The following is a 144,179-nucleotide window of genomic DNA, read 5'->3' as shown; positions in this document are numbered from 1 at the left end:
TCAGTTTATTGTGAAATATGTAGTAATTTCTTCTGGAATCCACCCATTTTGAGCCCCAGAATAATGGTACACCAACACTTGCAGTCCCAGCTAAATTTAAATTAAAGAAAGAAAAAAAAAAAAAGGTTGACCACCTATAAGACACTTAGTATAGTGTTGTGCTAAAAAAACAAAAAAAAACCCTATTCTTTGGTCCCTTAGAGGTGCTATCAAAGGTGGGTGAAGATTTCAGTATAGTAATTGCTGTTGCTGTGCATAAACTTCCGAAGGGACATTTCTTGTAAATTAATCTGTCCCTATTTCTGTAAAATAATGTCTTAGTTCTTTCACCTAATTACCTGTGAGCATCACCTGACTGTGAAAACTAGATATGTACAAGCAGCATTAGTTGGTTCAAATGGAAACTTGTGTACTATAAGGAATAATGTACCACTCTGCTGTAAGGTATCAGAGCTGTTTGGCCTGTAGGAAATCAACCTGTGGCCTTGTGCTTTTACATGGTACCGAACCTCCTCTGTGGCTTCTAATATCCTTATTTCACACTAGGGCTACATTATTTCCATTATCTTTTCCGGCATTGGCTCAGTTAGGTTAAACCATTGTGACATTATAATGGTCAGGCTGGGTACTACTGATCTGAGTAATATACATTAAATAACTGAAGCGTTTATGTTTAAATAAATGTAGGGGGTGGGATGATTGATTGTGAGCTTTGAAGGTAAGGAGTTTAAATTCATGGGGAGCCAATGTAGGGACTGGTGGCGGGGGACAGCAGAGATAGAGCAGCGGGAGAGAAAAATGAGGCGGACAGCAGCATTCGAGGATAGACTTAAGAGGGGCAAGATGAGAGACAGGAAGGCCAAAGAGAAGGAGGCTACAGTAGTCAAGTCGAGAAATTACAAGAAAGTAAATAAGAGTTTTGGGGGCTTTTGGTGAGAAAGGGCCGAATCTTGGATATATTCTGGAGGTGGAAGGAGCAGGATTTTGAAAGGGACAGAATGTGGGGTTTGAAGGAGAGGTAGGAGTCAAGGATTTTAGTGACCTTTACTGAGGGCAGTTTCGGTAGAGTGGAGGGGCCCAAAACTGGATTGGAGTGGGTCAAGGAGTGAGTGAGATGGTTGTAGACAGCCCGTTTGAGAAGTTTGGAGGCAAAAGGAAGAAGGGAAATAGGGCTGTAATTAGAGAGAGAGGCAGGGTCAAGGGATAGTTTCTTGAGTATTGGGGAGACAAGCACATGTTTAAAGGATGGGAAGATTCCAGAGGGGAGGAAAAGGTGGGCAAGGTGGGAGCAGACCTCGAGAGAGGAAGCGGAGGAGGTGGGAGGGGATGGTGTCACGTGGGCGGGTAGAGGGGAGGGAAAAGGAGAGAGGGATGCAGACTTCATCTTATACTGGAGTGAAGGAAGAGAAGGAGGGTGAGCTAGCAAGTGAGAAAGAGGGAATGGAGATAGCATCCACAGAGGAGGGTGGGAGGAGGGACAAATTGGGTAGGGAGAGGGTGGAGCAAGAAGAAATTGCTGGGAGGAGATGTCATGACGTCTTGACTCAATTTTGGAGGTGAAGTGGGTAGCAAAGTCGATAGAGAGCGAGGGGAGAGTGAGGGAGGGAAGACTAGGTAGTTGAAAAAAACCAATGGGGGTTGGAGGATTGGGATGAAATGAAAGTCTTAAAGAAGGATTGTATAGAGCAGGCCTGTCCAACCTGCGGCCCTCCAGATGTTGTGAAACTACAAGTCCCAGCATGCCTTCCAGCTATCAACAGGTTGTCTACTGGCAAAGCATGCTGGGGCTTGTAGTTTCACAACACCTGAAGGGGCCGCAGGTTGGACAGGCCTGGTTTAGAGAGTCATTGGGACGAGTGATTGGGCTCTTTCACACGAGTGCGTGAATGAGCTGTTATGCACTGCAGGACCATTTTTGAAGATAGCTGGTAAGTTTTGAGTGCCATGGTTGAGATGGGGGAGAGGAGTGAGACCAGGGAGGAGGAGGAGGAGGAGGAGAACGTGGTACGATCAATGGTGTCAAGATTACACCTGGTGAGATTAACCTTAGAGGATGGGGAAAGTGAGAGGGGCAGTGAGATGCTAAAAGAGAGGAGATGGTGGTCAGATAGAGAAAAAGGTAAATTAATGAGGTAGGAGACAGTACCGAGATGTGAAAAGACTAGATCAAGGGAGTGGCCACTGCGGTGAGAGGGAGAGGAGGTCCATTGAGAGAGACCTAGGGAGTAGGAGAGGGAGAGCAATTTGGAAGCAGCAGGGTCGGAGGAGTTGTCTATAGGGATATTAAAGTCCCCCAAAATGAGGGAGGGTAGGTCAGAGGTGATAAAGTGATCAAACAATTGAGGAGTAGATAACAGCAACAAGGAGGTGGACTGGGTGGAAGAGGCGGATAGAGTGTGCATCAAAGGAGGAGAAAGAGGGGAGGTTCAGTGGGAAGAACCTGGAAAGAGCAGCAGGGTGAGAGAAGTATGCCAACACCACAACCTCGCCGGTCCTCGGTCTGGCTGTGTGGGAGAAGGACAAGACCCTGAAGGAGAGAGCAGCAAGAGAGGTAGTGTCCTCAGGGGATAGTCAGGTTTCAGTGATGGCAGGCAGGTTAAAAGATCTATAGATAAAGAGATCATGGATAGAGGTCAATTTGTTACAGACTGACCTGGCATTCCAGAGACTACAGGATAGAGGAAGAGAGGGTAGGGGAGAAATGTGGAGCGAGGAACATGACAGTGAGCGAGGGTTGGAATTGGCGAAACAGAGCTAGAATGGGACCCATCAGTAGGCAAGAGACTGGGGGGAACAAGAGGTGGGGGAGGAATGGAGATGAGGATAATTAGGGGGGTTGTGAATGGGAAAGGGAGAATCAGGAGAAGGAAAGATTGATGTGAGGGAATAGATTTCCGGGGGGGGGAAGAAGAGGGAGGGGGTAGGTAGGAAAAAAAATGACGCTTTGACGAGCAGTGAAGGGGACAAGAGGGAAAGGGTGTGAGGAGGGAATAGGGGGAGCTAGGGAAAGATGGGGGAGTGGGCAGTGAGTCTGTTCAGGGGCATAGAAGCAGAGGAGAGGGATAGGGAGTGGGATGGGAAGGAAGAGGGAAGAGGGGGGAGAATATAGGAACGTTGGACAAGGGAAATGGGGATAGAGCAAAATATAATAATGCTAGAGATAAGCGTGGAATAGACAATTGAAAGTATGACCGAAAAAAGGACTGCGAGGTTACAAGTGAGGTGAGGAAATGGTGAGAACAGGACAGGTTAGTAAAGTGAGAGACTGCAGAAGTTTCAGTTGAATGTCATTTAACACTGAATAATCTATTTTACCGTTATGGTTCCTAGCTGAAAAAGTTTTATTTGAGTCTCTAGTGGTCCTTTAAATAGCTTTTCTGCTGGTACTTTCAACCTAAAAGTGGTTAGTAATATGATAGGTTTGGGTTGTCTGACTCAGGCAAACAATTTCCGGGGGAGCAATGAGAGAATCAATTACTCTAATTAGATATTTCTGCATCGAGAGGTGCTTCTATTAATAAGCAAAATAAGCTTTGCAGCATACTCCATTTACTTTAACAGAATAAAGGTTTGTAAAGATGGTATCCTTCAATACAAGTATAAACAGTGCTATAATTATAACTTTACATCAGTTCTGGCACAAATCTTTAATAGAGTCGGCATGCCACTGTGAAACAATATTTTATGATTGATAGGATCAACATTGCAAAAGAAACATACTAGCTATTTGCTTAAGAAATACTTCGTTTCTGAATTCTTGACCTATGTAATATCATTCCTATCTGTTTTGTAACCAGAACCTCCCTCCTTTTTAAGTGAATAAGAATTTGACAGATTCAGTAAACATTTTAGAAATGTATTAAGAATGCTGTCTACATGCACTAAATCTATTTTAGAAATGTAATATTGATTACATTTATTGCAAATGTAATGTACATTATAGCAAATAAACATTTAATTCTTAGTGTGCATTTTGAACAAACTGAATGCCCATCTACCCTGACAAGATGACTGTGTTACTTGAAATACGTCTTATAGTGTCTGCTGTTTTATAAAACCCCCTAAACCTGATCACTGACAATAATGTATGTATTACTGAGAGCTCTGTAATTTGAGATCACAGATAGTACAGATAATGTATTAGGGGTTTAAACAATCTAATAATTCACAAATAAAATATGTCTGCATTGCTGAGATGTTTTTATTGTTTATGTAATATTTGAAGGTTTCCTCATATTTGTCTATAAATAGCAGAGCCAGGGTTTCCAGGAAAGTTGAAAAACATTAAAAATAGCACAATCCTCATGACTCACCATATTAAAGTAGAACCATCAACTACACCCTGTGGTGGCAGCAATTTTCAGGGCTTAACCAATATTCAGCCTATCAATTCAATAGGACTAGGGTATTCATTAAAGCATGAGGCTATTTCTAGCCATTTTAGGTGAATACCTTTCAGTAGTCTAGGTTTTGGCATGATTGTGCTGATTTATGGACTCAACAAGGGTGCGACCTAGCTCATACTACAGCCTACTTTTTGGGCTTACCCTCCAGGAGAACCGGTGCGGAGGTCCAAAGGGCAAGTGTGGGGGAAGATTTGAGTCATCACAGCCTGGCCTCTGCAGCACGTTGATTGTGTAATCGTGCAGTGTGAGAGACGGAGGCATGATGACGCAAATCACATCACCATGACCACCCAACAAGGCTTGATGACCCGAATCGCACCATAAAGACCCGGCACACCCTCTTTACAAGAGAAGATGCAGGATTCAAGAGGGTGTTATCACCTCTCCTGAGAGTTTGGACGATCCCCCAAAATTCATTAGTCTTTCAAATGTTCTGAGAAATTAAGCAAATATGACCTAGAACACATGTGGATGTTTTTCATTGGAAGTATTTGGGGGCTGTTTCTGGATCTTGTAGAAATAACTTATTGTAGATATTTATTTTAATTAGGTGTGCAGTGCACCGCTATATGTCATTGCAAAAGTACTTTTTTTTTTACATTGTGTCGTATTTCTGTATAGGAAATGTATTTCTAATGTATAATGCCAAGTTATAGGAAATCTGTTTTGCTGAAGGCAGGAAATGCTAAGTAATTATTTTCATCTCAAGTGACAAGCACATGCTTTAGCCTAAATATCCAGCTGGATGTCATTACCTATCATCCGGTCTTGTTGAAAAGATAGACAAACTACATAAATAATACAACCAGCAATTAATTTAGGAAATGCATGTAAATTTTGTTAAAGCTTAAAATTGTGTTTACTCCATGTCTAGAGAAATATCACATCCTGATGTTAAATTATCTGATATAATATCTCAGACATTTGGGTGCCAGCTAGGATTAGTGGGCTGGGCTACTCCCTGCCAACATGTGTCAGAATATGTATAAAAAAAAGCACTGTTTTTGCATGTACTGTATCATTCCATCTATAACTTCTATATGATCACAAGTGCCACTCACTCGTCTAACACTCCTTGTCGGCTCTTGAGCAATAGACAATCACTGCTTGAAGATTCTGCCTGCGACTATTACCTGCTGTATCCTGTGACCAACAGATAAGAGCTTACATTCTAATCTGTTCCCCGGCTGTCCTGTGTTGAACCCAGCGTCTCTGTGACAACACTCTGCCCAGCTACCCAGCAGTCCTGATTCATAGTAAGCAGTCAGGACATACCAGCCAGCCCACAACAAAGAAGCATTGCAGCAGCTATACCCGCTACCCCAGAAGTAAGCGGTTCTGAGTCCCACAAAGGAGACCAGAGGTGGCAGCCGAATTCTCCTGCAACTATTGCGCAGTTGGCATTCGCATGTGGCAAGGTAACACCAGTAGGAGTGGTCAGTGACAGTCTGTTATGGACGGTTATGGAGAAGAAAATCCAGATAAACTGTGCAGGACGAACATCCCTCCGTTACTCATTTCCCCCTATAGACCGGGTGGCAAAGTAAGCCCATCCAGTCACAGGAGTGACTGGATGGGCTTAGTGATGGGCAATTTTGCACTTTTAAAAATGACATGTATGTAGGATTACCTGAATAGGTGTATCTTCTCTAGATTTCTACTATTCACATTCTCTTTTGTACTATGCAAATATGCTTCTGTTTTTACTATGTACAAATGTTTCTTTAACTACAGCTGGACTCGGATCTTTCCAGCCCAACAAACTTCGCCCCTGGGAATGGGAAGGGAATGCGCCTTATGTTATATTTATGTTTATTCCAATCAATAGATAATTACTGTCAAGTTTTTAATAAAATCCTTATTAATCCTTTCCATATTTTTCATACAAGAGTATACAAACACTACAAAACAATAAGAGAACATAAAGTAATAGTAAAAGAGGTAAACAGGAGGGAGTGCCAACTAATGCCACCCTCTGCCTCAAATGGACCAGGAGGTACAATTCATTCTCTCTGAAGATGAAGGGCCTGATTCATTAAGGATCTTAAATGAAGAGGTATCTTATTTCAGTCTCCTGGACAAAACCATGTTACAATGCAAGGGGTGCAAACTAGTTTTCTGTTTTGCACATAAGTTAAATACTGACTGTTTTTTCATGTAGCACACAAATATCAACTTTAAATTTCAGTGTACAAATAAGCTATCAAGTATTTGTGTGCTACATGAAAAAACAGCCAGTATTTAACTTATGTACAAAACAGAAAACTAGTTTGCACCCCTTGCATTGTAACATGGTTTTGTCCAAGAGACTGAAATAAGATACCTCTTCATTTAAGATCCTTAATGAATCAGGCCCGAAGTCTCTACGCTCATCTTATCTTCTCACACTACAACCTGTTCCCTGGACCCTATTTCCTCCCAACTCCCTCTCCTCCACTGCATGCCAACCTTTAGCTCAAGACTTCAACCTGTGTCTCTCCACTGGCACATTTCCATCCTCCTTTAAACATGCGCTCATCTCACCTATTCTTAAAAAACCATCTCTCGATCCAGTCTCTCTCTTCTTCTACCGCCCTATTTCTCTCCTCCCCTTTGCCTCCAAACTACTTGAGCGATTAGTGTACAAACGTCTGTCTCACTTTCTCACTTTCTCATTCCATTCTTGACTCTCTGTAAACGTGCTCCTGTCCCCAACATTCCACTGAAACTGCTCTCACAAATGTGATTGATGATCTACTTACTGCAAAGTCTAAGGTCATTTCTCCATACTCATTTTCCTGGACCTCTCTGCTGCTTTTGACATTGTTCTTAGACCTTTTACTTTTTTTTAATATTTACAGCTTTTCTCTTGGGGCACTAATTCACTCATTCAGCCTCCAATACCACCTCTACGCTGATGACACCTAAATCTATATTTCTTTCCCCGACCTCTCCCCTTCTGTACTATATCGTGTAACCAACTGTCTTTCTGCTATCTTCACATGGATGTCCCAACGCTACCTAAAGCTCAACATGTCCAAAACAGAGCTTATTATCTTCCCTCCTTTTTTATGCATGACCAATGCTTTATATGAAATTTATTTCGTTTGAATTAGCATCTTTATGACACCTATAGGTAGGATACTGCTCAAACCCCAACCAAGATTTCTGACAGGTAGTTAGCAATTAACTCCCCGTCACCAAGATCTATCTTTCCTTCTCAAGTGATACTATTGCTTTTGTACCAGTAACCTGCTACCAATAACAAAGAAATACCATCAGTTCTATTAATTTGCTGCACTTATTCTATACTCTGCCGATACTATTCATTTAATCCGTTCGGCAAGGTGAAAAGGAAAAAGCAATCTCTTTACAATTTAAATACATGGCTGATGGCCTGCTATATCAGCTGTATTCAAGAGCAGACGGCCATAATTAACTAATGTGATTACTACCTAATCACAATAGAAATACTATACAGGTTACTAAAGCTGGGTACACACTACAGAAATTTTGACCAACTTTTTATGCCGAGCGATTTTACATGCGATCGATGGTCTGATCGCTCGGTCCATAGACTGCATACACACTAGCCTTGTTTAGGACGATAAAGGGAAGAGCGAACGTCCCTTTAGCGACTTTTTACAGCCATGTTGTCGTGAGCAATGACTGTCATTTCATACTCACTGTTGTGGATCGGTCGGAAGTTTGTACACACTACACAACGGAAACGAGATTGGAACGAAAATATTAAACGGTACGACAAACCAAATGAGGCGACAATCGTCCATTTGGGCAGACTTTCGACCATCGTGTAACTGCACACACTGACCAGACTTTTGAACGAGCGGTCGTATGTCGGCTGTTTCAGCCTATTATTGGCCAAAAACAGTGTAGTGTGTACCCAGCTTTAATCAACATTGGAAAGGATTTGAATAGATACAAACAAACATTTTTATTCTAGGTTATAACTGATATAAGACAGTGTTGTTGGAATATTGACAAACCAACATAAAAATAAATGCTCTACTAGGGGGCTGACATCCCCTTAGCTGACAATCGGATAGGGTTTTTCATTAATTATAAATAAGTATGGAATAAGAGTCATGCACGGCAAGTCTAAAAATACTTTATTTCACTTATTCACTTTTAAATTTCACTGCTTTTTATATAACAAAACTTTTCATCCTAACTTTGCTTAATAAAAGTTATGTTTTATTCCAATTACTTGGTACATGCATATTCCAAACGAGACATATATTACATATTGCACCTTTTTTAGATCCAGTCCTTTTTTCTTTTTTGTTCATTCTTGATTATCTTCCCTCCTGCCAGAGTCATCACCATCCCCTTAAATCTCCCTCACTGTCAATAAACCATAATTTTCTCAGTCTCCCAAGTCCGCAGTCTTGGTGTCACACTTGACTCCGCCCTCTGTTTTATTCCTCACATCCAGACTCTCCCAGTCCGGTCGATTCCACCTTAAAAAATTTCCAGAATAGGCCCTTTTCTTACTCAACATGATACCAAAACTCTTATCCATTCTCTCATCTCCTGTCTTGACTACTGCAACCTCCTGCTATCTGGCATTCCTGATACCCATATGTCCACACTACAATCCAACCTAAATGCTGTTGAAAGACTGACCTTCCTCTCTCACAGCTGCTTCACCACTTTGCAAATCCTTACACTGGCTCCTTGTGTCCTCCAGAATCCAATTCAAATTACTCGCCCTTACCTACAAAGCCCCCGACAAGACCACCCCTTTTATACATCTCAAATTTCATATCAAAATACTTTCCCCCTGCCCTCTTAGATCTACCTCTGACCTGTGCCTTGCCTTTGTCTCTGGAAACCACCTCTCACTCCCTCCTACAAGACTTCTCCCGTGCTGCTCCCCACTTATAGAATTCCCTACTATGCCCAATCAAGCTTTCTCACAACGTTCTCTAAAAAAAAATATCTTTTTTTAAAGCTTACCTTTTCCCTGATTATACTATTCACACTAATACAAGCTGTCCCAATCTCCACTCTTAGCCACACTCGCTCCTCTTGTTTCAACTGTGCCTCTCTCACTTAGAATGTAAGCTCTCTAATGAGCAGGGTCCTTCATACCATTTGTTTTCATGTCTGCGTTTATTTTGCCTGCCTTGTATGCCCTTGTTTTATGTATATCCTGTATTCCCTAATGTACAGTGCTGCGGAACTCTGTGGCGCCTTACAAATCTATGATAATAATAATAGTTTTTGATCAACAAAGAATATTATTAAAAGTAATGAGACATTTGATAATATTTGGAAAAATTTAACAAAGTATATATTCTTCAAAATTAAGAGTAGATTATAACTTATTTCTATTGACCATAAATATAAATGCAGTTATTGTTTATTTTATCCACCTTGTATAAGTTACTTGTTTTTCAGTTACTATTTTAGTGTTCTGTTTCTTAAATGTATGTTCTGTCTTATATTTTTTTAATTATGTATTGCAAAATGAATACAAATATAAGTAAAAAGAAAAACAAACTAGGCCAGGTCCCTAGAGCTGCCTGCCAGGAAATCTCATGTTATTGCAGGCTGGGACAGAAGACCTCCAAAGATCCCAAACTGTGTGGAACAGCATCATCTTATCCTCTCTGCTGACGTAGCGTTATCTATTATTGTAAGGACTAATTCAATCCATTCCTGCCAGTCTAAGCCAATGTACATTACCAACCTAGTGGGGAATGTCATTCAAAAGGGCTACCCATAGGGCAAAAGTAATTAGATGTTCAAGATGTGCCTGAAGTCTGTTTCTATAAATCAACTACCATTGGATAACACCACCTGATATATGTTGTGTGCCCTAACTTGCCAGAGACCATAAAACATAGAAGGGCGGAGTAGGGGAAAAATATATAATTCTAGATGGGCCCAGGAGCCACATTGTGAGGTTACTTTTATGACGGCACACTTAAAAAATTCCTTATTTATTAGGAAAATTTTTGAGGGGAGGGACAGGAGTTCAAGTCTGCTTTCCATGCAGCATGTATGAGGAAGGGTCTTTAGATCCTACTGCGAGCTCATTTTTAAGGTTTGCCTAGGGTCAGAGAACCTATATAGAATATAATCATCTTCTGCTCATCCTGAATATCCACAGAACATTATTTAAGAAGATGTGTGTGCTGATTTTGTGGGTGGTAAAAAAATTTAAAAAATGAGAAGTGTGCAGAGTTTGGGTGGATCGGGATTGTAAATGTTGGGAGGTATGGGGTAATTAACAATACTGAGACCCCTGGAGTGTCAACTTTTTCCAGTCCAGCTGTCCCAGTATAATGGTGAGGTTCATGTCAAAGCTATGCAGGAAGTTTGTGGTGTCAAACACACCTCTATAGGAAATTATTTTCATATATTGGACTTGTTAAATAAAGTTGTGACTTTCATAAATAAAAACATTAATTGTGTTGTTAGTGAGTAGTTGGCTCATCCTAATGCAGTTACTGTTGTTATTGTGTTATATGGTGTACTATATGCAGTTGTCTGCTATTCTCAGTCATTCGCTATAATCTCTGCATTGTACTTGGCGTTGAGCTGTCTATATTATATGAGCCTGTCCTCTGCTTCCTGAACTGCATATTACATGGCAGCTTTAGTTCTTAGTACGACCCTATACTCTGGGCTATGCAGGTCCTATCAAAGGTTCATAGTCGCCCAGGGAAACCCAAATTATGAGGCCCCCCACCCTCTATTACTTTTACAAAAAAAATAAAACATTAAAACATATTCATTTAAAAAATATATTATATTGATTTTAATGCTTAACTTTATTAAGATTTAGAAATAAAATACTGTATACATATACTGAACTATTGGAGATTTCAAATTAGAAGTGATTTTTTTAGCTTTTTTTCTGCAAATGCAGCAATCAATTTGAAAAAAATCCAACTTTCGTGCCATGTCACATTTGGGATTGAGCATGGCCAACCCATTCAATCACTCTTGCCCTATAGTTGAGCGATGATAGTTCTAGTTATAAACAAACTATTCCCTTGCAAAGTTGCGAGTTACTCACCCGGCATATCTCAAGGACAAGTGACGTTCTCATGTGATTGTGTGGATAGTTACATCATACATAGAGAGAGCAATAAGCGCATGCTCTGTTGCGCATTGTGCCAATCTAACCAATTAATGTGTTTAGGTGTTAGGATTGACCTTTAATTTCTTGGAAATTGGCAAATTAGCAAATAGATATAAAAAAGTCGGAACACAAAAACAATACGTTAGAAAATTTTGAGGCCCCCTGCCAGCTGTAGGCCTGAAAAAAAATTCTCCCCTAGCCCCCCTCCTCTGTTAGAGCCTGCAGCTATGCTCTTTACATCTGTAACCAATGCATTTTGGGCTGTTCTCTAGTGTGCTCTGTAATATGATTGGTGCATTCTTTACATCCTGTACTGTGTTCTGTATGGACTGTGTGTTGTACTTGGTGATCTTCTGGTCCTACTGTGCTTGTAATAGCTGTGTAATGAGCTCAGGGCGAGTTCAATAACAAGACACAAAGGTTTTAAAAACTGAGACAACACGTTATGTTATTTCCAATCTGGTCCATCTGACCATATTCACAAGAGATGGCAGGACCCTATCTAGGGAAGTTGAAGTTGATGGGAAGCACCGACATGGCCATTTCGCCTCAAACCCAGGATTATTTTGGCCCAACCCTGGATGTGCTCTCTGTTCTCTAAGAACTGTGTTGTGCTGGTTTTGTTGTAGGGCTGTATCCTGTGCTTGACAGTCTATCATGCACTGTGCTGTATCTTGTGCTGTACTGACTGTTACTGTGTTCTAATAACTGCATGTTATGCCATGTGCTGTACTGACTGTATGTTGCGTCCTCAGTTGTACTGGCTGTACTGTGTCATGTTTTTTGTGCTGTACTGCCTGTATGTTGTGCTCTGTGCTGTACTGACTGGAACTGTCTGATTGTATGCTGTGTCCTGTGTTCTACTGACTGTATGTTGTGTCCTGTGTTGAACTGACTATTGTATGTGCTGTACTGCAGGGCCATCTTAACAACATTATGGGCCCCCGGGCAAAGCAGTGCACCGGGGCCCCTAGATATAGATATAGATATATAGAGATAGAGATAGATAGATGTACTTGCTCAGTGACCCTTGAAGGTTTTTTTTGCAGGTTTTTTTCTTTTGCAGGTTTTTTTCTTTTGCAGGATTATCTATTCTCATTAAGAGCCGTGCCTATGGGGCCCCCTTGCCCGTGGGGCCCCCGGGCAGCTGCCCATCGTGCCCAATGGAAAAGATGGCCCTGCTGTACTGTCTATTGTATACTGTGATGACTACTTTATGCTGTGTTCTGTGCTGTACTGACTGTAACTAAATGCTGTATTCTGTGCTGTACTGACTGTATGTTGTGCTGTGCTATTCTGACTGTGTGTGCTGTGCCTTGCACTGTACTGCCTGTATGTTGTGCTCTCTGTGCAGTACTGACTGCAACTGTCTGTTGTGTCCTGTGCTGTACTGACTGTATGTTGTGTCCTCCGTTGTACTGACTGTACTGTGATATTTTTTTTTTGTGCTGTACTGCCTGTATGTTGTGCTCTGTGCTGTACTGACTGCAACTGTCTGTTGTGTCCTGTATTATACTGATTGTATGCTGTGTCCTGTGTTCTACTGACTGTATGTTGTGTCCTGTGTTGAACTGACTATTGTATATGCTGTACTGTCTATTGTGCACTGTGCTGACTACTTTATGCTGTGTTCTGTGCTGTACTGACTGTAACTAAATGCTGTATTCTGTGCTGTACTGACTGCAACTGTCTGTTGTGTCCTGTGTTCTACTGACTATGCTGTGTTATGTGCTGTACTGACTGTAACTGAATGCTGTACTCTGTGCTGTACTGACTATGTTGTGCTGTGCTATACTGACTGTGTGTGCTGTGCCTTGCGCTGTACTGCCTGTATGTTGTGCTCTCTGTGCTGTACTGTCTGCTGTGTCCTGTGTTGTACTGCCTGTATGTTGTGTCCTGTGTTGAATTGACTATTGTATACTGTGCTGTACTGTCTATTGTACACTGTGCTGACTACTGTATACTGTGTTCTGTGCTGTATTGACTGTAATTGAATGCTGTACTTTGTGCTGTACTGACTGTGTGCTGTGCCTTGCGCTGTACTGATTGTAAATCTATCTGGTGCTTTGTGCTTTACTATGTGATGTGCTTTGTGTAGTATTGACTGTAACTGTGTAGTACTCGGCATTGTACTGATTGACTCTGTGCTGTATTTACTGAGGATTGTACCGTGTGCTCTGTAGTCTGTGTTCTCTGCGCTGTACTTTGGCTCCATGCCCTTGTCTCTCACATGAGATGCGGGGGTGGAGTAATACTCTGTTTTGGGGCTTTTCCAAATAAAAGAAGCTGAATCAGTGCTGGGCTCTGAGGACAGAGAACTGGGCCGGTATAACACCTCCCAACGGAATATAGGAGAGAGCTGGGCTCTTGGGTAGGGTGCAGAGATCCTCGATAGAGATCAGTGCTGGGCCGGCAGATAACGGACTGTACAGGGAGTAGCTGTCTCCTGGGACCTACCCTCTCAGCCTGAGATACACTGGGGAAGAGCAGCCGGCCTGTATCTACTTATGTGCCAAGCAGAGGGGTTCTACTAGGTAGATTCTACTTCTATATCACATCTTATTAACTCACCCTCCCTAGGACTAAATAATACTATTAGTGACCACTGTCCAGATTCCAGCACATAGGTGTTTATCATTCTCTGCCGGAGTACTTCCTATAGTGTTTTCTGGGTTCAAGCGCACTACTTTTTGGTATGTAGAAAATATGGTTTGTATTAGTTGGGGAATGCTGAGAAGTGCTGTTGATGGGGGCTGATAACAGAGTAACCAGTATGCAAAGCCTTTATTTCTTATAATCTTTTAGGCATTTATAACTATGAGTTGTGTATTGGGTTGATAATGTAATTTGTGGTATTTTTCATTTTTATTGTCTAATGATAATGGGTATTTGTTTTAAGCAACATCGTCATCATTTATTTACAGAGAACGCACTCCTATGTAAATGTTACAATGGAAAGGAGTTATGTAAAAGATGTGCGTTTGCTTATGTTCCTTATTGCGCGTGGGCTAGTTATGGGAACGCTTGAGTATCTGGGTATTGTTACTGCAAATATTGTAATTAGCATGGAGCAATTTGTAGAGCAATGTTAATTGATGTTTGTATTTCTATAGGTATAATTGTTTCCTTGAGTTATTCACAACTGTTGGGCCCTCTAGTGTTGTGTCCGGTATTGCAATGTTGTGGATCGTGGTGGTGCTATCCTTGGGCGTTCCTGCTGCTCTCATCCCATCACCTGGATCCCGATGTCCAGGACGCTGTGATCCATCCTCCTGCCCACCAGCGCCCACTAATTGCCCATTTGGAGAGACAGCTTTGCGCTGTGGATGCTGTTCCGTGTGCGCTGCTGATGAAGGGGAGCGATGCGGCGACGGACCCGCCGATCAGCAGTGCGCTTCTGCATTGCGCTGTGTGAAGAGTGCGGTAGTGGGTGGTCCCCGGACATGTCAGTGTCCATCTCCCCAGCAAGTTTGTGGAAGCGACGGCAACACATACAGCAGTCTGTGCAAGCTTCAAGCTGCAAATAAAGCTGTGCAGAATCAGGGATCTGCATCCATTATCCCTATCCAGAGGGGGGACTGTCTGCTAGGTAAGGAAAACTCCAGCAATAGAGGTATTAAATAGACTGAACACATTAAAGCATAAACTAGTTCCACACAGAAGGGCATAGCTCTTATTTCACAATCCTTCCTTGCAATAATGATGATTAGGGGCCTGATTCATTAAGGTTCTTAAATGAAGAGGTATCTTATTTCAGTCTCCTGGACAAAATCATGTTACAATGCAAGGGGTGCAAACCAGTTTTCTGTTTTGCACATAAGTTAAATACTGGCTGTTTTTTCATGTAGCACACAAATACTTGATAGCTTATTTGCATACTGAAATTTAAAGTTGATATTTGTGTGCTACATGAAAAAACAGTCAGTATTTAACTTATGTGCAAAACAGAATACTAGTTTGCACCCCTTGCATTGTAACATGGTTTTGTCCAGGAGACTGAAATAAGATACCTCTTCATTTAAGATCCTTATGGAATCAGGCCCTAGATTATTAATTGTCTGACAACTGCACAGCAAAATGTTGCCTTGATCTAAGTACCCAACTTACATATTATCTGTTGCAAAATAATTTGAGAACACTCAAACTACACCAAGGATGGGAGAAAAATGTTTCTGTTTTGGATGCGTAATACATCTGCAGTTTAAAAGGAAATCTGTTCCTGTAAATATTTTCTTAGAGGAACTTTACCCTCTTGCTCTTTGGTGTGGTTTTGAATATACAATTCAGAGTTCATACTATCTGTTTTTCTCACTTTTGTAACTAAAAGATACTAAGATACAGCATTATCTTGTATCTGCATACTAAATTTGGGGGACGTCTTACACAATAATAAATGTAGTCAGAGTAAATTAAGTATAATAGACCAGGTATAATGCTAAAATGAAAAAAACACATAGATGGGTTCCTACATGTCCTGGCTTTTCTAGAACAGTCCCACCCAAAATCTGTCTTTCAGAATGCAGGATAAAGTAGTGCATGATACATGGGATTAGATACCTCTGACTCTCTTGCTTCATTTGGCTCCTCAAAGGAAGTTTCTGGTGGTTTTATGATCTGAACAAGCTTAAGATCTCATTAGTTTATTTAGTGTATCATCATCATCATCATCATTTATTTATATAGCGCCACTAATTCCGCAGCGCTGTACAGAGAACTCATTCACATCAGTCCCTGCCCCATTGGAGCTTACAGTCTAAATTCCCTAATATAGACACACACACACACACACACACACACACACACACACACACACACACACACACACACACACACACACACACACACACACACACAGACAGACAGAGAGGGAGAGACTAGGGTCAATTATGATAGCAGCCAATTAACCTACCAGTATGTTTTTGGAGTGTGGGAGGAAACCGGACCACCCGGAGGAAACCCACGCAAACACGGGGAGAACATACAAACTCCACACAGATAAGGCCATGGTCGGGAATCAAACTCATGACCCCAGTGTTGTGAGGCAGAAGTGCTAACCACTAGGCCACTGTTAATCTAATGGGGGCAGTTAATGTTTCTGTCCAGTTTATTTTCAACCAGGTAGCTTATTTATTGCATCAGTTGTCAAAGTATTACACTGTAAGGAATATATGTACTGAATATGTTCTAAATTCAATTTAGGGTAGATAATATTAATGTGGGGACCAAGGAAAGCTGAGGAGTCACAGAATTGCTTTGGAGTCCCACGTAGGGTCCAGGATAACCAGTTCATGATCATTCTATGGGGCATTTCTCTAATTCTCCTTCATTAGACATTCTAAATGCTTATTTCCTCTTACTCAGACAACACTGTGTCACATGTTTATCCCTTTATCTGTTACAGGACAGCCGGACCCCAACAGCCCCCGCTTCAAGTACAACTTTATTGCTGATGTGGTGGAGAAGATTGCCCCAGCGGTTGTGCACATCGAGATGTTTCGCATGTAAATCATAGCAGCATTATGTATTGTGTAAAGCTTGGTTCAAATTGGGACATACAATCCACCAATGACATTCAGGGTTTATTAAATTTAGTTACCATAAGGATTACGTTATACTTAGGTCTGATATAATTTGCATGCTGAGTTTAAAATGTGGTTGGCGTGTATAGTACACACATTTAATGGTCATGTAACTTGCAAATTGTAATTGTAGACATTAGTCTGTATGTATTACATCATATTTGACTGTGAGCTACTTTTATTATTTTTCCCAGAATATCAAATCACTTGTTTTGGGAAAATTATATTCCTTGAAATGCATCCAAAATGCAGATTCTCATTTCCTAATATAATGCTTCATGGCCGCTATATTCTGCGGTCAGATCCAGGCTACTGATGCTGCCCAGCATTTGAAGTCATAGGTAGTTATGGGTGAAATACTAAATGCTTGAAAAGCTTATACATATTAATTTGTAGCATTGCAGAAACACTTTCAGTCATCTCTCTTCTCCCTCTCTTCCTCCAGTCACTTCTCCTTTCTCTCTCTCTCCCTCTCTCGCTCGCACTCTCTCTCTCTCTCTCTCGCACTCTCTCTCTCTCTCGCACTCTCTCTCTCTCGCACTCTCTCTCTCCCGCTGTCTCTCGCTCTCTCCCTCCCCTTTATTCTATACTTCTTCTCCCCTTCTCCTTCAGTCTTCCTCTTCTGCTCACACACTCACTCCTTCTCTCTTTCTCCCACTCTCTCCCCTCCTCTCTTTCCTTCTTCTTCTCCCTCTCCTTCTCCCCCTTTCCCTGACCCTCTCTATCACTCGTTCCCCCCTCTCTCCCTCATAGTGCATAAAAGTATTTTGCTCCAAAAGTACTTCTTTAATAAGAATTAAAAACTCATACCAGATAAAAATATAAAGTTAGTATTTCCTGATTATAGGATTACTCACTCTCAGCTGACACTCTGCTTTGTGGTGTATGAGGTCCAACTCCAGAATTTACTCCAAACCACACCCTTGGTGGGAATGATTGAGACAAGCTTTCTTCTTTTTTATCTGCTACATGTTTTTGATTGTTATTAAAGAAGCACTGTTTTATGGACTATGAGAAATCCACACTTTATTCCTCACATAGATATTTCAACAATATAGATTGGATAACAAAGGACAAGCAGCAGTCCACAATCTGGTTTTAATGCCTGGCAGCGCTTTTCCTCTAGGAAATTCACCAGGGGGTATATTTACTAAAATGTCGGTTTGAAAAAGTGGGGATGTTGCCTATAGCGACCAATCAGATTCTAGCTGTCATTTATTTAGTACATTCTCTTTTATTTAGTACATCCTCTGACAAATATCTCTTATTTCCAGGGTCTCTTTCTTTGGGAAACGGGAAATACCAGCAGCCAGTGGCTCTGGTTTCATTGTATCAGAAGACGGATTGATCCTTACAAGTGCCCATGTGGTGACAAACAAGCACAGGTTAAAAGTGGAACGCAGTGACGGAACAACGTATGAGGCCAAAATCATAGATGTGGATGAAAAAGCAGATATTGCTTTAATCAAAATCAAGCCTAAGGTATTGAGATATTTTTCACAAACTATACTACAGTATTAACAGTAATAATACATTGCATTCTCAGCACCAGTTATTGCAGTATTTCATATTAATAAGTATTAAACACAGTAATACCAAGCTGAATAATAAAAATGAAACAACTGGAGGGGTTGTACTTCACTAAATATGTCCACAATGCTCTCTCTCACTCCTCTGCAGTGGGTTGTCATGTGAGGTGGGAGGAGCAGACAAAGAATGAATGACAGCTAGGCAGACTTGCTTTGTAGAAATACATAGTGTGGCTTGGTGATGGAATCATACACAAGAGCAGGCCCAGTGATCTCAGAAACTCCAGTCTCTGTGTTTTTGACCTGTATCCCATTAGTGCACTCTTCAAAAAAGTTCTTCCTAAGTCTCCTTCCTCACTTGCAGCAGCATCTGATGTTAATGTTCACAGTAGAGCTTATTTATATTTCTGAATACACTTTCCATTAATTTCAAGCTTGATTCATTAGTATACTTATAGGAAGTAGACCACTGCCTATCATATCAAAGCGAGGGAAGCAAGGTCGGCTTAAAAATTCATAGTTAGGGTAAGGTGTAAGTTTAGTGAACTGATGACGGTGACAGTAACTTAAAATGCCAGGTGTATTATTTATTGCACAAATCTGACCGCCAGGTTTCTCCCCTGCCTTCTGCTCTTTGGGCCCTTTCTGTTATTTATTTTTCACCAATTCATATTGGGAGCTTTCCCCTCACTCATTCCTTTTTCTTTCCTCTGCATTAGGATAGGTAAGCAGAGAAGAGAACCCCCCATACTCAGGGTTTGTACCTAGTGGTGGTGCGAGGAGGGGGATTGGAGGGGATTTAGTTGAGGCAGTTAGAAAGTTTTCCCTATTGTGTACTTAGTGGTCTCTTCACAAATTAGCAAGGAAAGGAAATTATATTAAGGGGCACTCCACAATTCATCTTTATTAATTTATATAGGTTATGATAAAATCATTGTTTTTATCCATAATTACTTTAAAATGAAATAAATATTATCAAAAATTTGGCAAAATATCTCAAAAATGTATTGGGTACAGATTTGTGATAGAAAGAAATGGTGAAATAAAATGTTTATAATACAACAAATGTGGTTCTAAAGTTAATTAACAATATTAGTACTTAGTGGTCTCTCCCTGGAGGTCTGATGCAGAGGGAAGGCTGCAGAGCCCTTACTCCAATATGCCTTTTCACAACCATTTCTGGAGTTCAGATAACACAGAGTGATACAATCCGAGCTGCATAACAACAATATGTATTTATCTAGTGATTAAGCCATGGGGTGGGGGCTTCAGTTTGTGCAGAACATATCCTCATATGCTCAAGAATATCCTAAATCAATACTCTTGAGTACATATCTATTTGGCTTTAATACTAATATAGTTAGTATTCTATTTTCAGATTTACTAAACTGCGGGTTTGAAAAAGTGGAGATGTTGCCTGTAGCCAGGGCCGGATTAACCCTTGGGCTAACTGGGCTACAGCCCAGGGGCCTCGGGCATCCAGGGGGCCCTTGAAAGTGCTCAGCAGCAGTATTGATCGGTCAGGGTCGGGGGCGCCCCGGAGCGATCAATGCTGCTGAGCACTTTCACTGCGGACCTTCCCCGGCGCGCTGTAGTCTCCTTACTATGGAGATCTCGTGAGTCTCACTCTCACAAGATCTCCTCAGTAAAGAGCATACAGCGCGTCGGGGTAGGACTGCAATGCCAGGAGAAAGAGGTAAGTGCCTAGGGGGCGGCTCGGCTCGGATCACGGGGGGGCCCTCACGGGGAAATGAAGGCCCCCTTAGCCCAGGGGCCTCCATTCCCTTAATCCGGCCCTGCCTGTAGCAGCCAATCAGATTATAGCTATCATTTTGTAGAATGTACTAAATAAATGATAACTAGAATCTGATAGGTTGCTATAAGCAACATCTCCACGTTTTCAAACTCCCAGTTTAGTAAATAGACCCCTTAGAGTTCTAATGTTTTTTTTATATATTACAAAAGAAAACTGTTAAGTTGTTACAACATCACTGACCATGCCCCAGTGTATGAATCCACTAATCCACACAGTGCTTTAATGCAGAGCAAGTCTACAAGCCTGCCACTCACACTCTAATGGCATAGAATGATATAAGATAGAGCAGCACCTCCTATTTAAAATAGTATCATGTAAAAGGGGGCATATACCAGGCTGTCTGTTATTCAGCTCATTAGTATACAGCTCTTGATATATTGTAATTCCAAATAGTGACTTTACTTGTTGTTTAAATAATGTGGCATGTTGATTCCCCCCTTGTACTTTTCATGTAGTTTGTAAAACTTTGTGAAGTTCTGAATTAATATTGTATGATCCACATAACTTTAAAATATGATTTGAAACTATACATCAGATTTGCAAAAAAAAGACTGGTTGTCAGAAATGTTTTGCAAGGTATGAGCAGATGTTAGTGCTTCACCATTGTTCTTTATTGCTAGAGGTTTAGAGATAAAAAACATTGTTTTACCCAGCGCCGGTGCTAGGGTCCTTGGCGCCCTAGGCACAGTGTAAAAATCGCCGCCCCCCCCTTTCCTTTAAAAATCGCCGCCCCCCCCCTTTAAAAATCGCCGCCCCTCCCCCTTTAAAAATCGCCGCTGCGCTTCCCTCCCCACCCCTCCCCATGTCTTTCTTTAACTTACCTGCATGAAGCTGCTCCTCTCTGCTCTGTCTTCTCCCCTCCACTCACAGACACTGTCGGGCCGTGATGATGACATCATCACAGCCTGTCACTGTCAGTGAGTGGAGGGGAGAAGACAGAGCAGAGAGGAGCAGCTTCATGCAGGTAAGATTCAATAGCCCCTTCTCTCCTCTCCTCCCCGTGGATTTCCGTTTTTTTTTTAATTTAGAGGCGCCCTGCAGGTCCCAGCGCCCTAGGCAATTGCCTAACCTTGCCTAATGGGAGCGCCGGGCCTGGTTTTACCCCATATTGAGTTGTTACTGATATCACTAGGGAAATGTAGACTTATGTTTATATATAAGTAATATTTATATTAGATTGTACAGAGCCAGCTGTGAACCAAACTGTGGAATTTGATTCAGCATCCTTAGTACGCATCATTTTGATGAACAAATTCCAAAAGCTAATCCAAGCTGCTTTTGTTTGTAAATATAGATGGTTAGAATATGTGACTAATCCTAGAATATGATGTCTGACTCAGTTATTGTAAGTAACTAAATGCAAAGTGAGACATCAGAGAGGAACCACTCATAAAAATGGTAAATAATATAGCTCTTCCCTTGTTTGGTTCTGCAATAAATCACCTTTGAAATTACAAAGCTCGCCGCTTATTGATGTAGGAAATGACTGGCATTAAGTCCTAACCAGGTGTCTTATTGAGATTTTCAGTAAATCTTCTTTTTATTCAAATGTTTGTTAGCACTGTGACTCATATGCAGCTGTTTTAGGCTGAAGACAATGGCAGCACTTAGAGAATGGGGATTGACTGTGTGTTCCAAGCCTGAGCCTAGCACTGCACTCTTGTTCTTGGTAAAGGCAGGAAAGTGATGTGGCAAATCCTGAGTTATGAGAACAATATGTGTATGTTTCATGAGATTCATATAGTCTAGCAACAGTGATGTCATAAAACAGCACATTTTTCTTCTTATTAAAAACCTTAAGGTATATCTTTAAAATCACGGGCTCACATTCTCAGAAAAAAGGAATTATCTAAATGGAACCTATCTACTACCAACAATGGAGGCATTTTGTGGGCTGAACAATACGCAAGGGAATGCAGCCTATAATTTACCAGGCGCTAAGTAGTCATACCTCTGTGATGTCGCTAGTTTATAATGAATGGATAGACCTCTGTTGGTTCATCTCACATAATGGTTTCCTGTACTGTTTGTAGACCATATGAAAGCTTTAAAGTGCTCCTGTTTATTGAGAAAAAACAACTAAAAAAATCTGCCCCCATGTCATAAGTAAATTAGGTATTATTTAAATGAGCTATTGGTGTGGGCAGTGGTTCTATACACACTGATCTTATATGATCATACATAGCCAATGTACTAAACACAGGCTGCTCGATGATGTCACAGAATGCTTTGGAGTACTTTGAGCATGCTCCTGCTAATACACTCACACTCATTAGTAGTCATTTGCATTGCTGCCCAGAAGATGGCGCTAACATCATGCTGGCGTGTAAATGGGCAGATAAAGAAGAAACCAACAGTAAATGTAATGTATGTTTAGTTATACTCTACTATTGCTATTGTTCAGGTATCGGTTTAATGTTCGTTTATGTATAATTGACAGGTCCACTTTAACATTAAAGTATCATCAAGAATATATAATAAATATCTAGATAGAGGCAGGGTGATATCTCCATTCTCCTCTATATTAATCTGACATATCTGTACATAGGGGAAGTTGCCTGTGCTGCTCTTGGGCCGATCCGAAGACCTTCGTCCTGGAGAGTTTGTCATTGCTATCGGAAGCCCATTCTCCCTTCAGAATACAGTTACAACGGGTATTGTGAGCACTGCACAACGCGGTGGGAAGGAACTGGGTCTGAAAAATTCTGATATGGACTACATCCAGACAGATGCCATCATAAATGTGAGTAGTCTATTAGTAACCTTCTACCAGCACCAGCTAGACCTTGCACTATAATATGCATAGTAAGAGTTCATCTGTGAAAGGGACCAATTTTTTTATTTTTAAAGGGGATTTTCAACAGGAGGGGTATAGAATTTAAGAAGAAGTATTCTTTAAAAAAATGCAAAAAAATCTTAATTTTAAGATGCCAGTATGCTAAATAGTTTAAATAGGTAGCCAACCCTATTGTCTGCACCGGACCAGTATGAAGTGCTTTGAGTGTTGATGTAGAGGAGTGAGGCTGTAGCTGGAGAACTTTGGCCCAGACCACTCTTTAGCATATTTTGTCTAGTGGGCAGAGTTGTGTTTCTTCCTTATCCTAATCCCCACCTACTATTCATCAGTGTTCCAAGCACTTCTTACTGGTTTGGAGAACTCTAATGTAGTAGAGCAGATTTCTAAACCATTTACACTACTGGGCTGCTAGACTCTGTACCCACTTCTGGATGCAATTAAGGGCGGAGGGAACACTATTTAAGGCCTATGCTTGAGTTCTACTAACCTGGGGATCTAACTGTTAGAGCATTGTGATCTTTTCTTGCACTAAAGTGGGTCATTTTCAAACTCACAGAGATGTTGTTAATGGTCCTCCTTCTTTTCGTATTTTCATTGGGTAGATAAATGGATCGTTAAGGATGAAAAGGCATTGGTAACTGCGTTGCCTGTTTAAAATAGGCAAGTGGTAGTAGATTTAAGGGCTATTGTCAGACCTTTACTGATGTTTGAGTACCTACTGTATTGGGAAGAAGGTGAAACCCAGGAAAGTAACATCCAGTATTATGGGTACAACTTACTGAACTCAACCCATAAGTCAATCTTCTTTTTTCTGTTATGACTTGCAATTCCACTTGTGACTGATAGAGGGCATACTGCCTTTATTGGCTAACATGTCAATTCTATTATTGTGTCCAATTGAAGTTGTTTGGTCTCCTCTGAGTTGAGTGTATATTTAAAAATAATTTAATCTGTTTGTGCAGAACTTTGTGCACTATTTAATGACTCAATTAGATTAAACTGAGTGATTATGCATTGCTATTTGCTTGTAACTTAACCACTTATTCGGTGACACTGTTCTGTTGCCTCTATATTTAATATTCCCTCTGCAGTTGTTGAGAGATCAATATGGCGGCCCCACTCTCGTTAATAAATGCAACATGGCATAACAGGACAAATGTTATTGGAATATGCAGACATAGCGCTCCTTCGTGTCTAAAATCAGAATATCTTGAAGCAAAGCAAAATAAATGAAAACTGTATGATATTTATTTGGGCTGCTATAGAAGAAGATAATATCTGATGATACATTTGTGGTCAGAATAACAGTGTGTACTTTCTTGTCTTACAGTATGGGAACTCAGGAGGTCCGCTTGTGAACTTGGTAAGAGATCCTGCCCTCAGGTACTGGTTATGTTTGTGAGTTCATGATGTGCTGTCAGAACACGTTGACAGATGTGGCTTGGCATGAGGTTTGTGCGGTTGGCATTTCATTACTACATGACTCAAATATGTATGGTTGGAAAGACTAATAGAGGGTGGTGCTGTTAGTGACTGGCTGACTAACCACCTACAGTTTTTCTACTTAAAAGTTCAATAAATCTAAACTTATTTATATTGAGTCATTGAGTGAAAGGAAAATTTTCATGTTCCCGACAGGAAGATATGGTAAAAGGTTACATGATTTACTGCCCCAGGTCTGTATCTTAGCATGTGCAGGAAGTTGTAAAGACTTAAACATGGGAAGGGAAAACCCGAAGGAGAAAAATAAGACTCACAGTTGTGCAACTATTTCCATAGATGTGATAACAAGCCTGGAACCAGGCATCCCAAGTATCCCTCCTTTGTATCCAAATGTCCTCATTTCTCTCCATGTCCCAGGTGGAAGCGCAGGATTTCTAGAAGGGGGGTTGCCATACTGACAGAGTGGGGATGACCAACATGCAAGGGGTATTGCTATTTTAGACAGTGCAATCTCAAACCCTCTTCCTATCCACTTCAAATGCACAGATTATGTTGAATTCACAACTATCAGGTGCACACAGATCCTTTTTCACAAGCACAGCAGTGTGAAGCTGGACATACCTCCAACTGTCCCTGCAGTGGGGACAAAGTCCTGGCTAAGCACAACATTACCCAAAATCGGGACAGTCTTACCAGGATCAGGACAGTTGGCAGACTGTCCTGCTGTCTCCTACCTGTTCTTGCAGATTCCACTACCTGGTGCTTCTGCTGGTCTCGTAAGCTCAGTTGCTGCTTGTATGGATCCTGGAATATTGGGTCCCTGTTTGGAAAAAAGACAGGGACATGAAATATGGAAATTCTAGCAATGAGTTAACCCTCTAGGCCTCCCTCCCATCAACCAGCCACAATGTTAAATCAATAGAACCCACTTTTAATATTTAGGTCCCCTACCAGGAACTAGTAACGATATTAAATTAATTTAATTAATGTTTAATAAATAAAACTATATTCCCCTAAACACATACATTAAGTTAATAGTTGTACAAAAGGACACAGGGCGCCTCCATAACTTGTAACCTTATTCATAAATAAAAATTGCATCCTGCATAAAACATCCTTAAAGACCCGTCTGTAAATGATGGTGATCCAGTACTTCACATATGGATCTCATCTCCATATATTCAGGCACATTGAGGTTAAAGGAATGGAAAGGAAAAAGAAAAAACAATAGTGCAATATTGTTTTTCTAAAGTCACCCGTGCACAAATCGCACATAAAAAGTGTCCTCATACCAGAAAACTTTCTTTCACAGAAATATATCAATATAACTGTGACACTTCGCAATGGGAAACATCTTAAATGGAAAATAAGATCCAGGTGATCACTGCAGTATTGCAACAAATCACCCATGACACGGATAAATTGCCAACGTACCCACATTCATATAACAAAGTGCATATCTCCTCTTTCAGGTTTCTTTATATCCAATTCTTTCTGGTGTGTTCTACATCATAAATTACCCCCCTTAGTGTTGCCTAAGGGGATAATTTATGATCAAAAGAATATAATGCCAACACAGTGTACCTTTAAAAATCCTTCTGATATCCTATGAAGCAGTGCGAGAAAACTGTTATTACCACACAGTTCTCAGGATCAATGTAAGATAGGAAGGTAAACCCAAAGCGTTTCGTCCCTTAAATTTTCTTTTTTGATACCCCCCTGAGGAAATCTTTAAGATTTTAAGGGACAAAATGAATTTCCCACCCACTGTTAAATAATTAACCCCCACCCTGTTTCTTGTTGTTGGCCCTGTATCTTGCCTCTTGCTGTCCGATCACATGATACATGCTGGCGGTGGGGGCGAAAGGAGCTGTGGGACACAGCGTAGGAGAGAGGTGAGGTGGGGGAGTGGAGTTCCAGGCAACACTAAGGGGCTAATTTGAAAAGTGGAGATATTGCCTATAGCAACCAATCACATTCTAGCTGCCTCCCAAATTAGTTCCAAATGTAGTCACCCTTTAACTTTTAGTGTTTCAGGTGTTTGCGTATTTGTATAGTGAGCTGCGTTTTTATGAGTTTGTCTGTTTTAACTGAATTGAAACCACAATGAGTCTACTGTATTTACAGTAATATATAAATTACAATTGTTATATATGGTGGTGCAGATCTTAAGCGGGATGCATGTGGATCTTCCATTATGGAAAATGGAGGGGGCTATTTTTCAGTCTTTCTAAAGTTGTTCTTCATTTTAGAAAAATGATGTATGCAATGTTTTAAATGTCATTGCGTTCAACAGGTTTAGCTTGAACATTTGCATCTAAAAGTAGCTATATGAGACCAAGTAAAAATAAAATTCAAATAGTAATATAAACAAATGCACAAAAAAAACATAAAGTGTGCAAGATGAAAGCTTTGAGAAAGATGTTATTCTAAGCACAGGTCCATTATATCATTTTCTGCTAACATAATATCAGCTATCTTGTATTTGGTTTGTATTAGCAATGGTTTGGACACTGTATAGCATTCCTGTTAAGGCATGTGTTCTGGAAAAAGAAGACTTGAGAAATATGCATTTAAATACCCAAATCTTGTTTCCAACATGCAGTATAGTATTTCTCTTGGGCATGCCAACTACACATCTTTTAACAGGAATGTTTTTTTTTAATTTTATTACAGGATGGTGAAGTGATTGGAATAAACACATTAAAAGTTACTGCTGGCATCTCATTTGCTATTCCATCAGACAAAATCCGTAAGTTCCTTGCCGAGTCACACAGCAGACAGTCCGCAGGTAATGCTTTAGTCCCTAATCTTTTATATGCATGCTTGTACTGAATAGACACCATTTATAATCACTGTTAAGAACTACCTGTAGAGAATACCAACCCAGCAACTTACAGCCTGAGGTTTGAAGCAAAATAAACCTAAAATTCCTTCTTTGGGTGAAAGAGACGATAACGTAGTACAGGTTTCAATTCAGTCAGTTGACGCACTCGCTAAACAAGTGGATAAGACTCGGTGCTGATCAAACAGATCCTGAATTATGGTATTACTGATTGATTCATTTTTCCGCTGTACCCGATAAAACCAAATCCAGTCATATTGAATTTTGACCAGTTATAAGTTCACATGTGGTAGGTTAACTTTGTACAACTGTCTCATTTTTACCAACCACAATCATACCTGTGTAATAGGCGTAAAGAAGATATTTACTTGACATGGTCACTTAATATTTAAAACGTCTTGTTTTTCAACTTTAACTAGCTCAGTGGTTAGTTATGTACCGAAGAGTACAGGATCGGGGTGCAAGATCCTCACCCAAAACACCACTTCCTTCTGCTTACCTCTTCCACCTATTTATATTTTTATGGACCACAGAACTGATGTCCAGGGCTGTAATTTGGCTGCTGGTGATAGGACATATTCAGTATATTTAGGCTGCGGTCCATTGTGGTCCAGGCATCCCTGGGATATCATTCCCAGGGGGGCCTCTATAATTACAACAATACAAGTAGTTTATTCAGTCGGTTGTGTTTTGAGCTATATATCTGTTTAATCACTAGAGTAATTTTTATAGAATTGTGAATTCACAATGATAGACATATAAAAACAAGAAAGGCTCTCATCAGCTTTTCCTTCTAGGAAAGCTACAATCAACATATACTTTCAATGTGTTAATTAAACTGAGTTTGAACCGACCACTGCAGTTTGAGTCGTATAAGAGCAAACATGTTATTTCTGTCACTATTTTATTTGATACCCTTACTGTTTATTATTGAAATCCTGCCACGTACAGAGTGTATAAAAATAATCAGTCTGTGTTGTCCTTGATTCAGTCCTTATATGTCTGCCTCAAGTCCATGTAGGGAATGAGTGCACTTCAATGTTTTTTTTCATGAATATTATTAGAAACTATATGACTGTAAACCTTTAGAATAAGAAAAATAATAACGACATGAAATGTAAAATCAGTTTGTGTTGTATCATAATTAAATAATATGGACAATATTTCATGTTATGCATAAAATCAGTGATCTGTTTAGTTGTATGGTCCTTGACAGCCCTTTAAACGTCTGTATTTGCAGGTCAGGGAATTAAGAAGAAAAGGTACTTGGGGATAAGGATGCTTTCACTCAGCCCGGGGTGAGAACCAGACCTTTTCATTATTTTTAGAGGATTTTTAACCTATGGATGATTTTAATGTACTGACTTGTACATGCCCTTCTGCAACTTTGACTATATACATTCTAGCTTCATACTGTGCTGTACAGATATACATTTATATTATCAGGTGTAGTTCTGTATATGGATTGGATACAGTTATATCCATGTATCCGCTTTATTTTGTAGCCAAGAGCAATTAAAATAAACTCTGTGTCTCTGTTTCCTTCATAATATTATTTACTTAGTTACAATTTGAAGATTTGACCACATAAAATCAGTGTGTTATTCTTTTCATCATCCATGACTGTATAGCTAAAAAGCTCTCTTTTCATTGCAGAAAAGTGAAGGAACTCAGGGAGCAGCTGAAGGATTTTCCTGATGTGAACTCCGGTGCTTACATTGTAGAAGTGCTTCCAGATACACCGGCAGAAGAGTAGGTGGAGCTTAAGGTTCACCAGTTTGTGAGCTGAACCAATAGTTATGGGCAGTGCCATCCCAAGCTGTTGTGTGGCGGAGGCATGGGATCCACAAATTGGTCCATTTATTACAGAAAATTGTGATTGACCCTATGCTGGGGCGTAGCGTGGAGGCATGGTGCTCGTAGCATGCGCATGAGACGCCCCCAGTACTGAAGTGCACCAGGGGCAAGTTAAAGTGGAAATATAGACACTGGCAAAATGCAGATACTGGTACAGCTAGTGACATTCATACAATGTAGGAGCATAGGAACACTGGTATAACGCAGGGATACTGTTGTTGTAATGGACACTATATCAGTAACTGGATTCTCTGTGCAGTACATTTGGCTGTATAATATATGTGCACATTGATAATTTCTACTTCTAAAATGAAATGTGTCCAGGCCTCACGTACATGATTGTAAGTACTACAGGCTGCCTTCTCATATAACTCCCCCTCTGCCTACAGTAATGCTACCCAATATTGGGGGTGTCCCATTATCTTCTAATATATAAAAGCCTAGCGGCGTGTGTTAGTGTGTGTGTGTGTGTGTGTGTGTGTGTGTGGAAAAAACTATTTTCTCAGAAAGGGCTCATCCAATTGACCTGAAATTTGGTATACTGACATTATTTGACAAAAAAATTATAATAGTGAAGTCAGTTAACTTCCATCATCCCCCCTTTCCCCCGTGGGAGGGGTAGTAAAGGCTAAATTTACGAGTTGAGGGCTCAAACTCATTTATTATGAGGTAATTTTACCTCATGAACACGCATGCTGTGTTAGTGTGTGTGTGTGTGTGTGTGTGTGTGTGTGAAAAATCTACCGGGTGACAGAGTGCTCAAGCTGCAGCGCCACCTGCTGGGCAGAGTTATATACTACACTGACCTACTAAATTCTTAGCATTATCTAATATATAAAAGCCTAGCGGCGTGTGTGTGTGGCGATGAAGATGACAAGAACCTTTTTAACACCTTAAGTAGCTTGATTTGACTAGAATGCATGAGTATCATGCACGGGTTAACTTGTCAGTAAATAAGAATAAACCAGTCAGTACTGACCAGCAGCAATTAAGTCACCTGGAAATAGTGACATGCATGTACAGAGAAAGAAATCTACAGCCGAGTGTAGAATCCACACAGAGCAGCGGCCATTTTCTTGTGGTCTAAACCTCCTGGCACAGAAACATTCACTCTCCTGTCCTGATCGTTCTGGGGCCCACTAGCATCGGAGCCCTTCTGGGAATTAAACCGGCCCTGGTATCAACTGTACTTGCTGCGCCCATGCTACGCCTCTGACCCTGTGTGCAATCCTATTTATAAGTTGTCCATACATACAAGATAATGCATACCCCTAGTCTTTGGTGTCTATACAGTGCAGATTCCAAATCTCTGGTGGAGTTAGAGTGCACAATACAACAGTTTAACCAACCATATCTTTATAGTGTGTTTTCCATTACTTTGACTAATCTCAGTACAGGAAGTTATCTATTGGGTATCCAGCACTCTGACTGGTGAGTGGTAACTCTCTTAATATTGGATCTGTTAACAAAGGGCTGAACTGGTGAAAGTTGCCAAAATAGATTATTTTAGAAGCATCCCTAAAAATGTGGCCAACACCTTCTAATAATTCTGTTTTCTATTCTTCTAAAAACTTGTTAAACTGCTTTAGTGTGTTAGATACACAATCTAACATTTACCCGGTTATCAATGACATCATTTGATTGCTTGGTATGGGCAGCGCTAACTTTTTTCCTTTGCACCAGTTTTCATAAATATCCCCCCAAAATAAATACATGTAACCATTTCTTATATCCACAGAAAGGTCCTCTACACACATCAGATAATGATTAATGAGCCCATCACTGGTGCCTGTAATGTCTATGCTAACCTCTAACACTGTCCAGCTATATCTTCCTGAACTCTCCGCTCTTTGCTTAATATCCGTTAATACTTGGTTCTGTTTGTGTCTCAGGGCGGGGCTGAAGGAAAGTGATGTGATCATCAGTATCGGCAGTCAGACTGTGACATCCAGCAATGATGTCAGTGAGGCTATTAAACAAGAAGGATCTCTGCGTATGGTGGTACGTCGTGGGAATGAGGACATCGCCATCACAGTGACCCCAAAAGAAATAGATTTTTAATGGGAGAAATGAGCTGGTTTCATAGGTCTTCCAATCTACAGATCCACAAGATGACACTGCCAGTGACAGGACATTGTGTTTAAGCACTGTGTATTAGTGATCCCGCCCATAAGACCCCCTTAGCTTTTGATTACTGGACCCTCTGCTTCTGCAGCTTCAACATCCCAACACCAGCGTGCACCCTTCCCCAAAATATCATGCTGGTTCCCTTGTCTTTACTGGAGGAGCAGTAGACAGAGTGGTAAAATAAAGATCTAACTTGGTGATCTTATATTTTTTACATTTATTTTCAGGTGTTTTGTGTTTTATAATCTGTTTGTCGTTTGGATTCAGTTAACTTTTTCATTGGTTGTAAAGAGTCGTGTTAACTATCACTCGTACACACTTCCAAGTAGCCAGTTGGAATGCCTGCAAACTAATGATTTTTTTTCCATATTTTAGGTATTTTTTTAATGTTATGTTTATTTTTTTGACAAGTTGACCTAGAAGTCCAAGTCAGGATGCCAGCTCTACACTCTGAATGCAGATGTACCAAGACTGGCCCTGCAAAGCTGTGCAACTATTCTAACTGCTAGCATCCAGTATCGCCGGGCGGTTTACTACCGGTGATATTTTAATAATGGTGGTGATAACACTGATCGTCTATTGATCTTTGCTATCACAGCATTGTGACAGTAAGAACCGCCTATTCCACCCTGTCTGTTGTTGCTGGGAACCGTCTGTGCTTACTTTGCCACCGTCCCCTGTTGTTGTTCTGAATACACCCCACTTGCCGCAGTAGGAGGAGCCTGCTGCCACCACTGGGCTCCTTTATGGCGCCCAGAACCACGTTCCTTCTGGGTAACTGTCACTGCTAGTGTACTCCTGTGCTGGTACACTTGGGCTGGGTTCCCCTGACCGATTACTATGGATCAGGGTGCTGTGGATGGACCCCCCCTCTTCCCTGGCCTATCAGACTGGCCAAAGCTGCTGGGTAGCGGCAAAGCGGTGGTACTGGAGAGCTGTGTCCAAACCTCAGAAATTTGGGGTCTAATCTGTACACAGGATCACAGGATTTTCAGCATGGAAGATATTTTCAAGCAGGTCTTTGAAGCAAATGATGTTTATTTGCAGTCACACTGATTAGAGGTACCAGTGCTAAGGTCAGATGAAATCAGAAGAAAAACTTTTAATACAAAACAGCGCTGTTTTTATACACATTTGAACACAGGCTCACTGGGTAAGCCAGCCCTTTCGAGGTCTGAGCTATTTTTAGAATCAGGTTGTAACCTTACCTTACACCAAGATAAACAAAGTCTTATTGTATCAGATATATACATCAGAAATAAGGCATTTCCTCCATCAAGGTTAAAATAGAAAAAACTAATATTCTCTCTTTGGTCTCAGAAATTAAAGATTTCCCTTACCAAAATATACACAATATTAAAAATAAGTGCATTGGCAATTATATAAATAAGCGCCCCTGCGCTATTTCCTTTAAATAAATATATACCATAAGTTATTTACACGTGATCCAATCACAAGCATAATAAGAAATTAGGGCATTGGTCACAAATAAAACACATTTTTGACAAAAATAAAAGGCTATGTAGTATAATAAGTATTCAATAAATATAAAGAACTGAAAACTGGGCTGCAAGAGGGGTGTGCCCACCTTGTGTAAACAACAAGCAGGATTTGGAAGGAAAGAGGTAGAGGGAGATTTGTATAAAAATGGGGAGTCTTGCTATTCTGAGAACAATAGCATTGAGATAGTTATACGAGTTATAAAGTAGTTACTGGGGCAATTTTTTTTTTGATCTTAGGATCCTTTTATGTGCCCAATGAACCGGTAAGCAATAGTAATAAAATATTACTGCCAATTGTGTTCAGTGGTCCATTGGGCTAGCTAAAAGATTATTATTGCCAATTGGTACATGGGCAGCACAGTGGCCTAGTGGTTAGCACTTCTGCCTCACAGCGCTGGGGTCATGAATTCGATTCCTGACCATGGCCTTATCTGTGTGGAGTTTGTATGTTCTCCCTGTGTTTGCGTGGGTTTCCTCCGGGTGCTCCGGTTTCCTCCCACACTCCAAAAACATACTGGTAGGTTAATTGCCTGCTATTAAATTGACCCTAGTCTGTGTGTGTCTTCGTGTGTGTAAGTTAGGGGATTTAGATTGTAAGCTCCAATGGGGCAGGGACTGATGTGAATGAGTTCTCTGTACAGCGCTGCGGAATTAGTGGCGCTATATAAATAACTGATGATGATGATGCCATGGTACAGTGGTCTAGTTAATTGTATCTGTTGCCTACACAGGAGAGGCAGATAATTTGTGGACTGAACAAGTATGCATAAATGGCAGCCTATCAATTCGCTAAGAACAGCATTGAGGGAATTAATAGGAATTCATTCTCATTAATATTGGTTCAGCCTGCAAAATATCAACTTCTACTGTATGTAGGTGATACGTTCATTCTAATGGATCATGAGATGTGAAAGGTGAGCCATAGTGGCCATTGTTTCTTTTTTTCTACTAAAGGCGAATTTACATATTAAAAATAAGCTGGTTGCTGCCCTATCTTTAATCTGTTTAATGTTTCTAGCAGCCTCTTGTTGCTATTTTAACAAAATGCAGCAGTTTATACATGAGAATTAATAAAATGATTGTCAAGAACTGATCTATCCATTGTCATGCACTAACCACTGAGAAAACCTTTCTGTGACAGTAAATTTGGACAAAAAGCACTAGATCCAATTGACTTTCCAAATCCTGGTAAATGTCATTATAAGTGTGGCTTTCTCGTGGGAAATTGGCCAGAGTTGTATTTGTCTTACTGTAGGAAGAATGCAAAGTTTCTGATACGGAGCTGGCACAGTGTTTCTGTTGCTGGTAGAGGTCCAGATATTGTATTTTTGATGGAGCTCTGAATTCTTAACAGTACAAAATCTGATAAAATCTGAAATAACATAACACATCAAGTAGAATCATGTACTGTGTTAAAAATCCCAAATCATATGCATTTTTATGCATTATTCAGTAAATGCAGTGTTTCTGCTTATTTGAGCATATTACAATGTGTAGTAGCTGCGTTATACTGAAGTAAAATTAAAAATGTATAGCAGAGGATGGCAACCAGCTTTTGTCTGTCAGGACATCATCATCATTATTTATTTATATAGCGCCACTGATTCCGCAGCGCTGTACAGAGAACTCACTCACATCAGTCCTTGCCCCATTGGAGCTTACAGTCTAAATTACCTAACATACATACATACACACACACACACACACACACACACACACACACACACACACACACACACACACACGGAGAGAGAGACTAGGGTCAATTTTGATAGCAGCCAATTAACCTACCAGTATGTTTTCGGAGTGTGGGAAGAAACCGGAGCACCCGGAGGAAACCCACACAAACACAGGGAGAACATACAAACTCCACACATATAAGGCCATGGTATTGTTTACTGTACTGTGCTGTCTCACCTCGTATTGTAATTTTGTTTGTCCCTGTACGGCGCCGTGGACACCTAGTGGCGCCCTATAAATAAAAATTAATAATAATAATAATAAAAAGTTCATGACACAATTCCATCAGTGGGTCCTCACAGAGGTGGAGAGAAGCAAGACCACCCAACACTCATGTACTAGTGACTGCAGCACAAATATATAGCCTTATTGGGTCCCTGTCAGAGAGCAGGCCTATCTGTGACATTCGTTTTCAATTATCATTATAGCTTCTCAGTCTGGAGCATGTTTTCACCCTAAGTTTCCTATGGCATATTATTAAGAATAACTTGCTAGATGTCAGTGCAGCCCGGGGTTGTTTCCTGTAGTAGGTCTCCGAAAATATAGCTGACAGCTGTGGAGTAAGTATAAGACCTATAATCTGGTACTCTGGTCCTTGATGGTCTTGTGGATAGCAAATGGAGGATCTTTGATATCCTCTTTTGCACCTATGCAAGTCAGGAAAAGCTTAGGGTTCGAGGTTGGGAAATAGATTTCTGTTGGATCATGTTACTTGTATTGGACTGAATGCTTATTTTCTTTTGCAGGAGGCAGCCACATGTAAATATTTTATATAGAGAAGCACCACCACCCTGGCTCACATGACTGCCCTTTGTAAGGGATGTTTAGAGGGTCCCCCATCCAATCTGAGAGAAGTAGCAACTATGAGAAATAGTAATTTAATTTAAATTTGGGAACAACTAAACCTCCAGAAACTCTGAATCTGTAGAGAGAACTTAGTTTATTTCCAGTTCGTTTCTCCACCTAGAACAAACTAGAAATATGATTGTCAATTTTGTAGGATATATGTCCAGGCTTATAGATGTTGAAGTGCTTATAAAAGTTTTGGTTTAATTATCATTTTGAATATGTTAATTCTACCCAATATAGTGAGAGGAATTTTATTTTTGTATTAGCTTTAATCAATTAAGGGGAAAATATTAGAGTGTATATAATCTGTCGTATTATTATATACACATACATCTAGGTATTTCAATTTAGAAGTCCCGTGCAAATGTGAAGCATTTTTGGTCTTTATGAATTGGGAAAATAACCGTTTTTTTCCAATAAAATGTTGGGCCTGAAAATTAACTAAATGTATCAATTAGTTGAAGCAAGGTTTTACAAAATGTATGTGTATCTTCTAAAAATAGTAATATATCATTTGCATATAGAGCTATAGTGTCTTTTTAGTTTTTTGTATTGTTAGCCCATGGACATGCATAATTTCTAGTGAAACATGTTAAAGAGTCTATGGCCAAAGAAAATAATGTAAGGGATAAGAGTCACCCTTGACATGTGCACCTGCCCAGTTGAAAAGTGGGCCAACATAATATATAATACAATTTTGGCCACTACTAAAATATTTCATCCCTTTCCAAAGATATTTCCATTCACAGAGTCAAAGGTTTTGGCAGCATCTAAAGACACTACTACTACTACCTCATCATCCATTTGTAAGTGCATAGATAGACATCTCAGATAAGTGGAAGTGAATTTACTCAGTATGTATCTAGTTTGATCTCCATGAAAAATTTGTGTTCTAACTTTATTGAGATGGACAGCCATCATATTAGGCAGTATTTTAAGATCTAGAGATAATAAAGAAATAGGCCTATATAATTCAAGTAATGGATTTTTTCATGACTATTGAACCATGGTTATAAGTACTTCTGATATGGATGGGGGAATTGTAACATAATAGATTACAACCGTATTATTCAGGTTTCATACTGTCATGATCTACACTCACTCGAGCCTGTGTGACAAAGGGTGAATCAAAAACAACCATCTGGTCTGTTTAAAAATGATTAAAACTCTCCTAGTCTGTCCCACACTAAGTTTGCCTTACCAAATATGCTACCGCTCTTACTCAGGAAGACTTTGGTTCTCCCTTTAAACTAATCTGTCACAATGTACTTTCGTAAGAGTTATCATGAACCAAATGATCTTACCTGACCCAGAGTTATCATAAACCAATGATCTCCTCTGTTTCAACTATGTAGCATTCCAAAACCAAGCTAAGTCTGAAGTGAATTTGCAAGAGCAGAGAGACCTAAATTTATCAAGTGTAATTTTAAATTGAAAAAAAATTCACAATGCTTAAGATGAAAAAATGTATAAAATGATATACAAAGATATAATTCAATAGTTTCTAGTAAAATTAAAAGTAATAAAAAACTGAAAATGGTAAACTCCTGAATGAAATTGACTCCCATAAGGGAAAAAATGTGTTAGATTTACAGGACATTTTAAAAATACTGCAGGTACCCACAGCCCCCCTTTCTGTGATGTCAGATCTGGAAAGTCTGTGTAAATGCAAATGTATTAACTCTTTTCAAACATCTTTAAAGTCAAGGTTTATTTACACTGGCCTAACTTCTTACCAGAATGTTCTACAAAGATGATATTACCTCCACACAACAGATCATATGTTTCTTTTTCATTTCAATGCCAAACATTACTCCTGTAATTATGATATTTGAGAATATATGACACTTTCCCGTACATATACCCCATCATTGAAACCTATCCCAGCTGCTCAGTCAGCCAGTTTAGATGTCCTGAGATTTCACAGAATCACCAAGAATGTAAGGGGTCTGTTTTGGGCTATTCTTGATATTGATATAACCTTAGAGAGAGATTTGAAGAGCTTTAGCTTTTACGACCCATTCCATAAATTCCATAATACCCTTTACCCATTTCATAAATTGGTATTTGGTATTGGATACTCACATGTACCTACATATCTGGAACTCTCTATCCATAAAAACCTCATGGGTAGATTAGAAGAGTTTAGAAACCTAGTCAATGTAATTTAGTCTCCCCCTACTCAGTTTTGACATATGACTGGGCACAGAGTTCATCTGAGCCCCACCAAGCTATGAATTAATTCACAAACACATATTTGCAGTTTTATTTAACTAGTAATTACCTAGTCAACATAAATAGGAGAATAGATTTTGACAGCGCTACACAACCAAATACAACTCAGATGTTTGTTATAATACCATACACTAATTTTTCAAATATTCAATGAAAACAAATTGTTAAAAAATATCTCAGTGCTATTAGAATCTCTAAAAGTGAAAGGTGATAACTTTAACACAAAAGTGACAATGTGCAAAAAGACAAACAGATAATTATACTTAATTTTTTTAATTTTTTTCTGCTTTCTTCTTGATTGATTATTTAAATGGTGGCATAAAAATAAAATAATAGAGTAATACAGTAACACAATATTTCCGATATGATAGTGTACCACTATATAAACAAGTAAAAAGAAAGTGTCCAAATCTCACTTGCATGATACAATCTTGTTGCCTGTTTGAGTTAATGTTATGTGTAACTTGGATCATCTGATTCTTAATCTCTTGGATAGCATCATGAGTGAGGCCTTTCATAGTCTATATTATGGCACTGTAAGAAGGTGGGGGGATGTCTGAACGCCCAAAACGCCACAGGAGAAAAGGGCCCCTGTTCTCGTGTGCCGGGCACTCGTTTTACTGTAAGGGAAAGTGGAAAATATGGGAGGGGCAGCTCCACAAGTTGAGTGCACCATGGGAACAGCCCTCGCCGGGTTATACTCACAGAAGCAAGTCTATGATGGCAACTCCCTCTATCCCTGCGCTTCAGGGGTTCTCACTCGCAGGGGTCTTCCAAAGACCTTGTCTGATGACCAATGCCTGTAGAACAATGGAGACCAAGGCACACAGGACAATCTGTTCCCCAACACCCCAGGTACTCACCGAATCCTGAGGGACCACTACGGGACACACCGTACCTTTCCTCTCCTCGAGTGGAATCCTCCCACTCACATCCTCAGCCATCCGGGTTCACTGGAACTCTGTCGCTCCACAGGCCCAAGTCTCGGCTGTTAAGCCCGCCTTATCCTGCGGCTCAGGACTTTAGGTGCCCTTCCGGATGGATAGAGGGGCTTGGTAAGCCACTCTTAGTAACCTAACTATCAAGGGACCAAGTGTCCCCTACACTACCCAGGGACCTAGCATCCAGCTGGACCAGTGCCTAATGTCCACTACCAACTATAAGGGCCTACTGCCCTGCTAACCACCAGGACCTACTGTCCCTCCAACCACAAGGACCCAATGTCCTTGTTACAACTACAGGGCTGCCGCCCTGCTACTCTGTCAGGTGCCTAGCGCTCCCCTCACATAGAGGCCTGCGCCTCTGTACGCACTCAAGGGCCTTGCGCCCTGCTACACTCTAGCTATTTACCTTGCACCAAGATAAACCCCAGGGCCTGCTGCCCTTCCTCACTGGGCCTACAGCCCAGACTAGCCTAAGGGCCTAATGCCCTGCCTGCACCAAGGACCTCGTGCCCCACCTGCACCAAGGGCCTTGCACCCGGCTACCACTCAAGGGCCTTTTGCCCTGCTGCACTTCCTTTTGGGCCTTGTGACTAAATGCTATCACTGGGGCCTTGTGCCCCACCCTCTCTACCTATGGGGCCTTGTTCCCCCCTGCCTCTACCTATGGGGCCTTGTGCCCTCCCTGTCTCTAACTATGGGGCCTTGTGACCCACTACGCTAACTATGGGGCCTTCTGCCCAAAATGGACCCTACCTCTGGTCCTATCTGCGGCTGGGCCTTGTGCCCCCTACCTCTGCCCCAATGCTAATGCCTAAATTGCCCCCGGGCCTTGTGCCCGACCTGAGTATTTATAATCACCTGCATGCCGCGCTGTCTGCAGGTCTTCCAGACCCTCCAGCCAACTGTGCCTCTTCTCTACTTCGGCGCTTGTGTAACCGCTGCCTTCTTGGCTGGGGGCGTTCGTAGCGCTTACAAGGGCTCCTTGCCGACGATCTCCTCGCTTGCCACGTCGTCTTCGCATGGCAGGGTAGCTCCCAGCCCTTTCAAGGGCTCCCTTTCACTTCTATAGGTGTCTGTGGCACTGGATGTCCTCCGTCCTCTTCCTTCTCCGCTGGCGAACTCGACTGAAGATGGTGGCGCGCCAACATCATTGGCCGTCGCAGAGAGCCCTGATTGACTCGCAATGGCGCCAAAAGTTCAAATGGCCGGAGGCGAGCCAGGACTGGCTCGCCTGTCCGGCTACTGATGCCAGCGGCGGGAAGGGAGCCCTGATTGGCTCAATTGCCCACTGCCACCGGGATCTGTCGGGGAAGAATGGCAATACTCACTGCTGGAACACAGGACCGGTGAGTAGCTGGCAATCTCTTCCTCCTTCACCCTCTTTTTGGGCACAGCAGCTGCAGGGCCCCTCTCCAACAGCACAACCAACTTCCCCATATGAAACAGGAGTAGTGAGTGTGGGGGGAGGGGGGGGCTATTACAGAAGATTGACACTAAATTGCATGAGATTCTTACCATTTACTTAAACTCTGCGGCAACCATAAGATCTCATTGCATTTCTTCGCAGCTTTGGATCTTTGATGTTTTACAGTTAGTATTAGAATTCCACTATTGTGCAGTTCCTCTTAAGTGATTTTATCTTCCACTTGTCTGTTATTTTTGAAACAATGATTATTTTACTCTCCCCTCTCCAGTTTCACTTGATCTTATCCGATCAGTGATGATGATAATAATAATAAATAAATAAAAATAATGTTTTATATTTGAGCAGTATATGTAGAGTACGATTACATTATAGTTTTTAGGGTTGCAGCGACAACATGCACAGCAACACAGTATGTGCTTTGTTCTAACACTTGTGCGCCTGCAATGTCAAAATAATTGGATGAAATAAACGATATTGATTGATATTGTTATGACGCAATCGCACGATAAATAACGCACACATACACTTACACATTCACTTGTAAATAGTTCACCTTAAAATAGTTCCAACACACAGTTTTTTATAATCAAATGTAATAGAGTTTACAGTTAAATATAATAATGTTAAAAGCACTTTAAAAGTATCTAAGGCTCAGGAATTAGCAAATGTATCATGTTTAGTGTCATTTTGTTCTGCACATTACCATCTCTCCTATAACTTCAGCTTTGCGATCGCTTCCTGCAATCAATAGTTATGGAAGATAAAAGATTAAATGATCAAAATGGCATTGTGTTTTATGTTGTTTAGAACTGGTTTGGGTCAGTTTCCTTGAGAAGCACATGTTTTCAGCTGTTGGGGGAAGGTGATCCCCTCTTCCCAGAGAAATCCTTTGAACTGACCTGTGACCTGAATTACATTGGACTGTCCTGTAACCCTGAAGCAATGGAAACATGCCATGACATCCTCAGTAGTTTTTTTCTATACTGAAACTGAATACCATCAAGCTTTTTTATCAGCCAAAGCTCTTTTTTTCTCTCTTTCCCTGAATGTGGCTACATGTGAGCATGGCTGTGTTCCATGGACCTCGGTGAAGCTCTATAAGGAAAATGTAATGTATTCGGTGTTTCATACTTTCCTGCTTTAATGTAACATCTTTAATAGGTATCATGTATCGGCTATATTGTACTGTATTGTACTTATTTATTGAACTGCTAAACAAATTGCTTTTGCTAAATAAATTGCTTGTGCTTCGGAAACACAATACAATCGCTTGGGCAATGCTTATTTGAAAACGATAAAATTACTTTAATAGCACAAATCAGTTTCACTGGAGTTAACTATTACTTAAACAAAGAAGGATTGTTATAGTAATCCTAAACCAGTTTCAGATGCTTCAGATAAGATACTAAGAAAAGAATAATGTTAGTTTATAAAGTTATCTACCCACTTCTATACAAAGCATTAATATAAATTAGGTTAACACTTTAACTGCCTCATCATCATCATCATAGTGCTTTTCAATCGGGAACAAAGACAGTAATAAGAAAATACTGGGTAATACAGACAGAGAAATAAGAAGGCCCTGCTCACAAGCTTACAATCTATAGGACAGTGGGAGTCTGATTCATGAGGTATGTGAAGTTCCACACATTGCATATTGGTCCAGCCAGAATGCAGAGTTAAAGAGTGCCTAGTAGTGCATATAGTCATCAGAGGTAAAAAGCTGTAGATGGGATCTGCAGATCTTGTAAGATGTTGCTCATCTAGTTGTTCAAATCTGAGTAAACAACTTTATTATTTATATTTGTAACATTGTGAGGAAAGTTAAGTTGTGGGTTTGTAGAGATCCAAATTTAGATCTTGCAAGAACCAACAATAGTGACTTTTTTGCATTGTATTGTACTTCTTGTCCACCAGAGTAGGCAGTTGATATGTGTAGTGTAGTGAGTATAGCGTTTGTTGTGCTTAAATGTGGACTTACCTTTTTCTTGGAGCAGAATACAGAATGCCCTGGGGTTGCACCAGGGCAAGGGGCAAAATCTAGGGCAACTGGGTTCTAGCCAATTATGTGTAGGAAGAATGCATCCAGTGTGCTGGCACATCATCAGAAAACGCAGCGCTAAGACTCCTAGGTAGTTCCAGGGTTCATAAGAGCACGATATATGACTGAAGCATAGAGGAACACAGCTCTGAGAACAGGAGTTATTCAGATTCAAGGCCAACCCCAAAATGGAAAAAAGAGCACTGAGACAAGGTAAAGCCCACTATTGTGCTGCTGTCAGACGCTGTCTGTAGATCAGATTAGTTAGTATGTGTCCATTTTGGATAAAGGAACAGAAAAATGTGACATGGTGCCTAAAGTTGATGCTTCTGGTGGCGAGTATACCAGCCAAAGCTACCATTCCATTAGAATACAAAGAACCTTTAATGGTCTCCATGGACCTTCAAAAGATTACATATTTCGGCAGGTACAGTATTCAAATCATGGGAAGCAGCAGACTCTGTTTCCAGAGAGCCCTAAGGATTTGGATGGAAGCCTTATGTAAGGATACTCAGGACAATATCAATAGGGATTTGTTTACTGAAAAGCATGGAGACAATGAAAAAAAGGTGTTTGACTTTGTTTGTGAAGCTTCCCTGGATATGGTGACTCTGTTGGCAAGGACTATAGCCTCCATTGTGATGGCTAGAAGAGTGCTTTGCTTATGTCCTTCTAAGAATAGGCTGGTTATGGACCTTTTGAAGGATCCTTGATGTGTGGAGACAAGTTGGACTTGATGATCCAAAAGGTAAGGACTGGAGGAGACCACTGACACTGTGTCAACTGTTCAGAGAGGTAAGGAGATATAGTCCTGGTAAGCAGTACTTCAGACAGACAGGAACAAATATATCCAGGCAGTCCTTCTGAGGTCCGAAAGGCATAGGAATGAGGTTTAGAACTAATTATCCCCAATGACTCGCGAGAGACTCCATTCCCAGAGCCAGTGGAATGGGACAGGATATTGAATATTTTGCAGACCTGGATAGTAACAACTCAGGATCAGTAGGTAAGTAACTAAGAGAGATTGTAGCATTAGGCAACATGTTAGACTTCGGACAGACTCAATTAAAATATGTTTTTATAAGATCTAGGACTCCGGTCTCCACAGTGCTAAAGACATTATTCAACAGCCTGCAGTTACTTCTTACAAAACAAGTAATTTCATTAGTTATTTTCAGAGCAAAGGGGGAGAGGATTGTATTCCAAACTCTTTTTTTAGTGCAAAAACAGTTACAAGACTTTAGGACAGTGTTAGCTCTGAGCAGACAGGTGTTTTTGCATGGAGACAGTAAGCTCCATTATAAAAGCTTTAGCGTTAGAACAGTTTTTGATTTTAATAGATATACTGGATGCATATCTTCATATCCCAATAACATTTCATTATCAACATTTCTCAGATTCTGTGTTCAAGGTCTCCATTTTTAATTTATTGGGCTACCATTCCATATCTCATTCCATATCTCAGAGAACATTCTCCAAAATCCTAGTACCAATAATGGCAGCACTAAGCAAATATATACACTAAAGAAACAGGGAATTATGGTTTGGCCTTACTTGAACGACATTCTACTAGTAGTAGGATCAAGGGAAATATCTCAAGAAAGGACAAGGTATTATGTTGTTAAAGGATCACAGCTGGCTTATTAACAAAAAAGTAATCTAGTACCATTGTAGCAGCTGCAATTCTTAGTTCTATATAGGCACAGCAAAGGACAGAGTCACTATTTCAGAAGAAAGGATGGACAAGATGGAAAACCTGATCTTTTATGTTCTCAATCAACAGAACCCATCAATAAGAGTGCCTCAGTCTTCTAGGTATGCTCACATCCACAATAGGAGTCTTACTTTGGACACACTGGCACATGAAAACTCTACAATTAGAATTGCTCAATAGATGGGATCACAGGCAAGAGTCTCTGGATCACAAAATCAGATTAACAGGGGAATCAGATAATCTCTCAGTTGGTGGAAAGAATACATTAGTAGAATTCTGGGAATCCCTGTTTTAGAACCAGAGTAGTTTAATTTAACAACAGACTCCAGCATTAGAGGCACTCCAGACACTGGACATGATCTGAGTTTTGGATATCCTCTTGACTCCGGATCCATACTGCTCACTGGATACACTGTAGACTCTGGCAAATAGATACAGTTTGGACTCTGGCACACACTCTTGCCCTGTAATTTTGAGGTTCTCTCTCACCACATTAGGTTCTGGCCACACTGCTCTCCTCACACTACTTCCACCATGTACTTCCTTTCAGAACTCTAGAGAGCGGGTTCCTGATCTAGTATTAGAAAGTGAATAGAGTTGTATCTTTTTTTCTATTATCATGGTATTACAATTGTTGTTCTTATGGGTTAAGGCCTCCTTAGTCTAATACACGCATAGTGCCCCCGTCACCTTCCATTCCAGGTTAATATGCGGTAGATAAAAATTATTTAGTCCTTATTTAAAATCCAGCTTCCTCCACAGACCAAACCCTCAACAATGTTTATGTTCCCTTGATTTAGAAACTCAGCTCTACTTGGCTTTTTAAAAGGGTCATAGCAATCTTTATCACTTACGTTGTTTTCATTAAAATCAGAACTGTATAGCAGAACAGAGGTACTATGAATGAGCGTTACTGAGGATGAAGATGTGAAGGTGGAGGGGGCTGTCGTCTGCGGCTGTTGCCACCCTTGTCTCTCCTACTTGTTTATCCTCAAGGCCCGTCCATGGATGACTCTAGAGCCTTACTACATTTTTCTTTCATGTTTTCTTTTTACTTTGGAGAACAACTATTCTCTTATATTTTAAAATTAATTTCAGTTTATACCTGTGCCTGTCACACTTTGGGGGGTGGAAGTCAGAGGGTTGTCTTCACAGTGGCAGTCACATGCGTGGGCACAATCTCATTCCCCCTACATGAATAAGCTGCATGGTGGTCAGAAGAACTGAATTTCTTTCTAATAAATGTGCTGTAATGATTGGTCTTTTACATTCAAAGTCAGAAGAATATCTTTGTGTCCACATGCCTTGCCTGATGTCTCACAGCTAATGCTCCTGCACTGTTTGTCGGGGGTCCCGATCTTTGCACCTTGTACAGAGGGTGGCTGCCCCGGCGAGCGTCCAGCTATGAGAGTGAGTTTCCCCAGGAATGCGGAGTGTCCAGCAATGTGTGTTTACATATGTTAATATATTGGGTGAGGGGTGTCCATTTTATGTACCTGCCCGTTTTCTAAGAGGGCGGTGGGAGCAAGCCTGGCAGACATATGCTCCATGTATACTTAGCTGTTCATCACCGTGATTATAGCAGTCTTTTATTTTCCCTTGGCAACTTACTTGTATTACATCTTTAGCTATTGCATCTCTGTTCCAACTCAGTTATTTTGTGTGCAATGTATATGCACATAAACATTGCAATGCAATGTTTCATTACTTTCACAAATAGGAATTCGTTTTCAAGGCAAGACAGTATTATCTTTCTTCTTTGCTGTCATTTACTAGATATGTTAACAAAATGCAGTGAATATGACAATGTCAGTTTGACTATATTTTTCTGAAGGGGATGTGTTTTACAATTGTATACATTTTTTCCCATTAGTACCTTCTTGTGTCTGTTTTCCTACTGCATGCAAACTATTTGATCAGCTACAGTACTGGAAACGTTTCAGAAGATGGTCTCACTACTCATCAGCTTTTTGCAAATTCTGATGGACTTGCCTACAAGTGACTTCTGGATACCTTGACACCTATGTTGAAGTAATGCAGCAGTAGTAGGAAGTGATGGTAAGGTGGTAGATCTTCACCATCTCTTACCTTGCTTTGGTGTCCGGAGTAGGAAGTGGGACGGTGGGACTGTGCACTGGACATCTGGATGCACTCACTCCAAGATGGAGCTTATTCACGCTGCCCTCTACAATCTACTCTGGTGTCACCAGGCTGATCTGCTCTCTGCTCTCATTTTTTCTGCTTAAAATGTATATATGTACTATGTAGTTAGTTACAACAGGGATACACCTTTCAATATATTTTATGAATATAGTTGTGCATAGTAAATCCCCCACAAACCGCCTTTCTATGTTCCCATCGTTTTTGTTATGCTACATTATTTTCTCTTTGCTTTCAAAATAGTTTTATGCATGTATATAAGAATGATATATTATTTTCTTTCTTTTTTTTTAGTTTGTTTCACTCTGTTAACTTCAATCCATGTTGCTTGAGGTCCTAAATCTTCACTGAACTTGGTTCCTCTTACTATCCTGTCTTCTAAGAGAAACGGTGTGTGGAAAATGTAAAAAGGGGAGCAGTGGGTAAGGGTGCTGTATTGTGATGCTTAAGCGCATTGAAGTGCAAGTTTAAAGCGTGTGAGCAGCACATTCCATCCTTCTTCTTTATGGCCCCTATTTACCAATTTGCAGTGGTAAAATAGATTGCATTGCATGTGGAAGCTAACGCTGGTAACACTTTGATGGTTAGGAAGAGACCCTAACTCTGTGAAAACATCCATTCTCGCCGGAGAAAGGGTTTTCTCCTTTTCATAAATAGGTGACGGTGTCTGAGAAGATACCCCCTACCTGACTTTCTCATGATGCCCCCTTCCCCATCAACAAATCAAAACAATAGCTACATTTTTAGATTTATATTTTATAAGCTGACTGATAAATGTGTCATAGAAAACAAAGAGTCTACAACGTTGCAATAGAGAATTTTAACAAGCAATAGGTGGCAATAAGGAAAATTACTTATATTTTGGCCACTGAATGACAGGCCACTGAATGCTGCTGACTTCACCTGACAGACATCGTACAGCCTTCTATTGCCCCATCCACCACTGACCTGGGACAGCACAGCGAATGACAGGCCTGTACATAAATATCATACATACATGCCAGGGGGCATTTGTCCATCACTCTGCCCCTGATAATACTAAACATTTTTGTGAAGCGTATAAAAAATTTAAAATAATCTCCTTAACCCCTCCTTCCTCGCAAGTAGAAGAACCATGGAAATCACATGTCTTAGAAATATGCTAGTCAGGACTCTCTCAGTCCCAACAGCATCTGAGCTCCTATGAATTTCTAGACTTACATCCTGGAGGTTTACAAATAAAGGATAATGTACAGGTATATTGAGTAGAAGCTGGCAGGCTAAGGTAAGGCTTTCTGATGGGTTAAACTGAGAAACGAGTCTCACATTTTCCCAAAAATTTATTTTTAAGCCTTCGTGTATATTATTTACTGCTGCCTGGTTATTTGAAGACTCAGTGACATTACATCTGCTGCATTTAACATGTAAAATGACTCATTATTTATGGTCATGAAGTGGATTAAGTTTTTGTTTGCTTAAACAAAGCCTCAAAGTTTATCAAAGGAAAATTAAGCAGAGTAAATGGCAAATACATTTATGTCAACACAAGGAGGGACATTTCCTCTCAGCCCTGCCATGAATAGGTCATTTGATAGAACTGAATAATCTGCTTTTCTCTCTATTCTTCTGTGTTGGTAGTTCATTTGTAGGAAGACAGGGTTAACATTAGTCTTTGAAAGTGTAAAATACATCTGGGCCAGGCACACAGAGTGTGCACAGTAAATCATATTCACAGAACACTGTCGCCCCTTTCTAACCAGGGAGTATTTCTTGCTACCAATGGGGTGTGGTTACATCCTGGCATTTCATTGGGCTGCTAAGGTGGGTGTTTTTTTTTTTAACTTTTTTTTTAAATTTTTTATTTTTACAAATTTGATATTCTTTCTTATGATGTTATGGCATTTGAAGCCATACTCAGTCTCTCTAATCACTGAGTTTCAACTACATTTCACAAAACTTGGGTTGGCAAAATTCCAACTAACCAACTAATACAACCTGGAGACCGAGAACTCCTTTTCTTATCGGACCCACCCCTTCTGATCTTTAATGTTTATCTTTACACTTTAGTCCTATCTGTATATCAGTGTTTATATTTATTATATCCTCTTTTACTGTTATAAAATATACATTTGTTTTTAAAATTATAAGTAAATTATCATAGGTTCTTAACCTATAGGTCTCTACATTTAAAAAAAACCATGATCTACCAAACCACCCATACAAAATCTAGATTTGCTCAACTTCACCCACATCTTCACAAAGCAACACCCAATTTCTGATTGACCACATCCCATTCAGGCTTGGAAAATTAGGTCAATCCTGACAATTTCAGGACAGTCCTAATGGGGGCTATTAGGAGGTAGTAGGAGATTGGAACCCAAAACAAGGTTCATTGAGTTTTTAGGGTGGCTCCTCATAATGTTTACTTTTCTAACTCTGCTGCTTATATTAATATAGTACATTTGTAGGTCATCAGTAAATTAATTAAAATACATTATTAAATAAAAAAGTTTATCAGGACATGCAAAAAAGAAAGTACATATGGTTCATTTAACAAAGTCTTCTGATCTACAGTAATAAGAAACAAGTTCGATGTGTGAATGCTATTTCATAAAAGAATATCTCATTCCGTGCCTTTCTGCTTGCCTCACTGTCCCTCCTTACATTCTGCATTTGAATTATCGCTCTCCAAAAAATAAAATTTATTTTCTTGTACTGCTCAGTAAATCTATGTGCACAGTGTGCCTACTCTGTGTTTTGCAAGTAGTGCACTCACTCTTCCCATCTCATCTTCTCTGCCTGTGCAAATTTATGCTCCCTTGCAAACAATGCCATCTAGTTCAGGAAACCTACGCTCTAACAGAATTCAAGGAGCAGTTGTGCCAATTGAGGTGCAGGGCAGGAATCACATGCATTATGTATCTGCTATTTAGTGCTTTGTAAATAACTTCCTGTGTTTTCTTATGCTCTTTCTACAAGACCTAGTAAAACAATACTCACTGTATGCAAAAGTAATGACTGCTTGAGAGTCCGTCTGTCTTCTATTCTATCCTCACTTCTTACTTCTCTTGCCAGTCTCCTTTATTCAGTTACTGTGTTTCAAGAATGCCATAGAGGCTGAGAAGCTATGACGTAGGAAGGCAGATGCCAGGAAGAGAGAGCAAAATTCAGGATTACTCTCAAGTAGAGTCCCCACACTTGAGTTCAGTGCATGGTGAGGAGCGAGGGGAGAGGAAGATGAGTCTAGCTGCATCATTCTGGATGAATGGAAATGTGGGAATGAGGAAGGTCAATAAGATGGAGGTTGCAGTAGATGATTTCTCCAGATGAGATTATGAGCAAGTGGACCAGAATGTTGGCTACATCCTGAGAGGGGAAGGAGTGGATTTTAGTTACAGAGGAAGAAGTAGCAGGGCTTGGTGAGGGACTGGATATGAGAAGTAAAGCTGAGGGCAGAGTCAATTATGAGGGAGATGTAGGAAGGGATAGGGACATTGGCAGGAGGAAAGATGACAAGCTCAGATTAGGAGATGTTAAGTTTGAGGAAGCACTGTAACATACAAGTATTGACAACAAAAAGACAGCTAACTACTTGAGATAGGAAGGAGGAAGAGAGATTAGAGGAGGAAAGATAAATTTGTGTGTCATCAACGTAGAGGTGGTAGTGGTGGCCAGGAGATTGAGTAAGAATAGTGAGAGAGGTGATGTAGAGAGAAAAGAGCCAAGGATAAAGCCTTGAGGGGGGGGACGGACGCAGAAGCAGAGATGCTAAAAGAGTAGCCAGAGAGGTAGTAAGTTAACCAGGAGAGGGCAATTTCATGAAGATCTACGGAGTGGAAGGTGTTAAGGTGAAGAGATTAGTTGACTGTGTCAAAAGTTGCAGAGAGGTCAGGAAGTATGAGAAGGGAATTGTGCCCTTTGTACACGTATTACTCCCTGAGGAAGCCCCATTTTACAGGGGTGAAACGCGTTGTAGGATTTACCTTTTATTCGAATATTGACAATCAACATTGTGCAACATTATAGGAGGAAAGATCGGACCACTTCTTTCCGCGATCCTATCCATCAGTGTGCCCCGCTTGTAGGGTAAGGAACAGAGCCAGACAGCTGGATAACAGCGAGGACTCCATTTCTGCTCTGCGTATGCGTTTGCCACAGAGGAGACTTGGTTACAACTGCCCCCCGATCTAGGGGTGGTAAAGAGGAATGGTCCCTGAAACCTATTTTTCAAGTGCCCAGAGTTTCCTGGAATACCTGGATTTTCATATTTACAGTAATGTAAGTTCCCTTTACCGATAAACACGGATCGTTTTTCTGGATATTATTTTGAAACTCCGTTTTCAGTCATTATTTTCTGTGTATTTACAAGCATTAGATACTGACGCTTGCATATATTTATCACTCTATCTGGCGTGAACTGGACTATATCAAAGTGATTACCCATTTGGAGGTTTAAAGATCCTGCTAACGTATATGCAACACCTGATATCAGGCTTAGAGATTTTTGCCGGTTTATATGTGCACTAGGTCCTAGCCCTATTGAGTTGTTTACTGCAGTATTTTTGCATAGACCTTCTTTGCCCCTATTTTCGATTTTTTGTATTCACTTTACTATCACAGTTGTACAGTTCAAGTGGATTTGCAACAGCAAACATTGAGAGATTATGAGACTATTAATGGTTTTTTTATTTGTTTATTGAACAATCACGTTTGGCTTGAGTTAGATAATGGGCTTGTGAGTAAGGTATATAGAGATACCTATTATATTATTTACTAGACGTATTATAACTTTGGTTAAGGACAGATCCTATCCAAACTTGTATGTTGTAAGTTGGATTTTAATATCTTTATATAAAGTTATTTTTTGCACCTTACATCTCTTATTTTTTGCGCCTTGGGAATATTATTTATATCTCTCTATATCTTTGGAAGGCTTTATGGAATTCCCCCCCCCCTTTTTTTCCCTCTTGGCAGCATTTATACACACACCATTTGAAGAGCTGCGCTGATCTCAAGTCTTATATGAATTAGCTGCTCATTTTCAACTAATAAGCTTATGGTTGTGTAACGCCTGCGGGGGAATTGAACAAATGCAGTCAGATGTCTTACCTTATTCACGATGGACTTCCTACCATCCGCTTTGGATCCACCCCAGCCTCTCTCCGTATCAGCATCGTCTTCAGTTAGGATCTGACTCCTGGATCCTACAGGGGAGTACACTAAAGGAGACAGACAGGTGACATAGAAAACAACATGCAGTACATTATGGGCCAGTGATCTCCTCACCAATGGTCACATGCCTACCTTCACTCACCTGGAACTGCTCACTCCAGTTTCTGGTCACCTGCCTGGGCCACCCGGTACTCAGCTGCTCTGCAGGCCTCTGCCTGCTACCTATACTCCGGCTTTTAAGCCCACCTCTCTTGGGGATTAGGACTTTGAGTGCCCTCCTGGACTGGATGGGGGGGCCTTATATGCCACTCTCAACAACCTAGAACTGAATTACTCACTATCAAGGGACCAAGTGCCTCATTACATCAAGGGCCGAGTGTCCTCCTAAAACTAACAGGACCTAGTGTCCTTTTCGCTACCAAGGACCTAGCGTCCTGCTATACCACTATAAGGGCTTACTACCCTGCTATCAACAGGGACCTAATGTCTACCCTAGCAGGGTGAGCACATTGATAACAATAATGGCCTAATATCCAGGTACCCTATTGGGTCTTATGCCCAAACTACTGAGTGCCTTGTGCCCTAGAAGTAACTAATGGGCCTGGGGCATAATCACTACTCTAACTGCCTATGGCCCTTATGCCATTTTAACTACAAGAGCTTTGTGCCCTTCCTCCACTAACCAGGGCCTTGTGCCCTGCCTAAAATAACCAGGGCATTTTGTCCTTCTTACTACCAGGGCCTTGTGCCCTGCCTAAACTAACCAAGGCCTTGTGCCCTTCTGACTACCAGGACCTTGTGCCCTGCCTGAACTAACTAGGGCCATGCGTCCTTCTAACCTAAGGGCTGATGCCCTCCTACTAACTCTATGGCTTTGAGACCCAGCTAAACTAATGGGCCTTATGCCCCAAATAAACTTGTCTACCTCGTAATGCGGCTGACTCTTGTGCCCACTACTTGTCCATGGGCCTAGCGCCTGAACCATGCCACGGGCTTTCTGGCCGACCTAACAAGGAGCAATTATACTTACCTGCTCCACGCAGGATGCTCAGCTTGTACCCAACATCTTTGGGTCTTCCAGACCCTCCAGCCAGCGGCGCCTCTTCTCCCGTTCGGTGCTGGGTTCTCCGGCGTCTTCTTGGTGGGGACGCTCTTAGCCCTTGCAAGCGCTCCCTGCCATTGATGTCTTCCTCTCTGCTGCCGTCTTCTTTTCTTAATGTGGTGCTTCTGTCGCTGTCGATGTCTTCGAGTCTTCTGGATGTCCCACGACGTCTTCTTCTGTTGACTCCACCATTGTACTCATTCAAAAATGGCGGCGCCTAGCAGATTATATAGCTGCAGGCACGCCGACGTAATGCAGCGTCATCGCAACGCTGCGAGTCCTGATTGGCTTGCCGCAGCACCAAATGTTCAAATGGCCAGGAGGTGAGCCAAAAATTGGCTCACAGACCCGGCCTATAGGGGGCCAGCCCACCAGCCGCCGGACCAGCAGGTAAGTCTCTCACAGTTGTTTGTGCCTGTCTGCTTTTCTTGTCACATTCTTGGTTATTAATTTCTGGTCTGTCTGTGAATATAACTTATCACAAGTCATCTTTAGACGGCAGCATTTCAAGTTTGAATTTCCACGGTTGATAGTTAATATTAGTCAGCTTGGTTACTGCTAGTCTAAAATCCGTGCTGCTTGTAATTTTCTTCCCCTTTTTGTAATGTATGTCTTCTAATCCCTGAGGTATAATACTGTGTTACTCACATTTGCTGTGCATATTTTCTCTCATGGAGGTCTCTTGTGCCTCTTGGATTGCTGGTGCTTGTAACTTGGCCCATACCCTTATGCTGAATATGCTTCTTTCATTCAGTCAATTGGCACACTGGGAAGTTCAATCTTTTGTATTAAACAGTCTAGTTATCTCAAAATACAGACATAACACATTGGGCTAGATTTACTAAGCTGCGGGTTTGAAAAAGTGGGGATGTTGCCTATAGCAACCAATCAGATTCTAGCTTTCATTTTGTGGAAAGTACTAAATAAATGAAAGCTAGAATCTGATTGGTTGCTATAGGCAACATCCCCACTTTTTCAAACCCGCAGCTTAGTAAATCTAGCCCATTGTGTATGTAAAATGAACATGGGAACAAGCTACAAAAACAGAGTACATTGCTATAACACAGAGCGACAACTTTGGGTCTGAGTCTGTTGCAGAATCTCAACACTTATGTATATAAACGAATTTCCCAGTGCTAGAAAGGGGTGGACACAGCTCTGGATGGTGGTGATCATCAGCAGCACAGACCTGTGCAGTGTGTAAAAAAAAAGAAAGAAAGGAATAAATAAAAAACATGCTGACTGGGCTGGCCACAACCTCAAGTGTGGGGTCCTCCTGTCATAATGTAACACAACATCAGCCTGTTTGGCATATGGGCAGATTTCTCTGTGGGAGTCAGGCCTGCAAAAATATGTGGGCCCCTTAGCCCTAGGAAATAAACAGCCCAATGCTGAAAGCAATAGAGCTCTTCCCAAAACCCATGCCCGGTGGGTGTTGGGGTAATAAAGAGTTAAATGTAAGAAATCAGCATTTTGGCAGACCATCAGCTTTGCTGTTCTGAGCTCCTAAGTGTGTTATCTGTTCACTGCTTGATTAATGAGTAGTCTAACAGTGAAATCGGACGATAAGAACCAGGATCTGTTGGATCCCTCCCTTGTTTTGGAAGAACTTTTATAATAGCGCTATTAAAATAAATAAGGAGAAGGTGTCACTGCATTATAGAATTATATAGATTCACCAATGGTTCAGTAATATACGGACCCAGGGATTTGAAAATCTTTAAATGTCTAATTACATTTGTGACTTCTTCAACCGTGATTGGAGTTAATAAAGTTTCCATCTGATCACTTGTAAATTGTGGGACTTTAATCTTTTCCCAAAAAATACATCTGGTTTCTATATCAGTTAATGGTTGGCTATATAATTTTTGATAAAAATTCTTTAAAACCCCAATAGCTCCCCCCGTATGTTGCAACTTCTTCTATCATCTACTAAGGCTGCAATATTGACATTAGGTCTATCTCCTCTAAGTAAATTTGATTGAAGTCTCCCCGATTTATTTCCATACTTATGAAACTGAAAATTTACCCTCTATTATCATAGTTAACCCCCATCTGGGTCACTACTTTATCAAAAGTTTCCTTTTTCTGAGTATACACCGTTTATTTGGAGAGCAAGGATTGGTTTTTAATTTGTGAAACGCTCTAGTCAACCCCTTATAGATAAAATTCTGACATTTTTTGGTAAAAGAAGTTATCCCCCCCTGTAGATCCGTTTTAGCTGTTTGCCAAAAAAGTGATGGGTTTGTTTGATGGTCTTGATTATTTTGTTGATGTGTCACCAATGCCAACAAAATTTTATTGAGTTTGTTAACTAAATTGGAAATCGCCAATGGCGGTAATCCCCCCTTAAAATAATACTACCTGTACCCTGGTCAACAATGATTTAGAAATTGGAAAAAGATCTATATGTGAAAATATGTAATTTTCTGCAGAGAGGCAGGTATATTATAAAGTTGGAAGATTTCTCACCCACTAAATTTCCTCTACCTGTAGTTGCTTAACAAAATGTTATATCCCAAGTTGGTGTTTACAAAATCTGCTCTGTTTTCCCATTCTATCTAAATGTTGAGAGGTATTAAGTTCATTTTATCGCTTACCAATAAACATTGTCCAATGCGAATATTGTGGTTCTAACGCACAAAGATATTTAATTGCAAAATATAGCAGTATTTACAGCAAGCCATCATAACACATAAAATATATTACAATAAAGCAGGAAGGTATAAAAACCGAAAACATTACATTTTTCGCTAGCGCTTCACCTGGACCCATGTCCATGTAGTTATGCAGTCAGGAGGGTAAAGAAATGACCCAGAGAAGCTTGCTTATATGCAGCTTCAGTTTACAAAAATACACTGATGATATCATTATGTACACAGATAACACTTAGAGAGATCTTCATCGGTCCAGAGTTAACGATGTTTCAATTGTCTTCTGGTCATAGGTCATTTCAAAAAATTCCTCTGATAAGGTGTGGTCAGCTCACTCCAACAGCTGAGCACATGTTGTGCCTAAGGGAACTGACCTAAACCAGTTTTTACCAACCTATTTGCATTCCAAACACAAGATCATTTTGAGCATTAATCCGTTATTTTCCATAATTGGCGTTCACAGGAAGCGATCGTTTCGCCGATAGTAGTCGGATTCATCATGGTAATGTATATATCAAAATGACACTAAACATGATACATTTCCTATATCTTGGCCTACATTTACTAAGCTGCGGGTTTGAAAAAGTGGGGTTGTTGCCTATAGCAACCAATCAGATTCTAGCTTTCATTTATTTAGTACCTTCTACAAAATGACAGCTAGAATCTGATTGGTTGCTATAGGCAACTTCCCCACTTTTTCAAACCCGCAGCTTAGTAAATCTAGCCCCTTGAGCCTTAGATACCTTTAATATATTATCATTTATGTATAAATAATCTCTAACACATTTTACTAATAAATAAATATGGATTGGAACCTTAATAAATGTATATTATTTACAAGTGTAAGTGCGAATGTAAATGTGTGTGTTATTAATCCGTGAGATTGCATCATAACACGTGGAGTACTAATCGCAATCGCACCGTAAAACAATATTAATTAATAGCAGTTTACTTCATACAATTATTTGACTTTCAGAGGCCACTATATTAAAGTCACCCCCTAAAATTATATTAGTATAATTTATACAAAAGATTTACAACACTTTGAAAGACAGGTTTGCTATAACCATTCAGTGCATATCTATTACAAAGGGTATATCGTTCCCCTTCAATAGAGATATCCACCAACACAATCCTCCCATAGTTTCACTTTCCGCACTTGGTTGGGGTACAAGGGGATCGTGACTGCTTTACACTTGGTTTGCCAAAGTAATTCCGAATATCCATTCTGAAGTTTTTATCAAATATCCAATTTGCTATATATTCTTAGGGAACTGATCCGTCCCTTTGCTTTTTAGTATATTTACCGTTAGTCTTCTGCAAAATAATTCAAAGTACATAAATTAGGGTTTTGGTATTCGGGCAAATGTTGAGGTTAAGCTTCATATGGATATGGAAAAACTGAGAACAAGCTTATTGCCTGTACTTTATAAAGTATCTTCTACAATCAAGAACACATATTATTTTAATTAAATTCATATTATGCCACACAGTAGTGCCACCAGTTAAGCCACAGAGCAGTGCCCCCATTTCAGATTATGCCTCACAGTTGTGCCCACAAATCATGCCTCATAGTAAAATCTTAGTTAATATTATGCCAAATAGTTGTTGCCACAATTCATAACATAGCATATAGTTGTGCATCATGTTGATATTATTCCACAGTAATGCCCCCAGTTCATATACCACACAAAATGTGCAGCAGTTCAGTGTTGTGGAGATGTGCTGCATTGATAGTCGCTTGATGTGCCACAATGCAGGGCGCTGCACGCCGAGGGTTGCCCACCCCTGGACTAAAGTGTCGTCCACCATTGGAACAGCTTACAAAGTAAATTGTGTATGTGCAAAATAAAAATGTTTACTCTTACCTTCTCCTGGTTGGCTGGTAAGGCCCAGATGTACTGATAAAATACCACTATACAAATCCCCAGCAGAAAAACACACTATAAAGTCCTAACCAACTTCAAGTGTGCATGAAGCAGTCTTTTATAGTGGATTGTAATGAGACAATTATATGCAGCTGTATAGGCCCACTGTGGTATCAGATTAGGAGATCTGATGCTGGGTCTATGCAACGTTGGTTAAGAAAATCTTTTGTTTCCTTTTATACAGAATAAAACATGTTTGTGTTTATTTCTGAATACGAATTAATCTGACATGCATTAGCATAGACTTTCTTATTTTAATTTTTTTAAAAAAACAAACCATGATCCTTTAGGTCTGTTACTAATAAGGTGTGTGCAATTGTTCATTTAATTATGGTCATTAACACTTTAGGATGCCACTAGTGGCTGTGTTGTATGTTTATTTGTTTCAATCTGCAGTATGCCTTACTGGTTAGAGAAATCAGCTGGCAACAGCAGGGCCATGAGTTCAAATCCAGAATCATGCCTGTATCTGTGCTGATTTTGTATATCCCCATGTTTTTGTGGATGTACTCCATTGTGTCACTTATAGAAGAGTACGCAGATAAATGGTTTTAGAGTATTATACATATTTATTTATGAATGCAAATTTATTAGCCATTAGAACCGCATCCATGTTTCTTTACATTTTTATATTTCCTATTACACATTTTTCGTGATGGAGAACAAGAGAATGTGTGTGTGTGTGTAATTCTTTATTGTTTATCCTTAAACCTTCATGTTGACAGTAATGCATGAGTTGTGTTTGGAATTTCCATATCCAATTATTTAAACTGTGCATGTACAAAGGATTTAGGGCTACAAAATTTCTTTACTGAATAGTTAATAAAAATATAATTGATTGATTGTTAGATTAATTAAAATTATGAAAGTAAAACTGTTATGAGAGACGTTGATGCCCAGCTTTTCCTTCTAGTCTATTTCATGCACATACTGTTTCCACTTTCACGTTGACGTAGTAGTCAGACATCTACTTTTCATCAGTGGGTTCATGAGTTTGATTCTGGCTACATTATGTGGAATATGGATAAATTGCATGTTGAAAATTTTGTGCAGCTACAACACAGAAAAGCAGCTGTTCGAAATAACTTGATTGCAAAGACATAGGAAATATCTACAGATGAAAGCTAAAAAAAACTAAGTGCCAAAAAAACAAAAAATACAAAAAAACCAATCAATTTTAAGTATTATTATTATTATTATTATTATTATTATTATTATTATTAATGACTGAATTTCCATATCCAAATATTTAAAATGTGCATGTATCAAGGATTTATGGTAATATTTCAAAGTATAATTATTGACATTAATATTAAAATTAAAAAAGGAAAAAAGATTGAGAGAAGATGATGGGCAGTTTTTCCTTCTTAGTATTCTTAGTACCGTATTGTTAGACGTTTTTTTTCTAAAATCTTAGTTTGTGTGAAACCCGGAATTGCTGGAATGCCGGAACGCCGGAATGAGTCAGCTTACTATAGCGCCCTCTGCTGCTTGGTGTCTTGAGTAAAGCTTGCTGTGTTTTCTATGCCTGTATAGTGCATTTTGTTCTTCTACACAGATATGTTCTCTGTAATATGTGGAACAACTATTACACATATTATTTTGCATATATATTGTATATCCCAGGTATATATTCTAGTTATCCGTTCTACCTGCCTTAATGTATGTCAGAATGGAGCACTGAGTGCATTCCCTATCCATTCCGGATGCTGTAATGGAGCTCTGAGTGCATTCCCCATCCATTACGTATTTTAAAGACACGTAATTCATATTACTTTCTACAACGTATAGGAAATTAGCCACTTAGGGTGTGCTTTACCCTATTCAGACCCAAAACCATAGGAGAATAAAATGCTATGTTGAATTTATTACTGACTCCTTTACGGACTGACAAAAATTTTACTTTATAATAAAGGTGAATTTCCAGATAACACCTGTAATGTATAAGACAAATAAAGGCTTTATTCAGAATTAATTGCAGGCTATTTATTGTTTTATATAAAACTTTTATACATACAGCTATGATGTATGTTTGAAACTCTGAATTACTTGGAGACCAGTGTTTTGCACCTATACCTATTCCCATCATACTAGATGGAGCCACAGGAGCCAAAAAGATCCCAAATGACAAGCAGACCACAAAATTGGTGCAAAAGCTTGGAGTTGTTAGTGAATAAGGCTCAACACCGTGAGAAGATTCTATTGGTTCTGAAATCTGTTCCTGTTCCATGTCAGTGAAACATAGTCATAAAAATTGTACTGTACCATGTCGTGCTGTAAAGATCTCTTAAACTCAGGTGTACTCTGCGGCAGCCTCAGACGGGAGTCCTCAGTATCTGGTCCAGACCCACTTGGTGCGCACCGCCAGCAGCGAGAGTCAGAGGAGGAGGTGGGTATCAGGAAGGGGAGGGATGGATTAGCACTGGGCTGATCCGCACCCTGCCGCCACACATGTACTAAGGTGGCTGGTTCCTGGGGAGAAGGCAGCCATCAGGAAGTGGCCGATCCACACCTGGGCCCCTCTTTATTTTATGGGCCCCAATGCCGTACACCAGCCGCACCACTGGTAGTTACGTGCATACTGTAAAGGAAAACTATAGCAGATTCTGTCCTGTCAATCACTTGGCTTATTCATAAAAGTGTATCTGACCAGCTAAACTAAATACAGCCTCCTGTGGTCATTTCTATGACACAGTGTAATGATAAAAATAAGAACAGTGTGAGAACAAGAGTGAGGGGTTAATGAATCAAACCTTCTATGAAGGAAACGTGGAGATGTTGCCCCTAGCAACCAGATTCTAGGTTTCATTCTTTGGAATGTACTAGGAAATTGTATAAGTGGCCTGAAGAGAAAGGTTATAAATCACTGATATGGTGTATGTGGGTTGCATAACAAAACTTTAGGAAAGATGTTAAGTGCTGAACATGTACAGCTTAATGGAGACAAGTAAGTGATTTGGCTGGCAGAAATTGTAATTTCATAAAAAACTGAAGAGTCACAGTTTGCTAAAGATATGTACATAGGAATTTGCACTTCTTGTTTTCCTTTGTTACAAAAAGTATATTGGTCAATGAAAGCCTAAGTAATTGGCACTGTATTTCTTTAATTTTCATGCGTAGGCAAAATAAACAAAACAAATATTTTCACTCTTAATCCCACTTCATATCAATAGCTGATATTTGCCAGTTTCCTGGTTCTCCAAAAGGTTTATCAGCAGCTGCCAGGAGCCGGCATCTTATATATGAGCAGCCAACTCCAGTGTGTACTTATACATTCATTAACCAGTATGAAGCCTGTGGCTCTAGTACTCTGCCTTGTGCTTCTTACATCACCAATCTCCTCTACAACAACAGGTAAGATGTTCCCATGTGCATAAATACCTGTATAGCATTATTATTATTATTATGCACTATACATTTATTGAAGGTGTTAATGTCATGCCTGGAGGACCCTAAGATATATGTGTGTATGTATGTATATATATATATATATATATATATATATACACACACACGCATCACAGTAAACATATAGAGGTGACGGTATGAAACATGTAATGGGAGTGTAAGTGAATGGAATTTGATGGGTTTGCAATAGAGACTTAGGGCTAGATTTACTAAGCTGCGGGTTTGAAAAAGTGGGGATGTTGCCTATAGCAACCAGTCAGATTCTAGCTTTCATTTATTTAGTGCTTTCTACAAAATGACAGCTAGAATCTGATTGGTTGCTATAGGCAACATCCCCACTTTTTCAAACCCGCAGCTTAGTAAATCTAGCCCTTAGACACAATATATACACCTGCGTGCAATTAAGATACAATATATAATCATTACAGTTACTAAACTGTTCTGTTAGGTGACCTTTAAGGAAGGGTATATGTTTCCAACCAATATTAAATGAGTTGCAACTAGAATGTTATACAAATCATCTATCAACTCTTGATATAATTTTAAAAACCAATAATAGTCTAATCTAATTTTAATACCTGTTGATTGTATCAGTTGTTTGGAGAACTTTCTTGACTATTCGAGCAGATGCATTCCAGAATGCAGACAAGTCTGCTTCATTAACAAGACACGTTAGGACTGTGTCCCTGCGTTTGTGCTTTTATTCACTTCCTCTTCTTGTGTTGATAGTTTATTCAACGCATTTAATTATCTTATCTCTGTTTTTAGAGGGGTTTTTTTTATACGTGAACCTTATGGGTCTTTATAATAAGTCTTCATAATATTTGTGTTTTTTAATTGATACAATCTCCAGGTATTTAGATTAGAACATTATTGGTTTTAAGGTGATATCATAAGAGGGGATAAATGACTTGCATAACAATTTAGTTGTAAGATCCTAATTTAAATTAATTTAATATTGGTTGGAAATATATACCCTCCTAACAGAATAGTTTAGCAACTGTAGCAGTCATATATTGTATCTAAATTTAGCAAGGTGTATATATTGTGTTCATGGTTTATGGTTTAATCAAGGAGGGATACCATGGCAACCTTACTGCTCTTAAGATATCAGATAAGAGACTAATTTTGGGCACTGATATCTCCCATTTCTGGTCAGTCCGAACATGATCAAATGCTATGCTTTTTATTAGAGATGCTCAGGCTCGGTGTTCTGAAAACCGAACCCACCCGAACTTAGGGGATCCGTGTAGGCTCACGAGCCGGCTTGGTACTTTTGCGTCCTCGGATATGAATCGAGGCAAAACATCATTGTTGTGTTGTCGGGTCTCGCAGGTTTTGGATTCCATAAGTACCTTCCTCCCCAGGAGATTCAGCGCCATTGCTCACAGAGAAACAGGGGTAGCAGTGTTCTTGTCACTCTCCATTCTACAGTGCCATTGCTCATACACAAATAGTAGGGGTAGCAGTGTTCTTGTCAATTAATAAAAATTGACTGGAAATGACTGGAAATTAATGTAATTGAGGTTAATAATAATGTAGGAACAAAAAAGAGCCAAATTATGTGATTTTAGCAAAAAAAATAGGGATTTTAGAAAAAATAGGGATCCAAAACCAACACCAAAGCACGCAAGGGCGGTTTTGCCAAAACCAAAACCAAAACACCAAGTTAATCAAGGTCCAAAACCAAAACCAAAACATGGGGGTCAGTGAACATCTCTACTTTTTATCTGGCTAAAGGCTTACCTACACACAGCTTTTAAAGGCAAGTCTTCCCCAAGCACTAGCAGTCATGGGAGACCTGGGACTCACCTGACACAAGTTGGAATTAATTAATGTAAGGTAAGCCTTCAGCCCCGATAAAGGTAGAAAAGTTGTTAGTACAGCTTTAATTATGTGTGCAGCATATCCCTGTTATATATACATATAGTGGAATGTGATAGGATATCAAGCCCTTCGGCACACCACCTTGTTTATTTTCAACTTTAACATATAGGAAACATATGGAACTTGCTTTAAATATAACTTAGTTTTTAAATGTAGCTTTATGTACAATTCATTTTAGCTTTTAATTGTATTTTAACATTAATTTAACTTTATGTATTATTTTAACATATAATACACTATGTTAAAACCAAGCCAAGTATAATGCCGCTCACTACCTGAATATCGAAGAAGAATAACTAATCTAATAAGTTAGAACTAAGTGCAGTAGACCAAGAAGTGAGAGAGCTTGTGAGGAAAACTTGAACATAGTGAACATATTTGCTGAATATGGAACACAAACAGGAACTATGTAATAAAGGTAATAACTAGAGATGCTCACTGACCCCCGTGTTTTGGTTTTGGTTTTGGCAAAACCGCCCTTGCGTGTTTTGGTTTTGGGTTTGTTTGGTTTTGTTTTGCAATTTGTTAAAAAAATTATTTTTTTTGGCTAAAATAACATAATTTAGGTATTATTTTGTACCTACATTATTATTAACCTCACTAACACTAATTTCCAGTCATTTCCATTCAATTTTGACCACCTCCTAGGTCATAATATGATTTTCATACACTTTAAAAGAAAAATTGCTGCAGTTCTTGCCAGTGATAAGAAAAAGGCCATTGTCATGCCTGGGCATAAAGACCAAAAATCCACCTCTTAAGTGTGGAATTATTTTTACACAAATCCTGACAACAGTTGTCTAGCCATTTGTAGTGTTTTTAAAGCCACACTCAGTACAGGTAGGGACCTTAACCATCTGGGATCCTCATCCATGTTACGTCATTTTTCAGGGAGTTCTTGGAAAGCTGTTGGGAAAATCAGAAACTTAGGTTAAAAAAAATAACAACAAGCAGTCCAGCATCATCTACCTCCCTTCTCTCATCTACATCCCAGCACCTGCAATCTACACCCCCAACACCTTCATCATCAATATCCCCAGGAACCAACAATTTACAGTTAAACAATCCTTTGCAAGAGGAAGCGAGTATGAAACCTGTCACCCAGTCGCAAACCGGTTCACAGACGCCCTGGGTAATATGCTAGTATCAGATCTGCGTCCAATGTCCACTATTAATACAGTTGGTTTAAGACATTTAATTGAGGTGTTCTGTCCCTAATAGCAAGTGTCATCACTATACCATTTTACTAGAAAAGCTATTACCCACCTGTACCTGAAGGTTCCTAAAAATGTAAATATTGGGCTACAAAATGGCATTCTACCCACTGTACACTTAACCACAGATATGTGGGCAAGCGGAACTGGGCAAAGTAAAGATTATATGACTGTGACAGCCCACTGGGTTGGTCATTCGCCTTCACCAGCAGGGACAGCAGCAGCATGTACCCAGGTACGTCACATTTTTCAGAAATAGGCTACTCTGTGTATCAGCAGCTTTGCTAAGAGGCATACAGCTGACAATCTGTTCCAAAAAGTAAGGGATGTCATTGAAACATGGCTAATCCTGCTTGGAGTCTCCTGAGGATATGCCATTTCTGATTACAACCCCAATATTGTTCAAGCATTACAGCGGGGTTGAATTCTATCACATTTCCTGTTTTGCACAGACAATCAACTTGGTGTTACAGAACTTTAAAAAATGACATGCAGGAGATGCTGTTTGTGTCCGGAAAAATTTAGGGTCAATTTCTGGTTTCTGCAACAGCATGTAGGAGAATGCAGCAGCTGCAAGAAGACTAGCATTTGAGGGGAATGTTCTTTAGTCCAGCGAATTAGTCACCTGTGAAGAGAGTGCAGACAAGGTTAGCTTGAGTCAAGTGATTGCCTTAATAATACATTTTGACAAGGAGCTACAGAAATTTAACGTGTGAAATAAAACAAAGTAAATGTTATAACTATATTTTAATTGTAGATTAAATACTTAATTTGCTTTGCAAGGATCCAAGAGCTATTAACATCTTGTTTGGACGTCTTCTCCTTCAGTTTCTCTGGCAACTGCTTGTTGTAAAAAAATTGCTTTCCCAAAACACCCAGTGGTGATCCAGATGAGTCCGCACAACATTTTGATATTTGCTCTGCTGTAAAAGAATTGGCCAAAAATCGTGACAGCTCTGCCCTAAAATCCACTAGTAATTCCATTTGGAATGCCATTATCAACAATTACATCAAACTACACAGACTTCTATGATGGTGGGATGAATTAGTATTGTTTGAGGAAGATTATCACTAAACCCTGCCACCTCTCCTGTTTCTGAGTGAGCTATGGTACAATAAAATGTAACTGCAGATTTAGACCAAGACTGTCAGCCCTATTATTTCTATTTCAGCAATTACATTTAGCAATGGAGCAATGTAGGTCTTCACTTTGGGTGTTACCTATATAACGCAGTAGAATTTGCCTGCAGATTCTACAGACAAGCCTGCTTGTTTTCCTCTTCATCAATAACTCTTAGCAATTGAGCACCCGTCTTTAGGTGTATATTACACCCAAACCTTATTAGTGCAAATTAGGAAAAATACAGTTTAATCCCTGCTAGGCCCTCCACCATCCTTTGCATGTTAATAGTAGGATTGGTTGGAGTTATGGTCAAGGTCACACATTTTTTTGTCAAATCCTTTAAACCAGCCCAGATGTCAAACTGTTGTTGTCTGCCACCTGCGTCATCCCTGCTTGTGCTTGGAAAGTGCAAATTGGTGCCAGAACCTCACGTGCCAGAACTGCTGCTACTGGTGCCTCCATGCTGCCACTGGTGCAGGACTTACACAATCAACCGCATCCTCATCAGCTCCCTCGTCGGCTACCCAAATCTCACCCTCATCCTCTTCTAATTCCAAAGTGTCATCCACACTTGGTGTATCACCGGCTACACTCAGGCTGTTCAGGCACACATCAGCAGAACTGCTGAAAGGGCCCTTTTTTATGGGTACATTATCAGAATGCTCACGATTAGACATACCACTGGTGGATGGACTCTCCTCAGGGATTGGTGTCATTTCTGATTCTGAGCATACATTATCCTCTAATGCCTTACTGTTTTCTTGCAGCTCGGCTTTGAAGCGTAACAGTAGTTATGCACCACTTTTAGACTCCGAATTACTTGGTCTTGCTTGGTCACGAGTGATCGTACAAGAAGAAGGCTAGGTAACATTTTTTGATCTGCCACTAATAGAGAAGGGTGAAGGCCTCATTGTTTCTTTGCCAATGCGTGTGTAGAATGGAATGTTGGCAATTTTTTTTTTATCAGTAGTTAACTTTTCCTCAGTTACACTTCTTTTTCACTTCAACACGGTAAAAATTTTTTGGGTGTGTGTTTTTTTCCATGATTTAAAAACATTATGTACTTTTGCATAGGCTTTACCAGATGACGTACTGGGAACACTACCATCAGGACTGGTGCCAGCACCTGCTTGCTGATTCTGCTTATATGTGGACTGCTTTGAATCCATTTTAATGAGCCCAAACCACTTGTAGTGCAAAATATTCAATAGATACTGCTGCTAAATATGACTTTTGGCAACCAGAAAAATTATTGTTTCACACTGGGGAATATGGGACACCCCAAAGCACTTGTAATGCAAAATATTGAAAAAAATGCCTCTTCTCTTCCTGCTCTAACAATTGCTAATAGAATTGGTAATAATAATAGAATTGAATAGAATTTAAATAATAATAGAAAGATTAAGGTGTGCAATTATTGCTCTGTCCCTGCTCTAATACAGCCTGTGACCTAACCCTCCTCTCTCCCTCTGTCAAATGGCGATGGATTGCTGTGGAGGCGGGTATTTATGCATTTCAAATATTGCGAGAACCGAGCCCCGAGATCCAAAGACGTCACAATGACGTTTTGCCTCAAATTCGATTCTGAATGTGCGGGAGAGGTACAAAGAGGCAAAGTTCGGGTGGGTTCGGATCTTGGGGAACCGAGTCCGCCCATCTCTTGTAATAACAATGTCCTGACACTATCATTATTAATTCAAGAGATAAATGAGGCTGGAACAAGCATTATTTTAGGAGAAAGACTGAACATTTGAACTGAATGTAGGACATTCTTTTACAATAATAGTGGGATGGGCTTTGATGATATTTAACTCTTTCCACTCTGCGCACTTCCAGTCAAACCCGCACTCCCTCAAAAGTAGATTATCCAGGAGCAGTTCCCAAAATAAACCCAGGGTGTACCTATGAATGGTCTAGGTGGAGAAACAGAACAGTACATAGACGAATATGTGCCTGAGAAAGCTGTATTATTTACATGTGGTCAGGGGCAGGTGATGATGATGACGACAGTCCACAGCACTAGCGATCTGCTTGTGATTTGGATTTGTTTATGCTGATTAGTCATTTCTTTGACTCTTGGGCCTATATTGTTCTTTTATGTGCGTATTTTAGTGGAACTTTTTATTTTGAAACATGAGACAGGGAGCTGTATAATACCCTTTCACACTGCTGACCTGGCAATATCCCGGGTATATGAACCCGGGATATTGATAGGGGATAGAGCATCCCACCCCGGCAAATTCCCAGGTCAACCCGGTTCTCACTGAACCTGGGTCTGCAAAAAAAATGAACAAAAAAAAATGCCCACTTACTATTTAATAGATAGGTAGTAGTTCCACACGCATGTCTGACAGCTATAGGAACAAATTACATCACATCTATTGGCCAGGGTGAAAATTATGCCGGGTAGATGTAGGGGACCTGTTCACACTTAGCCTTGACCTGGGTTTGCTGGATTCCGCTCCGGCGATAACCCAGGTTTTTGAGGCAGTGTGAATGGGGTATTAGTGAGGTTTTAGCAATTTTATTGATGCCTTTTAATGAATGTGTTGTAGCAAATAAAATGGTTAAAAACATGGATGCAAGTGGAAGATAAGTGTATATGATCTATGTCTGACATAAAACGGCAGGCATCTTAAGATAGTTGGGGTTTTTATACTGAACGCAAATTGTGATTTCAATTTGGGGCACAATTATGGCCAACTCTGCATCGATCTCTGTGTGTTTAACATATGGGACAAGTGACTGAAAGAGCAAAGCAGACCTTTGAGGGGAGAACTGACTAGGGTTGTATATGTAGGTACTATTATACTTCAATATGATGTATAAAATAATAAATTATACATATATGTTGTATTTATGTGGTTGCTCATTGTTTTACATTAGAGTTTAAGAGAATATAAAAATTGCTTGTTCTAGGACCAATAAAATAAGAGTTCTTAATATATACACTGATCAGCCACAACATTAAAACTACTGCAAGTGAATAACATGGATTATCTTGTAACAATGGCACCTGTTAAGGGGTGGAATATATAAGACAGCAAGTGAACAGTCAGTTCTTGAAGTTGATGTGTTGGAAGCAGGAAAAATGGGCAAAAGGAAGGATCTGAGCGACTTTGACAAGGCCCAAATTGTGATGACCAGGGCCGCCGAGAGGGGGGGGGGAGCGGGTACAGTTTACCCGGGCCCGGCCATGCCAGGGGGCCCGGGCCGGGCCCTCGCTGCTAATTAAATTTATTTTTATTTTTTTATTATTTTTCTCTGTTGCGCTATTTTTTTTAAAACTTTTTTTATTTTTTTTTCCCGCGGGGTGGGGTGGGGGTTCATGGGAGCTGGAAGAAAAAAAAATAAAAATAAAAAATACTCACGTGATCGCGCGGCGCCGTGTCCCTCCTCTCCTCCATTCACACTGACTGCTGGGCGTGACGTCATCAAGTCACGCCTGTCAGTCAGTGAGGAGCGCCGCAGCCAGCAGGAAGAAAGAAGACAGAAGAGGAGACAGAAGAGCAGAAAAGAAAAGAAAGAAGTTGACAAAAGGTAAGTAAAGAAACGGAGAGGCAAGGGGAGGAAAACAGGGAGGGACAGTACTATAAAGAAAGGGGACAGAGAAACAGAGGAGGAAAAAAAGGAGAGAGCCACAGAGTAATAAAAAAAAAAGTGGGAGAGAGGAACAGAGGAGGAAAAAAAGGAGAGAGCCACAGGGGAATAAAAAAAAATTGGGGAGAGAGGAACAGAGGAGGGAAAAAAAGTGGGAGAGAGGAACAGAGGAGGAAAAAAAAGTGGGAGAGAGGAACAGAGGAGGAAAAAAAAGTGGGAGAGAGGAACAGAGGAGGAAAAGAAGGAGAGAGCCACAGGGGAATAAAAAAAAATTGGGGAGAGAGGAACAGAGGAGGGAAAAAAAGTGGGAGAGAGGAACAGAGGAGGAAAAAAAAGTGGGAGAGAGGAACAGAGGAGGAAAAAAAGGAGAGAGCCACAGGGGAATAAAAAAAAATTGGGGAGAGAGGAACAGAGGAGGGAAAAAAAGTGGGAGAGAGGAACAGAGGAGGAAAAAAAGGAGAGAGCCACAGAGGAATAAAAAAAATTGGGGAGAGAGGAACAGAGGAGGGAAAAAAAGTGGGAGAGAGGAACAGAGGAGGGAAAAAAAGTGGGAGAGAGGAACAGAGGAGGAAAAAAAAGTGGGAGAGAGGAACAGAGGAGGAAAAAAAAGTGGGAGAGAGGAACAGAGGAGGAAAAAAGTGGGAGAGAGGAACAGAGGAATAAAAAAAGTGGGAGAGAGGCACAAAGTAAAAAAGAAGGGGGAAAAGCAGCATGGAGGTCGCAGTGTGAGCATAAGGGGGTACAGTGTAGTTGTGATGAAGGGGCACAGTATTGTGTGTGTGATGGCACAGGGGGCTTGTTGCAATGTAGTGTGTGTGAGGTAGGTGGCGGCTAATTAATGGGCGCTATTTTGTTTGTAGGGTGATGGTGAGGCAATTTAATAGTAGGGACTATTAATTTAAGATGGGGTGGTTTGGGGGCTATTGAATCTTGGGGTGAGTTTAGGGAGAATGAGGTCTATTTATTAAATGTGACTATGAATTATTTAATGGCAGTGATGGTTGCGGGAAATAGGTATTGCTGGGGCTGTTTGCAGGAAGTGAAATAGGTTTATTTATTAAATGTAAATAGTATTATTTTAATGTTGGGGCTGGAGGAAGGCCTAATTATTAATCGTGAGTGCTATTGATTTAACGCCGGGGCTGGCTGTAATTTTCTAAATGTAGCCATTTTTTTTTCAAAATAGGTCCTTCAACATTCCTGGATCCGGACAAGCCACAACTAAAGAAACCAGCAGCCACAGGTGGAGAAAGTGAGAAGAACAGGTAGGAGAGAGCAGCACAGTGTGTGAAATGTTGTGATTCTAGTAGGGACAATACCAATTTTTGGTGAATGTTGTGCCCAATGTAAGGTGTAGGCCAAGACTGAACTGTTTGTGTACACACTGCATTGTTTGTATACTACACTGTGGTGGTAGATGTCCTGAAAGTCAGGAGTGCTTGAACATATGTGACGCTCCGGCGAATTGAGAGCCTAGTGGTTTTTATGTTAGCCACGCCCCAATGGCACGTTTGCCACGCCCCAAAATGCATGACCACACCTCCCAAAATTTTTGCACCGCCGTTTGGCTAGCTACGCCCCTGAATGCATGACCATACTCCTAAATTTTGGGGCTTATTTGACTATGAGGGGGGCCCCATGAATTTGTTGTACCCGGGCCCTGAATTCTTCTTGGCAGCCCTGGTGATGACTAGACGCCTGGAACAGAGCATCTCCGAAACAGCAGGTCTTGCGAGGTGTTCCTGGAATGCAGTGGTTAGTACCTACCAAAAGTGGTCCAAGGAAGGACAATCGGTGAACCGGCGGCAGGGTCAGGGGCGCCCAAGGCTCATTGATGCACATGGGGAGTGAAGGCTAGCCCATCTGGAGCAATCCCACAGAAGAGCTACTGTTGCACAAATAGCTGAAAAAGTTGATGCTGGCTATGCTAGAAAGGTGTCAGAACAAACAATGCATCGCAGCTTGCTGAGTATGGGGCTGCGTAGCCTCAGACCGGTCAGAGTGCCCATGCTGACCACTATCCACCATCAACAATAAGCACATGAGTGCCAGAACTGAAACATGGAGTGTGTGGAAGAAGGTGGTCTGGTCTGATAAATCCTGTTTATTGTTACATCATGTGGACGGCCGGGGGTGTGTGTGTATCGTTTACCAGTGGAAGAGATGGCATCAGGATGCACTATGGGAAAAAGACAAGCCAGCAGAGGCAGTGTGATGCTCTGGAAATGTTCTGGGAAATCTTGGGTTTATATAAAACTTCATATAAAAGTTCCAGAAAAAGTTTTTATAGATCAAGAAAAGAAGCTTACAATTGTTTATCAGGGACACTTGTTGCAGAATCTTTATATATCTTTATCTTTCTTCTCTTTGCAATATAAGTTGATATATATATATGTATATATGTGTATATATGTGTGTATATATATATATATATATATATATATACTGTATATCTAAATATATATATATATATATATATATATATATATATATATATATATATATGTATATATATATATATATGTATATATATATACTGTATATCTATCTTATATATTTCTTATATATTTCACATATATGTCTGCAAATATATTATATCAGGCTTACAATGGGTTGGCTAATTGCTGAAGGGCAAATTTACTTGACTAGTTCAAATCACATTTATACACATTTATCATGTATGCGCTGATGACTGGCTCATGTGTTTTAAAAGGGAAAACACTCTACACTATCACTATAGTCCAAGAAATACACTATATGGACAAAAGTATTTGGTCGCTTGACCATTACGCCAACAGGCACTGTAATGCCATTAGGTCTGATTCATTAAGGAACTTAGGCAAGAAATTTCTTACTTAAGTCTCCTGGACAAAACCATGTTAAAATTCAAGGGGTGAAAATAAGTTTTCTATTTTGCACATACGTTAAATACCGTCTGTTTTTTCATGTAGCACACAAATATCAACTTTAAATTTCCGTGCACAAATAAGCTATAAGTATTTGTGTGCTACATGAAAAAACAGCCAGTATTTAACTGATGTGCAAAATAGAAAACTAATTTTCACCCCTAGCTATTTAACATGGCTTTGTCCAGGAGACTTCAGTAAGAAATTTCTTGCCTAAGTTCCTTAATGAATCAGGCCCATTGTTTTCAAATGTATATACTTTAATATTGAGTTGGTCCTCTGTTTGCAGCAATAACAATTTCCACTCTTCTTGGAAGGCTTTCCACAAGATTTTGGAGTGTTTCTGTTGAAATTTGTGCCCATTCATTCTGTAAAGCATTTATGAGGTCAGGCACTGAAGTTGGACGAGAAGCCCTGGCTCGCAATCTCCATTACAGTTCATCCCAAAAGTGTTCAGTGGGTTTGAGGTCAGGGCTCTGTGCGGGCCAGTCAAGTTCTTCCACACTGAAGTCATCAAACCACCTAACTTCACAGTTGTCATAAAGCAGTCAGGCAGGTAACATTCTCCCGGCATCCGCCAATCCCAGACTCGCCCATCCAGGGCCGGACTGGCCATCTGGCACTTCTGGCAAATGCCAGAAGGGCCGATGGCCAGAAGGGCCGGTCCGCATGTCCGCCGAGCAGCAGCACCCTGCGCGCTGCTCGGCGGACGGAGAGTCAGTGACTGGCGACTATGTGAGTAATCACATGGGACGGCACCACGTGACAGGCGCCGTCCCATGTGATTACTGCATAGTCGGCAGTCATTGATTCTCCGTTGGCTGACCAGCGCGCAGGGTGCTGCTGCTGCTGGATGTAAAAAGGTAAGTGTCTGTGTGTGTAAGTAAGTAACAGTGGGGCTGGCAAACTGGGACAAACAAACAGTGGAGGAAAAACAGTGGAGGAAAAACAGTGGGGCTAACAAACAAACAGTGGGGCTAACAAACAAACAAACAGTGGGGCTAACAAACAAACAAACAAACAAACAGTGGGGCTAACAAACAAACAAAAGTGGGGCTAACAAACAAACAAACAGTGGGGCTAACAAACAAACTGTGGGGCTAACAAACAAGCAGTGGAGGAAAAACAGTGGGGCTAACAAACAAACAGTGGGGCTAACAAACAAACAAACAGTGGGGCTAGCAAACAAACAGTGGGGCTAACAAACAAACAAACAGTGGGGCTAACAAACAAACAAAAGTGGGGCTAACAAACAAACAAACAGTGGGGCTAACAAACAAACTGTGGGGCTAACAAACAAGCAGTGGAGGAAAAACAGTGGGGCTAACAAACAAACAGTGGGGCTAACAAACAAACAAACAGTGGGGCTAGCAAACAAACAGTGGGGCTAACAAACAAACAAACAAACAGTGGGGCTAACAAACAAGCAGTGGAGGAAAAACAGTGGGGCTAACAAACAAACAGTGGGGCTAACAAACAAACAGTGGGGCTAACAAACAAACAAACAAACAGTGGGGCTAACAAACAAACAGTGGGGCTAACAAACAAACAAACAGTGGGGCTAACAAACAAACAGTGGGGCTAACAAACAAACAAACAGTGGGGCTAACAAACAAGCAGTGGAGGAAAAACAGTGGGGCTAACAAACAAACAGTGGAGGAAAAACAGTGGGGCTAACAAACAAACAGTGGGGCTAACAAACAGTGGTGCTAACAAACAAACAAACAGTGGGGCTAACAAACAAGCAGTGGAGGAAAAACAGTGGGGCTAACAAACAAACAGTGGAGGAAAAACAGTGGGGCTAACAAACAAACAGTGGGGCTAACAAACAGTGGAGGAAAAACAGTGGGGCTAACAACCAGACAGTGGGGCTAACAACCAGACAGTGGGGCTAACAACCAGTGGGGCTAACAGTGTGGCTGTGGGGCTAATTTTGTGCATGTGTGGCCCCATGTTGCTATAGTGTATGTGCGTGTTTGGCCATGTTCATATAGTGTGCGCGAGCGCAGTATTTTAAATATAGCATGTGTGTGCGCGCAGTATTTTAATATAATATGTGAGAGAAGGGAGAATCTTAATATAGTGTGGGAGGTAGGCTATTTAATGGTGGAGTGTAGGTGGGGGCTAATTATTTAAGGTGAGGTGAAAGAACCTTTAATTTAATGCTGGGGTGGTATAGGGCTATCAATTGAATATGGGGCTGATTTTGGGGAGAAGGGCTATTTATTGAATGTGAATATAAATTATTTATTGTCGGGATTGGTTGTGGAAAATGGCTATATTTATTACATTTTAATGCTATTTAATTTATTGCTGGGACTGTTTGGAGGGAGGGAAATATGTCTTGAGTAAATGGGTATACTGTTAATTTTATGTTGGGGCTGGTTGGAGGGAAATTGGTATACTTAATTAATGTGAATATTATTATTGTGGGGACTGGAGGGAGGCCTAATTATAAAACGTGAGTGCTATTGTTTTAACATTGGGGCTGGTTGGAGTTTTCTAAATCTCATGTACCCATTTTTTTTTTCAAAATAGGGCATCCAATATTCCAGGTTCGAGACAAGAATGAACTGAGCTAAAGAAACCATCTGCTACAAGTGGTGAAAGTGACCAAGACAGGTAGGAGAGAGCAGGACAGTCTGCCAACTGTCCTGAATCTGGTAGGGCAGTCCTGAATTTGGATGACTGTCTCCCTTAGTCAGGATTTGGTCCGACTGCAAGGACAGTTGGGAGGTATGTCCCGCTTCACAACGTACTGCTTGTGAAGGCAACGCTGTGTGCTTCTAACAGTAGGGCCTGTGTATTTGTCTAAAATGCTAAATGTAATGTAGTATTATAATGTATGTATCAATGCCCCATGTTGGCCACACCCACAACACAATGAGGTCACGCCGTGTTCAGCGCCACCGCTACGCGGCGGCACATATTTTCATTCCTGCTGGAACTGAGGTGGGCCTGTGTACCTTAAATGCCAGGGCTGATTTTTAGTCCCAGTCCGGCCCTGCGCCCATCTGACTGCCAAACAAGTGCCAAGTCGTCACTCAACCGAACATGTTTCCACTGCTCCACAGTTCAGTGTCGGTGTGCTTTACATCACTCCATCCAACGCTTGGCATTGGACTTGGTGATGTGAGGCTTGTATGCAGCTGCTCGGCCATGGAAACCCATTCCATTAAGCTCCCGCCGCACAGTTTATGTGCTTACATTAATGTCAGTGGAAGTTTGGAACTCTTCAGCTATGGAATCAGCAGAACATTGGCGACTTTTATACACCATGCACTTTAGCAGTCATTCTCTTTAATTTTACGTGGTCTTCCGTTTCAAGGCTGATTTGCTGTTGTTCCTAAACACTTCCATTTTCTAATAAAATCACTTACAGTTGACCATGGAATATCCAGCAGGGATGCAATTTCACTAATTGTCTTATTGCAAGGGTGACATCCTATCACAGTACCACGCTTGAAGTCACTGTGCTCTTTAGAACTACCCACTTTGTATCATTTTGATTTTATACACCCCTGGCAATGGGTCTGATTAAAACACCTCAATTCAATAATTAACAGGTATGGCCAAATACTTTTGTTCACATAGTGTACATCTATGTGATATTAAATATACTATATGCATATAGCTCACTGACTGTGTGGAATTCGTTTGTCCAAACCTTGCAATCTGACATATATATCAAAACTGCATACAAATATATTTATCTCTATAGTTTTAATGATTCCAAAAGTAAATTCGACATGAAAACTCAGCTTTATTTTACTAATATTCAATTACGGTTATACATATTACAAGATAAGAAAAGTACAATGATAATAAGTCTTCTAATTACCTATGCTTTATTTTCTACCAACATAACAAAACAAAAACATACTTTACAAAACACTAAACATTAATATATACATTAATATATCCTTGCAAGAATACAAATTAATCAGTATAGCTGTAAGATGATCCTTCTGTCTGTCTCAACTCCTCCTGCACTCCACTTCCTTACTAACTGACTCCATCTCCTTACTGAACTAACTTCACACTGTGCCATATGTATGCCTCTACTTCCCTCATTCTAACTACAATCTTGTCTTTCCTATAATACATACACAAAAAAAATAATGATGGAACACACTCAGAGCACATGTCTTAGTAGAAATGTAAAGTATGTTTTTAATATGAGTTTAATCACAATGGGTTGAGGCATCCATATTGGATTGTTTGTAGACAAATATGAGGGTCTGCAGGGACATCATGCGCTCATACACTTGTGCATATTAGGTGCCATCAGTTTGAAAAGCACAAGCGTTACACACATTGAGTATCAAGACACCACTGGTTGACCAATTCCGGGCACCATGTCTCTCTTCTCTTCATGTATAGTGTGCTGAGATACATTGCTATTGTTACTTAATGCGAAGTGCTCTACATAGACTGGAGTGCATTGAATGTAACCCTACCTAATTAAAGGGAAAATGTCACTGTAACCATAGATGACACAATATCAACAGGGGTATATTGAATGTACTCCACTGGTGAATCTCAGTTAAGTAAATATGGCTTGTAGCGATGTAGAGGGTGTTTGTGATCAAGACAATGTTTATATACAATGCATGATACTAACTCACATTATCTTACTGTTTGTTGATGTTCCTTTTTATGTTTGCTGTTTTATTTTCTTGGCTGTATTTTTAAATTCTTTTCATTGACTGCACTTATTTTTCTCCTTTAATTTACTATTGTCTGTATAATATTTAATACATTTTAGTTTTGCTTAATTCTATTTTTTTCATTTTAGAGCCTGCACCATTTTACAATAGCACCAGTACAGGTAAGTCCCTGTTGTCCATATAATATATTCTTAGGTATTTATAAAAGTTTTTGCTTTGTCTTAGGAGTGAAATATCTTGAACTTTTCCAAAATGTTGCAAGTTATCCGTATCAATGTCAACCAAAACTGACCTCCTTATCTCTGTAAATATCAAATAAACTTTTAGGCCTGATTTAGAGATATGGGCAGATTTTGTCTAGGTGCAGAATTTACAGCTGAGCAAACCATATTGCACTTTAAACATTTTTTGGTATGCAGGGCAATTATATGCAAACCTACCAACATTTTGGTCTGGGGCAACAGGACAGGGATTGTTGCCACGCTGTGACGGGGAATGGCCACAACCCCCAGAGAACGCTGTAGCTGCCCATTTGAAATCTCCCCTCCCCTCCAAACACTGCAGCACTTGGTGCACTGTGTGTACTTACCCAAAACAACCTCTGAGCACAATCAACATATAATTAGATCTTAGAGATGTTGGTAGGACTGACAAAAAAGACCATTGGATAATCACTGCCATCTGTCTGTGTGCTATCATTGTCAAACCACACTAATTATACCCTATAGTAGCTGGGCACTTAGTGCTAGGGTGGCAGAAACTGCCTTTTTATGAGCATCATGTTATTTTGGGTGAAAGTCATGAAGTTAAAATATGAAGTCCTACTTTCCTTGGATATGCTGTTTGCCAGTTGTGTTGGGTACCTTGATTGTTGTAACAGTGCCACAGTGCTCTCCTGCCAAATGAGTGTCGGTGCTCATCCTCCACAAAACCAACATTTGCATGAGTGGGAAGGACATTGACACCCAGACTGCAATATGCCAGGCGGTAAAGGAAAAGCAGCTTGGGACCGCTACAGCCACCAAGGAACTGGACAGATCTGGTGAAATGAACATCAAGGGCTAGATTTACTAAGCTGCGGGTTTGAAAAAGTGGGGATGTTGCTTATAGCAACCAATCAGATTCTACCTGTCATTTATTTAGTGCACTCTACAAAATGACAGCTAGAATCTGATTGGTTGCTATAGGCAACATCTACACTTTTTCAAACCCGCAGCTTAGTAAATCTAGCCCCCAGTGTCTTTAGTACATTTACCTGTCTAAATATTGGATTTCATATTCTGACTTTAATGAACTTACTAGTAGCATTAGACAATTTGGGGAATTACAGTTATCACAATCCCCTTTGTTTTTATTATGTGAACAAATAACACAAATACAATACAATAATATTATTATACACCTTCACTTTATTTGCAATGATGAACACCAAAATAAACAAAAATTGAGTACATACACTTACGCTTCCGTTCATGCCCATAGATGTTCATAAACCAAATGTGCTATTCATAATAAGATGGTATTCCTCGTTTAGGACTCAAAGATGTCATCATATGAAATGTGTACATGTATGGAAAAACACAAAAAAAACATACAAGACCACATAGCGTATTATCCCGTACCGGATGGTAATGTGTTCCGGTACGGGACTTTTATATCATTATGTGGATACGTTTGCACATGTGTGCTTTCCAGTTTTAATATTGTTTTTATCTGTTCCATTGATATTAAATGTGTATTTTGGGGTAATGCACGAAGTTGTCTTCGTATGCTTCTTTTTATATATTCCATGCCCCATCGCTCTTCTGGAGACATTTTCCATATTTGTTCGTATGAGGAGGAGGAGGTTGGATTTGAAAAGCGCATATTATTCTATGGAGATGTAAGCATATACCCGAGAGGGGCTTTGAGGAGAAGATATCACGAGTGTGGTGCTGTGAGGAAAAACAACATATTTTAGAACTTTGACACATACTATCATTCTGGTGGTGGACTTGAAAGTATTAGATCATATGTTTACATAATACGCTATGTGGTCTTGTATGTTTTTTTTGTGTTTTTCCATACATGTACATATTTCATATGATGACATCTTTGAGTCCTAAACGAGGAATACCATCTTATTATGAATAGCACATTTGGTGTATGAACATCTATGGGCATGAACGGAAGCGCAAGTGTATGTACTCAATTTTTGTATATATCTATGTGATTTTGAATTAGTTGTGGAAATTTTAGAGTACACACGCGGCTGCATGCCGAAGTGGAGCGCCTGATATAATTGATTATCTATTCTATATATACCAAAATAAACAACTCTGGTAAGTCAAGCACTTAGTTTCATTTTCGTCATTGGTAACTTCTAGATTGTAAAACATTCATAGGGTAATGTTTTCACAGACAGGATGATCTACAACTCTTACACATTATTTATAAATGGATTAATTAAGTAAGAACTTTATTTTACATGCTAAAGTTGTTAGCAGTCAGATGTGAATATAGAGGAGCAGTTGTCAGAAGGATTAGAGGAATTCTAGTAATGATTTTCATATTGACGGCCACTGGTGAAATCTCACAGGCAAACGCTTGTAAAAGTGAAGCAAAGCAGATTTTTTAAAATAACAATAATAAAATAAAATCTAATTTGATAAACATTTTCTGCAGACAACAAATTTCTGCAGAAACGCCAAGCTTGCTGGCTTCATTATTTATCTCACGGAGGAAGTTCTGGTGGAGAGTAAACGGGTGGAAAAATTGGAGAAGTGGAGGGCTAAAAATGTACAGAATTATGATGTGAACTAACAATAAATAAAGACACAAATAAATAAAAAACTGACTTACCTTTGCAACTTCCTCTCCTGAGCCACGTACAAATAAAAAATAAAAATGTGAACTTATAGTAGGATTGTCAGATTGTCACTGCTCGGTTTTCAATCTGACATTTAGGTTTCGGCATTGTCAGAATGCTGTTTGGGTTTCAGTTGTCTTAAAAATCAAACACTTGTATTGTGATATATTCCTGGATTATAGCTGAATGACTACAAATGTCCTCATGAGAACAAAAACAGGCAAATAAGAGGGAAATAGGGATTCAGGGACTCAGCATTATAAAAATGTTGTTAGGGGTCTGTTTATGAATATGTGATGATAAGGCTGATTTATTATTGCTGCATATGGCGGTGCTAAAAATTACCTATCACCGCAATTTATCAATATATGTATCAATAAAATATTACTAGGTCAGCGTAGCGATACTCTGCTACCTCGGTGATACTGGCTCGCAGCGTTAATAGCTAGCATACTGCGTCTCCTGGCCATTCTCAGGGGACATGCACATGTGTGACCCAGCTTGTCAAATCACGCATGTACCGAGACGCAGGCTTTCAGTTCCACTAACTAAAAAAAATAAATTATTGCAATTAAATAGAATAAACTTTAAAAATAAATAATTAAAACTATTTTGAAATTTCATCATTGAAAAAATGCTTTATCTTAAAATGGCGCTAACTTAAAAAGCATTGCAGTAGTACAAGCACTGTTGTAATGCCTGTTATATCAGCTTCCCCATGGAATGGGGCGCTATTGGTGGAAAAACTAGGCAAATTTTGTCACTAGTGGCACCACTTAATGTACTGGCTGAAGGAACAGTAAGTTTTGGAGATTAGTGCCCCCACCCCTGTAAAAGAGACCATCCATCCTTTATTCTTTGATGATGACATGAAATGAAGCATTAGGTAAAATAATGGCATAAATAGATAAGTACATCTCTGTGTCAGTGAACAAGGGTCTGGAAATATTTCTTCTAATTTGTTTAAACTGATAGTAGAAAACATTTATTGAATATATTGTTCTCTCTGTGTTGCACCAGAAATGTCTCTGAGGTTGGTAAACGGAGGAAATCGATGTGCCGGCCGGGTGGAGATCTTCTATAATGGAGACTGGGGAACAGTGTGTGATGATCTGTGGGATATGAGTGATGCAGCAGTGGTTTGTCGACAATTGGGTTGCGGAAAGCCAATTTCATTTCATACAAGTGCCCATTTTGGCCCAGGAACAGGAATGATTCTTTTAGATGATGTGAATTGTCGAGGAAATGAGACACTTTTGTGGAACTGCTCCCATCAAGGGATGGGCACACACAACTGTGGTCATCATGAGGATGCTGGGGTCACCTGCTCAGGTACACCATGATGAAGAGATTACTGTCCTAATATTATATTTTATTGATTTGCAGGCTCCACAATGGTTATAAATCATGATTTTCTAATACAGATACATTATTAAATTATATTTAACACACAGAAGTTTACTACATTCTATTTGGATGATACTGCCCATTTCAAGATCCTGCAACTAACATACAAATCTTCTCTCTACTTTATTTTCCCTCTCCATCTAAAGCTGGATTAAAGTTCTGGGTAGTTAGAGGCACTTAAGACAGGTGGTCCCTATGGTCTAATATAGCTACCATTTTAGAAAATTACAAGGGTGATAACGTGTGGACTACTTTTAGGAGCACGCAGCTCTGCCTTCCCACGTAGACCAGTGTGAAGCGGGACATAATTCCCAGCTATCCTTGCAGACAGACCAAATCCTGACTAAGTGGGACAGTCACCCAAATTTTTCACTGCCCCACCAGATTCAGGACAGCTGGCAGAGTGTCCTGCTCTCCTCTACCTGTTCTCGCAGCTTTCCACACCTCTGGCTGCTTGTGTCTTAAGCTCAGTTACTGATTGTCTGGATCCTGAACTCTCTCCCTCACACAATAAGACTCTCCTCTGGTCTACAAACTTTCAAGCGTTCTCTGAAAACCTACCTATTCAGACAAGCTTATAATATTCCTCAACCACCCTCTTAACCTCACTACCTTTAGCCTGTTACTGCCTGTTACACAATTTCACACAAGACAACTACCCCCTGACCAACATTGTTGTGTGACAGGAACATTTAGCTTATGAGTCACTTTTACCTTTCCAGTCTGGCTGGGCCAAGATGCAAAATGTATACTTAACCTCATGTGTCAATCTCCCATTGTCTCATAGATTGTAAGCTTGTGAGCAGGGCCTTTCTCCCCTCTTTGTCTGTTTTACCCAGTTTGTTTATTAGTTTGTCCCCAATTGTAAAGCGCTATGGAATATGTTGGCGCTATATAAATAAATGATGATGATGATGATCCTGGAATGTTGTGCAACTCTTTGGAAAAAAGACAGGTACATTAAACTTTGAAAGCCCCAACCAACCTCGGCGTTAAATCAATAGTACCCACGTTTAATGATTAGACCTCCTTCCCTGCAAACAGCCCCAACTTATTAAATAAAATCATTAACATTCACATTTAGTAAATATAGGTTTTTCTCTCCAACCAACCCTGTTGTTACATTAACAGTATTCACATTTAATAATTAGATCTGCCCCAGTATTAAATTAATAGTATATCCATTTTATAAATAAATCTATTTCTCTCCTTCCAATAAGCCCTGGCAATAAATTAATAACATTTACTTTTAATAACTATAACTCTTTCCCACAGCCATCTCCAACATTAAATAATTTACCCAAACTCAGCCCTACATTTAATTATTAGCCCTCAAACCATCTCAGCATTAAATTAAAGATCCCATCACCTCATCTTAAATTAATAGGCCCCACTATTAAATTAAATAGCCCCATCACTTGGGACAGTGCTTTTGAACACCCTGTGAACCACAAAAAATTGCAAAAAAGCACATAAAATTTGCCCTGCAATGCGGATCGTCAGGCCCTCCTCTTATGAGGAAAGTCCCCCATAAACATCCCTCAGGAGGCACGGGACTTCAGACCTTCCCCTTCCCACAAGGCTAGGGGGTTCTTATTTCTCGGGATCCGCCAAAGTATCACTCAAGAGTCTTCTGCTGCCAGTCCAATGGTGATGGCACCTCAGATATTTCAGGGATGTGGGAGCCTCAGGGCCACACTACCTCCTCTAGATCGAGAGGACTAGTACTCATAACGGCCACTTCACCCCTTCAATTCCTGAAACATACAAACGTATAAGTGACGTACGAAATTAGTGACAGTGACTATTGTTGCCCCATTCTTTTGGTTTGAATCATAACATTTTCCTGCTGAGCTTAAGAGATGGGACAGAAGAAGCAAGGGCAACTCAAAAGTGAGACCAGTGCATCTTGCCTTACTCTGACCACATGAGTTCGTTCACCACTTCCTTGTGATTATTTGGTCACCCCCGGATCTTACTCCGGGGGCACATAAATCCCAGGCTTTCTTTGTGCTGGTCAGAGGGCCACTATAGTCTGTCCATTATAAGGGGGCCCTGTTCTTCTTTCCTAGGACAGAACTACATTTGACCTTAGCTAAAAGATAGAGAAGCTAAGCTAAAATGTAGTCACAGATGGAATACAATTGGAATACACTTTGTACGGGGCTTTCCTAAATTTTTATACAGTTATTTTTACACACCTGCTGGCAGGGGTAATCCAGCCATTGGTCTGTATAGCTAGTCCAGGTTGATTACCTTATCTTGCAAGTGAACCAGCTTGGGCCTGGTTCACACCTTTATCATTGTGGCAGGGGGAATGTTTTCCTCCCCATTCATGCGGGGGCAATTCCCCATAAGGCCACTCTATAGTGTATTTCTCTCTATCTATTATAAAATAAATATACTTTACTAATAATTACACCTCTTATTTACAGATGGAATCCCAGATATGTCTACAGCATCAGGTAGAGTCAGTTCCCTTTCCTACAAAAATTATTGTGCTGTTGTCATTCACGTTTGTTGCCATGACTGTTACACCATCTCTCACTAGCGCATATACCATTGTTACACACATTAATTTTCTCACTCATATTAATTAAACACTGATCATAGTAACAACAACAACAACTATGAAAACTATGGCTGACCTTTATATAGGCAATGTATGAATGCATTCATTTATGTAATGCAATTCAATACATATACATTAAATTAACAGCCACATAGGTGCAATATGCAGTGTCCTTGCATTGTTGAGTAATGTGCATCACTGAAGTAAGGCCCCTCAACTTCTCAGCTCCAGCCTTCATCTGTAAAAACAAGAATGCTCTGAGGGACAATTGCCCTCTCACCTTGAAGTCACCCTAAGTCTCTGACCTGTATAAAAGCATTCAGCCATGTACAGCCCTCAATCATTCAAAGGGTCCACACAGAGGAAGGAGGTAAAGCTCAGTGCACTTTCTTCTCCTCTGGGTCTGCCATGTGACCTCCTTACACTATGCAGAGGTGGTCACGTGACGCAGAAGTTGACTGCCCCAGTTCTGATAAGATCGGTAGAAGGTGGCTTTGTGGCAACAGGTGTAGGCTTGGTGGCACAATATCTATATATCTACACACACACACACACTTTTTAACAATTATCTTTTATTTGCAGGTCAACTCCCAGGTACTTCAAGAACGTCAGGTAGACCCAGTTACCTTTCCTATAAAAATGATTGTACTATTGTCATTCAAGTTTTGTTACCATGTCTGATACACAATCACCAGAATATACCATTGCTATGTACTTTTCTTTCTCACTGATGCTTCCATACTGATCCTAGCAATATAAATTGTGAAAACTATGGCTGATCTATTTATATATGTAATGGATGAATACCATAATTTATGGAAATGTTATGTAATGTAGTAGAATACATACAACTTCTTACAGAATAGAAGGTAAACAGGATGTAAGAGTGAGTGCAAACAATAGAAAACAAGAAACAATAGCAAGAGCTGGTTAGAAAATGATATAATTATATATTATAAGGTCACAGTCATGCCCTTATATTTGTCACAAAACCAAAAGGAAATTTTGGATGGAGTCTGTTTTCCAGTGAGTAACGCTACTGAACAAAGATGCATGAAGTCTAAAACGCCTCTGGTCTTCGCCAGGGACCCCAGCAGATGGGCTTCACTGCATGGGACGTGCAGGTCGTGGTCCTCTGAGTCACTGAAGAAATAGGTGGGTGAAAGAAGAGTGGTCAGATAATCCTATGTCAAGTTGGGCTGATATGCAGTGCTGAATCAGAATGCAGAGGGTGGTCAGGGAAGCCAAAGGTCAGAGCCGGTCAGGAAGTATAAACTAAATCAGGATCCAAAGGAAGAAGTCAGGAACCAAACCAAGGTCACAAAAGCAAAGTCAAGCCAACTAGAAGGAGGAAAATATTCAGGAGATGACGCCACTCCTCCATGGCAGCTTTGACCACTAGATGTTCCTTGTCCAATGCTGTGATTCCTTTCACTGGAAGAAAACTTTTTAGAAAAGAATCTACAGAGAATAAGGGTACCAGAAGATGATTTTTGTGATAGAACAGCTCCAATTCCCACTGAAGCATCCACTTCCAGAAAAAGGGCTAGTGTTGGTCACGCTGTGGTAAAGGCTTTCTTTAAGCAATCGAAGGCATTGATGGCTTCTGGAGGCCAGGCTGTGGTTGGGCCCATTTTTGTCTGAGGAGGAGGAAGGCGCAAGGCGCAGAAAGAGCTTGTGTGGAAGAAAGGGTGAGGCAGGGTACCTGGCTTTCAAGGGAACATACAGAAGAGAGAATGCTTGCTACAGACAGGTCCCCAGGAGGTGACATGAGCGTGATGCCAATCACACTGCAGTGTGTTCTCAAGCATGGTAACCCCAGAATAATGAGATTAATAGATTGGAGTAGAATCAGGATCCTAAACCACTCTGAGTGAAGAACTCCTACCTGCAGCCGCACAGGGCCGGAAATGCTAATGACAGAACCATTGGTGAAACCATTTCCATAAACAGCAGTTAATGACAGTGACTACGGCAAGGGCTGGAAAGGCAGTCAGAGTTTGGTTACAAGACCAGCTCTGGCTCATGAGTCCACTAAATAAAGTCCAAGAAATATACATTCATAAAAATAAAATAATGTTTCCTTAGGTAAGAAAGAAAGAAATGAAATGTATAATATAAAGTTTTAATTTTAAACTTTTTAGAAATTTTAGAAATCGTTTTAGAAATCGTATACATTCTTGTTCATAGAGAGACAAGTTTCATGATGTGATCATGTGATTGCTGGATCAATATGAGTATTTTTAGTAAAATTTAATTCAATAAATATATTCTTAAATGCAGTAAATGTATACATATCTTTTAAATACCCCTTTTGCATTGTTTATTACCTATATACGTTTGGTGCAAAATGACGTCCAACTGTAAACAATCCCCGTTTGTCAAGCAGATAATATATAACTTATTTTTCATGTTTTTGTTTACAGATACTCGATGGACTACACCATCTTATGGTATGTTGTGTCTCTTAAGATAACCCAGCTGGCATGGTTTAAAACAATTATATGATTCATAGCAGCGTATAAATAAGATGGTGTAATTTGAGCCATACATTAAACCTATGCATGTAATATGGTGATTATTCATTGTATTTATAGCTCTCTCTTGTGGTAGAATGACATTATAACACCTCAATTACTATTAGTGCACTGTAATGTATTCAGTGGTGGAACTACCATCAGTGCAGCAGGAGCGGTGCACTAGAGCCCATAGAGATAAAGGGCCCAACTAGCGAGCTGTGGGCCCCGGCTCCCTCTTACCCGCTTCCCTGCACCGGGGCCCACAGCTCGCCAGTTCTGCCTCTGTGTGTGCGCATAAATCGGCATGCTGATCGGGACTTTTTTTTTCAGTCGTTAGTAGAGATGGGCAGGCTCGGTTCCCCGAGAACCGAACCCGCCCGAACTTGAGGTTTCCGAGTACCGAGCCGAGCAGGCTCGGTTCTATGGCGCCAATTTGGTTTTGAAATCGAGGCATAACGTCATTGTGACGTCATCGGATAGAGAGACAAGTTTCATGATGCGATCATGTGATTGCTGGATCAATATGAGCATTTTTAGTAAAATTTAATTCGATAAATATATTCGTAAATGCAGTAAATGTATACATATCTTTTATATAGATAATACGTTTTCTGATCTCGTTTTCAAATAGAGTTATAGGGCCTGATTCATTAAGGAAAGTTAAGTAAAAAAATTGAGTAAATAGTCTCCTGTACAAAACCATGTTACAATGCACGGGGTGCAAATTAGTTTTCTATTTTGCACCTAAGTAAAATACTGTCTGTTTTTTTATGTAGCACACAAATATCAACTTTAAATTTCAGTATACAAATAAGCTACCAAGAAATTGTGTGCTAAATAAAAAACTGACTGTATTTAACTTGCGTGCAAAATAGAAAACTAATTTGCACCCCTTGCATTGTAACATGGTTTTTGTCCAGGAGACTACTTACTTAATTTTTTTACTTAACTTTCCTTAATGAATCAGGCCCATAGTTCTCTATATTTGTAGTAAATAACTATGATTCCATTGGCTTAAAAAGTCATACATGCATAGACATCTAAGATTATAGTAATTGAGGTCGAGATCAAAGCTTACTGATTGGTAAAAGAAGTCACATGATCGGACTAAATAAAAACAGCCATGTGTTAAGATTTTCTCCTCTGGTAATTTAAAGATATCACATGATCGGATCAAAAGGGAAACTAATAAAACAGGTAAACATATAACTTTGTTTATTGACAATATACTTATTAGGTTAAAAATGTAAATTATTGTTTTGTTACAAATGAAAGATTTGTGCATGTTATAAGCTTACTGTTTCCGATTGGTGTAAAGGGTAACTATATAAACAATCCTGTTTTTAAATATAATCACAGTTCTCTATATTTGTAGTAAATAACTACGGTTTTACAGTCCTCTTATTGACTGTAAAAGGCCATATGTACATAGACAATCTAAGATTATAGTAACTAAGGACGAGATGAAAGCTTACTGATTGGTTAAAGAATTCATTTGATCGGACTAAACAAAAACAGAGATGTATTAAGATTTTCTCCTTTGGGGATTTAGCTCAAGCTGGCGTACATTAACATAACTGAAAACTTTCACTGAATACAGCTCTGCTCCGAAGAGCAGAGCTGTACAGCGCATATGTGGAGGGATCATGTGATGACTCACCTTCTTTCGGTCCAGGATCTCTGTGCGCATGCCCGAGGTTTTTGGCTGGCGCATGCGCACTTACATAAAATAGAGGAGTAGATCAAAGCAGTTTTCTTCGGCTGAGAAGATATTGCGATAAGGAGATGAGTCATTTCTCAAGGACAGCAGGTTATCGGCACTGCTGTCCCTGAGCCCTTTCTTGATACATAGCCGGAAACTTTCAATCCTTCTCAAGGAGATAAGGATTGAAAAGTTTCAACACAAAAAAAACGATGATTGATAAATAGGCCCCTTAAAGAGATCACATGATCGGATCAAAAGGGAGACTAGTAAAACAGGTGAACATATAATTGTGTTTGGAAAGACTAAGACAGCTCTGAAACTGATTGGGATCAAACATCATGCTGAATGTATAATAAAAATGTAATCACATACCAAATATATACAATAAACATGCAATTAAAAAAATAAAATTAAATAGAAACTCTATCCCCTACTGGGGTATTGAATATATCTTGAGCTGAAATGTCCAAAGACAATTAATGTAGAGATTAGACAGTGCAATATAAGTTATATTCATAGATTGAAACATAGCCCCTAGCTATGGGTGTATAGTTAATGGGTGGACCAGGAGATATATTTGGCTTACAGTTCCAAGATGGAAGAAATAGACAAAGTCTAAGGAAACATTACCTCTGTACAGATCCCAGATGGCAAGTGGTGAGGTGTTTTGAATTATCCGGCTGTAGTAATTAGCTCCACATGACCGACCTGCAGATAGCAGCTACCTGCTTAGATGAGAATCAGTGTCCCAGAGGAGATATATGTATGATGATCAGTCCATCCAATGACACAAACCTCCACAGATAAAAAAGCACTAGTGGTACAACAATTGTCCGTATGCTCTGCATATAATAACAGTTATGAGCTGTGAGTTCATGCTGGCCAGTGAAATGGACACACATCGGGTTTGAGGTTTCAGTGTTAATGCACAATAGTAAGTTTATGACATATCATCTTTTAGTGAGCAGTCATTGCAGTCAAAACCTAGTTTTAAGACCAGATGGCAATCTCCGGGATCATTTGTGCATTTTTAAAAACGCATAATCAAAATCAATGATGAAACAACACTCAGAGCACATGCCTTAGTAGAAATGTAAAGTATGTTTTTAATATGAGTTTAATCACAATGGGTTGAGGCATCCATATTGGATGTTTTTAGACAAATATGAGGGTCTGCAGGGACATCATGCGCTCATACACTTGTGCATATTAGGTGCCATCAGTTTGAAAGCACAAGCGTTACACACATTGAGTATCAAGACTCCACTGGTTGACCTATTCCAGGCACCATCTCTCTCTTCTCTTTATGTATAGTGTGCTGAGATACGTTGCTATGGTTACTTAATGCAAAGTGGTCTACATAGAATAGAGTGGATTGAATGTAACCCTACCTAATTAAAGGGAAAAATGTCACTGTAACCATAGATGACACAATTTCAACAGGGGTATATTGAATGTACTCCACTGGTAAATCTCAGTTAAGTAAATATGGCTTGTAGCGATGTAGTGGGTGTTTGTGATCAAGACAATGTTTATATACAATGCATGATACTAACTCACATTATCTTTCTGTTGGTTGATGTTCCTTTTTATGTTTGCTTTGTTATTTTCTTGGCTGTATTTTGGAATTCTTTTCATTGACTGCACTCACTTATCTCCCTTAATTTACTATTGTCTGTACAATATTTTATACATTTTTAGTTTTGCTTAATTCTAATTTCAATTTTTTCATTTTAGAGTCTGCACCATTTTACAATGACACCAGTACAGGCAAGTCCCTGTTGTCCATATAATATATTGTTAGGTATTTATAAAAGTTTTTGCTTTGTCTTAGGAGTGATATATCTTGAACTTTTCCCAAATGTTGCAAGTTATCCGTATCAATGTCAACCAAAACTGACCTCCCAATCTCTGTAAATATCAAATAAACTTTTAGGGCATGATTTAGAGATATGGACACATTTTGTCTGAGTGTAGAACCATGTTGCACTAAGGTAAACATTTTTTTGCCATTGGGGGCAAATATATTCATACCTATCAACACTTCAGTCTGGGGCAACAGGACAGGGTTTGTGGCCACGCTGTGATGGGGAATGGCCACACCCCCAGAGGGCTGCCTAGCGCTGTAATGCAGTAGGCTGCCCGATTTAAATCTCCCCTCCCCTCCATACACTGCAGCACTTGGTGCCGTGCACCTGTTCGATGCTACTCTGCTATAAAGAGCAGCTGTGAATGGAAGATACCTTCCAACAATCTCACCTATGGCATAAACATGTCCCTGGGCAGGACAGTGGGACAGAGTCCTAAAATCAGGACTGTCCAGCTGAAATTGGGACAGTAGAGGGGTATGTATACTGCATGCTGCACACACACATACTATACACCTCTATGTTTTACCTCCCACTGACTTCTCAGCACAAAATGTTTTTCCAAGTGCACATTTTGCACAAAGTAGCTGGATTTACTCCATACTTGCCAACTCTCCCGGAATGTCCGGGAGACTCCCGACATTCGGTTCAGTCTCCTGGGCTCCTGGACTCGTTGGCATTTCTCCCGCATCCTGGATCTCACAGAGAATCGCGTCAAATGACGCGATTCTCGGTGATTGACGCCATTTTGGAGGGCGGGAGGGGACGGGATGAGGCCAATCGCGTCATTTTGGCCCCACCCCCCGCGACGTAAATTACGTTTTCGCGGGGGGCGGGACCAAAATGACATGTTTGGCCTCATTCCGCCCCCTCCCGCCCTCCAGTCACGCCCCCTCTCCCGGAAACTTGTTTCCGAGAGTTGGCAAGTATGATTTACTCCTAACTCCAAATCCTCCTTCCTACTCTAAATCAACCCCTCAGTGTATATTCAGATATGGATGGAGCACATGAGTGTGATCCACAAATGATAAATCAGTTTCTTCTATAAATGATGTGACAGGCTTTGTATATGCAATTATATAGTAATTTAACTTCCAACTCAAACAACAACTTTATATATGTATCTGAAGGTGTCAGTACCCAGTATGATCCTGATGGACAACTAGGTTGTTTTATATGTTAGATGTTGGGCGGACTGATAAAAAAGGCCATTGGATAATCACTGCCATCTGTCTGTGGGCTATCATTGTCAAACCACACTAATTATACCCTATTTTACCTGGGTACTTAGTGCTAGGGTGGCAGGAACTGCGTTTTTATGAGCACCATGTTATTTTGGGTGAAATTCAAGGAGTTAGAAAATAAAGTCCTACTTTCCTTGGATATGCTGTTTGCCAGTTGTGTTGGGGACCTTGATTGTTGTAACAGTGCCACAGTGCTCTCCTGCCAATTGCGTGTCAGTGCTCATCTTCCACAAAACCAACATTTGCATGAGTGGGAAGGACATCGACACCCATGTTGCCTATCTGACATAGGCCGAGCGGTAATGAAAAAGCGTCATGGAACTGCTACAGCCATCACGGACCTGGACAGATCTGGTGAAATGAACGTCCAATGTCTTTAGTACATTTACCTGTCTAAATATTGGATTTCATATTCTGGCTTTATTGAACTTACTAGTACCATTAGACAAGTTGAGGAATCACAATTGGCACAATCCCTTTTGTTTTTTAAATATGTGAAAAAATAACACAAATAAATACAATAATATTATTATACACCTTCACTTTATTTGCAGTGATGAACATCAAAATAAACAACTCTGGTAAGTCGTGCACTTACTTCCATTTTAAACATTGCTAACTCCTAGATTGTAAAACATTCATAGGGTAATGTTTTCCCAGACAGGAAGATCTACAACTCTGACACTTTATTTATAACTGGATTAATTAAGTAAGAGCTTTATTTTGCATGCTAAAGTTGTTAGCAGTCAGATGTGAATGTAGAGAAGCAGTTGCCAGAATTTTAGAAATGAATTTAGTAAGGAATTTTAATAATGATTTGTATGATGACGGCCACTGGTGAAAACTCACAGGCAAACGCTTGTAAATATGAAGCTGTCGAATCTAAACCAGATTGTTCACCTGTACGTGTCCATTTATCAGTTTATGAGCTCATCAGCTGGAGAGAATTAAATAAACTGCATGTTTTGCATGTACAATTAGCTCTGCTTTATTAGTTAGAAGTCCATATCTATATAGCACAAAATCACATATTACAGAAAACTATGCCCCAAAAGGTTTTAACCACTCCTGCTTTCTTTACACAGATCTTGCTACATTCTCACATTTTCACATGGGAAAACTCCCCAGGGGGGAGTTGGTTTATCTCCTTCTGCTATATCCAAGGTCATGGGCATAGTTTCTTGCAAACAATGAATAACTCAGACAAACTATCTGTATCTAATCTGTCTTTAAGCTATAAGAGAACAAAATGGCTATAAGGCAACAAGATGGCATCATCTTAGCAAAATTACATTTCCCAAAGCAAAAGCAGATTTTTTTTAAATAACAATAATAAAATCAAATTTAATTTGATAAACATTTTCTGTAGACAACAAATCTCTGCAGAAACGCCAAGCTTGCTTGCTTCATTATTTATCTCACTGAGGAAGTTCTGCTGGAGAGTAGATGGGTGGAAAAATTGGAGAAGTGGGCCAAAATTGTGGAGGGCTAAAAATGTACAGAATTATGGTGTGGGCTAAAAATAAATAAAAATACAAATAAATAAAAAACTGACTTACCTTTGCAATTTCCTCTACTGAGCCAAGTACAAAGAAAAAATAAAAATAAAAATCTGACATTTACGTTTTGGAATTGTCAGAATGCTGTTTGGGTTTCAGTTGTCTTAAAAATCAAACACTTGCATTGGGATATATTCCTAAATTATAGTTGAATGACTACAAATTTCCTCATGAGAACAAAAACAGGAAAATAAGAGGGTAATAGGGATTCAGGGGCTCAGCATTATAAAAATGTTACTATTTATAAATATGTGATGATTTACTATTGCTGCATATGGTGGCGCTAAAAATTACCACAATTTATCAATAAATGTATCAATAAAATATTACCAGGGCAGCTGAGCGATACTCTGTTACCTCAGCGATACTGGCTTGCAGCGTTAATAGCTAGTATACTGCGTCACCTGGCCATTCTCAGGGGACATGCACATGTGTGACCCGGCTTGTCAAATCACGCATGCACCGAGACTCAGACTTTCAGTTCCGCTAACTGAAAAAAATAAATACTTTCAATTAAATAGATTAAAATTTAAAAATAAATAAAACTATTTTAAAATATTCACCATTGAAAAAATACTTTATCCTGAAATGGCGCTAACATAAAAAGCATTGCAGTGGTACAAGCACTGTTATAGTGCTTGTTATATCGGCTTCCCCATGGAATGGGGAAGCTATTGGTGGAAATACTAGGCAAATCTTGTGACTAGAGGCACCACTTAATGTACTGGGTGAAGCCCTATCGTCGGCGAAAACAGGTGCCTCATAACCTTTGATAAATATGCCCCAAAGTACAAATACCTGGCACCTATTGCTATATTACAATATAACATCTCATCAAGTTATATTAAAATAAAACTGTCCAAGGCAGTTTACAAATGCAGTTTTAAATACTTTTAAATCATACATTTTTATTCCTTTGTGGTCATGTTATGACAGTTGAATTTCTCACTACAAGTAGCTAAAATGTGGAATAACTGCAGAACTATAAGATACAAAATACTCACATAATCAAACACATGGGAAATTGTGGCTCTTAGTATAAGTGAAACATTTTTAAGTGATTATAATCTTTTCAGGAAATTCCTGGAAAAGATTACATTAATAATTTATTAAAATTGTTCTCTGTTCTGCATCTATTTACTCTGAATAATGTTTTTTTACTTCACAACAAGTTAATACTTAAAGGGACACTAATACTAATTTGTATTTTTCTTTTATATATTGTCTAATGTAAATACTACGGGATAAATGAGTAAATATATTCTTGTTATAAGTTAACCTGGTTTGAATGACGATGCTACTAAATCTGTTTACCATGCTCACAATTCTGTAAAGTTCCATTTTTCTTTCGCTTCCTCAGTGTCTCTTTATCTTCTCCCAGAGATGTCCTGCCAGTCTAATTTAGATGTGATGATCATCTCACACTACAATAGTTGGAGGCATGGTCTAATGAGAAGGACTATTGTTGACATCATTGGGGCAGGGAATTATGTCATTGAGGCTTGGCAAGGTCATTATTGCCGACTAAATCTGCAGGTTCTTTAAGTTTCCTCATATGCTTACATGGATATTATAAAACTATCTGTCAACAAATACATTTTCCTGGGCTAGGCTTGGCTGGGCACAGGAAGTTTTAGAGGTTAGTGCCCCCACCCCCGTAAAAGAGACCAACCATCATTTATTCTTTGATGATGACATGAAATGAAATTAAAAGTGCATCTCTGTGTTAGTGAACAAAGATCTGGAAATATTTCTTCTAATTTGATTAAGCTGAAGCTAGAAAATATTTATTTGAATATATTGTTCTCTCTGTGTTGCACCAGAAATGGCTCTGAGGTTGGTAAACGGAGGAAATCGATGTGCCGGCCGGGTGGAGATCTTCTATAATGGAGACTGGGGAACAGTGTGTGATGATCTGTGGGATATGAGTGATGCAGCAGTGGTTTGTCGACAATTGGGTTGCGGAAAGCCAATTTCATTTCATACAAGTGCCCATTTTGGCCCAGGAACAGGAATGATTCTGTTAGATGATGTGAATTGTCGAGGAAATGAGACACTTTTGTGGAACTGCTCCCATGGAGGGATGGGCATACACAACTGTGGTCATCACGAGGATGCTGGGGTCACCTGCTCAGGTACACCATGATGAAGAGATTTATGTCCTAATTATATTTTATTGATTTGCAGGAGCGGTGCACTAGAGCCCATAGAGATAAAGGACCCAACTAGCGAGCTGTGGGCCCCGACTCCCTCTTCTCTGCTTCCCTGCACCGTGGCCCACAGCTCGCTAGTTCCGCCTCTATTTGTACGCATAAATCAGCATGCTGATCGGGACTTTTTTTTTCAGTCGTTAGTAAAATCGTTGTAAATAACACAATAGTCATAAAATTCTACAGTGTGTACATAGCCTAAACAAATTAGAGGCAGAGCTGTACTGTTATTTATTTATTTGCCTTCTTCTATCCCAGCATGGCTCCCTTACTACTTCCACTGTGTTTCTTTCATTCATCATTAGCATTTATTTATATAGCGCCACTAATTCCGCAGCGCTGTACAGAGAACTCACTCACATCAGTCCCTGCCCCTTTGGGGCTTACAGTCTAAATTCCCTAACACACACACAGACACAGATTAGGGTCAATTTGTTAGCAGAAAATTAACCTTTCAGTATGTTTTTGAAGTGTGGAAGGAAACTGGAGCAACTGGAGGAAACCCACGCAAACACGGGGAGAACATACAAACTCCTCACAGATAAGACATGGTTGGAAATTAAACTCATGACCCCAGTGCTGTAAGGAAGAAGTTCTAACCACTACACCACTGTGCTGCCCGAGACATCATTTTCATTGACCAACTGACTGTTATTTGCCTAAAGAAAGCTTTTCCTAACCCTTGCCAACTAGCATTTTTATTATTCTTACAATCTATTAAGTTGAGTTTTCATTTCACTTGCATTAAATTGTTATTTTTTGGTTTACCTCCTAATTTTGTTTAATTTTGATAAATGGGAAAAAAGCTGTCCTAGAGCAGCAACTGCACAGAGTCCTGGTTGGGGCAAGGCAGGTTCAGGTGTGATGAATAGATTTGTGAGGATCATCCCTGTATATATTGTGGCTGTTAAATGCTCTGGCTGGAATAGCTATGGGCCTGATTGATGAAGGAACACATGCTGAGTGCAACGTACGTTTGTTTTAAAACGCACGTAAATCGGCTCTGTTCACTCCCGAATTCATCAAGGAATGGGTCGCAAGATACGTTGGCTGTTGAATTCAGATGTAGGTCTGCAGTGTTCTACTATATATATATATATAAAATCTTTTTTAAATGCCCCCCATGAAACCCATGAAATGCATCTAGTAGGATGTTTTCAATGTCTACTGAACATAAAATAAATTTTCACAGTTACTCCTGTTTGCAAACCCATATTCTGGCATGCATACAGGGCTAACATCACTAGTAAACAGGACTTAGACTAGCCCTGTAGCTGGAGCAAGAGATACGGCAGTAAAACATGTAACTTTGCTATGCTTAGAGCTTGATTCGGGCATGGCTGCTGTGTGAGCTTGAGTTTGGCACGCCCCACTGTAAATTTACTTCAGAAAACTCCCCTTTCCCGCCGTGTAAACTCCCCAAAAACTGTAGGCTGTAGTAAGTGTCCTTTGCGCTCAGAGATGGTGCGGATAGGGCTGCGTTTACTGGCATATGGCCGGTCTGGTTCTGGGCATGCGCTGATTTTGCACACGATACACTCAAAATTGGCAAATACATGCCTTGATGAATCAGACCCTATATGAGCAACTGTAAAATATATTAATATCTTTGTCACTTTTAAATGAACAAATATGATTATTATCTCTAAGTTTAAAGATGAGAATATATTTTACATTTGTTTACACAAATATTCACCACACTCATATTATAGTATTTTATTACCATTCAAATATTAAGAATTCTACTAGTGATCAGACCTGTTAAATGGTTTATTTGTTACTTAAATTGGTATCAAATGCCTGTGGGTTAATATCAGTACAGTCAAAAGAGCCACATTAATTCCAGAAAGAGTACAAAACTATTACAACATTAGAATTCTATTCAATATTCAAAACTATTTTCCTTTTTCTGTTGGTTGCAGATACAAGATGGAATACAACATATCATGGTAATTATATGTAACACCAAATTGTTTTAAATGCTTTAATAGATTAGCTGAAAATTGGTCCTCTTTCTAACCTTTTCTTTTTATTTACTAGATTATGCACTTTACTAAATACATATTGTTTTATGTTGTGCTAGAGTTCTTCTTGAAGAATTACATTTTTTTAAATGAGATTATTTTTTTTAAATGAGAGGAACAATAAAATTATCATGGAGCAGAATGCATAGGCCTAGTGGTTCCAGGCCAGCCTCAGAAATAAATATTATGTTTGTTAGGATTCTGTGGCTGGAGTAACTAACATGGAGTGAGGAATGAGTGGTTAGTGATGATGATCAATAAGCACCATAGATGAGAATATATTTTGCAGCTGTTTATTCAAATATCCATTACACTCTTATTATAATATTTTATTACCATCCAAAGAACTATAAAGGAAAAAAGAGCACAAAACAAAATTTATTTTTTCTGCTTAGTTGCAGATACAAGATAGAATATAACCTGTTACGGTTAATCAAATTTACCATCTAATTGTGTTACATACTTTAATAAATTAGTTTATATCCACTCACATCATGGGGTAAATGTATCAAGCTGAGAGTTTTCCGGCGGGTTTGAAAAGTGGAGATGTTGCCTATAGCAACCAATCAGATTCTAGCTATCATTTTGTAGAATGTACTAAATAAATGACAGCTAGAATCTGATTGGTTTTTTAAACCCGCCGGAAAACTCTCACCTTGATACATTTACCCCCATATCTCTGGTCTTGCATCTAACTGTTTTTAACTAGATTACACACTTTAAAGCAACATAAATCAATATGTATTTTTTAAAGTTCTTCTTGAAGAATTAATCAAGTGTACTCCAATGTCTCAGTGATGGTTAAAGCAGCTATCTCCAGCCTAGGGCTCACTTATAGATCCTCATTGGATGCTGCCCACATTACCTTGAGGTTACAATATCTGCACAGTGAAAGCGTGTGCTTCTAAATGAACTTTCTCACATAAAATATGCTGGATGCTTTCAAAGGAATTCCATTGAAAGAATAGTCCAATGCTATTCTACTAGCATATGAAAAACTGGAGAGTGGCTCCACAGCTACATGCTAAACTTGGAACACACTCTTAAAATGTGCAATCACTTGCCCACTGATGCCTTGCCTCTATGTAACTGATTTCTTGGAGTATTTCAATTGTAATTTTATTTCTTGGAGCAAAAAAAATTCAAATACACTAGTTAAGCTTCAATTTCTTCTCTTTTTTCTTTTCTTTCTTTTAACCAGACCTAATGTTTTGAGAAAAATATACAATTTGCATTTTAGAGACATATACATGGTGAAATGTGCATTTTCTAACATAAATGTGATGTATTTGTATTGTTGCAGGAAGGAATTACACTTGTGGGGGTCGAATGAATCAAAGTCATGGAATTATTTCTAGCCCTTTTTATCCAAGCTATTACCCTCCCAACAGCCAGTGTACATGGGAAATTCAAACGGCACCAAATACTTTAGTGGAGCTCAGCTTTTATAGTATGAAGTAAGTATTGTTCATGTGCTACTTACTTGTCCAGTTCAAACAGGACTCAACTGTAGTTAGCTATAGATGACTATGCAACCCCTTCTTGTGGCAGCTGGCTGAGTAAGTTAGACATTGTAGTGTAGTAATAGGTGTATTATTATTACTATTATTATTATTATTATTATTATTTTTATTCTTTACTTATAAAGCACCTACATTTTGTACAATGCTGTACATACAGGGGATCTTGATGCAAATTTCATACAATTACATGAATCACAAGGCAAAGATAGCCCTGCCTAAATTAACTTACATTCCATGGTTTGTGGGGAACACAAAATGCTGTATTTGCAATTGCTCAGTTCCCTTAATCATACGTTTCTATTAAAGTGCAGTATTATTTCTGAACGTTAAAGTATTTAAATAAACCTGACTACAGAAGCAAAATGTGAGTTGGAGCCCCCGTAACAGCTCCCCACCATTGATATCATAAACCAGACAAATAAATCTCACACACTCCTTGTCCATAGACATTTTGCCTTCACAACCTTTTTTCTGTGGTCTACCTTAAATCTGTCCACTCTTGTCTTACTCTCCCTAAAACTTCTCCTCAAATGTCTTTTATCTGTCCACTCATCTCCTGCCTGATCCCAACATGCTTTTTCCCCACTTACCTCTTGTCCTTTTTAATATTCCCCGTGCCCTTTGCTTGTCAACCTTGTGTTTCCCTACATGTTACTGCTTCTGCTTGCCCCATCATTGTCTATTTCCCTTAGTTTTCTATGTTTAGTTCCATTTCCACTTCCTCTTTCCTGGTGACCATAAAAACACCAGTGAGGCCTGTTTAGTAACTATACAAGGCGTTCTATTTCTATAATCTCTGGGACCGCTCGGCAGTGTTGTTACTACACAGCTCTTCTGATTTAGAAAACATCCAATGTCTAGTAAACAAGCTGTACTAGTTGTTTAATGGTAGCAAGCAACCTGGGGCATCACTGCAATGTCCTCACCGCTCATGGGTATGGTTGCATTTGCTACCGCTGCTAACGCTATTCCTACACCACTGCATTTGAAATTATGTGTATTGCAGAGACATGATTTTGGGCTAAAGGGATACATGGTCTACAGTAGAACATATTGCCAGTAAATATTCATATAGTGTACATCTACCGTTTTATTTGTTTTTTTTTTTGTCTTATTTCTTTAAACAGCTTGGAAAGTCACCCACATTGTGAATATGACTCAGTGACAATATATGATGGACCTCCTGGAAGCTCTGTTCTCGGGAAAATTTGCCAGCCAGGAAACCAGACTTACCGCTCATCGTCTAATGTAATGACCATTGAATTCAGAAGCGATGGATCTGGCCAAAATATTGGCTTTGAGGCTCATTATAGCACATCAGTGGTAACAAATAAAATGTCAGGTACAGATTACAAGAGAACATTATGGTATTACTGACAAAGGGGAAGTATAATAAGTTTCACTATACAATGTTTATTAGACATTTGTGCATGTAATCTGTCTCAGTCATATGATTTCTGCTATTTCATGATTAACTGAGGGTTTCTCAGCAAATATTTCTTGTTGCTCTAATAGACATGCATGTAGAGGCAGAAACGCCAATGTGGCAGCCAATGAGGTTGCTATGGGCAGGGCCATCTTTTCCATTGGGCACGATGGGCAGGTGCCTGGGGGCCCCATAGGCAGGGCTCTTAATGAGTATAAATAATCCTGCAAAAAAAACCTTCAAGGGTCACTGAGCAAGTACATCTCTATCTCTATATATCTATATCTATATCTGTATCTCTATACATATATATATATATATATATATATATATATATATATATATATATGTAGGGGCCCCGATGCACTGCTTTGCCCGGGGGCCCATAATGTTGTTAAGATGGCCCTGGCTATGGGGTTCGATGAGTGGGGGCTCTGTGATGAATATTTATCATCCCCAGAGGCTCTCTCTCCCTTTCTCCTCTCCTGAGCATGTGCAGGGGCCGGCGCAGTCATTATGGAGCCCCTTTTAGGATTTTAGTACCACTGTGATGTAACTGAATGTCAAAATAGTAGGGGTGTGCACCGGGCACTTTTAGTGTTTTGGGTTTTGGGTTCTGATTAGCTTGAGGTTTTGGGTTCTGATTTGTTTTGCCAAAACACTTGACGAAAGGTTTTGGTTCTGATTTCGGGTTTTGGGTTCTGATTTATTTTTTAAAAAGCATAAAAAGTGCTAAAATCCTGTTTTTTGGTTGTTTTCCACTCCTACGCTATTATTGACCTCAATAACATTCAATAACAATCATTTCCACTAATTTCCAGTCTATTCTGAACACCTCACACCTCACAATATTGTTTTTAGTCCAAAACGTTGCACCGAGGTAGCTTTCTGGACTGCGTAGTGGAGTGGGCCCGGTACCCAATTTGGTACTGGGGCCACAATACCTCCACCTTCAAATGGTCTCAATTCCACTGCACAGCTGCCTGCTCCTACATCCTCTGCAGCATATACAGGGTGTAGTTCGAGTGCGTCAATACCTCTTGTTTTTGACGATGACAGGTCATTTTCATTAATTTTGGATTTGGCAGCAACAGTCAACGTTTTTTAATATCTGATACGCATCTATCTGGACTGCGTAGTGGAGTGGCCTGGTACCCAATTTGGTACCGGGGCCACAATATATCACCCTCAACTGGTCTGAATTCCACTGCACAGCTGCCTGCTCCTACATCCTCTGCAGCATATACAGGGTGGAGTTCGAGCGCGTCAATACCTCTTGTTTTTGATACCGGGGCCACAAAACCTCCTCTAACTGGTCTAAATTCCACTGCACAGATAAAAACAAAGAACATAGTATTAGAAATGGCAGTTCCTCTTTTTTGGAACTATAAAAACAAAGAACATAGTAATAGAAATGGCAGTTCCTCTTTTTTGGAACTACAGAAACAAAGAACGTAGTAATAGAAATGGCAGTTCCTCTTTTTTGGAACTATAAAAACAAAGAACATAGTAATAGAAATTGCAGTTCCTCTTTTTTGGAACTACAGAAACAAAGAATGTAGTTATAGAAATGGCAGTTCCTCTTTTTTAGAACTATAAAAACAAAGAACATAGTAATAGAAATGGCAGTTCCTCTTTTTTGGAACTACAGAAACAAAGAATATAGTAATAGAAATGGCAGTTCCTCTTTTTTGGAACTACACAAACAATGATCGTAGTAATAGAACTGGCAGTTCCTATTTTTTGGAACTACAGAAAGAATGAACGTAGTAATAGAAATGGCAGTTCCCATTTTTTGGAACTACACAAACAATGACCGTAGTAATAGAACTGGCAGTTCCTATTTTTTGGGAACTACAGAAACAATGAACGTAGTAATAGAACTGGCAGTTCCTATTTTTTGGAACTACACAAACAATGACCGTAGTAATAGAACTGGCAGTTCCTATTTTTGGGAACTACAGAAACAATGAACGTAGTAATAGAACTGGCAGTTCCTATTTTTTGGAACTACACAAACAATGACCGTAGTAATAGAACTGGCAGTTCCTATTTTTTGGGAACTACAGAAACAATGAACGTAGTAATAGAACTGGCAGTTCCTATTTTTTGGAACTACACAAACAATGACCGTAGTAATAGAACTGGCAGTTCCTATTTTTGGGAACTACAGAAAGAATGAACGTAGTAATAGAACTGGCAGTTCCTATTTTTTGGAACTACACAAACAATGACCGTAGTAATAGAACTAGCAGTTCCTATTTTTTTGGAACTACAGAAATAATGAACGTAGTAATAGAACTAGCAGTTCCTCTTTTTGGGAACCACAGAAACAATGAACGTAGTAATAGAACTGGCAGTTCCTATTTTTTGGAACTACAGAAATAATGAACGTAGTAATAGAAATGGCAGGTCCTCTTTTTTTGGACTGCAGGAATATATTGCTCTATAATATTTTTTATACTTTTTCAATTATTTTTTTACATTTTTTTAATATATTTTTTTTTAATATTTTTTAGAGATTTTTTTTTTTTTTATAAAGATTTTTGGCTGATTAACAAATTGCTATGGACTTATAAGAAACAAATACAGGACAAAAGCACCACTGGACTCAGCAGCACAGACACTGGCCAAAGCACCACTGGAATCAGCAGGACAGAGCACTGGAAAAAGTACTACTGCACTCAGCAGGACAAAGCACCACTTGACTAAATAAATCAGTAGGACAGAGCACTGGACAAAGTACTAATGCACTCAGCAGGACAAAGCACCACTTTAGTAAAGTTATCAGCAGGACAGAGCACATCAACCTCCCTCTTCACTAACCACAGGGAAAATGAAGATGGCGGCCGCGAGCGGGGCATTTATGAGATCCGAGTCTCGCGAGATCCGACGCGAGACTTGGATGTCATAGCCTCGGTTTGGCTTCATTTGGCGTTCGGAAGTTCCCGAACAGTGCTCGGATCCCGTCGGATCCGCACTGTTCGGGTGGGCTCGGATTAGCGAAATCCGAGCCCGCTCATCTCTACAAAATAGTGAGTTAAATTATTAGCTGGGGACATCAAAGGTGTCCTCTTGTGAGGAGAGCCTCACTTTCTTCTTATTCTCATTACTACAGTTGATTTATAGGGCGCCACAACGTCCTGCAGTGGCGTAATGACGGTAGTACAAATAAGGTAGATATAGGTCACATAAGCAAACAAAAATTTTCAAAAATGTATATAGCAACAGTAGAACAGAAAGTGCAAGTAACAAATACAAGCAGTATTACAAGAATGGTAATATAAATCAAGTCATATTGCAAAGGATAATTCCCAGATAATTGTAAGGATGGCAATGGTAGCCGAAGATGACAAGCAAAGGGGAGGAGCAAGTGGGGAAGAAGGGGGAGGGGGTAAAGGAACGAAGGCCCTGCTCATGAGATCTTACACTCTAAGATGTAGCACTGCAGACATGTGAAAGATTACAGCCGCTTGTGGAGGACAGGATTAGCAGGCTGGCAGGATGCATGAATATTTGCTGCCTCTCCCACTATTAATAAGCAAAATGGAGGTGGGCCTTCAATAGGAGGAGCCCAAAAGGTGAGAAGATCTCACCAAACACATGAATTTCATGTAACTTAAGTATATCGGGCCTGATTCATTAAGGATCTTAAACTTCTTATTTCAGTCTCCTGGACAAAACCATGTTACAATGCAAGGGGTGCAAATGAGTATTCTGTTTTGCACATAAGTTAAATACTGACTGTTTTTTCATGTAGCACACAAATATCAACTTTAAATTCCAGTGTACAAATAAGCTATCAAGTATTTTTGTGCTACATGAAAAAACAGTCCGTATTTGACTTATGTGCAAAACAGAATACTAATTTGCACACCTTGCATTGTAACATGGTTTTGTTCAGGAGACTGAAATAAGAAGTTTCTTAAGTTAAGATCCTTAATGAATCAGGCCCATCTTTATTAAATATTTGGGCTGGCTCAACATCTGATTAGATAAGAGAGGAGAGTCACAGAAGGCGCAAGTACTTTTGAATTAATGGTCTAATTGGCTGCAGTTTGGTTTAGCCCTGCCCATTTCAAACTTGTTAATACAATGCAGAGGAAAAAAAAATACAAAAGGTGCTCATCCCTCAGTAAAACACACCAACAATAGGAAAGCACTCTATAGTCAAATTATGCAAAATAGGACAGAAATAATGTTTTGCAGCAGCAGACATCAAATATTCTTAGTAGTTTATTATAGTGTGGGGTAACTTTTACAGTCCAGAAGGACCTTAAAACAAACTGATGAACAAATAGTTTTCTTATACAAGGGGAAAAGAAAAAATAAATGGCTAATATGAAAAATAATTTGTATTTATGATAATAGTTTATGTTTAACTATTGTTGCTTTTTTATTGCAGAGACATGTGGAGGCATTTTAACTAATTTACATGGAGTTATTAATTCACCCAGCACTGCTTCTCCTGATTCTGATTACTGTGTCTGGTACATCAGTGTTGACAATAATTACATAATTCAACTTAATTTTACAAATTTTTTGTAAGTATAATATAATAAATCTCTTTAGTGGACAAGGAACCTATTTCCATATATGTGTTGGGAGAAATAAAATTAAATAAATATCACATATAAACTTTGAGGGTAGTTTCTGAAACCACTTGTACAATAAATAGCTCATAAAAAGATCAAAAACCCCTTTCCTATGTTACAAACACTGTAATAATTTAAGTGGAAATGTTCTTATTAATTTATCATATTTATATTTGTCTACATTTAGGTGGTTACAATATATTATGTTTTTCGCTTACTTATTTAATTACATTTTGTTGGCATTCGTTGATAATTTTTTACTATACTGTTTCAATATACCACTTTCTCCCACTCTGATTTTGATTGTTTCGGGTAACATTCCCATTAAAGGCATACAAACCTAATTATTAAAACGTTGCCTTATAATTTTATCATGTAAATGTTAAGAGATTAATTTACAATAATATTCTCAATGCAGGCTTTTCCAGAGCCTCTCGAGAGGTGTTAATACCACTGCTTGCTTAGTTTACCATGCCTTTGAATGGCTTTGTTTTTATCCATCATCATCATCATTATCAGCAGCTATTTATATAGCACCTTGTATCTCTTTGTCTAGTTTCAAAGGCAAGAAGGGATAATCCTTTTACCATGAAGATTGTTGGTGGAGTGTAGCGGCATGGGGCTGTTGAAAATAATAGAGCAGGAAAATCCACTAAAGGGTCTATTTGTGACCAATAATATTTCTTTCACATTGATTATAATTTCTTATTGCAATGATAAGGAATGATTTAACATACTTGTCCCGGCTGATAGTCTATAGTAAAGTGATCGCAGTCATGATGACTTACAGGTTCTGATGGCCTTTGCACAATTTTCAATAGGAAGGAGTGGAGGAGCACGAAGTCTACCAGGGAGTGATCTGGAGATTCCTCTCCGGTGATGCTCTACCCATAAGATAAAACGGTTAATCCCATCTTCAGATGAATGATAAATAGGGCACTTTTGCAGTCCTCATAGACATCTATCGGGCCTGCAAGTGCGGTTGATGTTGGGACTGTAGAAGATATCTGCTACAATCCTCTAATAAAAAATAGACTTGTTACTTTAAAATGCGGTTATCCTAAGAAAACTACAGTTTTGGGGGATTTGTCAGCATAAAATAGGTCTGCTCAGAACATGTACAGAAATAAAGCAAAGCGGCTGCAGCAGTTGCATTTATGGAGGCCAAAAGGGAAACCCTTCATATGACTGTATTGGGTACTGTGAAATCTTGCAGTGGTATTTTGCAATATAAAAATCTCTTGTACCTGTGGAATGCTGCACAAGATTTATATTTAAGAGTTAGCCCCTGTGAAAAAACAAATGGAGACAAGTCTAAGGTAATGGGGACAAAAAATGTTATGTACAAGAGACAATGGGAAACAAAACAAAAGGAGGGAGACGTAAAACAGTATGAATCATTTAAAGACTGCAAAATTTGTGGACCCACAATGCTTTAGGTGCGCAAGTGCTCCTACCTGTCCTCTAAGAGTACTTCAATGTGCATGCCCACTTCACCATCTCAGCAAACAAAGCCATAAAATCAGTATGTTCCTAGTTTGGCAGTTTTGTTGATTATTCAGAAAATGTGCATGATGGAGCAACTGCTAATGCATTACAGGCCTAATGTCTGAATAGGGGAGATGGGCCTAGTGCGCGATTACTTGTTCCACAGGACTTGTCCCACAGGATGCCAAAGGCCTAAAGCCTGAATTAAACTGATGCCACAGGCTCTTGGCCTGAATAATTGCTTCCACAGGATCATGGCCTGAATAAATTGTGCCACGTGCATAGCATCCAAATTAATCTGATGGCCCCAGGCTCAAGACAATTAATCTCGTGGCCGCAAGCTCAAAACCTGAATTAATCTGGTGTACATGGGCCTAGTGCTCAAATTAATGCTGAGCCTGAAGGCCTTACCTGGTTCCTCTTCGGGAAGTCTTCTTGCTTAATCCCGATGAAGATTCCACGGCTCTCTCTCTGCCGGCGTCTTCTCTCTTGACTCGCAGGCTGCCGCTATCTACAAGAATCTGCTGCTGTCTTCTGTGTTGTCTCACTGAAGCCTCTTCTCTGGACCCTCTTCTTCCTTCTGTCTCCACTGGACCTCTAGTTAATCCGGCTCCACTGATGGCCTGCCTTGTGACTCTCTCAATGGCTAAATAGAAGCTGTTGCGAGGGGGTTGAGCAATAATGCGGCCCTGGATCACGCCACACAAATTCAAAATGCAGTGAGCTCTAATTGGCTCAATGCAATGGCCTCTTATTAGACCAATGTGAATTTTCTCAGATTTCACAGATTCGCTTAGTCCAGTAGAAGTCATGGCTGCAGGAGACTTACCTGTTTGTCATCAAGTAGAGAAGTGGTCTTCCTTTTCTTCTTCCAGGTGCCTCTTCACAGCTTATTGAATTGCCTCATCTACCCCTGATGTGGCTAGAGATAACGGAATGCTAACCATGCCTTCTTAGTTCTTTGTCCCGTCTACAGTTGATTAAGTCCCAACCTACATGAGGCCATTTTCACTTTTGTGCAAAAATAAGGGTGTGGCATCACAAAACACTATCTGTCCTGTGGAATAACACCTGTAAATGAGAAATAGTGGGAATAAACAAAATGGGACAGACAAAAGATAATAGGGCACAAAACAAAGGGTGACAATTAGGAGGCAAGGGGTGACAAGCACAAATAGGAGGCAAGAGGCAGTAAAGGACACAAATTGATCCTTTTCTCCTGTTATAATGTTTTATTACTATTCTACATATGCTCATTCTTACAGAGTTTCTTGGAATATTATAGTGTCTTGCATCCAGTCTTAACCTATCTGCTACTTTATACTGTATATGTGTTGATGTCAGTTATTATAATGTATTGGCTTTGTTGTATTCTAATTTATATTATGGTAGTATTTCAGAATGCTTTATTGACAAGCAAAAATAACAGACAAGAGACTAGCTCTGATCCTTGTGTTCTATTATAATGTGTTATTCCTATTTTACATATGCTCACTCCTTCCATAATTGTTTCTGTTGTTTCTTTTCTCACTAGAACATTTTCCATTTTTGTCATTCTGTGACAGGATGAAAAATTCTCTGTCCTGCCACTCTTTCTCTCTGTCAGTCTACGATGGTCCTCCACATGGGTCACCTTTACTTGGACAACTCTGTGAGAAAACTGACCGAGATTTCATATCTTCCTCAAATAGCATGAGCATTGTGTACTCCAGGCTTAATGGTGATACCAACTCTGGCTTGGAATTCTCTGCCTCATATTACTCGGTCTTCCGCAACAACCCTAATGGTACTTTCAAGTTACATTAATTGAGTGAGATTATAACTAAATTAGATTTTTATTGTTTTCTAGATTTTCAAGGAATATAGTACCTTGTTTTTTAGCATTATAAAGTTAAAATAATAGTTATGTAGGAATTGTAATGCAATTGTCTATCTTACCCTGAATTTCCCCTACAGCTCATTTTAAAATTAAAGTATGTTGGAGTATTTCCTCCCACTCTCCATCTGTGGACCTCATTTGCAAAATGCATTAGATGTGCACCACAAATTGTTGTTGTCTCGCCCTACCGTACCTAATCTGCAAGTGCACTTCAAAGATCTCACCAATTTTTTGCTGCCGGGAAACGCACATTGTGCAAAAGTGTAAATGTCATAAATTCCAACCTCCTACCATAAAATTCTAAAAATATTGCTCAGATTAGCCAAATCTAGGCTCAAATTAATAATGAGAGTGAGGGGACATAGGAACTATAAGTTCTTCATTACATTACTGGGAGTATGCTTAGAAATGCAAAATATTATTTTCTAGATTTCCATGGAATATTTTATTACCATGGTCTATAGCAGTGTTTGCTAACCTGTGACACTCCAGGTGTTGTAAAACTACAAGTCCCAGCATGCTTTTCCAATATATAGCAGCTTATTGCTGGAAGGGTATGCTGGGACATGTAGTTTCACAACACCTGGAGTGTCACAGGTTAGCCAACACTGGTCTATAGCATTGCAGTTCAATTGTTACCGCCGGTGATAGCTTTTGCTATTGCCAGCCATAACCCCCGCCGACATCAGGAGTCACCGAGTTTCGCTTGGGAAAGCTATTTAACAATCATTGCAATACCACATGTACCGCTACAATACTGGCTCTGTTATCGCCATATTCTGTTAAAAGTATTTTTTCAATTGTCAATATTTTTTAAATATTGTTTCACAGATTTTAATATAATGTCTTTACAATTATTATTATTTTTATTAGTGGAACTGAATGCCCAAGTGTGGGCTTTCAGTTCCAGCTACCCCGCTCAAGCATGCGTTTATCTCCTGAGACTAGCCTGGTGAAGCAGCAAGTTACCATTACCACTCCAGAGAAGTAAGTCAGGGGAAGCTGAGCAGACTCAAAAACTGAATTGCCAGAAAGTTGCTTCTCTGTGAAACAATTTGGGAAAATGTAGCTAATCTTTAATTGTATGCTATTAAAGTAGGCGGCTATTCCTTATCTATTCTAATGCCTTAACTTTCTGTGCTCCGAATTTGTTTTTAATATTTGAGTAAGGCACTGCGTACATTGTGTGGTGCTACATCAACAAATTAATACATTAATTTCATTATTCATCTTTTTGTTATTATTGCTTTCAGTGTTATGTAGTTTGGCTTAGTAGCCATTATTGAATACGTATACATCGCATTCTTTCATAAACCATAACTTTCATTTTTCACTTTCCAGTCAGTCTCTCCTGCTACTCAGACTACATGAAGGCTCGAGTTTCACCTGGGTATCTTGAGTCTTTGGGCCATTCTTCAAATAATATTTTCCTAAATGATCCACGATGCCGCCCTCAGATTGTGTCAGACTGGTTGGAGTTTCAGATCCCTTATCAAAGTTGTATGACAGTGAAAAAAGTAAGAAAAGATCTGCAGTATGCATAGACAGGACCAGTCACAGAAGTCAATGACAGGGTCAATTTTGCAGAGTGGTGGCTGCCATAATTCCAACATTGGAAATGTCTGCCCTTAACCTGCCAACATGAACATGTCGGCAAGCTAAATGCCGACACTTCCATTGTGCTGACAGGTTGACAATATCGATAGTGTAATTGGCGACATTCACAATTGTCTGCTTCCTCTTGCCGTCCTGTGTCTGGTTGCCCAGCAACCAGTTGCCTTGTTTCCGGCCCGGTGGCCAACCCAACTGTGCATGCATGCCTAGACGTTCTTATTCAGATCAAGGAAGAAAAATAAAATCTCATCATACACCATATAACAAACTGCTATATGAAGCAGTGTGGGTAAATTCTTAAACCCTGTGTATGTTTTTATTTTTACTTTTTATAACAGCTATTGTCGAAGTACATGTTCCAGTTGGCACAGGCTGCAATAGGCATGCTGCTGCTTGTGGCTCTGCAACCATCTCAATGCCCAAGCACTTAATGGCTGCCATACGCATGCTGTGACATGTAGTTTAGTTTTTGTAATAATTTTCTTTTATTACTCTGGTACCCCAAGTACCAATAGTGTTAGGAAGAGCTTTATTGCTATTCAGTCAGGGACCCACTAAGTTGGTTTTTTTTTGTGACTCGCCTACACTACGGGCTCTAGTTACATGATAAACAGGCTGTGCATCTTCTTTTATAGTGTGACGGGCCCAGCTTGACAAAGTCTACTTACCGCTTTAGCAAGGTGACCCCACTTTTGTTGTCCATCACCCCAGGCTATAAAACTTGTGCTGGATAATCATAGGTTAGGGGCACAGTTTTTTATTTCATTTATTTTACTCAGTAAAGATATGTGCTCTAAAGATAAGGTTCTCATCATCATCATCAGCACATTTATTTACAACAGACTTAGGGTCAGACAAAAGATAGTCCTCTTAAGAAGTATATCTAGAAATGTATCCAAGTCTATCTGGGATACATCTGCAGGGGGCACACTTGACTTGCATGTGTACTCCTTTACTGTATTGAATGCTCCAGGTGCGAGGGACTACATATGCAATTTGTGGTCAATTCTAGATTTGTATGTACGTCTTTAGGGTGTGCACTATGCTCAGTACATCACAATGCATGTTTTAGGCAGCACAAATCGTCTCGATATAAGCCCACAGTGTCTCAGTCTCAGTCAGAATCAGAGCAACATATTCACACAATCTAACTGGTAGGTTAATGCATAATTTGCTTTTAATCTAAGTTAATGAGAGGGGTAATGTCACCAAAACAAGTCATGTTATTCATGCTTTTCATGTTAAAGGGGAAAAATATTGATCAGAATGACTGCAATTGAGCCTCTGGAGGGTAACATGTGGCCCGAGCAACTTGTTTACAAGTTTTACACAAATACTGTGCAGTATGGCAGATAACCTTTTTTTTTTTTTTTGTAGGTACAAAGTGATTTGATCAACTATGAAAATACCCTGTTCACTTATTCTAATGAACCAGTGGTAATTCACAGAAAAAAGTTAAGTCTAACCCTGAGATGCCAGATGTATCAAAACACCATGGTTCAGAGCATGTACAATGCTGATGACAACATGGACAGCACTTTAACTCAATATGGCCTATATTCTGCTAATCTAACTTTTTTCCAGTCTCCCAATTTTATATACCCAGTGTATGAGTATCCCTACTATGTAGACCTCAACCAAAATTTGTTTCTGCAAGCCACCTTGGACACTTCAGACCCTGCGCTAGTCCTGTTCGTAGATACGTGTGTAGCTTCACCTGATTCACTTGATTTCACTAGAAATGTTTATTACCTTATACGCAATGGGTAAGTAGAGACTCGTGTTTTTTTATATCTTTGGTCTTTTTATTAAAATAACCTATTGTTGACAAAGAACAGACATTTTGTGAACTTAAATTTCTGCTATGTACACTTTACAACAAGACAGTCCAAGTGGATCAAATGTAGCCCTTAATGAGTTAACTGCGGTCAACATGCAGAAATTGTAAATAGAGCTAGAAAGGGTGCCCGCTCTCTTTAGTATAATACACATAAAGATAATGTTGCACACATACAAACATTGCCCTCCTAAAATCTATCTCTCTATTGCCCCCCTCATATCTCTCCCATATCCCCCCTCATATCTCTCCCATAGTCCCCCCTCATATCTCTCCCATAGCCCCCATCATACCTCTCTCATATCCCTCCTCTTATAAATTCCATATCTCCATTGTATCACTCTCATAGCCCCCTTGTATCTCTCATAGCCACCATTGAATCTCTCTCATTGTTGCCCTCCCCTTATCTCTTTCATTGCTGCCTCCCTCATTCCTGTCTTTTTGCTGGCCCCCTCCATGGCTCTCATTTCTGTCTCTCTCCATGTCTCTCTCATTGCTTCCCCTATCCATTCCCCTCTCATTGCAGCCCCCCTGCATGCCTCTCTCATTACTTCTCTCCGCCATGTCTCTCTCATTGCGGCTCCCCTTCATGTCTCTCTCATTGCTGTTCCCTTCATGCCTCTCTCATTACTTCTCTCCACCATGTCTCTCTCATTACTGCTCCCCTCCATATCTCTCTTATTGCTGCCCCCTCCATGCCTCTCACATTACCCTCTTACCTGTAGATGTGACAGCTGTACTGCCTCTCTGCAGCACTCTCTTCACACTTTCTCACTGAGCACTGGATTGTGGGGCTACCTAAAGTCTCCTCTGAATGCTCAGACAGCGCTCCGAGGAGTCTGTGTAAACAGATAAGCCTCATGCATTTAAAAATAATACCTCAATCCGGCAGCGGGTGATAGAAACCAGGGCAAAGCAAACCAGTAACTAGACATTTTATTGCCCTATGCGAGAAAGGACACTGGTGCCCTCTCCCCATATATCTTGGTGTGAGTGCCTACAGGCCTAGTGTTCTCCAACTTGGTGCTGCTCACTCCTACCAGTTCTTGAAGCTTTGACTGCCTGGCACTGCTGGGGTCTTAAAATTTCTCATTAGCCAGATTCCGAAATGTTGGGTCCCTGTCAATGACTAAACACTAGGTCACCCTAACCCAAACCAGCCCTACATTAAATTAATTACAGTCATGTTTAATAATTAGCCCTCCTTCTAAACAACATTAAACAACATTAAATTAATCATTTTTATGTTTAATAAACAAGACTCTTTTCTCCAGATCAACCCCAACATTAAAGCATGCCCTTTTAATATGTAGACCAGTCCCCCCCACAAGCCACAACATTAAATCAATAAAATTTCCCATTTCATAAAAATGCCTTTTTCTCCCAACCAGACCCATATTTTTACAGATTATTTTTTCCTAAATTGGGTGCCAGAATAGTCTTGTCAACCCCCCTCCCCTACATTTTTTATTAGATTTGGCGACAGAATAGTCATGTCAAACTAGATATTTTTTTGAATTAGGTTCCAGAATATTCTACAAATACCTCCACCCTATATTTGCCTCCAGAATAGTAATATCAAACTCCCCCTATACTTCTTTTATAGACTGGGTGCCAGAATAGTCATATCAAACCCTCCCCTGTTTTATTTATAGATTAGGAGCCAGAGTAACTGTGTCCACCCTCCCCCCTATATTTTTTTGATATAGCACCAGGTTTTCTAAGACCACCCCTCTCTCAATTTCTCTATGGCCTCTAGAGTACTTCACTCACAGGCTTCCCTTTGTTTCTATTTTTCTTCTTCCCTCTGCTTCTCTTCTTCTAATTCATCTTCTTCCCTTGTCTCTTCTGGCAGCTGTTGTCGGCTATAGTCAGCACCTCTCCACTGATAGCATCGCATCACGATGACAGCATCATGATGTCAAGTGCCTGGTGGTTTAGAAAACAGGGCCTCCTTTGAGAGCCAGGGACGGTGCCATCGGGGCAACCATGTATAACTAAGATAAATAAACGGCAGCCGTACCTCCCCCCCTGGCTTTACCACCTGGACAGAGGGACTGGTATGGCTCTTCTCTGGATGGCCCCCTCAGAGAGGGGTGCCCAGGGCACATGCCCCTGCCCCCCTCCTTAGTCTGGCTGTGATTGTATAAGCTATGTAGATACAGTTTACTCTGTGGAACACTGGGAGGGAACGATCTTATGAAAAGAATAAACCCTGCATGTTGTTTTCTGTAATAGTAAACTCTATAAGAAAAAAGTGTATTTACAATTTTTCCAGGTGCAGAACGGTCCCCGATTATAAAACCTACCATTCTTCCTCATGGAACATAGTCCGATTTGGATTTAGCGCCTTCAGCTTCCTAAGACAACATTCCAGTGTGTATATACAGTGCAAGCTGGTTGTGTGTAAGCGGTATGATCTCCAGTCACGATGCAATCAAGGCTGTATGCTGAGACACAAGAGATCATTTCAATCCCATCATGAAGAAGTTCATGCTCTTGTAGGACCTGTGAAACGTCTGTAACACAAATAAAACGTCAAAATTATCAACTTTATGTAGAATAAAGCTGAGAACTTTTGATCTTCTTTTTCTTTAGAAATGCATTCCTATTGGAGATTAAATCAGAATAGTAACAATAAAATAAAATAAGATTTGGATCTTTATTCTTTCAAATGTAAAAATTGAAAATTGAATAAAACTGATTGTTATTAAAAAAAACCTTATGGAATACATATAAATGTGTTAAAGAAAAGAAAAAAACGATTATTGATAACTTACATTCGGAAAGGAAATTGTGGTGAAGCTCAGGAAAAGTTTTGCATTTATGGCACCATTACACCTGCAGTACTTTTGCGCTGTTATCCTGCAACCTGCCAGTGGCTGCCATGCAATGGATGTGGTTTGATTTCGCCCCCTCCAAACTAATGGATGATGAATTCTGTGGTTTGACTGTAAAAAATGCTTCCTGTGTGTTTGCAAACCGCACAATAAACTGTCCAAACTAGCTTTCCTAGACTGCTAATTGTATGCTGCTTGCATTTGCTTTTGAGTAATTAAGTTTAAACCCTAAATTTGTGATTGTAAATAGTAGATAAAGAATATATTATATCTTCTGGAAAGCAACTGAAACAGAAGTGCAATGTTTAGCATTTTTATGTCGTCAGCATTCTGGAGATATAAGAATTTTCCAATCAGTATGCAACTACTAAGGTTAAAAGCCAAAATGTTGGCGTAAATGCCGACAAATGGCTGTTTAACAGCTTTTTCTAATTTAACAAAGGGTTAATATCAAAGAAATCAGAGATTTCTGTGGGCTTAATTACCGGCATTTACCATGGTTTCCATAATATGGGGACAGCGATATTAGTTAATTTATTGCGTTTCGAAAACGTTACTTAACTTTTACAACGGGATACATCTGTAGCCTCTCTGGCTTTGCTGGATCTCTGACAGGTCAGTGAGCTGTTCACATGTGCCAATTTTAGTCATGCATACGCATAACACTTGCTACATTCACCGGCAGTGTTAATGGCGACTTGATGTAATAAAGATGTTGTCACAAATAGTGAGGATAAGTGAAGCCATATGTAACCATACCCACTAACTAAAATAAAACATAGTGGCAGACTTAGCAGACTTAGTTTAGACCCTCACGTGCCCATTGTAAGCACCAAAAGCGCCTACAATGGGCACGTGAGTGTCTGAACTGGACCATGGAGCAATGTAAGAAAGTGGCCTGATCTGATTATTATGTTTTCTTGTACATCTTGTGGACAGCTGTGTGCGTGTCCATCATTTGCCTGATGAAGAGATGGCACCAGGATGCACTATGGGCAGAAGGCAAGCCGGCAGATGCAGTGTGATGCTCTGGGCAATGTACTGCTGGGAAACTTTGGGTCCTGGCATTCATGTGGATGTTACTTTGACACGTGCCACCTACCTAAATATTGTTGCAGACCCAGTACACCCCTTCATGGCAACGGTGTTCCCTGATGACAGTGACTTCTTTCAGCATCATAATAATCCCATAGATTGTAAGATTGCGAGCAGGGTTCTCTTACCTCTCTGTCTGTATGTATTACCCAGTATTGTCTTATTAATGTTTGTTCCCAATTGTAAAGCGCTACGGAATTTGTTGTCGCTATATAAGTAAATTCTGCTGATGATGATGATAATGCACCTGCCACACTGCAAAAATTATTCAGGAATGGATTGAGGAACATGACAGAGTTCAAGGTGTTGACTTGGCCTTCAAGTTCCCCAGATTTCAATCTGATTGAGCAACTGTGGGATGTGCTGGAAATACAAGTCAGGGCCACGGAGGCCCCATCTCACAACTGGTGCTAATGTCTTGGTGCCAAATACCACAGAAGACCTTCAGTGGTCTTGTGGAGTCCATGCCTTGACAGTCAAAAATGTTTTGGCGGCATGAGGGTGAGCTACACAGTATTAGGCAGGTGTTTTAATGTTGTGGCTGATCAATGTTTATGTATATATGTATAAAAATATAAAAAACAGTTTTTAAATATTGCATCTAAAAATCCTAATCAAAGTGGCTCCATTTATGGCATAGCAGCATACAGCTTGTAAAAAATTAGCAGTATAACAACATTACTCATCGTGAGACCAATGGAGCATAGTTCATGATTGTGTATGTCAAAAGGATTGTGCCCAACAGCTGTTTCGGTGCTCCTCCAGCAATTTTCTCAAGGGCTGCCAAATGAATAATGCTGAACAACAGACCAGCATTTAAAGGCAACATACTCTCTGACATTATTAAGGAGGATTAATACCAAGCAACAAATATCCGGTATTATACTCCCCTTACTGGCGAAAATCTGTATGTGTAGGCACAAATAGATTTACTGGTGAACCAACAATATTGCTATCCTGTTATGTAGAGAAAATGAAAAATGACTACCATATTATAGGCAACTTGGACTAGGGTAGTCAATATCTTCTGGTTATATATACCGACAACATCTAATTGCTAAACATTGACGACATTTGATTCATAAATTTTTGTTTTTCCAGTGACAATATTATTTGATAGTTATATGTACTGAATCTAACAAGAGCTTACGGAGTTTTCAACTAGAGGCCTGATTGCCTACTCAGATTCTCTCACTTCCAGTTGAAGGCCCTTCTGTTTGGATAGGCCAGTGCACCACAAGTCTTCACAAAGGACATTGCAGTCATATCTGTCCTATTGAGGTCTAAAGGAATCACTATTGTGCCTTACATGAGATTTTATTGTCAAGGCTGAGTCAGCCTCATTACTGCAGACTCACCTGCACTGGACTGCCCAGGTATTGGCATCCACACCAGTGGACATTGCATTATCAACAATCCAAATTGGTTCCGAATCAAAGGATGATGTTTCTGGGCCTTGTCTTTGATACCAGGGTACAGAGAGTCTTTCTCTGGAAGGCAAGATCTGGACTTTCCAGGTGTTGGTGAAGAGCGTTCTGGACTTCAGCCATCCATCTGTTCTTCTCTACATGAAGGCATGGGGAAGTTGATTCCCATCTTAAATGCAGTTCAGTACGCAGACTCCACTCTTAGATGTTTCAGGTAGATATCTTGAGAAAGTCGTTGATTTCTACTTTTCAACTGGCTTCTCACTTTGGTACCAGAGACACAGCTATCATTCATCTATCTCTTAGGTATGGGTGTGGTGACACTGCACCTTTGCTTGCAGGGTCCTTAGTCCGAGGACAAAGTGATGCTCTCTTTCAACATTCTGGAGTCAGAGCAGTGCAGAACAGGGGTTTAGTCTAAAATGAAGGACAGGTCTGTCCATATTCAGTCAGACAATGCCACGGCTGTGGCATATATAAAACCTCTTAGGGGGAACCAGGGATTCCCTAGCGATGAGGGACTCTTTCTGACTCTTGACAGGGCTGGAAATGTTTGTGCCAGCAATTTCGGTAGTGCACATTCTAGGTGTGGAGATTGGAAGAGGAGTTTCAATGCAGGGTCCCCATTCTCCTGGGAGCGTGGTCTCTTCATCTGGAGGTGTTTTGTCTGCTGGTGCAGAGATGGGACCAGCTGGAGGTCGATATGATGGCCTTCCAGCATAACAATAAAGTTCACACATTCTGCACCATCCACCTAGTGAATGCCATGATGGTCCGTTGGAGCTTGGTCTATCTCTTCCTCTCAATAACAATGCTGCCTCATGTCCTTAAGAATACTAAGAGGGAGGAAGGTACAGCTTCAGATTGGCCACGAAAAGACTGGCAGACCAAAATTCTGAAGATGGCGGCAGGTGCAAGATGACAACTTATTTTGATGAAAGATCTTCTGTCACAAAGTCTGTTCCTTCACCAGGACTTTTGGCACCTTGCTTTAACAGCATGGCTGTTGAAGTCAGGATATTGAGTCAAGGAATTTAAAGCCAATAAAAAGGGGTAAATAACACCTAATTGAGCTGCTAAGGGGTGAAATAAGTATATGCAATGCTATTCAGGAAAAATAAAAGGGTGTCCCTCCCTTTATAGCAAAATATAGTAGAAAGGTCCTGGCGCAATGGTAGTAATGTGATCTGCTACTTACATGAAACACATAACATATGTTGAGACATATATAAAATATTTCAGATTTATTCAAGAAAGCAGATAGAGTAAAAGTATATCAGGTGTTAATATAGATATGCTATTAATGCATATGTAATCACTGGGTTATCAGCATGAATAAAGGCATAATCATAAATAAACCACAAAATACAGTGAAATAATGGTAGTATAAAACTGCATATAGAAAAGCAAAACTGCTAAAAAAAAGAAAAACTGATAATCACAAGTGCATAACCACCAGAGGTCATATCAACATTTGCATATGATCCGTATAACAAAAGTGCTGGCCAGCACAGTTTTATGTTGTATTCAAAATATACCTAAAATTGCAAGTTTGAACTGGACCGAAATAGTCAGGGTCGTAGTTGTGAAATGAGGGGAAATGAACCAGGGGCCTGATTCATTAAGGATCTTAACTTGAGAAACTTTTTATTTCAGTCTCCTGGACAAAACCATGTTACAATGCAAGGGGTGCAAATTAGCATTCTGTTTTGCAGTTAAATACTGACTGTTTTTTCATGTAGCACACAAATATCAACTTTAAATGTCAGTGTACAAATAAGCTATCAGTATACACTGAATATGTTCAGTTAAAAGCATCTCAAAATGTGTCCAGGGGGTATATTTGCTAAACTTTTGGTTTGAAAAAGTGGAGATGTTGCCTATAGCAACCACACAGTTTTTTTGAAAATGAATTCAGTTGTCATTGCCCCACACAAGATTACTGTCACTAGAAAAACTTTCAATTTTTAAAGAAAGAAACCTATTTGTTTTTTGGATTCTGTTGCTAATAGACAGCAAAAGTACACTGTTTTTCTCCAAGAAATAAATATACTAGTTAATTCAGAATGATATCTATCTAACAATCTGTATATACTGTCTATTACTATTATATATGTGCAATGTAATGCCTTAACAACAACCAGTAGCCACTAGTCCGTGTAAAGTCTATTTAAGATTGAAATTAAAAGGGATTGATCAGCAAACTTTTGTAGCTGACTATTCTCTACAGGTCTGCTTTATAATGACATGATTCTATTGCTTTTCCTATGTCCCTGGTTCACCCTGAACACTATTTTCTGAGCAGATCACAGCATCTAGCCTCCTCCTCACACACTGTCTGTTCTAAAATGGTGCTTGAAAAAATAAGGGAGGACTATATGTAGAAAATATGGCGATACAAAACTCACAAGAATTTTGCAAAAATTTTCCTCCGGAAATAACATTCTGCCTCGTTTTGAGATCTGAGTTTGGCTAGAGAACCACGACTCGTTTTCACTCTGATCCCTAACGTCTGATCTTGTTGGATTTCACATAATCCAAGCCACTCATCTCTAGTAAATATATTATTATGTTTCAAACCAGCTTCTAGTTTTTCATCAAACACGTTTATAGTGATATATGTAAAGGGAAATGAGAAATAATATCAAATTATTTCCAGGAAATTTATTTCCTAAAACCTATTTTTATTTTTATAAACTTCTATACTCTTTTGGTTACAATGTATGTGCAAAAATATCATGTTATATTTGATGGGTTGTGATGCACCTGCTGAAAAATATGACTTTAAATGTGTTGGTCAGTGATGTGACACTTGTCACGTGACCTATTGTGAAAGTGTTCCATGATGAAGTGTATACCTATCAGTGATGCTAAAATTTTACTGAATACGAGGATTACTTCATAAATACTAACTGTATATTTTTGTCTCAAATTAACATTTACATATTTTAAAGAATAATTTATCCCTGTCTGTAAAGGTAAAAGTATATTGTAAGTCAACTCGGACTTCATTGTCCTGAATAAAAGCATCTAATTGCTTGGTGACTTACTGTATCATAGCAACATAGTACAAAATAATACTTAGCAAGTACTTCTACAACTTGGAAGGAATGTTTGTGACATCATAGCTTAAAAGAAAAAAAAAAGAAAAGTAATAAGCCTGCACATGGTCAATCCCATATTATGCATGGTACCAACCGCCTGGCAATATAAATGCCCTATATGAATACAAACTGAATACATATTTTGATCAAAATATTAAAACTTATAAATCAAAGCTTAAGCTTAAACATTTAGCTTATAAGTCAGGAGTTATAGGTAATTATATATATATAGTGCTCTCTGTACTTAGCATATTAGAAATTCACAATTTAAATATAATAAAATTTATAATGTAAATATAGTCAAATCTTAATTTGAACAGCTATTATTATTATTATTATTATTAATTTTTATTTATAGGGCGCCACAAAGTATCCGTAGCGCCGTACAAGGACAAACAATGGCACAGTACAAGGTGAAACAGCACAGTACAAGTAACAGTAAGCACTATAACTCTGGGGGCTCAGGCACAGCATGAAATAGAGGGAGGGAGGGGAAAAGTGAGTACAGGCAGGTAACTATGGCCCAAGAGGGTGGGCACGGATGACAGGTTGAGAGTCACTGAGGGGAGCGGAGAGAAGCGAGAGGAGACAGAGGGCAGAGGGACTGAGAGGAGGTGAGCTGAGTAGCTGGAGAGCGCAGTTAAAAGTGATGGAAACAGAAGGTAGGAGAGCCCTGCTCAAAGGAGCGAACAATCTAAAGCTATGCCAGTGGTTAATGGAAATTCTGTTTGTAACACATACTATCAGCTGTGCATTCTTTGCCATAGGAGAGACGATGAAACACCACAATCTCATCATCCTGGAACAAGTGCTTTTGCATGTAATCTTAAACAAATAAATGGGTCAAATTATGTCATTAGTAACCTAAGCAGTGGCCACTAATAACATAGTATCTAGTGACAAGAATACATAATGCTTTCTAAAAATAGCTCTTTTAAGAATCAGAACAGTCATGTGGGAGAAACTTACCTATTATCGCAGTCATGTGCCCACCAGCAAGACTATTTGTGCTACAGTCTTGTCTTTAAATCATTACAAGAGCATTATAGACAATGACATAATGGCAAAATTTGAAAGCTTAGATGCTGTAACAATACCACGCCAGCAAAGCACTTTTTGTACTGTTTTGTCTGAAGCAGCATGTGACACTTACTCACACAGTCCCTACTGAATAGAAAAAAAAAAGTAACAATGATTTCATAGTGTATGCAGAAAGGAAATCCTGTATGCGCTCTGAATCTTTTAAACATGATACTTTAATATGGCTATTTTTAGATTAAAGTCGATGCATACATGTAAAGGTATTCGAACTATCGCCCCATATCTCTTCTCCCTTTTGCCTCCAAAATTCTCGAGAGGCTCGTCTGCAGCCGTCTCACCTCCTACCTTTCTGAATACTCCCTCCTTGATCCTCTCCAGTCTGGTTTCCGCCCCCTCCACTCCACTGAAACTGCCCTGGCTAAAGTCACCAATGACCTCCTCTCTGCAAAAGACAGGGGCCACTTCTCCCTTCTCATCCTCCTTGACCTCTCTGCAGCCTTTGACACCGTTGACCACCCCCTCCTCCTTCACACCCTCCAGTCTTTCGGCCTCTCCGGTCCAGTCCTGTCCTGGTTCACCTCTTACCTTACTCACCGTTCCTTCTCTGTCACCACCTCTGGGTCTCTCTCCCCCCCATCCACCCTTCCAGTCGGGGTCCCTCAGGGCTCTGTTCTGGGACCCTTACTCTTCTCTCTATACACCTCCTCCCTGGGTGAACTCATCAGCTCCTTCGGCTTCAGCTACCACCTTTACGCTGACGACACTCAACTATACCTCTCCTCTCCTGATCTCTCTCCCTCCCTCCTCTCCAGGGTGTCCGCCTGCCTCTCTGCCATCTCCTCCTGGATGTCCTCTCGATTCCTCAAACTTAACCTTGCCAAAACTGAGCTCATAAATTTTCCTCCCTCTCATACCCCATCCCCTTCTGACCTCTCCATCACTGTCGACAACACCTCTATCTCCCCTGTCCCCCAACTTCGCTGCCTTGGTGTCATCCTCGACTCCTCTCTCTCCTTTGGCCCCCACATCCTCTCTCTTGCTAAATCCTGCCGCTTCCAGCTGCGCAACATCGCTCGCATCCGGCCCTTCCTCTCCCAAGATGCCACCAAATGCCTTATCCACTCTCTGATCATCTCCCGCCTGGACTACTGCAACCTCCTCCTCACTGGCCTCCCCCACTCTCATCTCGATCCCCTTCGATCTGTCCTTAACGCTGCAGCTAGGCTTATTTTACTCTCTCGCCGCTCCTCTTTTGTCTCCCCCCTCTACCTAGCCCTTCACTGGCTCCCATTCCCCTTCAGAATCCTCTTTAAGCTCCTCACACTCACCTACAAGGCCCTCGCCAACTCCACTGCGCCCTACATCTCCACCCTCCTCTCTATTCATGCTCCATCCCGCCCTCTCCGTTCTGCCTCTGACCGTCGCCTCTCTTCCCGCCTTATAACCTCCTCCCACGCGCGTATCCAAAACTTCGCCCGCGCTGCCCCCCTCCACTGGAACAAGCTCCCTCCCTCCATCAGAACTTCCCCTAATCTGTCCAGCTTCAAACGGGCCCTAAAAACCCATCTTTTTCTTAAAGCCTTTCTGTCTCCCACTTAACTTCCTACCTTATCTTCTGCCTCTGTCCCCCTACTCTCCCTCTCTCCCCTGCGTCTCTCTGTCTGTCCACCCCTCCCCTTAGATTGTACGCTCCTCTGAGCAGGGCCATCTCTCCTCCTGTTTCCACCACTTCTAACTCTGCTCTCCAGCTACTTAGCCCTCCTCCTCGAGGGTCCTCCACCCCACATCCACTCTCGCTCCCTCCTCCCCCCTGGGGGTCTCCCTGTCTTCCGCGCCCTCCTTCTTGGGCCCCGTCGTTTGCGGATCCTCCCTCCCCCTTCCCCGCCCTCTCTAGCTGTGCATTGAGCATACTGAGTTGCTGTGTTTACTGTACTGTGCTGTCTCCCATTGTATTGTGATTTTGTTTGTCTCTGTACGGCGCTGCGGATGCCTTGTGGCGCCTTATAAATAAATATTAATAATAATAATAATAAAGGTAGATATATTTGTGAGCACGGTGGCTAAGTGGTTATTTTTTTTGAGAATTCCACTACATACTTTTTCTAATTCAATAAAATAGGAATTTTAATTTAACTAGACATTGTCTATTAAATGTATATTGTTGATGGTGCTCCTTCAATCCATTTATTTCCCTCACAAGTGATATTAATGGCTCATTCATACCTATCTGCTGTTACACGTTTAAAAATAGGATCAATGGTTACTTATGGGCATGTTTTTAATGTTAGAACTAACAATTTCTCATGACATAACGTGTGGTACTACTAAATAGATTGCATTTAAATTGTGTCAAGGATGCATCATAAAACATGTCTAAAGTGCACATTATTTTCCTTGGGCTTATCCATGTCCCTAGTGTATATGTGTAAACAAATGCTAAATATCACATTTCTTCCATACCATGAGAAGTAGAGACTCTGTTTCCCGAGAACCGAACACACCCAAACTTAGCAGATCCGAATACCGAGCCAGCTACTTTTGTGTACCCTCGGAATTGAAAATGAGACAAAACGAAATTGTTACGTCGTTGGATTTCGGATCTCGCAATTTTTGGATTCTATAAATACCGCCTCTTGACAAAGGTACACAGAAGACGTAGCACAGTTTTTGGTAGTCTGTAGAGCAGTTGGGCAGCGTCATAGGTAGAATAGAAAGAGGAGGGGTAGCAGTGTTCTTCAAAATCTACAGTGACATTCAGGAGAGCTCCATGCCAAACTTCCGGTTTCTGAGTGGAACGCACAGGCGCCGGTGCGTTCCAATGTTGGATATCTTTGCCGCTGAGTTCTCGCTTTTGCCTCGTAGCTGTAATCTGGTGAGGGAGTGGCTCTAAGCTTAGTGGTGGCGTGAGGGGTCTTCTGGTCCTCTGCTCCGAGTGCTGCTTGCTGGTAACCAACACGTTTCGTCCGTGGACTTCAGGGATACCGGAAGTTCGGCATTTGGTACGCATAGTGCGTTTCAATTGCCACGACAGGAAGCCGCTCGGCCCAGCTACTTTTCTTCTCTCAGAAGCAAGGAGAGCCACGGATTCCCCCAGGACCTCACCAACATCAGCAAATCAAGGCATATAACACAACTGCTCTTATAAGAGCAAACTCCATAAGAGCACCCTCTTATCCGCAAAACACCCCCACATACCATTTATACAGAGACACCCAGATATTATTAACCCACTTTATTTGCATAAATTTAAGACACCCATTACACCTTATCAATACACAACATTACTGCCAGCCAAATGTAAGAGAGAAAAACTAACATCCACCTACCCATACTCCAAGCTATAAACGAGAAGCTATAAACCCCCACTGCATATTCCTTAAGACCAGCAACACTTATTATTAGCTTAAAACAGATGCAATTACCCTATTATTAGGGGCTATAAACATAGAGCTATAAACGCTACCACTAACACCCTATAATTCTCAGAGCTATAAACCAGAGCTATTAGCAATTAGCGGAAAACAAAACCACACACAATATACACCACATCAGAGCTACAGACATAAAGCAAAAGAGCTATAGCATTTAAAACTGCTATAAAAGCTAAAATCACTTGCTGAAATCACCAGCACTTAAGCATATTGTCTGTACCGATTCCATTGCATTTCTCCACTCCCCCTCCTTTTCTCCCTCTCCCACACCCCTCTTTTCTCCACTTTAGGCACCCCAGGTTGCACCACAGCAGAAACAACGATACAAGAAGCCCTCATCAGTGTGTACATCATCCTCAAACAATACTAATTCAGTCTCACTGGAATCCACCATCACAGAAGTCTGTGTACTTTGATGTAATTGCCGGTAATGACTTTCCTCATGGAATTTGTAGCTCATTTTACGGAAGAGCTGTCACAAATTTTGGGCAATTTTTTTAGACCAACCAAATGTCAAAATGTTGTGCAGACTCATCTGCATCACCACTGGGTGCCTTGGGAAAGCTAAATTTTTTCTTGCAGCAGTTTCCAGAGAAACTGAAGGAGGAGATGTCATTGTGTCATGTACCACTTGAGCTGTCAGCTTGCTGACCAGGAGCTCATTGCATCTCTTGAGATATAGGTCAGTTGGAAAGAAAGAAAAGACATATGTCTTAAACCTAGGATCAAGCACAGTTACCAAAATGTAATGCTCCGATTTCAAGATGTTGATAACTCTTGGATCCTGGTGAAGCGTATAAAGTACTTAATCCCAACATAATTAGCGGAATTCCTTTGTTTCATTTCCTCCTTCAATTATCTTGCTGCTTTTCAAAAAGTTTAATTAGGAGAATCACTTGACTCAAGCTAACAGTGTCTGCACTCTCTTCACAGATGACTACTTCGAGTGGTTTCAGCACCTTGCACAACACGGAAAGAATTCTCCACTGCGCTAGACTAAAGTATATTCTCCCTAAATTCTATTCTTCTTGCAGCTGCTGCATTCTCCTACATGCTGTTGCAGAATCCCCGAAAATGACCCTAAATATTTCGGGACACAGACAGCATCGCCTGCATGTCAATGTCATTTTTTTAAAAGTTCTGTACCACCACGTTGATCGTGTGAGCAAAACAGGGAATGTGATGGAATCCCCCCGCTGTAATGCTCTAACAATATTGGTGGCGTTATTAGGAATCACATATCCTCAGGATAGTCCAAGCAGGATAAGCCATGTTGCAATGACATCCCTTAGTTTGTCAAAAAGGGTGTCAGTGGTATTACCTCTGACCTGCACCTTGTCTTGTATCTGATAACCACCTCCCACTCCCGCCTTCAAAACTTCTCCTGTACTGCTCCCCACTTATGGAATTCCCCTCCACGCTCAATCAGACGTTCCCACAGCCATCAAATCTTTAGATGCTCTTTGAAAACCCAACTCTTTTTTAGAGGTGACATTATCCTTGGTAACACTATTCACACTAATGCACCCTCACAACTATCCCAATCTCCACTCTGAGCCGCACTCGCTCCTCTTGTTTCAGCTGTGCCCTCTACCCTTTAGAATGTAAGCTATCTAATGAGCAGGGTCCTCCATATCCTTTGTTTTCATGTCTCCATTCATTTTGTCTGCCTTGTCTGTTGTTGTTTTACGTATGTCTTGTTTTATGTATGTCCTTGTCTTCCCTACTGTATGGCACTGTGGAGCACTGTGGTGCCTTACAAATCTACGATAATAATAATAATAATAATAATAATAATAATATGCCTCTTAGTGAAGCAGATGATACAGAGTAGCCTGCCTCTGAAAAATGTGACATACTTGGGTACATGTTGCTGCTGTTCCTGCTGGTGAAGGCGAATCACCAACCTCAGTGAACATCTCTAATGAGAAGAGTTAATTTATTTTATAAGTTTTTGAAAAGCGGATTTCACTTCTTTATTTCTCAGACTGTACAAGAGAGGATTCAGTATTGGGATGACCACTATAGTTAAGAGAGATATTGTTTTAGTGCTGTGAAGTGAATTAGTAGCAGATGGAAGAATATAAACACAGGTCAGAGTCACATAGAGGATAGATACAACAGTAAGGTGGGATGAGCAGGTGGAGAAGGCCTTGAGTCTTCCCTTAGCAGATTGGATCTTCAGAATGACAGTAATGATAGAGATATAGGAAGACAATGTAAGTAAGAAAGCTGGTAATGCCAAAAAAACAGCTTCAATAAGTATAACAATTCCTACTCTAGTGATGTCTCCACAGGAAAGTTTCAGTAATGGCACAAAGTCACAGAAAAGATGATTGATCTTATGTAATTTGCAGAAAGGCAAAATAGTCACCAATCTAATGATGGGGGCTGGGTCTAGAAAACTGATTAGCCAAGTAACAGCAGCTAAAATATTACAGACCTTTGTATTCAAAATGACATTGTAGCGGAGTGGGTTACAAATTGCCACATAGCGATCATAGGACATTATTGTTAACAAAAGATATTCCAGACTTTGAAAAGCAATATATAAATACAGCTGTATCATGCATTCTGAGAAGGACATTGATCTGCTATTCAGAAATGTCATTAAGAATTTGGGATGAATAAGGGAAGTCAGGCAGATGTCTAAAAAGGACAAGTTACAGAGGAAGAAATACATAGGAGTATGGAGAGGAGAATTCAGATAAACAAGGATAATCAAAAACATGTTCTGCAAAAGACATAAGCAATAAGCAGCCAGGAATCCAATGAATAATACAATTTGGAAATCTGGATATTCAGAAAATCCCAATATGATAAATCCTTCCAATGTTTTGTTTATAGACACCATCCTGTCTCAACACAAAAAATATTATGAAAATTAAATACATTTAATATTTTTTTAAAAAAAGTATTATAAGCAGGCTTGGGGTAATTCATGATTTTTAGAAGGTTCTTTGATTAAAAATCACAGCTAAATTGTGAATGTATTTTAGGCTCTATACTATTTAGCAAAACTAGCAATATAGTGTAAAATGGATAGATCCTGAAGGCCACCGGGTTTTAGATATATGAGGGAGTTAGGAGACTGGACTAGCTCCACATGTTCTCATCATGTGACCTTTGACTAGTCCCTTCCTTAATAATCCTGTATAGTAATTTGATAATTGATTTGGATGTGTATTAATGCTGCATATACATGATAGTGATTGCATATTGCTTATATATTTAATATGTAATTTAAATATAGTAGATCTAACATATTCTGGAGCACCTTGCAAATAGAGGTATTTTGAGCATATCATGAAAACAAGACAGAAGCATTCAGTGGAGGCCAAAGGTAGGAAAGCCCTGAATATTAGAACAGGGATTATTATTTCACGGATTGGGGCCCAAAATATGGGTCGCAAAATCATTTATGTTAGGTTGCTATGATCCTTTCTTTGCATACCAACTGTACATGAATACGATAATTACTTATTTGAATGTTTTATACAATGCCTCTCATTTATTTTTGCTATTTTATAACATTACTAAGTAGACAATATTAAAGAATAAATATATTGTAAATTAAAAAAGTGTGTTGCAAAGCTGATTCAAAAGAAAATCTATTCCATAAATGTAAAAAATTATCTAGTTAGATCATTCCTGGAGTACTGTGTTGAGTTCTAGATATTAAAACTCCAGAGGGATATTAAAAAAATTGTCAATATTTAATTTAGGACTAACGTATTATTGATCAATAATTTAAATATATTGAAATGTATAGCTTAGAAGATTAAAGATAAAGGAGGAGGGTGTGATATGATATTAAGCAAAGCACAAAACAAACAACATATGTTTAAAATGTATACATAATCACTAAATAATACAATGCAATCCACCCCCTCCCCCCCTAAATTAACTAAGCTCTACATCCTCCTCTCAGAATGGTAGGCAGCAGGCTTTTTGTCCTGGTATAGACTCTAAATTACCTCCTCTTCTTGGAATAGTAGGCAGCTGTTTTTTTGTCTTGTAGACTCTTGACTTTTGAGACACCCTATTGTATTTGTTTTTTTGGAAGCAATGGTCGATGTGGAAATTTAGAAGTGGCGGCATGGAAAATGTAATGGGAATGTAAGTGAATGGAATTTAATAGTATTACAATGAAGTCATTAGAAGTGTCGGTATGGCATTCCACAATACTACTTCGACCACTGCTTGGAAGGCAATACAATGTTTTGTCAGTGAGTAAAAAATATGTTACAAATATGCTCACAAGAACTTACACACCAGTGCTCAAGGAAAATATTTTCATAAAGATATTTTATGATAAGTGTTCATGTGATATGTGGTATTAGACTATAATGATTATATTGACCATGGAGCCTATTCCATGAACATACCCAGGTCCCAAATGTTATTACTCACAAGATAATAATGCTATGTTTGGACACTATACATGTGGCATAGTTTACAACATTTAAATACACTTCAATTCAATATTTCTTCCCTTTAGCAGAAACAAAAGTCATACTGGGCATTGATTTAATATTTAAAAATATAAACAAACATTTCAAACTTGGGGTAAAACTTACCATTAACAGTACGTTACAGATTTTCTCTTAAAATGATTATCTTAGAAGCAAGCTAAAGGTACATCCAAGTGTCTGATTACATGTGTACAATATTTCTGAGATATAAACCTTTTGCCTAATTCTATATAAGCACTTTAAAGGTCATTCAGAGAGTTAGACTAATGATCACAAATTAGTTTTCTTCTGTAATATTTTCCCATGTGTGTAATATAATGACAGTTGTCATAGGTGAATTCTAAAGTAATCAATTACTAATGGGAACATTGGACAAGGGAGCAATTACATTAGGATTAAGTTCTCTCTTCGCCATTGCAATAGCTGTAGATTTGGGATTGGTAAATAAAGGGCTATAAAAAATATAGTGAGATTTAAGAAAGAATTCATAAAATAACTCAAATTTCTAAGCTCCTTCTGATTCAGGATAAATCTGTACCTCATTGATAAGAACAATTTTCAAATATTGCAACACCGGCAATTCCTTCCAAGCTAAGCAATCTGCAAATAGAAGAAGTTTGATCTTATGAGAACTGCCTTAAAAAACTGCTGTTTAGCACAACCCAGAACAATGCTTTCACATTGAGAATAGTTTTAAAACTATCATCCATAGATCATTCGACTTAGGGAACATAAGACACCAGTAATAACTCTTATAAAAATGATTGTATTTATATTATATAGGAACAGTGTAAAAGGGGGCAGGTATAACTTTATTTTAGTTAAACATTGGAATAAACATTGATTTATATTATGGCGAGGAAATATATGGAAAACTGCCATGATTTGGTACATGCAGGGTCGGTGCTTCAATATTCAGTGCCCCTCTGCCAGGGGCTAGAGCATGCATCATGAAACTATTTTGGTGCTTCACTGCTATGAGCTTATTTCCTTCTCACCTGAAGAAAGTTTGTTTTATCTGTCAGTTTATTTCCCTGCATCATCCCCTCTGTTTAACCAGCCCACTTTTTCTTATTGCACAGCCATTTCCCCCCCTGTTACAGCTGTTTCAGTCTTCTATCTAATTCATTCATTGTATTTTCAAGCCCACTCAAGGCTTTGCCTGCCATCCATCACTAATATGATGAGTTGTAAGTGAGTTTGAACTGGATCTGGATTGGACATTGGCCCACTCTCTTATTTCATGACTCTGCAAGGTCTCAACTACTACATCTCCTGTACCTTAATACTCTCCATTCAACACTTCCACGCATTCCCCCACATGGCTCTCCACATAATTACTTCATACTACAAACCTAAGCCAATCCCCTCTATCTGCTGTCGCTCCCCTCTCCACCACAGATCAACAAGTCCCCCGTGAACATGCAATCCTGCCAAACTTATTCCCATCCTTCCTCTTACTCACCTTCCCCTGTCCTGCGCACTCTAGAAAACAAGATCAGTCTGCAACAAACTCACTCCCTTTCATGAACTCTTCCTCTCCCACTCCTTTGGTCTCCTGGCCCTTACTGAAACGTGAATCTTTCCCTCTGATACTGCTTCCACTGCTGCACTCTCCCACAGTGGTCTCTCCTTCTCTTTCTCCCACACTCCCTGTCCTGGGGACTGCCATGGAGGTGGTGTAGGTGTCCTACTGTCTCCAGGCTACACCTTCAGTGTTATTCCCCCTGAACCCTCCCTCTCTGTTTCCTCCATTGAAGTTCACTCCATCAGCCTCTTCTCTCCTCTTCACCTTCGTGTTGCTGTTATCTATCGCCCCCCCCCGCCACATCCTTCCAATTTCTTGCTAACTTTGCTGCCTAGCTTTCCCATTTCCTCTCTCCTGATCTTCCCACTATTATTATTGGGGATTTTAACATCCCTACTGACTCTCCTACTACTACTACTGCTGCCTCTAAACTCCTAACTCTCACTTCCCTCTATGGCCTCTCCCAATAGACAACTTCCGCCACCCACCGTAATGGTCACTCCCTGAATCTAGTGTTCTCCCATCTCTGTGACATCTCCAGCTTCTCCAATTTTGTCTTCCCGCTCTCTGATCACAATATCCTTTTTCTTTGCCCTCACCTTACCCCTGGCCCCCTCTGTCACTCAAAGTTTCTTGAATGCAGCATTCCATCAACAGCATTGACCCCATCATCTTTGCGTTTTCCCTCGAGCAATTACTAACTCCCATTTCCCATCATATTCCAAAGCTGCTGTCTCTCCTTACAACTCCACACTCTCTTTTGCCCTTGATACTGCAGCCCCTACAACCCTCTTTCGTCCCTGCCAATCTGAACCCAAACCCTGGCAGTCCCCTCTTACTCATCCCCTCCAAAAGTGCTCCTGCTCCTCTGAACTCTAATGAAGGAAATTCCTCTACATTTGCTGATTTCACCCACCATAAATTCATCCTTTCCTCCTACTATTCTGCCCTCTCTCTTGCCAAAGAAATCTATTTCACATCCCTCATCTCCTCCCTGTCCAATAAACCCTGACGCCTCTTTGCTACCATTAATTCTCTACTATAACCTCCCCCACCTCTTCCCCCCTCGTCAATTACTGCTTTTGACTTTGCCACCTACTTCAAAAACAAAATTGACTCTCTCCACAATGATATCTGTTCTCATCTTGCCTTCCCCCACATGTCCTATCTATCACTCACTCTGCCATCCTTGGCTTCTACCCTCCTGTAACTGTGCCTCAGATTCTCACTCTTCTCTCCTCCTCTTCTTCTACAACCTGTCCACTCTACCGTTTCCTCCAAATTCCTCTGCTCCCTCTCTACCAATGCCTGTTGTCACCTTGCCCATCTCTTTAACTTCTCCACTGGTATCTTCTCCTCGGCCTTCATGCATGCTCTCATGTCCCCTATTCTCAAGAAACCTTCCCTTGACCCACCCTCTCTCCAATTATCTCCCCATATCTGCTTCCCTTTGCTTCTAAAATTCTAGAATGACTTGTCTTCAATCATTTTACCCACTTTCCCTCTTTCCACTCTCTTCTTGACTCTCTTCAGTCTAGCTTCTGTCCCCTCCACTCAACTGAAACTGCCCTTACTTAAATAACAAACGACTTACTCTCAGCTAAGTCCAAAGGTCACTTCTCCCTTCTCGTACTCCTCGACCTGTCTGCTGCTTTTGACACTGTTGATCAGTCTCTTCTCCTCACCACCCTTTACTTCCTCAATTCCCCTCTAGTTACCTCCTCCCATGCTTGCCTCCAAGACTTTTGCTGTGCTGTCCCCATTCTCTGAAACTCCCTACATCATCTCACTCGACTCTCCCAGAACCTTCAGTCCTTCAAACTCTCACTCAAAACTCACCTTTTCAAGCTCGCCTATCCTACCACCCCTTAACCATTCTATCCATCCCCTCCTTTATTAACCTGCCATCCCCTTTTTCTTCCAGCTGCTCCTACTGTCTCTCCCCACCATTCCCTCTAGAATGTAAACTCTCACAGGCAGGGTCCTCTCTACCTATTGTCCCATGTCTGTCTGTTTTCTGACTCTCTTGTATGACCTGTAATGTATTTTGCTGCACTCAGTGTGAGCCCCCCTTGCATTACTCATATGTGCTATTCTTGTGTGTTATCTAATCTATTTGTTACCTGCCTCTGTATCTGGAGCTAAGGAATTTGTGGCGCCTTATAAATAAATAAATAAATAAACTCGACAGGGAGGTTTTTCCAAACATTTTGGAGAACTAACCACAGATCTTCTGTGGATTTAGGCTTGCTCAAATCTTTCTGTCTCTTCATGCAATCTCAAATAGACTTGATGATGTTGAGATCAGGGCTCTGTGGGGGCCATATCATGATTTCCAGGACTCCTTGTTCTTCTTAATGATGAAGATAGTACTTAATGACATTGTCTATATTTTGGGGTCGTTGTCCTACTGCAGAATAAATTTAAAGCCAATCAGAAGCCTCCCTGACGGTATTACATAATGGATAAGTGTCACGAATCGGGGTCTTAGTCCTGTTTACACCACTCAGTGGTACCATATTACCGTACCTTTTCCTCCTGGTTGTATGCAGCATTTCTACCTGGGACAAGCGGGACTTCTGTCTGCAGCACTGGAGGCTGCCATCTTGGGTGAGACATTTGCTAAGCTTCCTGATGAGTCTGAACACCTGATCCCATTCCTCAATTGGCTTTCTCTGCAGACTATAAGAGTCCCCTCCTACACTCAACAAGTTGCCAGTGCAACACTTCCTAGTTCCTGGTTCCAGATCTACAGTTGCTGTTTTGCTGCTCCAAACTACCTGCTGTATACAGAGCTCTACCCTTCGTGTGTATTCAGCTTCATTCTGATTTCTGCTTCAATCCTCCCGTTGTGTACAGATCTCCACCATTACCTCTAAGTGAATTCAGCCTCAACCTGCTGGTATGTTATAGACTTCTCTCAGTGAGTTCAACTTCATCTGTTGCTATTATATGAACTACAAACCATTAACCATTCATGTGAATTCAACTTCATCTGTTGCTGTTACATGAACTACAAACAATTAACCATTCATGTGAATTCAACTTCATCTGTTGCTGTTATATGAATTACGAACCATTAACCATTTGTGTGAATTCAGCTTCATTCCCTGTTGAAATAAATACCTTGGTTAGTAATTCCTTGCGTGGATTCCCCTTCTTTGCACTTGCATGTGTACTGATTCAAGCGGATGTCCTCTGTATGGTTCCTTCTCCTACATCCTGTATACAGGACTCAAGCGAGCTCTATGACCAAGACATCCAGCACCCCAGTTTCCACTATACTCCTGTGAGAGCTAGTCCCTGGGGCCCGAGACGGATCCCTGAAACCCTATTGCCGTGACAATAAGTACTTGTCTTTATGTCTCAGCATTGAGGACACCATTAATCCTGACCAAATCCCCAACTCCATTTGCTGAAATGCAGTCCCAAACTTGCAAGGAACCTCCACTATGATTCCCTGTTGCCTGCAGACACTAATTATTGTACCGTTCTCCAGCCCTTTGAAGCATTCTTAGTTTGTATATATATATATATATATATATATATATATATATATATATATATATATCCATATCCTTGCAATATAAATGGCCTATATGAATACAAACAGAAAAAGACAGCTGCTGTCAACGCTTGTCCTTACCGCTGCAATTCTGTAAGCTGCAAAATAAAAACATGAAGTGTTAGTACATATTTTGATCAAAGTATTTAAAGTTATAAATCAAAGCTTAAGCTTAAACATTTAGCTTATAACTCAGGATTTATAGGTAATTATGTATATAGTGCTCCCTGTACCTTGCATATGAGAAATTCATAATTCAAATATAATCAAATTTTTAATTCAAATATAGTCAAAATTTTATTTGAACACCTATGCCAGATGTATGTAGCACATACTATTAGCTGACACCACAATCTCATCCTCCTGGAACAAGTGCTTTTGCATGTAATAATGTACGGGTAAAATGATGTCATTAGAAACCTAAGCAATGGCCACTAATAACATAGTATCCAGTAACAAGGATACATAATGCTTTCTAGAAATAGCTCCTTTATGGATCAGGACAATCATGTGGGAGAAACTTGTTTATTGTTAGACTTGTCACAGTCATGTGCCCACCAGCGAGACTATTTGTGATATATTCTTAAACTCAAAATAACCATGAGAGCTCTCTAAACAATGACATAAAGACTTGAAAGCTTAGATGCTGTAATAATATATCACCAACAAGTACTTTTTATTGTCTTGCCTGAAGCAACATATGACACTTACTCACACAGTCCCTACTGAAAAGAAAAAAATATACAATGATTCCATAGTGTATGCAGAAAGGAAATCTTGTCTGCATTCCAAATCTTTTAAACATGATACATTAATATGACTATTTTTAGATTGAAGTTGTTGCATACATGTAATGGTAGATATTTTTGTCAGCAGAACCCCTACTTGTTAGCGAGCAGTCTAACAGTTATCTAACCAGGGACATCGCTAAACCACTCCATTCTGAAAATTAATGCATGCACTGAAGATCATTTACGAAGCGCACCAGATGCAGGCAGCAAAACACCTTGATTTGCACAGTGATATTGGATGGTCCTCCGCTGTACTTCAAGGTGCATGCCTACCCTCTGCTCCAAGTAGAAGCCTCTGTAACCAAGAAGTGAGCCAAAGTGTACATTGAGGCGACAGAGTCTGAAGGGGTGCACCGAGCAAATCTTGAACTGTCTAAACTCTACCTCTTTAGAAATACCCATTTCAATAAAATAAACGTTTCTACTTTTCACATAAAGCACTGCTTGGTTTAGCCTCATGTATGGCTTACATTAATAAAAGAGAGAACATCAGGATTGCTTTGCTACATTTGGTAATTGTGTGTGTTTTTTATTACATTTTTCAGAGTGTACCTAGAAATGCCCAAGTGCAACATGGAGGTGTATAACAGGCCCCATGAAATGTATAGGATGATACCAGAAGAGCACCAGCTCTGTGTTGGAACAAAACAAAGTCCTTTTGCAGCATGCAAATGTTGGTCATGCTCTCCTCCGAATGGCAAGTAACGCCTCAAGAAATGAGCCATCTTCATTCCTTTATCTTAGTTTAATAAGCTTGCTCTGCTGTTGGACATCTCGTTTATGCACTCCTCCCCACTGATTACCAGTATTCACAGTCTTTTGTAGACTAAACCTAAACTAGAATATTGCAGGTAGAGAGAAACTGTGAGCCATCTGTGTGGCGATGAGATGCACAAAGAAGGGTCTTTTGAGTAGTGACCAGGGTGCCCCAATGCACAGATTGCATTACTCTGCTCTTATATAGATGCAAATAAGAAGTGCTATCACCACTGGTTGAAATAGGGGAGGAAAGAGAAATACAAAATTATTTGGGACTCTCAAGCATGGACATTTGGAAATACAAATTATTTGGGACATGTTTTTTAAACATATTTAGAGTAAAAGCTGCTGACAACAGCTGAAGACATCAAATTGGTGAGTATATTGGGGTTTTATTATTTTTATTAAATTTATGTGGTATGAATGAGGGTGTTTAGTGTATTTATTGGGGTTTTATTATTTTTAATAAAAACTTGTGGTTTTAAACAGGGAGTTGTGGTTTTTTAAACAATTTGTTTTATGGAACTAAAGGTCTCAGCCAGCCATGGATGCTGGCCATGTTGGTACTTGTGGTTCTTCAAGTGCCAGCATGACCTGGCTGCCATGGGTATGCTGGTGCTTGTAGTTATACACGCATCAGCATATCCAGACTGTTTATGGCACTCTGGCATGGCTGGGACTTGTAGTTCCATATGTTTTTTTAACTTTATTATCGCCGATATTACCCTACTACCCACAGCCCACGGGGGTAGAAAGAGTCCTAGTGCTCTCAGCAATGAGCTGGTTATTCTTAGAGGGGGAGCGCTCATTTTTTTCAGCAGACCCCACTTCCTAGGGAATCCAGCCCAGAGCTGAAAAGCCTGGGGCTGGTTTGTCATTATGACATGGGGACCCCTGTTCCATGACCCTCTGCTATAGTGTCAATCACCACGGCTGGTTTGCCTAGTGCTGGTTATGTGAAAATCGGGGGGCCCCATGACAATTTTCCCCCGATTTTCAAGTATCCAGAAGTAGGCTGGCAGCACTAAGGTTAATAGTGGTCGGGCGGGGGGAACCCACTCAATTTTTTTTTTAACATTTCTCTATTTTTAAACTTTTGACAGTCGCCGGACCTCCGGCTGTATAGACAGCCAGTGTAACAGTGATGTGTTTACTAGTCTCGCAGCTAAGAAACACAGGAGAGTGTGCTAAACACGGGAGTGTTTGAAATCACACCAAATTGCCAGAGATGACCATCGATTTTTAAGATCAGAGTATTAATCGACGCTTAATACATCTGGTGACTTAGGGATTAAAATCAAGGGTTATCACTCGCGATTTGCAGCAATTTTAAATCGCTGAAAAAATTGGACTTTGATACAAGCTAGCGGAAGTTCTTGGCTTAAAATTATATACAGTCTCTAAACCACTAACAGTCTCTAGTCCACAGCAGTCAAAATATGTTCTTTCAGCTTTACCAATACAGTATTGTTTTTAACTATTATTACAGCAGCTTTGTAAAGCGCCACAGTGCTTAGAAGTGCCGTATAATAGGGAAAACAGAACATATATAAAACAGGGAAATGTAAGTTACACAAAAGAAATGCAGTTATGACAACAAGGGTATAGAGGGCCCTGCTCATGAGTGTGTTTACATTTTAAGTGGAAGAGGACACAGTTGAAACAAGAGGAGTGAGTTGTGAGGATGAATTAATATGAGTAGTACAGGTGGGGTAAGGTAAGCTATAATAAAGAGATAAGTTTTCAGAGAGCGTCTAAAGATGTTAGGGCTGTGGGAAAGCATGATTAGGTGTGGTAGGGAATGGTAGGGAATCCTATACGTGGGTTTCCTTGTAGCGTAAGTTAGAGGTACTTACCAGAAATGAGACAAGGAGCAGGTCAGAGGTAAAGCTAAGATAGGGAGAGTATTTTGATATATAAGATTTGTATAAAGGTGTGATGTTGTAGAGGGCTTTCTAGGTAAGGGTGAGTAATTTGAATTGGATTCTGAAGGACACAGGAAGCCACTGTAGGTATTAACAAAGAGGTGCAGCAGATGTGGTGAGGAGAGAGAGGAATATCAGTCTTGCAGCAGCATTTAGGATGGATTGAAGTGGGAATACATGTGGGAGGGAATTTCCAGATAGTAGGAGGTTGCAATAGTCAAGGCAGATGAAGAGAGAATGGATAAGCATTTTGGGAGCATGTTTGGTAAGAAAAGGGCACATACTGGGATGATCTAATTGGTCTTTTATAGTGAAGAAAATGCCCCTATTATGACGAATGTCATAGTCATCGTTCTCATAATGATTGTGTTAGTAATCTAATAGACATTGAGTCCTATGTATTGAGTCATGCAAGCAAGCACTCCTCCTTCCTACAGGACTTCAACACTTATGGGCAGCACAAGTATGCTACAGTATACATGAAGTCCGTTATTATTGGAGAACATTAAACATTATAATTACGAACAGGTGTGACAACTGTGATTTTTTTATACTAATGTTTTTTTTAAAAGTCTTATTTAAATCCCTATTGCCTACCTCATCCCATCACTGTCATTGCCATAATGTATCAGGAAAAAGGTGCACAAGTGATGACATATTTCTGTAGGTTATCCTATGTGACCCACAGTCAGGGGCCGGCTTGCAAATGTTTGCCCGGGGGCCGAGACTCGGCTAAGCAGCCTCTTAGGGACATTTTAAAGTTAAAAAAATAGAGGTAGCCTAGTGACCCATTTCAAGGTAGCCCACTATGAGACCAACCCTGGAGGCAGATGTCTCCTTGACCCCTAACCTAGTCAGATCCTGTCCATAGTACTGTTTCTGTAGGCGAGTCTACTAGAAACCCAGTAATCTTCAGTACTGAAGTAGCACAACAATATGGCAAGAATATGCTTAACAAAATGGGCATATACATCTCTCACCATGTATTGGTTACCCATGTCAAGTTGACATTGGTTGATCCACTAGAAGTTGTCAAAAAAATATTATCCTACTTGTGTTTTTAAAAGCACTGGATAGCATTTAATATACATTGTATAATTTATACATTTTGGTTAAGAAACAGGAGGCAAATCTCACAAGTGGAAAAAATTAAATGTATGTTTTCTTATGTTATAGCTGATGTTCAATGGGAATATGTTTGTACTGAGAGTTTTTTGTGGGTAGAGCTAGTGTCACAAGGTGTCATAGGTTTTCTGTTTCAAAAATATTGTTTCTCGAACAATGACAGAATACTGAAGAAAGTCATGAAACATACAACTCTGGTTATCAAATGGCATATTATGTGACAAGCTTGTATTCTGACACAATGGGAAAAAGTAACTGGAGGATAGTAATAGCTATTTTTAATCACTAACAACTAATTTCTCATTGTCAAATTTCATGGGTTCAAAATACTTTATATCTGCCACCTTTTCATTTATGCCACACTATCTGATACTTTGGGTAAATTTGATGTTCTATGTGAGTTAGGTAAATCAGTGTTGTCTGGTCATGCCTACTTACCCATTTTATGTTCATTGCAGACTCCAATTTGGTCATTGGACTACCATTACCTAATGCATTTTTGAAATTATATGTTGGACCACATTAGTATTTGTAGGATGCATACTTTATTTTTGCCCACCAATGCTGAAGCCATATGACAGATAATGTCCATCTCAGGGTGGAAGCACACTTATATTAAGAAAAAAAACCCCTACGGAGTATGTCACTGGCTGCTCACTAGGCTGCTGAGTGTCATAAGAACTATACCATGACTGAAGCATAGGGAAAGTCTGAGAATTTTCTCACATATGAAAGTAATACATTTTGAACATTTCCACATTCTCCTTATATTTTATGAAACATTGGATTGATGCGAATGTACAGGATTCATTAGTCACAATATTTTGTCTACGAAAAGATGACTTATACCCTTTTCTGAAAATAAATTCAACACATAAGGTCACTTAGCTTTCATATTTAGACTAATAATTAAGGTAAAACAAGGGTGAGGTTAGTGGGGAGAATCTAAAATGTAGAAGGAGTAAATAATTTTAGCCTCTACAGAAATAGTGGATCTAGATTGCTAGTATTGTTTGGATTTCTGCAGAATAAAGCCAACTAAATTATAAACTGAATCAATATAAAAGAAGGAATGAATTAGCAAGGCTTCTAATGAACCATGTTAAACTTCATGATTTTTTTCCAGATGAATAGATTTTGGGCAAAATCCATATCACAATGCATCTTTTCTTTTGTGAATAATATTAATAATAAATATCACTTTGTTTTTGACCTGATTTTGTAATACATGAGGACACTTTTTGCATCTATATGCTGCTGTGATTGCGTCCACTGCAATGTAAATTATTAATATGTGTTTACAGCACAATTATTTCTGTTTATAGACTCCCCCTTGTGACTGCATAGGGTAGTACAAAACATTTACTGCATTAAGTCATTAACTGTCTACCTTCCCATCCTTCCTTTTTATTTGCATCCAAAACTGCAATCTTTTTTCACATTATTTGTGATTTCAGATTCCATTCTATTTGTATGCTAATTTATTTCTAGTATATAGGACAAGTCATTTTGCGCTGCCATAGGATTAGTAATGTGATCTTGATTAATATGCAAACTGCATTTTATTATGACTTTACTGATTTTACTGATGAGGGGTGGATGTGGATGAGTACCAGAGAAGGAGCTGAGATGCACCTCCCAATTGCTTTGCAGCCTGGAAGCAGTGAGACCCACAAAGGGAGTGATAGTCATCAAAAGGGAGAGGCTGCATTTAGCATAGGAGAACACAGAGACAGAGACTTTAGCTCGGCCCTGAATGTGGTAAGTGATTTAATTAAAACCAGAATTAGCAGACATCTTGGTGAATCCTGTGACCAGCTACTTTTTTGGGCATTACAAGCAAGTCTGTGGCCAGAGATGGAGACTCCTGGCCTCTGTGAATTGCTGGTGAACAGAGAGGACTACAAGCAAGACAAGGCCTGATCTGGGTTCAATGCGATCTTCTAATTGCATTGTTTACAATTGTCTTATTGCAAATATTCTTTTTGATATAAAAACCACCAGTAAATGTATAATTCCTGCCATCCTCTAGTCGAACCCGTGTCATCAGAAGAAGAAGCCCACTGTGAAGGCCTGATGCTCCTAACTCTCTTTGCAGCCCTGCAAGCCAAATTTAAAGTACAGAAAATCCCCGTGCTGCAAAAAGCTTCAAGGCTTATTTGGAATGGGCAGGGGAAGATTGGGAAGATAATGTGGCCCAGGTAAACTTTCTGAAAGTGGCCTCATATGGTGGATGTGGTCAAGTTGCCTCCATGCTGCTAGATATGGGAATAACCAGCAAGCAAGAGGTATAACTATTGCTTTATTAGAATTCCTATTACATCAATAATTGCCCCTAACATTATATTATTAGCACCCCTATTACATGAATAAATATCCCACACACACTACATCAATACCATCCCAACACACACTATAACAATCTGCAATACCCTCAACATCACAGCAATACCCCTCACATTATAGCAATCACCCTCAACCACGCTACAGCTCTGAACACTGCAATCTGCTGTACCATCCAGTTATTACAGAGATATACCCTTCCACATTACAGCAATCAGCTATACCGCCCAAATATTACAGCAATGTTTATTTCAACTATACTGCTCAACCTCCAAATTATAGCAGTAGCACTCAGCCCCTCCACATTACAGAAATACCAATCTCCCACCCTTCCAAATTACAACAGTACCCCCTGTCATGTGCAAGCTAATGTTTAGGCATAAATCTGCAAATATATGTTTGTGAATTACTTCCTAGAAATAGTGGGACATGGTTCTCTTAGAAGCTGTTAGATCAAGGGGTTTTGTGTATGTTAAACCACCCAGGGGGGCTGGTAGATAAGGGTAGCACCTTATGCCATTTATGGCAGGACGCAAATAAGAAAGCCTTTGAACAAATCTCTTGCAAGACAATGAAATCTCACACATGTTTGGGAGGCCCCAGACATGCCGACTGCAGAGACTGGGTTGTATGTAAATGACAGATTCAAGCTGAATAAGGTGGGGGGGGGGGGGGGGGGGGGGCTGTGGGCCCTGTAGCTGGGTTTTAAAACTGTACTGAAAATGTAACCCCTGGTTCTTCTTCTGAGGGAGTAATTGAAGAGGTTCCATTTTTTCCTGCTCTTCCCGGCACCACAAACTTGATTCTAAGTGAGGTATCAATTCTGTGTTTTATCCTTTTTATTTTCTAAGAAACAATTGCACTATATCATACTTGCCAACTCTCCCGGAATGTCCGGGAGACTCCCGCATTTTGTGAGAGTCTCCCGGACTCCCGGGCGAGTGTGGCAATCTCCCGAATTCTGCCCACTTCACTAGGAAGTGCCCCACTTCCTAGTGAAGTGGGCAGAATTAGATCCCAAACGCCGCGATTCCCGGTGAATCGCGGCGTTTGGCCCCGCCCCCGCTGTCAAATGACGCAATTTGCGTCATGACGTCACAGGGGGCGGGGCCGAAATGACGCGATTTCGGTCACCCCGCCCCTTCACGCCCCCCTCCACTGGCTGGCTCCCGGAAGGGAGCTGAAGAAAGTAGGTAAGTATGCACTATATTTGTATGTCATTTTATTATCTTTTTATCTTAAGCTTTGTGGATGTATCTTCCATATTAAATTACACTTAATAAGTTCTAGTCTCTCTGTTCTTATGAATTCACGTGACAGTTTGGTCCAGACGCTACCTAATTGAAACTGTGCAAACCTTGTGGTTTAAGTGAACTCTGATTAAAGTAAATTGTGTTGGATTAATGCTAGGGAGAACCGAAGGCTTCCTAAATAAGAGTGTCAGCTCTTATCCGAAACAACCTTGGTGGTGGTAATTAGTATCGCAAAGCTAGTGTGTGGCATAGATAGGGAAGTATTTAATCATTTTAGACAGACCAAGTGGTTGTTGTGTGGTTAACCCTGTGTCACATAAGCGTCACGCAGACTCAGGTGAGTGCTGTTCGTGACACCCCCTATGACTCTCTCTATATAAGTTCCCTCTTCCACCCCTGCATAGTAGCACCCAGTTTCCCAGGTATTCACATTTTTGAAATACACAATTAATTCACAAAAGTTATAAATTAATTACTATGCCAATACTTCTTAGTATGGGCAAAGTGGTTTAGAAAATGCTGCAGTCACCATAGACATTTTTCATCTCTCTCCATGTTAAACTTAAAAAAAAGTACAAACACTGCTATGTTATTAGTTATTAAACCCACATTAAGCCTCAAATAAAAACAAAATAATAGTCAAAAATTATATAGAAAGATAGCAGAATATAAAACCAATTCCTGGGGGTATATTTACTAAGCTGCGGGTTTGAAAAAGTGGAGATGTTGCCTATAGCAACCAATCAGATTCTAGTCAGCATTTATTTAGTACATTCTAGAAAATGACAGCTGGAATCTGATTGTTTGCTATAGGCACAACCCGCAGTTTGAAAAATTAAGTTTCAAATTAATTAAGAGCCGTATAAGTTCCAGATCTGTAGTTTCACATATGTGGCTTACATAGAGAAAGAGAAACTGCAGACAAAATACACAAGATATACACAATACACTGTGCAGACTCAACTTACCAAGATCATCAACTTTAGACCAATCAACATTGCTGGAACTTCTAATTCAGGGCTAATTGGGGGAGGGGGTTGGAGCCAGTACAGATCCCCAGGTGCTCTAGTAGGATCCTGGATGGTAATATCAAAACAAGGATTTACAAGGGACCCCTGTAAGCTATTTATTAGAGAGGACTCCTGTAATATTTCTCACAGCTCCATTCTCCGCAGCGGGGAATTAAAAGACGAGGCGCAGGAAGGGGAGGGTTAGATTACCCTAGGTCTGATCTTCACGGCATCTGTAACGAAGAGGCTGGTCTCTAATTGGGGGACCAGCCTCCAGGAGGCAGACCTACATTAGAGATGGCCACCAGTAGACCTGTCCCAATGAGCAACTGTTTACTTTATTTTTTTGATTGTAAAAAATTATTTTGTTCAGTCAGCTGTTCGTGGTCCAGGGAATGTGTCTTCTGTGCACCCCCTGCCCCTTAATCCGGCTCTGTCTATGTTGAAAGTGAATGGGATATGATAGTTTTACATTTAACGCAATAGGAGAACTAGCGGTATGGCATACCTCCGTATACCAGCTCACTTTGACCGCTAATTGCATGTTAATTTTGGATATTGTATATTATTTTTTCAACTGTGAAACCCTCATATAGAGATGTATTAAAAATGTAGAAAGTCTTATTTAAATTCCTATTATGTAAAAACCATAAAGATTTAGCATATCTTTGTTTTACTTGATAAATTCTAACAATAAAGGGCCTCAACACTTTTCAATATATGTTTTTACACAGCCAGATTTTTAAAAAATTATCATTGCCTTTGTGCACAAGCTAGTTGTCACAGATCGATGTTAATTTAGAAATATAAACGCATACTTAGGAGCCATAGCCTTACCAGATACTAGAAATTAGCAAAACTGTGATGAAATGTTGGGTGAACTGAACATTGTGGCAAAATAAATCTCCTTTGATGTATTACTAAGTTCTGGCTTCTGCTTTTGCTTTGCTATTTTTGTACAATGCCACTGCCCACTGTATTTGTTACTTTGCAGAATCAATGAAGAGAGCTGAAAGACAACAGTCAATTTTGCTGTTTGGTGTGGTTAAGGTAGGACTGGGATGACTTAAGACTAAATTTGGTTGTCCATTTGTGCAAAAAGCAGATGCAAATTCCAGATGGTGCCAATTGGTGAATCCAAAATTTGGTGTTTATCCATGTGTTTGATGTTTACTCCCAAATATACCTAATTTAACAAAGACTTCTACCAATATCTAAAATTTACTTTGGGGTGGAGGTCAATAAAATATGATAAAATACATTTTTTGCTTGTTTTAAAACTCATATTCGTCATATGACATACTACAATCCACTTTGTCTATAGCGCTTAACTGATTAAAACGGACAGTTAAGTTGTCAATACTACTCCCCAAAGAACACTCATTCATGTGCTGTCTTAGTAGGAGAGAAGTGTATGACCAATGGAGTCTTTGCGGGTACTGCTAAATCAGAGGAACGCCACACCACTTGTAAATAAAGAATTGCTTAATAAAAAAACGCCCCCTAATGAGATATTTTAAATTTGAGCAGGCCCTGTCACAGAAGTTTTGCACACTCATTATATGCTATGAGCTTTAAATATTCTGCATTTTTTTCAGCCTAAAAATTAAGAATTGCAATTCAATCCATTGTGCAATAATTGCACTGTTGATTTGTGCTTATGTTACAGAACAATGGCATATACAGTTATAATACACAGGTGATCCTCTACCAGTAACCTTTGTTGTCTCAAACAAAATGATTTTTGCAGACTCACTCTGCTCTCCCTCCTACTCACCTGTACGTACAAATCAGAAAATGTTGTACACAAGGGGTGTGTCTCAAGAAGGACTTTAAATATAGCCTGTGATACCCTCATCATTCCAAACATCTCTACTCCACTCCTGGAAACTGCACCTGAAAGCTGTCAGCAGACATGAAGTACCTCATCTTTCTGACCTTAGTCATTCAGGCACTAGCCCTTCCAACAGGCATACCTGGCAAGTATCATGTCCTTTAAATTGACTACTACTATGTTTGTGTGTGTATATATATATATATATATATATATATATATATACATATATATATATATATATATATATACACAAACATAGTAGTAGTATATATATATATATATATGATCTATATATATATATATATATATATATATATATATGTGTGTATATACATATATGTATATATATATATATATATATATGTGTATATATATATATATATATATATATATATATATATATATATATATACAAACATATATATATATTATATTTATATATATATATATATATATATATATGCACACACACATATATATATATATATATATATATATATATAGATCATATATATATATATATATTTATATATATATACTACTACTACTATGTTTGTATATAT

The 144,179-nt window shown here is 39.8% G+C and overlaps 3 protein-coding genes across 4 annotated transcripts; all 3 read left to right on the top strand.

Annotated features, from left to right (window-relative positions):
- Positions 1-13,788: 13,788 nt before the first annotated feature.
- HTRA1 (HtrA serine peptidase 1) lies at positions 13,789-31,700 on the top strand. Of its 2 annotated transcripts, none has more exons than XM_075216283.1 (10): positions 13,789-14,036; positions 14,616-15,091; positions 16,904-17,003; positions 18,356-18,563; positions 22,975-23,169; positions 24,554-24,586; positions 27,343-27,457; positions 28,752-28,809; positions 29,168-29,263; positions 31,261-31,700. In XM_075216283.1, exons 2-10 carry the CDS (start codon positions 14,680-14,682, stop codon positions 31,427-31,429), a joined length of 1,386 nt encoding a protein of 461 aa, XP_075072384.1. In that variant the 5' UTR covers positions 13,789-14,036; positions 14,616-14,679; the 3' UTR covers positions 31,430-31,700. The 2 variants fall into 2 exon arrangements, with proteins under 2 accessions (XP_075072384.1, XP_075072383.1); XM_075216282.1 differs by having other exon boundaries at positions 13,789-14,195.
- A 28,515-nt stretch (positions 31,701-60,215) lies between these two features.
- On the top strand, positions 60,216-88,593 carry LOC142095314 (scavenger receptor cysteine-rich domain-containing protein DMBT1-like). Its single transcript, XM_075178271.1, has 7 exons — positions 60,216-60,295; positions 75,878-75,910; positions 79,618-79,929; positions 82,440-82,469; positions 83,159-83,188; positions 85,003-85,029; positions 88,538-88,593. Exons 1-7 carry the CDS (start codon positions 60,229-60,231, stop codon positions 88,591-88,593), a joined length of 555 nt encoding a protein of 184 aa, XP_075034372.1. The 5' UTR covers positions 60,216-60,228.
- A 1,876-nt stretch (positions 88,594-90,469) lies between these two features.
- Positions 90,470-113,062, top strand: LOC142161057 (scavenger receptor cysteine-rich domain-containing protein DMBT1-like). The gene is made up of 10 exons (XM_075216281.1): positions 90,470-90,493; positions 93,295-93,606; positions 95,604-95,630; positions 97,009-97,162; positions 98,356-98,570; positions 103,060-103,198; positions 106,303-106,523; positions 107,958-108,133; positions 109,608-109,996; positions 112,346-113,062. Exons 2-10 carry the CDS (start codon positions 93,297-93,299, stop codon positions 112,590-112,592), a joined length of 1,878 nt encoding a protein of 625 aa, XP_075072382.1. The 5' UTR covers positions 90,470-90,493; positions 93,295-93,296; the 3' UTR covers positions 112,593-113,062.
- Positions 113,063-144,179: the final 31,117 nt, after the last annotated feature.

This window comes from Mixophyes fleayi, chromosome 6 (assembly GCF_038048845.1).
Source record: "Mixophyes fleayi isolate aMixFle1 chromosome 6, aMixFle1.hap1, whole genome shotgun sequence".
Classification (NCBI taxonomy): domain Eukaryota; kingdom Metazoa; phylum Chordata; class Amphibia; order Anura; family Limnodynastidae; genus Mixophyes; species Mixophyes fleayi.
The sequence above is the reverse complement of the archived record's forward strand: the minus strand, read 5'-3'. Positions and strand labels throughout refer to the sequence as shown.

Excerpts from the sequence above, each read along its gene's own strand:
- HTRA1 (XM_075216283.1), top strand. The coding sequence starts at position 14,680 with ATGTTGTGGATCGTGGTGGTGCTATCCTTGGGCGTTCCTGCTGCTCTC. Across the intron at positions 27,458-28,751 it reads ACACAGCAGACAGTCCGCAG|GTCAGGGAATTAAGAAGAAA; the intron begins GTAATGCTTTAG and ends CTGTATTTGCAG. Across the intron at positions 29,264-31,260 it reads CCAGATACACCGGCAGAAGA|GGCGGGGCTGAAGGAAAGTG; the intron begins GTAGGTGGAGCT and ends TTTGTGTCTCAG.
- LOC142161057 (XM_075216281.1), top strand. The coding sequence starts at position 93,297 with ATGGCTCTGAGGTTGGTAAACGGAGGAAATCGATGTGCCGGCCGGGTG. Across the intron at positions 106,524-107,957 it reads CTTCCGCAACAACCCTAATG|TCAGTCTCTCCTGCTACTCA; the intron begins GTACTTTCAAGT and ends TTCACTTTCCAG. Across the intron at positions 108,134-109,607 it reads GTTGTATGACAGTGAAAAAA|GTACAAAGTGATTTGATCAA; the intron begins GTAAGAAAAGAT and ends TTTTTTTTGTAG.
- LOC142095314 (XM_075178271.1), top strand. The coding sequence starts at position 60,229 with ATGAAGCCTGTGGCTCTAGTACTCTGCCTTGTGCTTCTTACATCACCA. Across the intron at positions 79,930-82,439 it reads TGCTGGGGTCACCTGCTCAG|ATGGAATCCCAGATATGTCT; the intron begins GTACACCATGAT and ends TCTTATTTACAG. Across the intron at positions 82,470-83,158 it reads AGATATGTCTACAGCATCAG|GTCAACTCCCAGGTACTTCA; the intron begins GTAGAGTCAGTT and ends TTTTATTTGCAG.